This window comes from Aplidium turbinatum, chromosome 16, assembly GCF_918807975.1.
Source record: "Aplidium turbinatum chromosome 16, kaAplTurb1.1, whole genome shotgun sequence".
Lineage (NCBI taxonomy): Eukaryota > Metazoa > Chordata > Ascidiacea > Aplousobranchia > Polyclinidae > Aplidium > Aplidium turbinatum.
In genome coordinates this window covers 6,693,941-6,817,114 of record NC_137487.1, presented here as the reverse complement: position 1 = coordinate 6,817,114, position 123,174 = coordinate 6,693,941, and the positions used below count along the sequence as shown (strand labels likewise).

At 37.8% G+C, this 123,174-nt stretch overlaps 3 protein-coding genes across 5 annotated transcripts in view; 1 reads left to right on the top strand and 2 right to left on the bottom strand.

Annotated features, from left to right (window-relative positions):
* Positions 1 to 10,851: 10,851 nt before the first annotated feature.
* LOC145785640 (nuclear receptor subfamily 6 group A member 1-like) lies at positions 10,852 to 56,490 on the bottom strand. 3 transcript variants are annotated; one of them, XM_082597321.1, is made up of 12 exons: positions 56,250 to 56,490; positions 55,284 to 55,412; positions 21,641 to 21,871; positions 21,503 to 21,558; positions 20,147 to 20,490; positions 19,920 to 20,012; positions 19,275 to 19,407; positions 19,050 to 19,152; positions 17,733 to 17,868; positions 16,086 to 16,207; positions 13,441 to 13,682; positions 10,852 to 13,362 (listed from the first exon to the last, which is right to left on the bottom strand). In XM_082597321.1, exons 1-12 carry the CDS (start codon positions 56,314 to 56,316, stop codon positions 13,021 to 13,023), a joined length of 1,998 nt encoding a protein of 665 aa, XP_082453447.1. In that variant the 5' UTR covers positions 56,317 to 56,490; the 3' UTR covers positions 10,852 to 13,020. The 3 variants fall into 3 exon arrangements, with proteins under 3 accessions (XP_082453447.1, XP_082453448.1, XP_082453446.1); XM_082597322.1 differs by lacking the exons at positions 55,284 to 55,412; positions 56,250 to 56,490 and adding an exon at positions 41,724 to 41,835; XM_082597320.1 differs by lacking the exons at positions 55,284 to 55,412; positions 56,250 to 56,490 and adding an exon at positions 24,450 to 24,762.
* A 12,248-nt stretch (positions 56,491 to 68,738) lies between these two features.
* LOC145785725 (protein-associating with the carboxyl-terminal domain of ezrin-like) lies at positions 68,739 to 87,207 on the bottom strand. Its single transcript, XM_082597424.1, has 11 exons — positions 86,939 to 87,207; positions 86,392 to 86,577; positions 81,386 to 81,544; positions 78,735 to 78,857; positions 77,960 to 78,129; positions 77,346 to 77,512; positions 73,917 to 74,080; positions 73,361 to 73,501; positions 72,847 to 73,074; positions 70,907 to 71,572; positions 68,739 to 70,299 (listed from the first exon to the last, which is right to left on the bottom strand). The coding sequence occupies exons 1-11, from the start codon at positions 87,152 to 87,154 to the stop codon at positions 70,258 to 70,260; spliced, it is 2,262 nt and encodes a 753-aa protein (XP_082453550.1). The 5' UTR covers positions 87,155 to 87,207; the 3' UTR covers positions 68,739 to 70,257.
* Positions 87,208 to 118,399: 31,192 nt separating this feature from the next.
* The window catches only part of LOC145785473 (uncharacterized), a 10,431-nt gene continuing 5,656 nt past the window's right edge, over positions 118,400 to 123,174 (top strand). Inside the window, exon 1 of the mRNA XM_082597121.1 lies at positions 118,400 to 118,558. Coding sequence (XP_082453247.1) covers positions 118,471 to 118,558 — 88 coding nt within the window. The 5' untranslated portion in view covers positions 118,400 to 118,470. The remainder of the gene's footprint in view (positions 118,559 to 123,174) is intronic.

The following is a 123,174-nucleotide window of genomic DNA, read 5'->3' as shown; positions in this document are numbered from 1 at the left end:
TTGCTTTATTTAGCGCACTTCTGATCGATTTTTGGCTGTAAAGAGGCAGACTCCAGGCCTTAAAACTCGTGTTTTTTTCCGGCAGCCATCGTGGCCTACCGAGAGCTCCTTCTCGGCGGCCAAATCTGCGTGCTTGGAGGCCAAAATACAATAACGATAGCACAAGTAAAGAGCATTAAACTTGCATTTAAAATGATCACTTAGCGTTGTTGAAGTCTGGGCGACGTCCTGCAATAGAATTGTTGCACCACGCATTAAATGCTTTATCGGGATTGTAATCTGGTATTGCGGGACCATCTAACGACCTTAAATTGTTTTCACTGCTCGCAGCTCAGTAAATTGTTTCAACTGCATACCGCCTTTCATAAAACCTGACCATTTATTCCGTTATGATGTCACCATTGAGGGTGTGAAGTCACTAACCCACAGCGTTCTCAACTATGAAGACATGTGTTTACTCACGGATGTCAACTAACCTAGTTCTCCTTTTTAACAACGATTCAATGTCTGACAACATTGAATCGATATAAAAACGACAATATTGCCAGCCGATGTAAATTAGCACTTCGGATTAACACTTCGTTAAAATAAACATCGGGAATTGCAAACAAGACTTACAGCGCTGGTGATCGCAGCTGTATATATTCAATACAACAGTAGTGACTATGATGCGCTGACCTAATTCTGCGTCACTCTTTGATACTACATATTTTCGTCATTTAATCCACGATCATTCTATTGCGAAATTAAATAATTGGATAGAAGAAACCGGCGGCCAAACTTGGCCGACGGAGGAGGTAGCACCGGCGGTCATTCAACCACTACTTAGCGGCCATGGCCGCGATGGCCGCCGGCTGCTTTAAGGCTTGGACTCCATGCCCGATTGCCTGTGTTAGCACTCACTTTCAGTGTCATTGAGATTATTCCATGTGGTTGTCAGGACTGCCAATTTTGGCAGTTTAGAGGTGAAATATGGCTAAATTTTGATGAGGGTATTTTCTTAAAAAACATGCCCAGTGTAGAGTAGTAGTAGTAGTAGTCCAGTTTTAATCCGGTGATGTCCCCGTTACCGAGGGTGGCCGAATTCACCTCCAAATGCCGCAATTGCCTTCACACCCTGCCTCGCATTGATCTGTCTAGTAACCCGTCCTCTCTTGTTAAGCCCACCTTGCTGCTTTCTTCCTCAACTTGCCTTTTCCACGTTCTCTTGGGTCTTCCTTGTTTTCTACGACCCTCCACTCGCAACTCCAGCGCTCTTCTCAATACATTATCTTCATCCCTTCTCAAAACATGCCCATACCACCTTACTCCATTCGCTTTCGCCAACTTATCAACAGTCTCATTCAACCCAAGCAAGTTCATAAGTTCTTCAGTATTCCTTTTGTCCATCAGCTTCACACCACACATTGCTCTCACCATCGCTCTCTCAGTTCTTCTTAAAATCGCCAATTCGTTTTTCCATAAGCACCATGTCTCACTTCCGTACAACATTGCAGATCTCACACAACTAGTATAAATTCTTCCTCTCATTTTCAACAGAAATCTTCTACCACATAACAACTCTCGATACTCTCTGAATTTCACCCAACCAAACCTTACTCTTGCAGTCACTGCCGCTTCACAACCACCACTTGCATTTAATCTATCTCCTAGATAGCAAAAGGCATTCACGTATTCAACTTCATCATTCAGATTTTCCACAGGACCAACCATTCCTTATTCAATCTTCCTGCATCTTTCATATTCAAAACCATCTCCGGATCTGCATGTCACTCTCTTCAATCTTCATCTTTGCACAATGCACATCTCCCATGCACCCACTTCCTGCATTTTGTACACTTAACAGAATTTGCCATCACTCTTCTTCCACATACACCACATGGGTCAATTTTGCTCATTGTGATTTCCCCTTCCGTTCCACTAATTACGACCTTTGTCTTTTTGATGTTCACACGCATACCTTTGCATTGAAGCGACTCCTTCCATATCTCAAATTTCTCTCTCAGGTCTTCCATTGTGTCACTCAACAAAACCAAATCATCCGCGTATAGTATCTCCATCAATGAATCTTCTCGTACACATTCGGTAATCACATCAATCACAATGGCAAAAATTAGAGGAGAGAGGACAGAACCCTGGTGTACACCCACCTTCACCGAAAACTTGTCTGAGAGGGCAGATTCAACTCGAACTCTTGTCCTTGCATCGTCATACAGACTCATTGTTGCTTGCACAAGTGCCTCTGGTACTTCTTTCTTTCTCATTGCCCATTCCATCACTCTAGAATGCAAGGATAAATTTCCAGACCTTAATCCCATAGAAAATACATGAAACTTCATGAAAGAGTTTTTCAAAAAGCTCAACCATCAAATATCAATGAACTTAAAAAAGTAGGCTACTGAAACGGTTGTGGGTTACCAATTACCATGGACATTCAATATTTTAAAAAAGCTCTGGTATATTTGAAAAAACAAAAAATCTTACTAAAGCCAAAGGCGATATGACCAAGTAGTAGCTGTCAAAACTTTCAGTGCTTTGAAGCCAATTTTTGTCTTCATTGCTTTGTGTAAGTATTTTTCTTTTCAAATAAAAACACAATTTTTGTCAAAATTTCATTTGCGAGCACTGTACAGTCTACAACTGTGCATACTGCATAGCTTTGCCTACAACTAACTCCAACTTCCCCAAGCAAACACCAGAAAAAAAAACTTAAAGCCTTTACATCATCACATAAGCGACACACGATGAAGAAAAGAATAGTGTGAATATTTAGTTTATTTATTTTTTATTTATTTGCATTATGCACTAAAGAGACAGGCCCATATTCATAAACACAATACAAGTCACAAAACACACACGGTTACATATACAAGCAAAACTTATGCATACATAGTCACGTCAGGCCTCGAAATATCCGGCGGTCATGACCTCCGGAATGACCTCGAGTGTCTGCCGAAGCCGACTCATTGGTCGGTCATAAATGACCGCCGCAAAATTCTTGACAAAAATAGAGCTAATGCAGCAAAGATATATTTTAAATTTGAATTATTTGTTTAACGCGAACAAATACGGAGCTGAAACAATAATAGTACATGCAATTGCTTTAAAGATCACATTAGAGTGGCGTGGTTAACAAGCTGATGACAAAAGTAGCCATTTTTACATCATTTCAATGCCTTGCAATGTTGCTTTGAAATAAAGTTGTCTGAACCTTTCTGCAGGATATGTATTCTAATTTTAATAATGAGGATTATTGCGTTACATTGATCGTTTGTTAAAAAGAAACGTCACAGAGAAGCAAGTCTCAGCTGGGTTCCGCACGTGGTTAGGCGAATGTGGCCACGGAATAAGTGATCGTAATGGCTTTTGTAATAAGGAAATTTGGATTGTTGTTTTCAATTGTGTTTATTGCGTCATTACACCGCTGTCATTAACGCACTGATTTATTTGCAAGCAATCTGCTCCAGTATACTTCAGGGTCGGTTAATTACGCCATCAACCATTGCAGAGTTATTCTGTTGTAGAAAATCTTCTTCTACAAACACGACTACACAGTACACAATACTGTAATGTGATTTTGTGCAAAATCTACATTCAAAAAATATGTCCGGTTGAGATATTAAATGTCCGCTGAAAGGGCCAGTCCGGTAGGACATGCTTGACCGCCGAAAAAAAGTACAAATTTCGAGGCCTGCACGTTATAGTGAGACGCATAGTTAGAAGAAGCATAACACTCTGAGGTAAAAACTGCAACTAACCACTTGTTTGTTTGTTTGTTTATCTTTATCTTGCATTGCGGGAAAGCGGACTTGAGCGCTATGCATCGGTGTACGCCTTCAGACGTACACCTGACCCACGTTGCAGCTGACGGCAATGACTGTTTCCGGTTGTCTACTCTACTTATGACTTAAATTTGGTACTACCCATTACTCGAAATCGATCACTGGGTAGAGGCAATTATCGTAAAGTTTCTTGCCCAGAGAAACAACAGCAAGTGCGGGTGGCTGGAGTCGAACATGCAGGCTCTCGACTGCGAGCCCAACGCGCTAACCACTCGGCCATTGCTGCCGACATTGTTAGATGAGACCTGACAGCGGTTGACAAAATTAAATATACGATTTCGGAATAGGGCATGAAACAATCAATCAATCAATGTTTTATTTGTCAGTAACAGGAACATAGGTACATCAATCAATCATATAGTAGGAATATGATGGTATGTCTGAATACTACTAATGCTAACACGCCTCGGTAATTTATGCAATGTTCGAAAAGCATTATTGTAAGCCACACGCAATATGAAACAAGAGAAGGTTTTAAATTGGAAAATAGGGGAGATCTTTAGTAAGTAGCCTATACTTTAATTTAGTTTTGCCTAAAGTCCACTACTTGTGTTGTCCACTACGGTACTGTTTTGTTCCCATAAAAGTTGTTGTTTCCTGGAAATTGATTAGCCTAGGCTAACTAACTTAGCAATCCTATTAGCTTCTTAACTTTAACATCATTAAGTTATCATATATAAAAGTTTTAAAACACTACCGGTATAAAACAGCTTCATAGACGGTGATACGAATTGGGAGCCAGCAAACTTACGGTAACCCTCAGTGAAAGTATCTATCATTTGGAAGCCAGTCAGCACCAGCACAGGTCAATTGTGGTGATTGAAATGCTAGACATTTTTACAATAATAAAAATTTGCTAGAATTGCTTTGGTAGTCACCACTGACAATCATATAACACAAATTGTAATGCAATGTTGAAAATAGGTCAACTTTTAATCATCAAAATGAGATCAGGCAATGCAGACAATACATCAAACCTGTGTACTTGACCACTTGTCATTAAATTGCTTCAGATGAGTTTGTCTTTGTTTGCCAGGTACCGTACTGCTTTCTAACAATTTTACCAGTTAAAGAGAGATATGTTCTAGTTTTTTTCTTTCTTATTACGTGGCCCAGAAACCAGATTGTTTGTATCTGCACTTGTGAAATAAACAACGATCATGCATCTATAAACGAAAGTCAATCTATTCTTTATTTAATGTAAGACAAAAACTACAAAAGCCAAACCAAAATACAAGCCTTTCTTTTGCGAGTTTATTTTTAATTGCTTTTCTCAGAAATAATAGCATATCTCGTATTTCAAGCTGTTGTGTTTTTATGTTTTTTAACGTTTAAATTTAAAGGACCATATTAAATGTTATATTCTTGGCCATTCCATTTACGGATGGTTGCAGATCTTAATAACGCAAACGCACATTGCAATTTCAACAAAATATATGTAAATGCACCCAGTGGCATATTTAGAAAGCTTCTTAGGGGGAGGCCAAGACAACGTGGCAGTCAGCCGCGTAGCACAAATAAAAAAGAAACAAAAATTGAAGTGATATTGCTAGATTAAAGCAAAGCTGACTATCAGTTCGCGGGCCAATAATGCAGAGCTCGCGGGCCAAGTTTGGCCAGCGGGCCTGCAGTTGGACCACGCTGATGTAGACTATTACACAATCAGGGGTGGATCCAGCAAGTAGTTTTAGGGGGGGGGCAATTTCAACAAAATACAATGATTTGTATTAGCAAGGTAAGTTTGTAAGGTAATTAATCTGACCTTGCAAACACACCGTGAATAAAAAGTTACTTTTGGTATTTTAGTGGGAAGGGAGGAGATCGTCCCAATCCTTCTGGATCTACCCACCTTACACAGTAGGCTTATTTTGAAAGCGCCGATGATTGCATACGGTACCTTCGCTGTGTTATTAATTTTTTTGAGATAGGCTTATCTATATCTGACACTGTGAAATATCTCAACCTTTCTTTTCTTTGAAATGTATCTGAAAATCAATAAAAGTATTCCATATAAGGGCCTTCCCTTTTTTCTAAAATAGGCAAACTCTCTAACCATTGTCGGCTATGTCAATTGAGTGTAAAGTGCAAGTGCTAAATGAGGTCAATTAAACGTGTGGATACGTTACTTGTATGTAAATATTTAGCAAACCTGTCAGTTAAATGTTGTTTACGCCATATAATGAAAGATCACTTTTTACAGGAATGACATGAGGCGATTCAAAGATGGAGACCTAGGCTGCAATAAAAAGCAAGGCTTTTGTATCGTGACCTTTGAATTTTTCTGGTCGAAATGAAACGACATTCTACGCTAACGAAATTAAATTCGAGGTAAAACTAAATTAAATCAAGACAAAAATATTTGTGCAAACGAAATAAAGTAGGATTCAGTATTTTAAAATATATTCCTGTGCTAAAAACTCGTTAATCTGAATGGTTGGTGGATCATATATGATCATTATATACATATGATTCTATACTGGGTGTATGCTATCCAGTTGAAAAGCCTAATGTTTAATAAGATAACTCTTTATAGGCTATAGGCTTAGCTGCGCTTAGTGCGTGGAATTGTTTACACTTAAAGACAACAATACTCCAAAAAGAGAAAAAATCAATCTTGGTGACTTTGACAGTTGCTTCTTCTTTTTTTTTTCTTTCAGCCTTTAAAGTTTCTGCAAAATGCTGTGCAGCGCTGGATTAATGCTACTGTTGACGTAGAGGTGGTGTTTCGCGCCGTCGGCGCAACAAATTTTTTTGCACTTGGGCCCCCCGATCTAAAAGTGCCCCGGGCCCCCTCATCACCTAAATCCGGACCTGCTTGTGATAGTGCTTTGACAGTTTTACGAGCTCAGAAAAAATTACTTAAAGGCGTTGATTCTTGGAAATAGCAGTAGATCAAATAACTGAAGCATATCCACATGGTGGATAAAAGTTGCGCATTTCAAAATTATTCAAAATTTTACTCTCAAGAGGTCAGTAGAAAGGTGCCACCAGCATAAATCCGTTTTTGTCGATAACAGAAATGCTCAAATTACCCAAGAAAGACGATGATTATTGAAAAGCACCAGGGAATTTTCAGATAGTCCAACAGTTGAAAAACCAAGCCGGTAACTGCTATAAGTAGCGGGTAACGGTTAGATCGACCAAGCTAAATGTGGCTGCTGTGACTGTCCCACAATTCACTATATTGGTCAATTTTCCACACAAACGTCGTTCATACAGTAGTAGCCTACAATAGAAGTTTAACCTTCATGAAAATTTACCATTTCTACATTTCTTTGTATGCTGTGTTTCATATCTATTGAGTTGCAATGTACAGTATAACGGTTTTTGTGTACAGATGAATTAAAAACACACTTTTTAACTACACGAAAGTCAAGGTTTAACCCAGCCAGCAAATCAGCCTCTTTTGACATTGATTCAATGTCCGCAGACGCAGATGTCAAATCAATGTAAAAAGAGGCTGAATTGCTGGCCAGGAATCGATTATGAAGATCTCTATTTTCAGGATGAAAAGGTCTGTCTAAATCAAAGTTGGATCAATATACAATCAACTGTGATTGAATACAATTATTTACACATTTTCATGTAATTGAAATATTTTGTTAATATTGAAACATGTAATTTTTGTAATTGCAATTTAAAAAAAATTGGTCCAAATTATTATATTTGATAAGTTGCACACATGGTATCAGTACTTTTGTTTTGCCAGTAGTTGAAGTTCAAAAGGGACTTCTACATTGCAATCTAATCTTTATCGAATGAAAATCTACTTGTCTTTTCTAAAATCAAACTGTTAAAAATCATCGATGAATATAAATATTGAAATTGATTGATTGATTGATTGAATCTTTATTTTCGGACCGGGTAAGCTTCTTGCAGAGCTTAATCCGGGCAGATTCGCATACTTTTAGAGGCTTTGAATCACTGACGCAGGCCCGGTCACCGAGATTGCCAGAGTGAAGTTTCCGATTGTTGAAGTCTTGTTTCCGGAGAATTATTCCATCCATTAGGTGTCAAGCATCGGAAAAGCAAAAAGAGTAGTGGAAGATGTGGAAGCAAATGACCGTCAACCTTTGAATCGGAGAGGGCCAGTGATGGGCATTATCGGCGATAATTATCGGCGATAATTTTTTATCGCTTATCGTTATCGCTTAATTATTTTTTCAGTTATCGTTTATCGTTATCGCCAAAGGCAATATTTGATTATCGCCGATAATTAATCGCCGATAAATTTTAAGTGGAAAAGTGGAAAAACCATGAAAAGTAATATTTTTACTAGCCACCTAGTTCATGAAACTAAAATTAAAACCAGTTCTTCTTCAGTGCCTGAAGTGTGTGTGCACAGGTCGTTGTCATGGGAGGAGCACGCCCCCAGCAGCGACGGCCCTGACAACACAATAATTTTTAGAGTTGCAAATTGCAATGCAATGAAATGCATGCAACAAGTCTCTTGTTGTTTTGCTGCAATCGGCAATCGCGAGTGAATTTTACAATTAAAATGTAAGCGCACAGGCGGTACAGATTCCTTTAAAGCGAAGCGAAAGAAATTGGCAAGTGGTTTATGAAACTGTCGCAATACGAGGCCGCTTTTGCATCGGAAACATGGTCTTTCGCGCCACCATCACTGAAACAAGTCATTGCAGAATATGATATTGCTTCAAGCATTTGACATGCAGACCGACATCACACTTTTTGCATCTTGTAGTAGTTTTTGCATGACAATAGGCGCATCGAGTTGCGTGGTAAAATTATGCTAAATACAGTATAACCTTTCTCATTTACCTATGCTACATAGCCGAGTGGTGAGAGCGCTGGAACGGCAATCGAAAGGGCAGGACACTGTCTTTCGCAGGACACTTAAAGGCATGCCTGAAGGTGGACATGAAGATTGGCTTCCTTGCCTTCCCGTCTACTTAATCTAAATTTTCAACCACCGGGCGTAAGCCTGGATGCGACGACGATTTACCTATGCGACATAGCCAACGCTCAATCAAATATCTTTATTCCCACTAATAATACAGTGCCTATATTGTAATTCTTTTCTCAACAACTTAGCGTTCTGCCATTGCTTTAATGATGGTGTTCACAAAGAAAATAGAAAAAATTTATCTGAAATTATCAGTAAATTACGATAATTATGTTATTGTTCTTGAACAAACACGACTAATTTGACAAGCTTGATGGATTTCACAGTATGCACATTTTTACTACCAATAACGCTTAAGATTACTGATAAATTTTCAAGCATTTTGCGTTTTTTGGAATTTTTTCAATTATTGCCGACTTTGCTGTAGGCTAAACAGCCCGTAGAAAGCAAAATACAAAGTTTGGAATTTTTTATGGTATTTTCATTTATTTTAATTATTTTGCCTACTGCACGTAAGCGGCAGTGTAACTCAATTGATAAAAGCATCCAACTGGTATCTGAAGGTATAATTATAAGCACGGCGGTTACCTCAGTGGTTTGATTCTGGACCAAGAGGTTGAAGATTCGATACCTACTGCCGCTGTTGCGATTCTATTCATGCATAACTTACAAAAAGTTTTGTCCCTTTACAGTATATTATGTTCGATTTTTCGTCATGTTGATGAAAACAGTTCGTGCTGCATGGGATGGGGCAGCGCTAATCAAGAAAAAAAAATTATCGTTATCGGCGATAATTTATCGTTTATCGTTATCGCTTAACTTTTTTTGATTTATCGTTTATCGTTATCGCTTTAGGCATTTTTCGTTTATCGTTATCGCTTAATTGAAAAATGAGTTATCGCGCCCAACACTGGAGAGGGCACGTGATGATGATGATTAGATGCTGCTGAATGGAGAGCAGTCCTTAGCGTGCGTTGCTCAACCGCACACCTCAAGAGTCGAACCAGCGCCGCTTGATCTTGAAGCTTCTTCGTTTCAGAAGTCCCGCGCAAACAAACTGAGCTATCGGGCGGATAATGTTTAATTTTTGTATTTAAAACGTGTAATTGATTACATTGTGAAGTAGTAATTTGAAAATTTTAGAATAATGCACCGGTAATAAAGTAAGCTAATTGAAAATTTGATGGTGGAATTGAGCTGACAACTATGTAAGTGATCTAACTCTGGTGGCTTATAATATACCTTGCTGGTCAATTGACTGCTAAGCGTAAATATTATCAGTCCACAACATTTGCTAAACAGGCTTGCTCTTGTTGAGCAAGCGCCGAGTTTTGATTTTATTACAGAATCGAGTCTTCCTTTAGTCGTGCCGATGCGCTTCAAACCATCCTCCAAATTGATCTTCTTATCAAGTGATCATTGGTTGTTGTGTGAATACTCGCACTCGTAAGCAACTACCTTATCAGACAAATGGAAGGTACTAAGCAACTTCAAAGCACAGTTTTACCAAATTATCGCTGACAAAAAAACTGCATTATAATTAAAGTAACTTGCGTTCTTCTGGTGACTATTTACTATAGGTTACCTCCTGATGTTAAAGATGATAACTAGCTTTTTGTATTTCCGACGTTTAGTCAGTCAGCACGACTGACTTTATCAAGGTGGCTAAAACAGGTTAACACAACCTGTTTGATTGATTGATTGAATAGTAAATAGTCACCAGAAGAACGCAAGTTACTTTAATTATCAAATGCCTGGTGAACAGTCTCACTCTGTTTAAACTGCATTATATTATTATTTCGTTATTAGTCCGTTATTAGTAGTGGTTCTGGACCTTTTCTCTTGTTACAATAACCTTAAAATCACCAACGAGTTCTCGCACCGCCTCCGAAAATAGCTGAAAATTAATAGTCACTAAAAATCCAGAACGTTAGTTAAAAACCCGGTAAGTTTTAACTAACATTTTTAAGCATTTTTAACTAACCATAATTATTTAGCATCCAAAGACTCCCTGGTGATATAAGTCGCACCCTGGTTTAGACGATTAACGAACTTCCTTTGCTTCACTGGTGTTTCAATGTCCAAATTGAGAGTCAGATTACTTTGATAACGACTCTTTTCATTAAAAAAACAAACTCAAGATGTCTTTGAACGTTATATTTACGTTGTGCATCAACACACAACAATACAAACCGTAAACAACAAAACAAATCGCAAATCATACCCCAAGGCAGCAAAATCTGTCATTTTTAAATTGATTTACGTAAAATGACAGATTTTGCTGTCTGAGACGCTTGATAATAGCCAAGGCATTGTTGCAGCAGATCTACCGGTTAACAACGGGCCTTTATAACGGCACCAGACTGGGTACGGAACGGACACAAATAGTGCAATTTTTGTCAAAAAACGTTATTTTTATGCAAAATGGCTCCAGAAGCAACGGAGATGTAAAATGCCACGACAAACTCATGTCGACAAGTGATTGATAGCTTGGGTCAAAACTAAAATTTTATGAACTGTCAGGTCGGTGACGTCATAAGGAAACAAGTAAAGGTTGCGACCTTTTTGACGTCATCATAAAGAACGGAAAACTATCGCAGCGGGATTTATCAGCAGTTGGAAAAGTCAAAAGTGAAGACCTTTCACAGACGACAGTATACGTGTTCAAATACAAACTCCATTCTGCTTGAAGAAGTCGTGGGTAAAATCAACGCAATCTAGCGTAACAAAAACAAAGTATAAATAATCGAGAAAGGGCTAATCTGTGCGTAGTTTTGTGAAATAAAAGCAATTTTGAAGAAAATTTTATTTTTAAATATGAAGAAAAAATCGTTGCCTATCGGAAATAAATAGCAAGGAACAATATGTTTCGACATTCTTTCGGTAATTCAACATTTCACGACGTTAGAACAACCATGGGATCAAAAACTATTATGTTGGAACAATTATCAGTAAAAAATCTTTAGCGAGTCATGATTTCTAGCAATGAGATATTTATGCGCAGAAACATGCGCACAACGCAATAACACGATTGGATACATTAAACTTGCTATATTTTCTTTTCTGGTACATTGGATTGTCAAAGCTCACAATTTTAAAACAACAAAATACACAAATATATACAAGACATGATGTAGATTTACAATACAAGGACACGGCACGCTTATCTTATTGGTAAAATTACGTAATTTTTACGATTATTCTTGGTAATAATTACCTAATTTTACAACGGAAAGCCGACACATAAACCACGCCCTGAGTGGTAATATTGTAACACAATTCGGCGGAAAGGGAAACAAAAGCGAAAAAACAAACAAATAAAAAAAATCGCAAAGAAACACAAACGTTTCGGATGACGACAATAATCGGCGCTTTTTGCTGAAGAATCCCGAGGTAAACACAGTAAGAGAATAAGATGTCTCAAAAAAACAACAACACATATCTTCAATCTTGTGATACAGCTGAGAGTACACACGGATAACACAATCACGTTCTTCAACGGCAAATGGACGTCAAAAAGTAATTAAAAGACGCAAAGCGACGGCGTTTCTAGAATTTCAAGACGATTTCAACGAATTTCTCTTCAAAAGAGAAAGCAGAGCGCTAAGTACGTTTCAAGGCGAATGCAAGCTGATAAAAATGCACCGAATTGCGCTGATAAGACGTTTTCAGACAGTATATCAACACAAAATGGTTCACATAGTTTCCAAGCTAGCAAAATAATAATAGGTCTTTCCTGAAAAAAAGCATTTATTCCTGAAGCACAGTACCGAATTCATGATTGGTTATACGCATGAGTGCGTACGCAAGCATTCAAGCTTGACATTAAAAAAAAAAAAAAAAATTAAGGGAACGAAATAATTTTCTTTGGTCGCGAGTACAGAGTAATAAGGTACGTTTAAGACCTCGCATGTTGTAGAGCTTATGCTAAAAACAAAGCTCTTTAGACAGGCACATAGACAGTGAGGTAGGCCGCATCACAGTACAGTTCATCGCTCTAAGCAAGCCACAATGCATTTGAAGACGTCACAATAAATCAAACCATGCTGCTTTTATCGAGTCAGGGGATAAATTACAATAACTTGAAGATGTAATCGTTGAGGATTTAATCGTTAAAGATCGCGATTTGAGAAAGTACACTTTTTCTCTGGAAATAAAACTCGCTTCCTTAAAGTGTAAACGATCCTTCAATGAAAAACTCTTCGAATAAATGACGCCTGGAAGGCGAAAGGCAAGCGCATAAAATGTTGAAATAGGAAACAGCTTTCTGCTTATCAACCCTAATAGCAATTTCATAGCACAAGTTTATTTCTATGAAGATTCAGTGTTGCTGTCACGTCCACTGCGCGGTGAGCTGGAGAGGTTTTGCACTCCGCTAGATGATGATGTTGACAGAGTAGACGGGGGACCGACAGATCCGTTGCTTTCGTGTCGCCTGCTTGACAAGTCGAGCTGTCTGTGCGATGTCAAGTCCAACATTGAAGCAGCAGCCGCCATTTTGTCGTCTTCGCGCCCGGGGTAAAGTCCATTTTGTTGCGCCGGAGAAGAGGTCGGGGACGGCGGATTAGACGAACTGGCCTCGGAGTGGGTACTGCTACGAGCGGCCTTCTTACGCGCACTGTCTCTCTGGAATTTACAGCTGTGCAAAATGGCCTGTAATGAAAGCAAAGTATTATTCACTTGTCTTGCAATGGTCGGTAGTTCAAGTACGTTAGTTGGTCTGCAACTCACTTTAAAAAGCAAAGGCAATTTTGCGACATCAGAATTGAGCAATCTCCCGGCAATGAAACGGATATCGGGCAAGCAAAGCATGAGTTGGCGGAAACGAGCTGCTCCAAACCCGGCAGATGGGGACACATCCGGCCGGCCTGAACTTCGGTCCATCGCTCGAAGTTCAATATAGCGTTGGCAAGCATACCAGTAGCGCTTGTTAATTTCTTCGACCCGCTCCACTTCTTGGAGACCTTTGATATCTAAAAGAAATACACACGTTAAAAAAATGCTAGAGATACACTTAAAGCTGGAATGAACTGGATAAGGGTTAGTCGTAGAAGGAAAGCCAACTAAAAAAAAGGGTTTTTAATAATTGTCTTCAGTTACATATGTTGTGTTTAATAAGGAAAAAATTCATATCTCCAGACGCAACTATTCATTTTTCCAGGTACATTGTAATGGGACCCACCTCATTTGGCTGGCAACAAGCTAATGAAACCGATTAGGCTGCTTCGTGAAAACATTCCATTTTCAACCATCATTAATTAACGTAATTAAGCGCATATATCAACATCAACCTTCGGTGAGTATCACGTGCGTTGGAAGTCTGCTTGGTTATTCCGCGATTATGTTATAATGAAAGCATTATTACGTTTAAGATGCGTTGGTAGACGTTGAAATTCAATCTAATTGGCCGAGATTGAGCGTAAAGTCACGACCTTCTTAATAGCAACTATTTATTGTTGAAACTATCACGAGTAGTAATTGACTGGCAGCGTTAAACAAATACTTCTGATGCGCGCTTTTGTGAATCAAACTTCTGAGAAGTGTGTCTGAGCAAGGAATATCTATCAAGAATATTGCGTGCGGAACGATACCTGAAAATAATCGGGCGTGTTATTGGAAGTTGGCATGAGGGGCAACAGAAGTCTGGGTCAAAATAACGATTAACACGCAAAGTGTGGCCTGTTGCCCAGGCTTATTGCCCAGTCGTGTCATGTCGAAAAAGAACAAGAATTCTATTTAGAAGTGTGATCCACGCTTGGCCAAGAGTAAGTGTGGTTGACTGGCGTAATATAAATAGTTTTTATGTTGGTACAACGCTTGGTGATGTTAGTTTTGGTACGATGTGAGACTAGGCTTGCAATAATGTGTATTTTTGAGGTGATTTAGCACCCGGCAAAGATAAATAAACGTGAATACATGCAAAATGGCATCGTCGGGTAACGTGAACCCAAGTTCACAAAAGTAGACAGCATGTAAAGTGGAGATAATAAAATAACTAAATAAAACCCATGTCGTGCCGTGCATTGCCGCATATGACGCGTACACGTCTAATTAGCGGCAACACAAATGCCAGAATATCCACAGAAATCGACTCGTGAAAAAGTGTGATATGAAAATGTTATAAAGTGTAATAGACAGTCGGGTTGTTGCCAGACATCGTGCAAGCTTCAAGTCAAAAATTCGCTCTTAAAAGTCACTGCTTTATTGGCTCTTGGCAGGACTACATCTTTCGATACATGACTGTAAAAGCACGATTTTTGATTGCTTTTAATTCATCTCGTTTTCTGGGAAGACCTGTCCAACGTGAGAGCCCTTTCATGATTGGTTGGTTTAGTTGACACAATTGAGACTGATACCAACGTCAATATTGCGTCTGTAGACAAAGTTATCCTGAATTTGTTTGAGACAGTGTCTCTCTTTATGAAATGCAAATTGTCAAGCGAACACTTGCAACAAACATAGCTGTTGACATAACCGTTTAAAAAAAACATCCAAGATGTCTTCAAAATTGTAAGCGGGGTTTATATTAAGATCTGAACCCGAAAAACAGAATTTCGACTTAAATTTTATGTCCAATAATTTGAAGTAACAAAAAGCTTAACACTTGGGTCAAAATCTTAGAGAAAGAATATCATACTATGCTCAAAAATCTCAAAATATCGTATCAAAGTAACAAAAGAAGTTGGGTATCGTGAGCAAAACACAATATTAAGGTCATCACAACAAGGCAGCGGTGAATCAGTATCTTGTATCAACCAACCTCAGCGGAAGTGACTCTGCGTGCAGCAAGGCAAAGGCAGGTTTCCGTTGCACGAACGTGATTTTATAAGGTTTTAGTTGATTTTTGTAAGGCTTGTTATGTTCTTGTGTGTATTTGGCAACTGTTGATTAGCACCAGATGACAGAGGTGGCAAATTAAATTCTTTTTATCAAATGCACAAAGAAATTAGATTGCCTTCAGCAGTGAAGTGTGAAAAACTGTCTAGTGTCGCATGTTCAAATGCTGCGGTTATACCTCGGCGTCAAATTTTGAACGTTATCTGAGTCACAAACACACAGTGACTTTGTGGCGCTCTGATGAATTGTTATTGCCTTTTCCTTGAGCAAAGAAAACAAGCTAGACAATGCACGGTTAAGGGAAGCGATGCCGAAAAAGAAAAGCGAATAAAAAATGGGAAACGGTAACTTATGGCACAACATGTTTAAAAGGAAGTTGTATGCACCTAGAGCTGAGGCGCACTTCAACCTCACACAGTTGGTACCTTTATCCCTCCATACAAATGACAACGTGCTACGGGACGTCTGCAGACGTTGAATCTATGTAAAAATGACAGATTTTGCTGTCTGGGGGGGTTACGCGCTCTGGCAAGCCTCACCTTGGTTTAAAAAGTTGATGACTTTCATGATGACGTATTCCTCTTTGTCTGCTTTCAAATGAGAGAACTTGATGAAGAGTGACGTCACCTTCTCCAGGATTTCCATCTCTTGCTCACCGAAGCTGAAAAGTAAAGAAAAATCTTCACTCCTCTGGTCTATCGAAGTGATGTAGTGAGTATAAGCTTTCACATGGAGTTATGGTTATCCCTAGAATAGATCATTCCTTTCAATAGGTGAATTTTAAAGCGTTAAAACATGGCGTGTCTACTGTCTCATAAGAAATGCGCTCCGGTGAGGCGATTTCTAGTAATGCCCACGCGTAATATTTGTAGTTAAATCTATCAGGAAAAGCTTGGGAGCCTGCATTAAATAATTTAGTGACAAGATTCTTTCGAAACGTCAGACAAGGACAAACAAAAGTTTAAAAACCCTTGTCAGTGAACAATGATAAGGTGTGATACTTTGATTCTAAAAACCTGCTTGCAATCACGTTAGTTAAAATACACGTAATAGAACTAAACCAGTTTAACAGTGAGCATCTGTAAGAACTGAACAGCACGACCGGGCATTTTAGTGGAAAAGCTTAATAATCGCTTTCCGATGTCAACAAGCCACCAGCAAGCCTGGGTGCAAGTAAACAAGTAACTTATTAGTCACCTAGTAGTTGTCGTCATAGGTGCAGTTGTAGGTATTTATTTTGATCAAACTATTCTCAAGATTCATCAAGCGTTGTGGATAGTTGAAAAACGCATTAAAATTACGTTTTTATAATCGTCAAAAGCAACAAAAAAATTATTTAAATTTATAAAAATACTGAAAAATGTGGGATTGTTTTTGACAAAAAAACAATGACCGCTAACGAAGCGGCAAGGACGGTTGCATTATACCTGCATATGGCAATATGTTGTTGGCAAGGCCTTAAACAGAAGCGTGCCATTACGGACGGAAATGACTAAAAGGCGGTTAGTTGACTCTATTGTATGATGTAGCTCTTTACAGCATGCATGTGCACATAACAGAGAGCACAGTTCAACGCTAGTTTGCTTCACTTCTTCCGTTTTGTATTTTTTACTCAACAAAAGTAGGCAGATTAGATTCCGTTTCAATAGTGGGCGGCATTGTGCAGAATACAGCAAAGCATGATGCTATTGCTTGGCCATGGGTTCTTGTTTCAATTATATTGTGATCGATTGGAGATTACTAAATGTTCAGTTGACGCAGAAAGACGTGACATTACTGCTGTGGCTATTTGAGAATGCCGTGACAATGCACTTCTTACACTTTGTCGTACACATCACTTTCAATATCATTCTATCAAATTTAAAGAGATTGATAACAGTTCTGGGTGCAATGCCAAGAAACACGAGATAGCCTGGTCCGTCTCACGCAATGAAGGTCGTCGTCTGATATAAACAAGCCGAGTAATGTCTCGAATAAGCTGCCAGTGGCCAAAACGGAAGTGTAAGGATTGAAAAACTTGTTCAGCGTTCAATCAAAAAAAAAATTAGGAAAAACAATTAGTCATCGTGCCTTGAGATATAAAATGTCACAGACAACGAACGTTTTTGCAGCCTGGAGCCCTAAAAATAGCCTTAACCGTCGCAAATTTTTCCAGAGTTTCAAATACAAAGAAAAATGTCACTCACCTCGACAGCTCGGTGCTCTCAGGGACATATTTCGAGGTGATGTCCGCCAAATCGCCAAAGAGCTGATCCTCGTGCAAGCAGAGGGCAGCTAGAAGCATAATCTCGGCCCATGTTGTGCTTAGCAATGTGGTGTGATCTGTAACGAATAGATGACGTTCATGGGTAAGGGTTAAAAAAAAAGAAAAAAAAATGTTTTGAAAACAAGAACTGACTGTGCACACGAAACGTTCTTGCCGGTGAAATGCGTGGAAATATTTATTTACTAATAAGTGGTTATACAGAGAAAAAGTGAAACAATGCGATTATTAATAGTACTGTCTATAATGCCAAAACAATTAGTTATAAACGAGGAAGAAGATATATTATAAAGGTTATAACGACTAAAATTTCCCCTTGATTACAAAGAGGAAGCGAGAAGTTCTTCCACCATTGAATGACGAGTTCAAATATCAAGAATTCCGTTCTTCATTTGATAAGGAAGAACGGGTGACAATGAACGAACGAAAACGTCTTTATTAATGCCGTCTTCCCACGTTCAAAGAGTAATAAGATACTTTCATATGAACAGGGGGGAGGTTTAATTGATTCGCTAACGACTAACAATAAATGTAAAAGAAACAGCAGATTAGCTTTTCTCTTCAGTTGGTATCAAAAGGAAAGTGATATCCCAGACAGCAAAATCTGTCATTTTTCACATTAATTCAACGTTTGCAGACGTTAAATCAATGTAAAAATGATGGATTTTTGTTGTCTGGGATCCTATGGTTGCATTTCACGTCTGCAGACGTTGAATCAATGTAAAATGGTGGATTTTTGTTATCTGGGATCCTTTGGTTGCTGCGCACTTGTTACGTGAAGATTTTACAAGATGTTGACTTTAAGTAAAAAATTATTATTTTTTGTTCCGCTCCGGGTACAACTCCACACCTTCTCTGATCCCAGATAGCAAATCAAACGTTTTTTTACATTGATTTAAAGCCTGCAAGCGTGAAATCAATGTAAAAAACGTCTGATTTGCTGTCTGGGATGTGCAGTTATTGATGACAGGTGTATATCGATCATGTGTGATCCGTGTCGCTTACCGGCATCATCAGAGTCAAAATTAATCGCTTTCATTTCCTCTTCCTTGCCAGATAGTCAGGCAAAATTGTTTTTAATGCATTTTGTTTGCGAATAGGCGCGTTTATGTTTCGTTGTTTCACAAAGCTACTGGTTGAAAGTTGAAATACAGTACTTCGACAAACCATTCACTTTAGCCTCCTAATGTTTTGATCTTCTATTTTGAACTACAAAACCTAGCCTACTACTCTACTTTACCTTTGATTGAGATTTTTTCAAAAAACGGAAGCTTTTTGATCCAGATTATTTGACGATGTAGCATCTCGTCGGCAACCTTGCATAGAACGTGAAAAAGTTCCGTCTGAAACGTAAAGACAACGTCGCTACATGAAACTAAAACCGAATATGCTTTTGCACAATAAAATTAAGTGCGTGGGTGACAAGGAAATCCTTAACAAAAAGTTTACGCATCAAAATCAATACCTTTGTAATTGTTGGGCTTTGTGGCTGTTCCTTGGGGCCAAGGTGGGGTAAGTCTGAGGTATCTTCTGAAAGCAATAACTGTTCCACCAAGGAAGCACTGGACAGCCCAGCAGAGGATTCAGGTGACCTGTCCCTGAACAAAAAGTGGTCTATGTTTATTGCAAGACATTGCTGAAATGAAACTTGCGAGATTTAAAATTAAACGCGTTAAGGAAAAATAGTAAAATTAGGAGACTTGGATAATTTTTGTTGCATAACTTTTTAAGCAAATGACTAAAGGGGAATTTGCAACTACAGCACTGTAATAAAATTTTCAATGCTGTAATTTGAAAGATAACCCACGCATGAATGAGTTAAACTAAAGTAATGTCACATTCTTATTAGGTTATTAGGATCTTATTAAGTTATTGGGAAAATCCGAGTATAGGCTGCCTGAGGCAGATGTCAAAGTTGGGATAGAGTTGATTAGGAAAAAAAAAAACTTAACGAAAACATTGAGGAACTATGTTTAAGCACAGGGCTAGATTGACCAGATTGTTTAACAGCAGTTGATTTCATTAATAAAAATATTACTATTGCTTCAACTGTTATGTGATGGTCACTTAACTTTAAATGCGTGTGAAATAAAGTACAATTTGCACTTACGAGGCATCTGGATTTTGTGGCATAGCTGCATATGGACCCATTTGATGTAGATTGAAACCATTCACTCCCATGTTTGGATAGAATGCATTATCTCTGAAAAATGAAAAAAAAATATTGGATTGGGTCGTGTAACATACTGAATTTTAAAACTATTGAATATTGGCTCATAGAAATTATTTGACTTATTCATATGCACAGTAGATATTTTTCTTTGTGAGAGACCTCACCTGAGACGAAGTCCTGGAAATTGGGGCAGGAATTGAGATGGTGCCTTTGCTCCAGTTAGGAGTGGAAGGCCGTTCACTGACGCCGCACTTGATGATGGCACGCCGCGGCCAAATCCGTTCACCATGGTGGGAGACCCCGAAGTTGAAGTCGGCAAGTGGGCGGGATCTCGACCGTTTGAAGTCGGCGGAAAGAACGGCATGTAGCCGGGCATCGGATAATCGAGCGATGGAAAGGATTTACCAGAAGCATCCAAATGCTGCTGTTCTCTTTGAAGTTCTTCGCGGGCTGCCTCTTCTTCAAAGTCTTTCCCTGATAAAATGCGCTCAATTTCTTCATCGGATATCTAAAAAAAAATCAAGGTTAAATAAAAGAGGAATAAAATTGTTGCAGACTCTAGCAAACACGGGTTCGATTCCCTCGTCGGGTGACACCAAAACCCTCTACATTGATATTGACTCCGCTTCTGCTTCGCACTAAAAAAATTAAAGAGTGGTTTTCCGGTCATGATGCACCCTATTCGGCTGCGTTAAGTGGCGTCGAAAGCTGGACATACAATATATGCGATGAATACTCACAAGATCACTACCAAAGCAAAACTCAGGTGATCCTATGTCTTCGTTTTTTGTTTTTGTTTTTTTTTGAGAGAGAAAAAAACAACCGAGAGCGGACATGGGTCCGTCTGAATCAAGAAACTCTTAACTTGATGTATACCACAAAGCCGATAGTTTAAAAATGACAAAGTAAATGCACAAGTATCGATCTTCTGTGTCGATTCGCATGGATTGAATGGAACGATAGAGATAATACAGATGGAATGGATTAAAGCAATAAGCGTGTCGTGAGGGTGAAAAGCCTGCGATTGTGTCGCACAACACGACGAAAGTTCATCTAAAAGTCGCGACAAAAAGCGGAATTTCCGTTTATCGCGGGGTTTTTTGGTCGGCGGCAATTAATCGACCATATTGCCCACATAACAACACACAATCATCATAACGCAATGACAAAGATGCAAAAGCATGGACCAATTTATTGAGATTTTTCACGAACTTTCTCATTCAAGTCACGAGAAAAACAAGCTGGTAATTTTTGCATTTTGGACATATTGTTCGTCAGTTATATAAAACAGACATCAGGCACATGTACAAAAATATGAAAAATAGGTTGTTAAGATTTTGTGAACATTAGTGATTAATGATTTTATTTGCTTGAATTCACTTTGCTCGGGCTTGTGCTCAGCACTGAGAGCACTTTTGTTTATAGTATCGATAATAATATTTATTGCATATGAAAAAATACTCTACGATTGTACATGAAAAAAAAATAATTACAATTAAATATTATAAAAAGAGCCGTACCTGCACTGGTCCGATACTTTTGTTACGACCTCCTGGCATGCCGTCTTCGCGGATAGCTGAAAGGAATAGAAAATTGGTGGTTATTGTCATGTGACGGAAATAAGACATTGATGCGATGACGACAATGAAAATACCAACCTTTTCTGTTCATTCCCATTTGGAGGCATTTCAACAAGCGACAGAACTGACAACGGTTCCTTTGCTTTCTCGACATGACACAGTTCTTGCTTCTCGTGCAGCGGTACACTCTCTTGTTGCAAATGCTGCGCTTGAAAAAGCCTTTGCAGCCCTCGCAGGATATGATCCCGTAGTGCAAGCCGGTGGCACGGTCGCCGCAAATCAAGCAGCTCTTCACTTCCTTGCCGTCGTCTAAAAAGAAAAATCACGCGTTTTTTTCGTAATTGATTTAATTGAAGACGAAGTTTTGCCGCCATTTCCTGTTTATTGGCTTGATGGTGAACCGCATATTGTAACTGCTGCTTTTTTTTCGTCCAAGGCAAGTCAGTGACAAAATGATGATGTGATACAAAGATACCCAATCAACAAATCGGTCATTCATTTGCATTGATTTAACGTTTGAATGTTGAATAAATCAACGTAGAATAAAAAAAACTTCTTCTTGAGTAATTCATAAGAAATATACTTCTTTGCTTTGAAGAATCGTATATAAAAAAAACGTAATCGTAGCCTATATATAAAAAAAATCTCAAAAATAAACATTAATAAAAAGATAAAAAGTATATCTATTAATGATCTGCCAGTTGTGTAATCGCAAGTTATTGTGACACGTGTTTGTGACGTCACACGCGTTCGGCGGCAGATAGCAGTGTCTGGAAACTTATCGTTGTAGCCAATTCCAAACTTATCACCAAGAATAATTATTTCAAACGGAACTTGACTCAGTAGCCAAGCAAAGGTTAACACAGCGTTGCGTGAGAAGGCTACAATCATGAGTGGTTCATTTAACACAAGTAATAACTCATTCCATGGTAAATGGCAAGGTTTCCTCGAATCGTGATGAAACGCAAGGAGCGGGGAATACCCGTGCTATGTGGAGTTTATTGCAAACGCGATGAAAATTGGAAAAGCCAACAGCATCGACAACTACACTGATTGAGCAATCGTGCATCGAAAGCACTACAATTGCGGCTATAAAATCATCATACATGCAAGGTTCGTTTAATGTGGTGAAAAACCAAAAAAAAATTGACATCGCACTTCTCTTAATGTATTTTAAAAGTACCAGAGTAGTGGTACGGAGATGGGTCCATGGGGATAACAGTAAGTCGTAAATTTAAAAAGTTAAGCTTGAAGTTTTGACATAAAAAATTTTTAACTAAAAAATAACGAAAATTCAAAACCAGACGGCTAGTAAGAAACTGATGCAAATGTATTGGTTCCTTTGAATGATTAAGATTTAAGATGGCATAATATCGTCCTTGGTATTGCGATGAGCATGTATGCTGTATCAGTGAGCTTCGTCAACGATAGTATAGGAACTAGATTCTAGAGTTATCTATGTCTTGAAGGGTCTAACCAACAACAATGATACGTGATCGTATAATTCGGATATGACGCTTCCACCTCCAGATGTGTAGGGTTGACACTAAACGCTAAGTTGAGTTTATGAACTATTTTAGCAACAGGAGAAGTTAAGAACGATGGCAACCCCAGCTAACAAAAAATCATTTTTCGTTATTTGAAGGTCTGGCGACTTAAAGTTATGTAAAATGGTTAACTTTCGTTGGCGAGGGTCTGGTCCAAGAACAAAAAGTATCATCCGAAAGAAAATTCCTAATTTTGTTTGGCAACAATCGTGAAAGAAAGGAAGTCGCGTGCAAGTTCGCGATCATCACGTGACAAACAATTTTTGCTTGTCATGGTTGTCGCAATATCCAGCAGTCAAAATCAATCTAAACATTAGACAAATGCACGGAAGAATAAAAATAATACGATGGTGCAGTGTCATAGCAAGTGACAAATCCAGTCAAATAATGTCCAAATATACGGTTGCCATTTCATGGTGTCCACAACAAGAGCAGTTGTTGCGGCATTTTCTTCTAAATTTAACAATCTAATTAAGAAAAACATGATTTTCTCAGTATCAAACTTGAGGGGATGGGCAATTGCCAGCTCTCTCGCAAAATAATATTACCCAAAACCAAACGCAAATGCCTTCAATGAAAAGAGCAATCATTGCCAAAAAAATAAAATATCAACTTTGAGTGGAGGCATCCAAGACAAAGCGATGTCATCTTGGAGTTAAAATGTGAATTTTATGACGTGTTGAAATCAAACAAGGTCTTCAGCTTTCGGTTTTCGTAAGCGAGACACCGGTAACACTTTTGGGTGGCATTTGGAGATTTCAACACGAATATTAAGAGCTACAACCCTTACCACCTGTTAGTTTAATGTTCACTATATAGTTCACCGAATTCAGGGGGGGAATTGACAGAAAACGACTTCAAATGTTCGCCAATGGTTATTTCGGGTAGTTGTTCGGTTCAAGAGGGTGCAAAAAAGGGAATTATTTAACGCAAGTGAAACTCAATAATAACCATTTCAAATATCCCACATTGAATCCCAGATTTGGTTTTAAAAGCATCCTTTTTCAACAAATACTTTGCTTCGTGAAATACCGCAGAAGCAACTGCACAAACGTTTTAGCAAAAATTTAACGAAGTTTATCAGTCACGTTAAGTGTAAACGTGACTTGATGTGAAACCACGCCTATTCAAGGTCGCAAACATACGGTTAGTGTTACGGGGTCGAATACATCCTGATGCAGCGATGAAAACTATAAACATTGCATCAGGGTCTTCTGTCGTAGGTTAACAACGACGCAATTATGGGATATCACGCTAATTGTTTAGTTTTTTGTTAAAAAAATTCAATTGTTTGGCAAAAATACAAAGCTGTGAAAAACAATGAAAGCGTATTTTCTTACCTTTGCGGTCAATATCCAAGGGACTATCAAATTGACGGTTTGGGGGGGATTTTGGTGAGGGGGTGCCGTTTGATCGCGGAAAATGTGGAAAACCGTATGGGGAGCCAAGGCCGCTCAAATCACTCATCGGTCCCAAGCCCCTACCAGCTTGCATGAAGTGATGCATGGCGATGGGCGAATGGGGGAACACGGGGGAGGGTAGCGATGTCTCGGTGGGGCTTACCAGTTTGTTAAACATGTTTCTCTGGGAGGGGGCAATCAATGAGAGACCACTGATACCCTCCATGCGATTTCTACTCAAATCCAAACTCATTTCTACAGTTACGTTGAAACTTATTTCCTACGTAAAATGAATGCTAAGAAAAATCGTGCAACACTGAAAAGAATAAAAAGACAATGTAACGACTACGAATATATCTTGAAACAAAACCTTATTTGTTTAATCAATACAACCTATCCTTCCTTTTCTGCTACAGACTCAGAATAGTAGCAAACGTTTTTTTTACTGCCATCTTGATAATATTTAAAAAAAATTCAACAAATCGCTTTTTTGCTCGCATTTTATAGCTAAATCCCCCGCAAAAAAAAAATTCTACTCGATTTGAGAACACCAAACTTCCCGCCGTTATTCACGCTTGCGTCTGCTCAACTACCAACTAACGAGTCATCTGAACAACACTTGTTAGCTTGCATTTGACACAGGCAGCATATGCATCACAGAAGGCGTGACAACCGGCTTGCCTGTGCCAGGGTACGCACCAAGCAACACTGAAGCGACTATTCGAAAGGAAACGACACAACATCGACATTAGTAACGCGGCTCACGAGTAAGCTTCCTGTAGCACTGGATAAGAACAACTGTCATGTTATTGCAACTGCTATTGTGCTGCAACTTGAAGTTAAATGACAAAAACCCTACAATGAAGTGACAAAACTTGCACATTCGCAATAATAAAGGCAACTTATTTTATGTTAAGACAAAAGCATTGTCATTACAAGCTGTACAACTCCGTTCTTATTTCAACAACAGATTTCTTTCATATATCCTTAACAGGTGATGATGATACTACTCTACCTAGGCCTCACATGCTACACAGGATCTTCAAGTGTTCATAGGTACAAGCACTTAAGAGTTAAAAGAAACCGTTTAACAAAGCACGATGAAAGTATATTAATTGCACCTTAGATACATAGATTTTCTTTTGTCAATTTTTGTTTATTAATTGTGTCGTGAGTACGAAAATTAACCGCAAAGTGAATCTAAGAAAGAATGAAAAACGATTTCGCACCTTTAGAATCGTAATTTGAATTTTCGTAATCGTAATTTTGCTATGGCATTGTATTAAAACTTTAAACTTCTTAATGTGATAACACCTCTTGTGGGATTAATTGCTTAGTTGAGCTTGAGACAACACCTGTCAACCAAGTCAAGTTTTTAAAACTTTATTTCCGTAGATACCGTCTGCATCTACATCGTAAATTCAACTCGCTTATGGAAACTATGAGTATAGCTGACTGATCGTTACAGAGATAATGATTAAAAAAATTCACGCCTGTTCAATTAATAGCCGCTTCTTTTTTTTCTTGGCACCAAAGCACAAGCCACTCAATACAAATTGCTTGTGGGACCCAAAGGTTGGCTGGTGCCTAGTCTGCCCCAAATGCATTAAATAAAAAAACGACCAATTGTACATGCTTTTATGTTGTACTAAGTTGTCACACAGTGCTATAACTCATAGACGCCAGCTCCAACACACAAGACAACTAGACTGTCCTTCGCGGAATCATGACATCGAAAAAAATCGTTTATCACAGTCTTGATTAATTTGGTCTAGTGTATTAATAACCTTTCAGGGGTTGGGGAATGACGCAAATCTTACACACTTTTTTTCACGTGGACTAAAGTTATCCGTCAAAGTTAAAAGAAACAACGATTATGTCAAATTAACGGAATAAATTATTTTGTATGATTAGCGGTTCAAATCCACTCTTATCAACGAAGGCATGCGACAAAAAATTTTTCTTGTTTTTTTGCAGGAAATAAATATTTAGATAAGTAGTAGCAGTAATAAAATTGGACTACTACAACGCATCTAAATTCCCGGCGAAAGTTATATTAATCATAAAAATGGATATCTTTGAAGATTATGTGACAGAGTCAGATAAAATAAAATAAGCCGAATTAACGAGATAATTTTAAATAGCTGATTTAACATACAGATACGTTATAAGATACCTAGCCGATGGTCTGAAGAAAAAACGACAATTCCCACTCCGATCACCTTGTGTCGTTCGTCAATAGGTGGCGTGTCAGTGCTGCAACAAGCGCTCGATCGCCCTCTTGTGAATAATTTTATAACTACTTTCTCTTCGGTTTTTAATCGCATTTTAAAACACCAGTTTTTGAGTGCGCGATCGCAAGCGATGAAAGGACCAGTCAAGAATAAAAGACAACGAAGCGCGATTGTTTCAGGTCCAGAGCTTTGCAATTTTTGGACGACTAATGAATCGGTTAAAACAGTGTTGTCGACTGTTTTCTATGCATGTTCTATCACTTTGATAATGACCACGTCTTAATTAGTCCAGACTCCAGAGTGTGGTCATACAAGTCAGATATGTCACATTAACAATATCCAATTAACGGGAAAAGAAGTTAACAAAGTAAGTGGTTTTTGTTTGTAACACAAATCAAGTTACAATTATAGTTAAATGATCTAATTCCAGCTAAATAAGACCCAATTGACAATACATCGTTTTGTGTTGAAAGAAACGCAGCCGAGTCATTTGTATCAACCATTGTTGCAAGTTTCACACTTGTCAAAAGATTTTTCATTTTTGTTCTGTCATATGCTTTATTACCATGAACATCTAGAAGCGATTTTCACGCAAAACAAGACGTTCGCTTGAGTATTGTTGTTGATACCAGAAGCGGCCTAATTAATCATGAAAGGGGGATATTGACTTGTGCATGGCAGGGCCGGGTGAGTTGCAGTGCAAGGTTTCCTGAAGCAAACAGGACGCATTCGATTTCCTGGACACGATTTGAGCATAGAAGGTTGCGTTAAACTTAGGATAAACAAACCAAGAACATACAAAGCGCACTGTTGTTACTTGACAAATATTTATTTACAGTAAAATTACAAAAATCAATAATGAATTACATTTAGCACAAAGTTATGTTACATGTGTTCAAACTGAAAGTCATTTCACGGCTGGAATAAATATTTTTTTAATCCGCCAAAAAAATTTCGATTCGAAAAAATCAACTTGTTGAATTACTCAAAGGATAGACACAAATGTTGATCAATCGCGGAGAAACATCACTTGACAAACTACCTTGTCTGCTGATGAGAATACAGTAGAACCAGAATATCTGCAATACTAGGTGTCTAAACTACTAAATTGTTTCAACTTCTTCAAACGCTTTGCTTTTCGTTATCAGATATTCTGCCAATCTAACAACTCTGACAAAGTGATGTGTTGTAGTGCTAAAGATATTCTTCAAAACGCATATGTGGTTGTAAGAAAGTGTCAAACTTGGAAAAAACAAAACCACCATGGGGCAGAATCAAGGGACTCTGTGCTTTTCAAAGGCTATGCTCGAGAACATAACTTTGATTTCGGTTAAAATCAAATTCATGGCTCGACTATTCCCTTCAGATGCCAACCGCTTGTGTCAACGCAGCTGTGGCTTACAGTACGAGCAAAGGGTAGGGTAGTTGTCTTCCACCTTAATTCAGCGTGTGCTTCATGATCGAACTGGACGTCCCACAACGTAGTTTCAATGAAGAGAAATGTCGAAAAATGGTTGTCGAACAATTGGGGTACCATAAAGGGTACGGTATTGAATAAGCGGATATAAGACGATGCGAATGATAAAAAAGACCATTGAAGGGTATGAATCACGTCTCTGGCCAGGATTGCTGTCTTCTGGGAAGGACGGAAAAGATCGGCATCGTCAACGCAAGACACCTTGTGTAAGCTATAGACTGCTCGAACATCGCTTTTAAAGAACGTTACAATAGTCTGAGTGAAGAGAACACCAAAACAGCAGGTTTGTTTAAAACTGCAATCTTCCTCTTTTGTAAAAATGACGCCGTAAGCAATGGAATAATGCACGACTTATGCGAGCCTGTTGACGTCCTACCAGTCCTACTTATGTACTTATGCAGGTGAACGATTGCATGATTATTGCCAACCATGCTGTGACACCTATTGTAGTGACTAGTGACGGCTCCTATCTCATAAATCGAAATAAGATCCAACTGGAAAAAGTTGCCATTTTTGTAACTTTTCCTAACTGGTGTTGCACAATCAAGATTGCTTTAACAAACGGACTGATATTAGCAACACACACTGCAATGGAGTTACGATCTGTAGAAAAAAGTTGGGGTCCGGTTTACGCTGTGGACAACTTGCATGAACAAAACAAGCTTACAAATCTATCGAGTTTCTAAGAATATTGTGAAGTTGTGGTATGCAAATATTGTCCAATAATATCGCCAAAATATCATTATTTCATATGAAATTTCATGATGACGAAAAAAAGTTACATGTTGCCAACAGTTGTGAACAAGAAAATTTAACGCATTTTTAAAACAACAAAGCAACTAGATTTTGGGCTCTGGTGCAATGAGTAGTTGCTACTGCCAAACAAAATATTAACAAATAATTTTTGTAAGTAGTTTATAAATAAATCCACGCATATGCCGATACTCTATCGCCTTCTTTGGTATCAAAAGGCAAAAGAGCTATCAATTTTTAATCTTAAATAATAGCTTACAACGCAAAACGCAATTACTTTTTATGAACTCTACAACCAAGAAATCTGGGTTATTGTCAAATCAACGCATTCAAACACAAACGATGGGACATTTTTCAGCTGACATGGTAAATTTTGCCAGCTGGTATTAAGAGGTTTTGAAGTTTATGAAATGTGGCCGTGGATCGCTTCAATGCAACTGTCAATATCAACCCCATATGTTAACGATGAAGACTTACGTTTGGATCCATACGATGCTGTTAAGTCTATACGTCTATACGCAACTCATAAAAAACGAGACAAAACGACTAATGCAAAGTTGGCCGTGTTCCTAAGCACGCAAATGTATTGGAGCCATGCCAAAAGTACTTGAGCTTGCAGAACTAGACGGGCTTTTAAATAATGTCTTCAACTAAACTACTCACTCCGCGAAGCAGTGCATCTGCCAGCATGTCTGATAAGTGGAAAACCAATGACTTTTTCACACAGGACAAAGTCTTGTGTTTACTTTAAAAGTGATGAATTCTAAAAATATATGTTTCTATAACGTGAATAGTGATGAAGCAAAAATCTTTAAAATCTTGTGCCGTTTCATAACGTTCCCAGGTTAACATTTTGTTCTAAAGTTCTGTTCTATCACACAAGTCACGTCTTAGCGCGAAAAGACTCCTAGCTGGTGATTTTCTCCGAAATTTGACAAAAGCCTTGCACGACACCAATCCATCAAGACCCGTAGCACTTGCCAGAAACTGGGGGATGACTGAGAGAAACTGGGTGGGGTTGGTTCTGACGTTTCAAAGTTGATCTATATATAAAAGCAAAAAACTCGATATCTCCACTTACTGACAAATAAAATTGCTCTTCCACTTTAGCAATGCTCGATTAATCTACGAAAAATCAAGGTCTTCCATCTTGATCGTTACTTTAAATGCCATGTCATTTGACTGATTAAAGTGAGATTTCATGAAACCACATTTTCGCTCCACCTATAACTTATCGATGTTACCAATACCCAAGAATGAAATCGCATAAAACTGTGACATATAAAACGCATGCAAAGGTCCTTTGCTTTGCGTGCCTGCGAACTCCGCACATCTCAGAAAGTTTTCTGGTGAGAAATACATGACAAAAGCAACCAGAACTAAACCCGGATGACCCGGAAAAAAATCTAAAAACAATATATAACGGTGATAAGAAAAGCCGTCATAAGAACGTTCGGTGATACAACGGCTCGTCCCAACGTGATTCAACTGGAAGGAACTGGTGCCCAGTGGCAAAAATTTTAGTCGATGTAACGCCTGCAAACGTTGAATCAATGGAAAACATACAGATTTGACAAGCTCGGAAGAAAAGACAGGTGGCCGCGGAGTAATGCTTCCTGTTGACCAGTGTGCTAGTAACATTGCAGAAGCATGCACTGGACAGTGGTCAGTCATAAAAGAATATAAAGTCTCGTTTTGGATTTGTAAAGTTGGCCGCAGATTAAAAGTCGATACAAAGGCGAATTAATGTTGCTTTTGCTTCATCAAATACCGCCATCATTGAGAAAAAAATCCGAAAACAGTCGATTTGCCTCAAGTGCGCCACCATGTATTTCAATTCCAATCAAGTCTCTGACGTCATGTTGTCAGTGATTGCGATTATTTTTCGTGCGCAATGTAGTTCGGACAACATTGGCTACCTAGAGTGAATGATAAGCTTTAGCCTTGGATGGAGATGCTCAAACGAAGACGATTTTTGGTGTTTTCAGTTAGCCAGCTTTATGATGAAATTTGGAAATCGACATGTTCTAGTGCAAAAAAGTTACAGAAAAAAATTGAACAGTATTGTTTGGTACTTTAAATAGCTTTGCACATCGACAACACTGAAAAACACTATGCATGGTTATATATGCTTTTTTCCAAACTTTGGTGAATACACTAAAGGGTCGCTATTTTGATTATTGTTAGCCGATTCTATCATGAAGAAGTTTGCTGAGTGCGCTAAAAAACAAGGAAATTCCTTCCAGTGTCCTTTTTTTTATAATTTGCATAAAATACATTGACACACAAATCCAAACTGAAAAAAAAACGTGCTATTCTTCAGATGGAAAGCTTTCTAACTTTCATTCTCTACTTCACGGTGAACTGACGGCCCTTTGTGAACGTCCCCGTCATCTATCCGCTTTCAAGGCACCTCGTTCAGCTGACCTCATTGTGTTGTGGAAAATTTAAGATGGCCTTTCAACGATATGGGTCGATAAAAAAGCATTCATTCAAACGAGTTCGCTCTGCTTTTACGAGTTGCCGTGAAATAGCAGTCAGTTTGATTGAAGCAATACATGAGAGTTTTACGAAAGACGAACAACTTTGTCCCCCCGTGGTCCTTAGCCTGGTTTCGACCTTAATGCCGGATGCCCATCTTACGTAGATGCTTGCTTTGGCATTTGAAGTTAGACGAAAATCTCCACACGTCAATCTAAGTACAAATCACTACCATGCGCAGCGACATCTCTAAAACACGTTTGAGATTGTGGAAGATTTCGTGCATGTTCTAACCGAGCAACTGCAAAACTTTTTGCAGCGAGAGAATCACATCCAAGGTTTTGCTTACCTTGGGTTGAGATAAAGTCGATCATATGCAAGTGAAAACGCTGCTTTTAATTAGGTTGATATATAAATACGACCCTCGAGTTGTATATCTTAAATAGCTTTTTCTGCTAATATTTCGCAACGTTGGTCATTTAAGCAGAAATTTAAAATGGTAGCAGATTAAGCAACACTGAAAAAACAAAGGCAAAAACAATAAAATCTTTTATTCCTTGAAGGTTTTTTTTGGCAAGTCACCCAAACTGTACAAAGTGGCCTTTCATGGGCGAAAGAATTCCATGTTTTTTGTTAGGTTAAAAGTTAAAAACGAACCAAGTAAACTCACGAAAAGAGGACAAATATATGATTTGTTGGACACGAGCTTCTGATAAATACAAACATATAAAAGGTTTGGTCGCACGAAAGCTTGTCATGCAATTGCAAAGTGTAGCTTCGATCAAGCCAAATGCATTGAGACGAAGTGTATTTTAACCTCACAATGAGGGACACGAAAAGAAAAAGGTCACAACTTTTCAAGGAAGTCTAACTGTCTATTAGGAATCACCGTTTGATAAAAGGAAGCATGTTACTCATATTTTGGAAAGCATCCAAGATGAAAAATAATTAAACAACAACAATTATTGTTATTGTCGAGAAGTCAGTTCTTCAACGTTCAAATTTTCAAATTTCATGGATGTATTTGAAAGCGAAATTAAACTGAGGGGTAATTAGCTTGGTAATATTTTCATACCTTTTTACGTCGTTTTAATAGTTAATAGAAACGTGCCAGGGATGATATGGCGCAGTATAGGGGTGCAAAAGGAAAATACAAAAGAGTGTACATGCCTCCTCGTTTAGTAGGAAAACATGTGCAGACTTATGAATATTTATGTTAACCCAATACTTTTTTTGAGGTTATTTTAGTTTATCACGAGTTTTTTAAAAATTGCACATGGCTTAAAAAACACACGACCATGTAAAAATGAAATATACTAAAAATATTTTTTCTTCAAAAAAAAAACAGCGTTGCACACTTGGAATAAGTCAATAAGCCGTCAGGAACTTTTCCAAGTGCTTCCATTTTAAAATCACAAAGTACATATACTTTGATGTTGTTCGTAAAAAATACATATAGGTTAAACCTGATTCAACCGACCAAAATCAAAAAATTACAATATAAAAACAAACGGCGCAAACAAACTAAGGTTATGGTAACCATGGATACGATTATTGATGACATTTCAGACAACAACAAAAGAAATTTAACACAACTATGATATAACTTCAATTATACAATTTTGGTAGAGAGGTGACTTTCTTTAACCATAGACAGATAAAAGCAAGCAAATACACGGCATTTAACATCATACGATTAGAGTGAACATAAAACTACAAACTACGAACATTTTCGGCCATACTCAAGTTTTATATTTTTTGTTTTACTCAAGTTTAATTTTATAGTTTTATGTTCACTCTAATTGTATGATGTTAATGCCATGTAGTTGCTTGGTTTTATCTGTCTATAACTTCAATTGTTGACTAAAGAAAAATGAAACCAACAGAAACCGTGAAATCAATTTTTCAAGATACACAGCTTGCGCTGAGACAATTAAAATCACACTGGACAAGACAAAAAAGATACCGTAAAATCATTGTACAAAAGCCCGTTTTTAATGTAAACTATATTAAGCAAACGTGTGTCATTAATCGCAACGCATCATACGCCTAGCTATGACAAAATGGCGGTTTTTACAGTAATTACGAAGCCGAGTATCATCATGTCAATTAAAGGTCACGACATAATATTGGAACGAGACAAAATATTTATCGAAAAATGTAATCTCTTCCAAAGATTAGCTATCGCCAACTAGCGGACAAAATTTTATTCAAAAATATTCGTCAGATGGTCATAAAAAGTTTCAGTTGCTCTCATAGAAATGTAGGACAGCAGCGATCGAATAAAACTCCTTGAAAAAACAAAGAGTTTAACAGGCCGCAAACACTTCATCAGTAAGAAAGCAGAAAAAACGTGTGTCGTTATTTTAGAAGTCCACCTGTGTTTAGCGTTTAACTGAGATAAACTGCAGACGTTGAATCAAACAAAAAAAGGTCTGATTTGCTTACTGTGATCCAACCTGCTACCCAACGTGTTAAACTGTATGTTCCGACTTCGAATACGCCATAAACTAGACACTAGCTTAAACTGGCCTATTTTTAACAAAGTTTGGTCATTGACTTCACAGGATAGCTTCAAATACTAAACCCTCATCTCCTTCCTACGATACTCAACACACTCCGAAACATCATCCCACCTTAATTTCTGAGATGATAACGAACTTCATATTTACCAAAAACTTGAAAAAAAAATTGTCCACTGTATTAAAGTACACTACAAGGAAACTTCCTAATCAAACGAAAAAAACTCGACACTTCAAAATAGATTGTACAAACATTCTCATAAATAAAAACTTCTCTAAATTTATTTAACCTTCCTCAACGAAAAGATTATTAAACAACAAAAAATAATCCAGACATCAATTGCACTCCAATGCCACTGACAAGGCTAGACAAAGATGTGAATGAATGAAGAGTTTAAATATTTTCTGATATCGATTCACTAGATGAGTCAACTTCTGGTAAGTTCGTCCACCGTCAGCCCCTTGTGTTTACCTACGACCAAGGACAGATCATATGCTTTTAGCAATAATATCACTCTCATACAACATTATTTGACGTTGTATGGACACAGTGTCATACAGAAACGAGAGTCGTTATGTGTTTTCAACTATAAAACCGCAAAAGTCATAGAAATCCTTTTCGTGAGTAAATCTATCGTCACACCAAGGGCCTACTTCATGGCAGAGAGGGAAATGAGCTGGGCACCCGAAAAAACAAAACCCAACTGATGATTATTATCACCTGGGTTTAGACTACAAACTAACTCAAGTTGGGAAAAGTTCAAAAGTTTACTTGACAGAGCAAGCATAGAAGCCAGTCGCCATTCCAACAACCTAAGTCAATGCCGGTAAAATGCAAAAAAGTTAACTTTGCACGCCAAATTAACGTAATGTAATGTCAGTTTACACGCAGCACAACAATGCGGTGGGAATGCGCCGGGCAGACGAAGATCCGAGAGAAAAACAAACGCACCTTGAATATGGTCACGTGATAATAAACACGCGTCAACGTACACGGGGTCACGTTTCCGTTTACAAAGGAAAGCAACAAAATGGCGGGGAGACTGGGTTCCCAATGTTGACAGCTCAACTTGTTTTTGAACCTCTGAACTCAAACCGATCCCAATACACAATCCATCACAGCAGGTGATTACTTGCTTAATTGGCACCGCTTACCCATTAATAGAATTTGAAGTCCGGTGTACAGATAAACACCTGCTACAAGCGTATCAGCTAAGATTAACAAATACTCAATGTACACACAAGAATGAGCGTTGAAAGATTTTACAGGTTTTGACATAAGTTTTAGAAACGATGGCATGAATTTTTGACAAAGTAAGTCAACGATGAATTGGGTTCTTTTTCAATTCCGAGAAATTCTGCTTGGAAAACGAAAACGCTTCATTGTTTAATGTTTATTAGTGCTTGCAAAGTACAAAAGAAAACGTACTTCATCCTCTAGTTTGGCATCAACATGTTTACTCAGAGCTGTTCAGACAACAGGTCGATAAAAAATGGCGCAATTGGCTAAACGAGTCGACTTGAGCATGACTCACACTTGTGAAAAAGTCTTACTCAGGATCTAGCAGTCAAGTCTGCTTTGGATGGATAAATCAAAAGTGTTTTGCATTTAGTAGACGCACTTTGCTTTTCGCTGTTTTTTATCAAGTGTTACTTGATCAGCATCAATTGTAGAAAATGTGGTTCATCTTTCCAAGAAGGCATATAGCAAGGGTATTGTCGCTCACTTAGCCTTGATGTGACTAAAGAATCCTGATGCCTTGTTGTTACTATCATGCTCTGACCTCACGAGCCGGTCAAACGCGAAGTTTCAAGTGGAAAAAGTTAATCAGCTTTGGCCACGTCAACGTCTTGACAATCTGTACGTTTTGCCCGAGCAAGCTGACCACCACCGTCTCTCATTCATCTTTGGCCATTCCCGACGTCGGCTATTTTACAATAGGGAAACCAAAGAGCCGTTAAAAGAATGACACACTTTTCGAGGGCTCTGCTCGCTTTTGTTTGCCTTTTCCGATAAATAAAGCTGTCCAGTGCACTCGGATGAACTCAATGTTGAACCAAGTGAAACGGCTGGCCAACTACAGGCCATTACAAAAAAAATAGCACTTCCTACGTTCATATGGCAAAAAAAGAAGATAATAATTACATAAAACCGAAGGAGTTTGGACCAGCACAACGCAATGCCCCACATCCGATGCGCAACGTTACCAGGGATGGACAAGCAGTTGAACTCGTTTGACGCCAAAACAAGTCGAAAAAAAATAGCAAACTTTGCATTAAATGAAAACATAACTGCCACTACTTGCTACCTACACAACCTCAGCTGCACTATGTTCACGCGAATAATCAAACATGCGCTGGCTTGATTACCGTCTATTTTGTGTCTAACAATGTTACATTATTAGAAGACAACGACGGGTTATCTTCTATTTTGATTATTATTTACTTTGATCTTCTTTTTCACTTCTCTTTTCAATCTTTCATCTATGTGCAAGATCCCTAAATAACATACTTCTAAACCACTGCAAATGTCAGCATCGTTTAGGTATCTCTAAAGCTGAAAACGTCCGTGGACAATTTATCTAACGATGCAGAATTTCGTAGCTGGTAACTGAGCACTGAATAAAAACGATAAGAATCGCCAGCTGGACATCCAGTGGACGGAAGTCGTGGCTTTGGTCATTTGGTGGATGTGAGTCATACTCCGGTGGTGCTGATGAGAAACCAATCGGTGGAACAGAGAACGTATGCTACGTGATAGAACCAGGTTCTTGGCCGGCTGTCACTATCTCTATGCTTCGAATAAATCGTCTTCAAGGGAAGTTTTTGCCAAAAAAGGAGACCTACCAAGACGAAAACGATTAAACACTGGTCAACATTTGATCGCATGAACAACGACTTTGTTTGTAGCTGTCGGACTGATGCAAATAAAATGTGACTTTGAAAAGTTATTCCAACTGTACGTGGTCTCCCAATAGAGAATGTCAAACCGAATCAAGTCAAACAGCAACGTCAAACACAAAAACCGGTCATTGCTAGACAACATATCAACTACCAACAACCTAGCAGTGGCAATGTGAAACAACCAAAGATAGTTGTCGCAGAAATTTAAATAGTGTAACCATAGGCGCCGACTTTTCAAAAAACCTTGGGGGGCGAGAAATGTGATGACGTCACAACCGTAACGCTATTTTACTCAATTAAAATAGTCTTTGATTAAGCTTAGTGTTTTGTTTATATTGACAAATAGGTCACAAACCGAATTTATTAGAACCGCTGCTTGAAAGGATTAGTTTTACGCATGCAGTACGCCCAGTCGTAAAAATTTTGATATTGTTAGCTCATAATTGGAACAGTTGGAAAACAAGATGATTCGTTTCCTTTTCGTGCGAGTAAATAACAACGATCAAGACAGTGAAGTTATCGATATAAATCGCAAAAAATCATGATCTCAAGCAGAGTGAAAACCCGCTATCAGTTTTATTAACCTAGTTTCGCTAATTACTTACAGGCCTTAAAACTCGTGTTTTTTTCCGGCAGCCATCGTGGCCTACCGAGAGCTCCTTCTCGGCGGCCAAATCTGAGTGCTTGGAGGCCAAAATACAATAACGATAGCACAAGTAAATGGCATTAAACTTGCAACAATATTAAAATAATCACTTAGCGTTGTTGAAGTCTGGGCGACGTTCTGCAATAGAATCGTTGTACCACGCATTAAATGCTTTATCGGGATTGTAATCCGGTATTGCGGGACGATCTAACGACCCTAAATTGTTTTGACTGCGCAGCTCAGTAAATTGTTTCAACTGCATACCGCCTTTCATAAAACCTGACCATTTATTCCATTATGATGTCACCATTGAGGGTGTGAAGTCACTAACCCACAGCGTTCTCAGCTATGAAGACACGTGTTTTACCCACGGATGTCAACTAACCTAGTTCTCCTTTTTAACAACGATTCAATGTCCGACAACTTTGAAGCCGATGTAAATTAGCACTTCGGATTAACACTTCGTTAAAATAAACATCGGAAATTGCAAACAAGACTTACAGCTTTGGTGATCGCAGCTGGATATATTCAATAGGCTACAACAGTAGTCACTATGATGCGCTGACCTAATGCTGCATCACTCTTTGATACAACATATTTTCGACATTTAATCCACGATCATTCCATTGCGAAATTAAATAATTGGCTAGAAGAAACCGGCGGCCAAACTTGACCGACTGAGGAGGTAGCACAGGCGGTCATTCAAGCACTACTTAGCGGCCATGGCCGCCGGCTGCTTTAAGGCTTGACTTACTTTCAAAGCGTTGACAACGGCGAAGTGTTTTCTTTTCTGTTTTTTTTATCGAAAGTCTTTGTAGTCTTTTATTGAATACAGTAGGCTATATACTCGAGTAAAGGTCGAGATGTTCGCAAGTGATTTTCACCTCAAAAAGGCAAGTTCAACTAACACGGGACATGCTGTTGTCTCCAGCTCGGCAGTTTTCAAAATGAATGTACTAAAAATCATTGTCGACGTAGATTACGGAGTGTGAAATCGCGTCGGCCTAAGTAAAAGTTTTGAATACGTTTATTTGCAGTGATTCAAACTTAATTTTCAAATGCAATGATTTCTTGTCAATTCTAAACTTTGTGCACTTGTTGAGCAATATGCAAAGCTCACGAGACAAAACAGAAAGAGCTGTTTTAAGAGATCATTTTTTTTTATTTTTGCGTGTAGGATATAATCGTTCTTATTATTACGTAACATTCCATGACATTACTATACTCCATAACATTAGTACGTAACATTAACGTCGATGTCAAACCTTAGCGGCCGCATAAAACAATGATGTCAGGTTGGCTAGGTGATAATAGCGGTAAGAGACGTCGTTAATGCAGGCAATATCTGCGACCAAGAGCCAAGACCATTAAACACCTTTTCTTTTATCAGTTTTCGATTTAATTCTCACACATTGCGAAGAAAACATTGCGTTCTGTTGAATCATAATTGATCTCACAGCGGGAAGACCTCGTTGAAAATAGCGCGTCTAAGTTAGCTGGTTTATTGAATATTGCCGTGAATAGTTACGTGACTACGTATTCCAGCAGCGTAAGTTACTCTACCATCTACTTTGAAATTTCGATACCGTAATCTAATACCGTATGAGAAAGCCATTCGATCAGCTGCTGTTTTGCGGGCAAAAGCAACGTAGGCTTTTCTTGCTTTCGGCATTCTTTAAGTCCGTTTAAATTATCTAAATCTCTTTCGCGAAGTGTTTTATCTTTAAAACACCACCTGTAATCACCATTTTTGTTGCCCCTCAACCATAAATTTACGGGGGGCGCCGCCCCCCGGCCCCCCCGGAAGTCGGCGCGTATGAGTGTAACTCCATTTTCGTTAACTTGGATGTCTCACGCGACTGTAAATATGACTTATTCAAAATAATCCAAGCGGCTACCATCAAAGACTATTGTTAGGACTTAGGATTATAAACCTCCTGTTAGTATCTCCAAGCAAAGGGTAATCAGACCTTGAGTCATTGGCCACGCGACGTAATAAAGAACTGGACAACAGAGTCTACGTGAGGATTTAGACTTTAGAGTAATTCAAGACCTCATGTTCCACTTCAGCAGGGGCGACTGCATGGGCGAAGCTAAGCATCTCGATTATGATGGTCTGAGAGTGAAACTTGCCGTATTGGATGAACAAACTCGTTGGAATGTTGGATATACCCGGATGACCCGCAAAGGTGATGTTGATGTAGCACGGGGCAGCTCTTACGTTAAATTTACGATTACCGATGTAAATATTACCCTTGTTGTATACAGGATGGACAGCAAGTTGGTCATCGCCAAACCAAATATGGTCAAAAGTAAAACGGGGGTTGAATTACCAGGTGGCTTACGAGCTCTTAAAGTTCCCACCGATCGTATTTTATCGACTTTTTGTTTTTCTTGAACAAATACACAAAAAATCTATTCAACGTGTAATCTGAAAAATTGGCAATTTAAATTAACGTTTCGTTTTACTCAGAGTGCTTTTTTTTTCGCTGAAAAAATAGTCTGCGTTTACAGTAAAACAAAAACGTGCAATGGAAACACGGATTTGAAGCTTGGTTTGAATCAAAACACAACCGCTGCAAGCAATAAATCTCAGCTATATTCGCCAACGGTATGAGTTTATGCTCTCAAAAATTGTGCAAGCATTTGTGGATGCAATCTCTCACCGACTGAATCTGGATGCCATGATCATAGAAATGATCCGACAATAAACATAGTCACATTCATCGACTACGGAGATGCACAACGTCTTCTAGTGTAACTGAGGTTAATTTTTGTAAAAAAAAATATACGCAAATCGTGAACCAAGCGTGCGTCTTAACTTAACCCAGTAAGCAAAAGTTTCTTTTTTATTGTTTGGAGACGTTAAAACGATGTGAAGTAATTTTTAGCCTGGGAAGATCCTTCATGTTTATCATACGTAAAATTAACAAAAATGTTTTTCCATCAAAAGAGCTGAGATCGATATGACAAAAAAGTACCGTACATGTTGTATAAGTGAAGCCCAACAACAGAACAGCAAGCTGATTTGAAAGAGCAAGCGAATAAATGCAGTTTTCCAGGTTGATTGAAATGTGCGAGTGAAATAAGGGTCAATTCTTGCCTTGGTGATTTATTCACGGCCGTTTTACCTCATAAATAACGCATGAGACATGGGTCAAAAGAGGGCTTTTATTTTGATCAAAATACATAATAAGCAAAATGCAACATGAAATGATGGGATTTCATGAAGATGTTGAGTAAAAGTTTTCATCAAAACGTTCGTTTTTTATCTTTGCTATGACTAACAAGAAACTGAACATGGCTGCTATTAAGTTGCAGTAGCACATTATGATGGTCCCAGTTACTGCACGTCATTTGCATTGACTAGTGCGTACGGTCAGTAACTATTGGACGATGGCTTAGATTTCCCTGTAAATCCTCGGAGTTTATTCGTTGCAATAAAATTATCAGTCGATGTGGCAGTATATTTCTACGGTCAGTCGATCACCATGGCAAAATCTTCAACGTAGAAAAAGTCTGTGAGACTGTGAGTGGAATGTTTATCACCCTTGAAGTTTTACCCAGACGTTTGGAGACGTTGAATCAATGTAAAAAACGGTTGATTTGCTGTCTGGGTAGGGGCACCCATTTCTTACGCCAGGAATCTAGACTCTATCGTTCTCTCAATAATACAGTTGCCTGGTGGCAATGAATTTAGAAATAGCTGACGTTTATTTTGTTAGCCCAAACATATTGATTCGCTGACACCCAGATTATTAAAAAAAACTGAAGGTAAAGCAAAGGAGGTGAGCGCACTAGTTGGCCAAAAAAATAATCTTGCTGACGAAACCCAGTTTAAAAAGTGAAAACCAATAAGCAGGTTACAAAGCAACTGTTTTTTTTTGATACTCGTATAAAACAATTTGATAAAGCTATGACGAAAAAGAACACGAGTGACTTGGAATGGAAACAATAAACACTCGTTGGAAAGTAACAACACTAAATGTCAAATGAAAAAAGTAAATGTAATTGGTTGAGTTACCTCTTTCAGCATGATCGTAACTTCACAAGTATAGATAAAACAATCCCTGCTTTATCTGCACTTGTGAAAAAAAGTGAACTTGGAGACAATTGAAAGAATGAGTATACACAATTCTGTTTTCGACAAATGCAAAATATTATTATTAGAATTATGCAAGTATCTTTTCACCATACCTGCACACATCTGCTGATCCCTCGAATGGTAAGAATAAAGAGCACTTGCTCCAAAGACAAGCATGATGACAATAACTTAAAAGACGTTTAATTTTAGAATCAATAATAATCTAAACAGAAAATAAACACTTTTTTGTGTCAACACGATCATCAAACGCAATTTCCTGAGCAGTTGAAGGAGAGGAAACTGTTACATGCAATGCTGAGAACGAGAGGTATTTTATCATATTTTTCGAGTAAGACAAAGAACGATGCTGACCACTTCTGCTAAACTGTGTCGTTTTTCTTGTAAAATATATAACACCAAGCTGCTTTGCTTCACTGTATGCCAACGACACTCTTTTGGAGTATATCTGATTAAAAATGCTTTCTAAACTACAGCTCATATAAAAATTAACTTTTTATTCTGCTCAGCTACCAAAAGGAGTCATTTTTGCATTTATCCAACGTCTATTAACGTTGAATCAAACGCTAAAAGGACTAATTTTGATAACTGGGTATAAACCCTACAGAGTACATCATACCTCCAACACGGACTCTGGTAAACAACCAACGTCACGATCAGTAGACCTAACGGATCTCTCCGCTTGTCGACCGAGAGAGAAAAACAAGTCGTCAATCGCTTGTTCGCTCGCCTGTGCACAGGTCGAACAAAACGAAGTGGCTGTTTTTGCGTTCCTTTATCCAAACTAGCCATCGGTCAATTTTGCGCTGGCTTACTCACTTCGTTCTGAGTGTGGAGTATTGACCTTGACGTATTAAACGGTAGAAATAGTGGGCGAAAGAGAAAAGAAAGAGTAAAAGAAGAGAAGAAGTGAGAGAGCGGAGGGAGGGTCTGGCAGATCACAATGAATCACTGAAAAGAAACAAGGCACAGGGAAAAATGGTCGCAGCATCATGGGTGGGAATTCACGTCGTTTCAGCTTGTGAACGAGTGCCGCTTACAGAGCTTACGCAATCCTGATATAGGGCATAGAGATATTCACTTGACAAAAGGTGCCAATTAACATCACAACCAAACACTTGGACTTCAATACTTTTTTACAAAAACAAATCACTTCACATTCCAAAGCTGTTACAACAACCTACAGTGATATTCTCATGTTGAATCAAACAACTTATCAATATGGAAGAAAAATCATCACGGAATAAAACCAACGTATGGTACGAATGTCAAGTTAAATTCAAACTCCTGTCGACTTTATACCAGTGGTATTCTCTATCAAAGCTAGTGAAATAGTAACAATTATCCCGCAAACCTTAGTGGTTTCGACAGTCTTTTCACATATTACTCAAACTCAACAAAAAGTGCAAAAATTTCATTCTTTCAAAGTAGGAAGAATCCTTCCTTTAATAGGTAACAGAAACATGTGTGCTCGGACATCAGGCTACCTAACATGATCCCTCTGCTATGATCAAAAAATAGAAGTTTGGTTTTGTAGTAATCAGATTTCAAAGTATGACTGATGATTTCAAATTGTAACTGATGATTGTATGTGAATGCTTGTTCTGTTTTAATTACAACTTATATAGATCAACAACAATATGACGGAAGTTTAATGCAGATTTGATATTTCATGAAGTGTTCAATTACAAAATTAAGCATCTCTGCATTGAGAAATGTTCTAGAAGCGTAAGCGCTAGACATTCTCGTATTTTGTTTGGTACACACATATGGAGTTGTAGTAATAGTTTGTGTCATGGTCTGTGTCAATATAGAGATAATAATTAACATTTAATAAATTAATGTTGCATACAGCGATATAAAAAATAAACAACACAAACTGCAGTGTTTAGGGAAACTGTCTTCATCAATACGTGCTTATGAAGAGAAAAAACTAACGGTTGGTGACATCGCACGCATAATGTCTGTTTTTTAGCCAATCAGCGCAACAGAGTGACCGGTAAAAACAACGCCATTGGTCGTAAACAGAAAGATCTCTTGAACATTTATGAAATAACTTTCAAGTACGAGGCTCATAGCAAAAGCATGAACCCACTTCGCCTTGTTTGTGCGATCGTAAAGCGTGAAGTGGAACAGCTTTCCTAGATCAATTGTAAACTGGGTGACTTGGACATTGGAATCTATGCGGGTGCGTTAACGTTGACTCAATGTGGTCTTACAGCTTGGTTTTGTGTTTGGAGTTGTCAAAGTCTTATTAAATAGGACATTTGTTGTCAAACTTGGGTGAATTTCAGTGAAAAACAACTTTTGAAAGTCATTATGTCGACTGTTCAATCCGGCTAATGATGTCGTCTTCGGTAAGTGCATTACTCAGCCCATTTCCAACTTATCGAATAGACCGAGAACGTGTGATCAGAAGAAAATTGAGAAACTACGAAGAAAAACCAGCTGTCTCACAATCAACACAACAATACGTTCGGTAAATGGGGGCAGACCACAAACCTGAGAAAATGAATTGGGAGACTCCCAGGCCCCATTGAAGTTGTTACGAATTTTTTCAGGTTTCCGATTTGTAGAAATAGTTTCGATTAGGCAAGATCCTTTCGCTGTAGAAAGTGGTTGTTTTCCCATGTTCTGGTGTCGCATTACCCGCATTGAAATTGAGGTTTTTCAAAGACATGAGTGGAATATTGAATTACAAGCCTTGTCGTTGCTAAATTCTTTCCCATCTTTAACAAAGGTATTTTTACAGCTATTCAACGTTCAAAAGCGTTGTTCAGGATACAATCAAAAACGTTGAATGTTTTATTCCATTGAATCCAGTAGCGTTAAAGAGGAGATTGAAAAGCAATGTCAGTTACCAGGGGCTTACAAAAGAATGAAGATACCGAAAACTAGGTTACACAATGAAATGAAAGATGATTTTCAAGGTGCCAAAAGACGACTTTTCCAGACAGTAAATTAACTGGCGATATCTTTTTTGTCTCAATGCCATCACCGAAACATTTTCCACGTGGTCTTTTGCCTTATTGGCTTCAAAGAGCCGATAATAACAAGTGGTGGTAAACCAACGTTTTTCAAATGTATAAAAATATGATGATGGTGGGATTTGATCTTAAGACATGTGTTTTGTAAATTTTCGTGATTATTCAAGTTATATGGCAGATAATGGAAGGATCCAACGACAAAAAACGTGAAAATAAAATTAGTCTCAAAAACCAACCACCATCTCTCTGATCGGAAGCAAGGGACAAAGACAAGGAAAATGAGCAAATAACTTATAATATACAAGAAAAGCAATTAACGGCTAATGCCAAACTGGGGCTTTCAATAGTAATTTGGTGTAGATTATAGCATGGCAGTAGCACAACCACAATAGCATTCTTCAGTACTCTGCGATTCTAAAACTTTGAAAGCAAATACTGTAGTAAAAAAACATGAGAATGAACAGCAGAATTGTAATATAAGCAATAAATCATTGATCTCCCCACTCACTCAGAAACACAGGAAAGTGAATGCAGTGCTTGAATGAATGTTTAGTACAAACAATGTATTTTTTCTGTATTTATATGTTGTAAAATGTTAAAACAATGTATACGGACGATATGAGGGTTATATTGATATATGTTGCCTCGTTCGTGAAATCGTACGTTAGACTGTCATACAATTGCTTTTGTAGGCTGCACTAAATACTTTCAAAAGTAAACCGTATCAATTCAGTGTGAGGATGAGCATTAATCTGATGGACGAAACGTCAGTGAAGCGATAAAAGTCGTTTGTGCTTCTTGATTAAAGTAAGCATTACCGGATAGCGATGATGACATATAACAGAAGACAAGTATGAACGTTTCTACAAAACAACAATGTCAACATGCGGTCAAGAACCAAATGAGTTTAAAGATACAGCATCATGTCAGTCTCTCAAAGTAATTACTTCTCGCTTTCATTTCTACAACTACACAAACACTTGGGGACAAGAAATTCTAAAAAACTTATCAAATATAGTTATTAAAGTATGCAATATTATAAGTATATTATATAACACAATAAATAATGCATAATAATAAACTTAGTATTTAAATGCCACTCTTTTCCAGTAGCCATGATAGCCATAAAACAGACTTCCTTTCAATGTCATTCAGCAAGGATCGACATGTATACTGAGGTTCTGCTTGGTTTCGGTGGATAAAAATTCGATAAAATCAATTTACAAATCAGATTAGTTTAATGTTGTCGTGACATCTGGAATCAGTTAATCCACTTAAAAGTAACGTAATTGGTCAGACAAAAGCAAATTGCACAATTACTGCCCATAAAATAAAATAAAAATTCCCGCAGAGACACAAGCCCACAGTAGGATTAATAAATTCAAAAAATTATGTATTGGAAATGGAAATCCACTACTACTAATGCAAATGGAATCTTTTTAAATTAATGTGGAAACAGAAACTTGCAAAGATTGGTATAAATTCACGCAAGAATTGCATGCAAGATCTCATTTCATTTTTCAAGAAGATGTGCGGTTAGGTATTTTAAGAATGATTAAAAGTTACCACTGACGACACCAACAAGTTTAGTTGTTAAAGGATACGTGCTTTTATTTCCTGCATTTTTGAAGGTCTTGTTTTATAAAATTGAAAAATGAAGAGCAAACAGCTACAACCAGATCATGGCCGTATGCCGTTTTGAACACAAATAACTTTTTCGAAAGCTGTTTCAAATTGAGTGCTAAAAATGAGAGACCATAGCACGTAAAAGATTATTTTTACTGAATACTGAAAAGTTCGGGTGTTAATCAGGAAAATTATCGTTTCTAGCACCAGTCAGAGCGCATTGTCATGTTGCGCGAAACGTCAGGGAAGCAATAATTAAACCAACCTGTTTATTGTTGCTTTTACTTTCACTTTCATCAGATGAACGTTGCAACTAAAGCTAAAAACGATTATTATTTTTATTTAATTCAAATCGATATGTTTAACAAATTACATCAAAAAATTTATTTGTAAAACTTCACACGACAACCTGAAAACGAGCTTAAGTTTTGAAACGTAAATTTTGTCGAAAGCAGTAAACGACCTCGCATGCCCCAAGCTTAAAATAAACCAGGTTTGATAGAAATAGATGTGCGACCGGGAAACGATAATGGATGATGCGACTAGTGAAGTGATCAACTTCAAAGTATGGTCTACTTTGAATTCATCAAATGCTGGCATTTGCACAACAATCTAACCTCTTAGTGTAATTTATTAGGAATCGATTTCGCTATAGTAATAGCATCTTCAGCTAGCTCATGTAAAAAAGAAAGTTTATAAATACGTGAAACGAACAAACAAAGCAAACTCCGATATTATAATCAACACGCGTAAAAAATCTATTTTAAATAGACGGTTACATAATATTAAAATTAAAATCAAAACCTTCTAAGTATGGTCTGGTTAGTAACTTTGCAAACCTAAGTGGCAGAAAAACCCATTTTTAATGCAAACACGTAAAACACAATTAAAGTTCAGTCGGGGTCGCGTATTCCCAACGGAGATTGCTATCCTGCCGAAACAAACGATGAAATCATCATACAACTTTGCAAGAGTGCCATCTGAATACGTTTAATCGACCTTAGTAATGCAACGCTGCCCATTGGCAGTTGGGTTGCAAGTTTATTCGTCATAGGAAAGAACTGTTCGAGTGTGCGACCTACGTAGCGTTGCTCCAAGACGTCAAAAGTTGCTGTTTTTCATCGTTTCAATGTCTCTGGATGTAAAAAATGCAACTTTTTCTGACTGGAAAGAGATAGCAACTTACCAAGCCAACCCCAGATGACCCTTGCCCACCGAGAGAGAACAACAACACATCAAATAGCAAGGAAGCGGCTATTTGAAACCGGTCAAGTATAAGATAATTTGCCGGTCATTTTCATACAAAATACCGCTGGGAACTATGATAGACGTTTTGGATATTTTCCAGACACTTGCGTCACTCAATGGCATTTTTCTCACATTTACGTCACTCGTGACATTGGTGTGATGGAAACGTAACGCAAGATTCGAAAACGAAAATTGCTGATACAATTAGGGCTTTAAAACCAGACAGAAAGTGTCTGAAAGATAAAAGAAAACTAATAGAAAAAAATAAACGTTCAATTTAAACCAGTCGGAAAAGTGTAATCGCTATCAAAAATGCGACAGGATATTGACACATCAGGGGCATATGACGTTGGCATTTCGAACATAGTTAAAATTACGTGATTGGTAATAAATGTGAGCTACATAAGTCATATAAAGACATAAAACCTTGATGTATGAAAAAGATCTAAGTCAAAGTTAGCGTCACTAATGCCACACTTGTTGGGGAGTATTTCAATGTTTGTTTATGTGTCACCAACAATGAAAAAAATGTATTTTTTTGTCTGCTGTGGCAACATATCATAGGCCATAATATCGTTGTAATAGCGCAACAACAAATAATTTCATCATAGACAGGGAGTACAATAAAGACTGTAACAATCAAGTTCAGTCATAGAGTTACCTGACTACTTAAAAATTTAGAAGTAGACGGAAATGCGGGAAGTTAGTCTTCGTACCCACATCAAGGGATGCCTAGCCTACAGAGTGTTGACTGTTGAGGCCACTTGGTCACGACGGGCGTGAAACCGACAATTAGTTGAAAGTTGGTTAAACAAGCCAATCACGAAGCCGCTTTTAATCATCTTGTTAGAGAACTCACTCCAGTTTACCGTGAAACAAAAAACTAGTTAATAAGCTAAGTTTATAGAACGTTGTTTAGTGTAACATTTGAACCAAACTCTTTGCGAACACAACAGACGCAATGTACCTCAATTCCAAATATTTTAAACTGCGTGATGTTGAAATTTTTTTAAGTTATAATGAATGCACATGACACGCTACACATTGAAACTTTTCGCATATTTTTGTGAATTGTCGCTTGATACCTATTGTTGAAAATAAAATATTTGGTAGGAATATAACCAGAAACGAGCACCATCAGGTATTGACAATTCAATTAAAACAAAAGCACCAATCCAAACGGGATGCGTTTCTTGCAAAATGACACAACCCAGACAGCAAAATCCGTCATTTTTACATTGATTCAACGTCTGCATTCTGCATAAGTGAACGTCTGCAGACGTTGAATCAATGTAAAAATGAATGGTTTTGCTGTCTGGGAATCCAAGAGATTTTGCACGTCTACCCCCTTTTCTATTTCAGGTAACGGAAACTTCTCGCTTCAGGCTTTTCGAATTGAAGATACTTAATATCGAAACATAGTGTGTAAATTTAAAATTAGCTAAACTATGCTAAGTGTTAACTTTTTTGTCTGAAAAAGGCGATGTTGATAATGACTACCAGCACTAGCTTTGATCAAGAAGGATCCAGGCATTGACGCAGGCATGCACACATTCGAGCATTTGAAGACTTTGTCAACTGAATATACAATCTGTCGTCGAAACCATGCTTAAAAACTTTTCTTTGTTACAACGTCGACCGAACAGGTTGAAATCGTTACATAAAAGTTAAGTTAAAATAATTTGCAGCCAAAAGAGCCCATTAATGCACGGCGCGCTGATGAGACTTTTTAAAGTGAATTCTTAAACTTTTAGTAATTCGTCTAACTCCTAAGCAGAACAACAACCGGTTATAATATATTTATATTATTTTTAAGAGAGATCGTATTTATAAAATATTAAAAAACTAAGTCGCATATGTTGCTTAGCAATTTCTACCTAATACACTCTTTGGCTCAATGCAAATAATCATCCTTGAATGTGAAGACCTTGCCCCAAAATTTCAAGTTGTTATTAATCAATGACACTTCTTTTGACTGTCGCTCACTCACATTGTCTTTCTAATTCACAACTTCATTTTATAAAATTCAGTCAAACCTCTATTTCACATCATACGATAAATTGCTTGTGACATCAGCCATGAAAACCTTTTTAGTGTTCCAGCAAAAAGTTATGCCAATCCGAAGGCGGTCATTCAATTCGTATGTGCATTGACGACAAGCATGAAAAAAAATGCCCAGCGAATTTCCGCACTTGATCCTGCAATCAACTTACAAAATTTGGCAGATTTGCCGTCGGCAGACGTGATTCCGACAAAATATTGCAAGCTGGACAATGGACATTCCTGTAGATGTGAACCCGGTTGATACAGTGCAAAGGTAAGTCCACTGCACTGTAAGTGATCCCAAGTATTTCTATTTTCAATGAAAGCGATAAAATAAAATAAGAAGTGCTTATTGTTGCAGTTTCGAATTGAAGGTAAAAGTGGTTAGCGCCTTTCCAGTTTAGTCTACTTCAGATTGAAGCCAGAGAAACTGCGGTCTTGGGTTTATATTGTTTGCCGCTGGACTGTATGGGATGAAAACAAATCCAGGGGTGGATAGTGTACACAGTACGGGCCACAAATCGCAGTGTGCGGCCTTAAAAAGAGATTAATTCGTAATTTAGTATGACCTTTTGTAAAGTTTAAGACTCTCAACGCTTTCTGGAGTAACCTATGTACAATCCGCGCTGTAAAGTGCAAGGGAAAGCATGACAGAAAGAGGCCAATCGAATCAAGATAATATTTTATTAACAATTTTCTGGGTCATTTCCTTTCACATGCACCACGCATAAACCATTAAAACCAAGCATGTAAGAAAACAAAAATTGTCTTTTTGAGGATACATTCAAAAACACATAGAAAGCCGTTTTGAAATGTGTTTTTAATGTTACGAGTATGTAACATGACTAAAATTACATTGTGATATGAATTTGAATTAAGACGATGCAAATGAAGCAACTCCAACGTATTTTATTGTTTAAATCTCAACGTAGCACTTATTTTTGAATGCAATTAACACTTTTTTTTCGGTAAACCAACAGGATAAAACTGCGATAATTTATTTCCACTTTGACAAGAAGCGAAATACTGAACACGATCGAAGGGCCTCATGTTTTACATGGACATCAGTTATATGCAAACTGAACGCGGTTATTGAAAGAGTTATTGGAAAAAGGATAAATTGGAATTGCATTGGAATAGGAATAATGCAACTAGGAATTGGAAGTGCAGGCTTGGTAGCTTTTATTTTGAACTTATTTTAGTGTAGCAGGCAATAAAATAATGATAAGACTTCGCTACAAACAATGTAAAACATTTTGCGTCTGAGTCTTCTCAAGGGATTGGCTGCTATAGCACGCAAACGTTTCACAAAAGCACAAAAATGAATTACAGCATGCCAAAAGTTGGAACGTTAAGCACTCTTGAAAAGTACCAGCAGCGACCTCACAACGAAACAGCGCTAAGCTAAAGCAATAAGAATCGCTTTGGGTTGTTTTGTAGACACAGAAAACTGTCTGGAGGAGCAGTGAGGCGTCGATCTACTAGTAGGTGGAGCATGTGGTACAAGTTTGGTCTCGCAATTTGTTGTTGAAGCGGCCAACGTTTCTACACAAGCTGGAACGAAACTAATATCGCCAATTGGAGATGGGATTGCTATTTGACAAGCGTTTCAAGGGATGACGACGAGTAAATTTTAACAACCGATCATAGGTCCGACATGTATCGTAGTGATGTTTTCCACTTAATCTTATCGAAAGACAAAATGACGAATAGGCTGTACATATTTGAACTGATGCAGGGCATTCGTTGAGCACACAAAAACTAAGTCCCAGTAAAGTTGTAGCTTTGTCGTTGGCCACAGTGTATGAACAAGGTGTGTGCAGAGTTTGTTATCACAGAAATGACTCAATTTGAATGCTACCCTCTTCAAAAAACATTGACCGAAATAAGAGATGTTTACCAGCACGTACGCCAATCCCGGAAGAAAACAACGCTGTTTTGACATTGCACATGCATCAAATCAACGTTACTATTTTTTCCACATTTGTGAATTCCGCTACGGCGAGACAGTGAGAGTTTGAACGAAAACAAAAATGAAAAAAGTGGTTAAGAGCAAAGATGCGAAAAAAACAAAGTGATAGAGGAAATGACTAAACTGTGAGGATGTTAAACAAACTAATAGATTTTTACTCATATACTTCACTAGTCAATGTTGTCAATGCCTCATAAGCTAAGGGGTTGGCGAGTCTTTTCAAACTCAAGTTACTAGAAATGCACAAATATGACATTCTCTTATCTTCTTTTCCAATGCAATGGACCTCTATGCTATGACGTTCGTAACAAAATTTATAGATTGAACAATAGCAGCTTGTTTGAAATACTTGCGGCAACGTAGCTGATGATTCTATTTTTAGATATGGTTTTTCGGTTTTCCGTAGAATGATAAGGTATATGAACGATTACAGAGGTTAAATCGCTGTAAAAAAGGACTGATTTGCTGGCCCCTTAAAGATCTATGAGCGCAAGTTGAAACTAAAGAATCGAGTTAACCATAACAGTATACTTCGTAAATAGCAAAGCAGGTTGAGTGCATGGTTTTCAAAGTAGGCAGGCTAAGTTATTTTCGGTGGATATGGAGTTAATTAGAAGTTTAACACTTAATCAAGAAAGGGACGGCGGTAGAAAAATCAGGCATGTAAAGACAAAACTGAAAGAGCAAGGCAGAAATAACAAGCCCATATGTATCGGAAATCCACCGACCACCATCCTGCGTTAAAACATGTGCTGGCCATCTTACAGCAACCTGTTTTATTACAAAAAAAAATCGTTTGCAAAACGTTAAAAAAACGTAATTTAGCAACTACAATAAGACGTTCTTTTTTATGCAGAATACACCCATCATAACGACCGCCGCAATATTGAGGCGGAAGAACTGAATGGAAACCCACTAGGGGGTCCAATCCATCTTTGCCAGCACCGTTCTTGCAATTAAAACTTTAAGGTCCGTTATTTTCAGTTTATTTCGAATGCCATTACTACGACAGTACTACAATATAAATATCGCCAATAAAAATACCGGTTGGTGAGGTTATTGTACTACTAAAAGAAAAATATATATTCAGGTACTAGCGCATTCTTATGGATGAATTAAACCAACCTCCTGATGGTTGTTGATTTTTGAAATTGTAGCAACAAAAACATCGAAAAAATTTATTCCAAAACGTCGGAAGAAATCGAAAATGTTGACCGTATGCTTGTGGTAAAGTCAAAGCAGGTTAAAGAAAAAACAGTTGAGGTTATGAATATATTTCTCAAAATGATATAATCGAAGCGAATTGCACAAGTTTTTTACGTTGATTTGAAGTATACAGACGCTGAATCAACGTGAAAGAGGTCTGATTTCTTCTAGAACAGATGACATCTGTTTTGTTTGTGCTGACGACATGAAGCGGTTGAACATGCAAATGATGATTCATTCGTTTGGGAGCAGAAGGAAAAAAACAGCTGATTTCAGTGATATTAATGAACTGCACCAAAATACTTATAAGTTGAAAATGAAACAAGTGACAATTGATAAAATAGAATCCAAATGTACTTAGTGCGTGGAAGAAGCCTACAAATAGTCGCTGGGCGGAATATTTTTTACAGGTTAGTGAATAGGCAGCCAGACAATCTTGTTGAATGAGTGATTGCAAAGACAAAAACTTGCAAACTCCACACCGCCGATGAAATAAATAACCAGCGAGTTAATAATTATCATCAGATCAAATTTCAAATATTCTTTGGTGTCTTCCGCTACCTTCTAGTAAACAACTGCTGAACGAGACCAAGTGGGAAAACAAGTTTTCGAGTTCTGGTTTTAGCTTTCTGCTGTAAGACGTTGATGCTATGTCACAAGATGTTCTTTAGATGCTAAAAAGATGAAAACTATTGTTGTAAATTAGTCAGATTAAGCGATCTCCCACGCAGTGACCTTGGTGTGATTGGTCGGGCTTTGGGTTGTACAACAAACAATGGCTGAAGACGAATAAGAGCTACAGTCACTTTTGAACGCTCGCTAGTGGTGAAAGGTCAATAGTTATGGAAATGGACTTGAGTCCACTCACCAACGGTAAACAGCACACTTAAAAAGGTTAACGTGGCATTTGCTCGCATGTTGAAATGAACAGTGGCCAGTGCTTTGACATATGGTAAGCTATCAAATAGCGTCTATAAAATAAAAATTCTGCGCTCTTAAAAATGACTTCCTGCAATGTGGGATGGGTGTCAGCTTTTCCTGTATTATAATAGCCAAGAGCAATTTCCTCCCCAAATCTCAAACTGGTTTTTGTATCACTCTCCAAGGAACAATGAAAAACTGTATGTCCTCGATAACGCATGTTGATTTTGAGTGCTCGCTTAAAATTAGCGATGGCTCTTCAGATACTACATTTCCGTGTGAGGCGTTACATCCAGGATGGGCGTAGTTGCGGAAGGGAAGACCTCCGAAAGATAGGAAATTTCCATCCAACTTTCGGTAGTATCATAAGCCCAACGCAGTAACAACCTTGTATTGTCGTCTTATTCGTGAAGTAGGACTAAACAGCAATTCCTTTTCTAATATTAATTTTTCTAAGTTAAATACTTTAACAAATTGCAAAATGAAACTGCTCTTGAGAATTTTCGAAACATAATATTTGTGGCAAGGACAAATAACCAATCTAAAAATGCCATACAAATCACGTAGAATGTGTTATATAGACGGCCCTACTTTCAAATGCATGGCAATGTTAATTGAGTTAACTTTTCCCAATACCATGTCATTTTTATAATAATATCTTTAGTCCAGTTAATAACAACTGTTAGGGAAAAATTGTGGACGGCAAACGCAGTCACGCACACGTGTTGATCGTATGTATCAGAAGTTCAAATGCAAAATAATGAACCTCGCTACGTGTGCCACTAGAAATGATATAACTTACAGTACTAACAAAAACGCTTTTTCGATACATCCTTTCAACATGATCAATATCCTTGGACGAAAAACACAGTATATACCAGTTACAATATATGCAGTATGTAAATGTATACCAGGATGCCAATGAATATAAAAAAGGGCCAAGCCTTGCCAGGTTTGAAACGTGCAAACATTTTTTGGATTGCCAGGTGCATGTAAATCCACCTAGCATGCTGCGAAACCCAAAGTTGAAATGGCGACAAGGTAAGTTTGACAACATAAGCAATTTACTTAATTCCCATTGTGCAATGCAACTGTATCTTTGTCTTCTTTTGTGTAGATACATCACCAATCATTGAATACAAATAAGCAGCGAATCTTGTTTAATTCTCATGGCCTAAACGGTAAACCACATCGAACATCTTTTTTTATGAAAGAAAAAAATTATGTCCACCTTGTCATGTAAACGCGTACAAAACTGTTTGCAATATTTGTATGTCAGTGATAAAAATCGACCCTTGCATTGCTAGCCATGGAGAAAATACAAAATTGTGGCAAGAAATAGGAATAAAAGTCTTACACTCATTCAATTTTTTTTCCCTTTGCAAAGCAATAATAAAGATCTAAGTTTATAAACTAAATAGTAATACCGATAAGCAATAAAAATCGACCCTTGCATTGCTAGCCATGGAGAAAATACAAAATTGTGGTAAGAAATAGGAATAAAAGTCTATTAATACTTATTCAATTTTTTTCCCTTTGCAAAGCAATAATAAAGATCTAAGTTCATAAACTAAATATAATACTAATACCGATAAGCAATCGAACATTCAATCACACTAAAAACAAAGATTAAAAAGCTAAAACATATATACCTGCAAACAACATAGCATTGTTGTTATTTATTTCACTGTTAGCTTGAGGTGATGAGGTATCCACAGAGTTTGTTGAGGTATTCATTGGTTTTTGTTGTAGTATAGGCCATGCTGACATTGAAGCAAATCCTGCGGATAAAGTATCAATTCTATAAATTTATTGAGCTATTGGCAATCTCTGAGACTTTGCTGGATTGAATATGTACAGTAGATTGCAAAAAGCAAAACACGTACAGTAATGACTCTTTGAGCCACATTTAACAATAATCAATCTGGGGATGACTACAGCATAATAGGTAAATTATTGGAAGACAGTTTCACAAAACATGGTAAACTAAACTATAATGGGCTTAGGTGAAATACTAGAGCAAAGTCAACATCAAAAAGATCACTTTGAGCAGAAAGTTACTTTGCTTAATACACATTCCAATTAGATAAAAAATAATATATGTATTAACAATGAAAATTTAGCTCTTCTTTGAAGGACATTTAAACTACAGTAATGCTGTCACTGACCTAATCCAGAAATGAAACATGTTGTTATGTATTTACGTTATATCATGTTTTATTCATGTAATCTGTATTTATTCCTGTTGGTCTCATAACTCAAGTCTCCTTTGCTGATTTAGTTCTGGGCGCACTGCCTTATTTCGATGTGATTGCTTTCTATTTATATAAAGCCTTTTATCAAAGCTTTCTTCATTCTCTATATATTGTGTTACCATTTTGCACTAAAATACCATTTAGCTGCAGCTCACACGGAGAGGTTACCTACTTAAAACTTGAATGAGATTGAAAAGATAGGTAGCTAAATTTATAACTGCAAAAATCAAAATTTTCCTCAAGACAGACGTTATCGACTAATTATAATATTTTAAACAAAACTATATTATAAGTTGTAAAATTTACTTTTATTAAAACTATTACTAGTGCTAAAAGCCAATATAATAATGAATGAAAACATACCATTAACATCAGGATATCCATACAAATTGAAAGCCATATTTTTCAGTTGGTCAGTTTGTTGATGCATGGAGAAAGGCTTTTAAAAAACGCTTACAGAATGAGGTACGACTTGAAGGTATAATATATAGATGTTTTGAGGTAGAGTCACGGAAACACAGTTATGTTAATTGGTATTTTTTCTCACTACATTGTTTCTACCACACATACAAAGATGCAAGAATTGAGAGTAGTACAACTATAATATGGCTGAAAAAAAAACATAAAAGTTAACTTTGAAACTGTAACCTATAAACCAGCATTATGAACTATTAATAGAGTGGTTTTGTTGAGATCATTGGTTTGATGAGCTACAGCAATGCTTTGTTAGTACTAGTAGGCTACTAATTTACTTTTGAATATGACATTCACAGGTGCTATTGATTCACGCTCTATAATAAACAAAAACAAAGAAACAAGAAGTAAAATCAAGTAAAAAACATCACATTCTTTAAAAAGTGGTACAAATTGGAAAACTACATATACAGTTACAGTGTGCAGTGTGCAATATTTCTTCTTACAAAGAGTGGGGGCTTGATGCCTTCATACAATACCCTTTTGTTTGCTCTAATGCCACACACATGTTTCAATCCTCCATTTTTTGATTTACTTGAGTCAATCAATCATTTTATTTTTTGTCATTAACGCGTCCGGGACGAAAAAGATACTAACTACAAAAATCGATATAGACCTACCAGCATGTTAATGAACGGGAAAAGGTGGCAAAACCTTGAAAGTTTAAAACGTGCCTGAATGAAAAATTATGTAGTCTGCGATTGGAGATAAAAACTTGATTTTTTCATACACTTTAAGGACTTCACATAATGTTATAAATCAAACTAATATCACAAATGTCTGGGGAGGCGTCCTGTCATTGAAATTTCCTGAGCTCCAGAGCTAGGCCACATCATAAAAAACAAACGCAAGATAACAAAAAAACAACCTTGGCACAAATCTCAAATGGGGAGGAGGGCAATCCAGCAGCTAAAATAAACACTTATAAATGAGACACTGAAGCAAATAGTGTCATTTATGTGAAAACTACTGTAAGCTAACTGACTTACTAGTACAGGTAGTTTAAAAATCCATATTATGCACTTTTAAAAAAAAATCTATATCATAGTCATAGATTTGTTTCATGATAAATAACTTTGTCAAACCATGACCTACTAGAACACGGCCAAATATGTTGCTATTTGGGAAAATTTAAAAGTTTGAGTTGCTACAATCATAGCTATGACACACCTAGGCCCGGATTTAGGGGGGGGCAGAGGGGGCAGTTGCCCCGGGCCCCCCGACTTTTGAAGGGCCCCCCTATGTGAAAAAAATGTGATTTTGTGTTATTTTTTTTCTTTTAACGTTTAAAGTATTTGCAAAATGCTGTGCAGTACTGGACTGATGCTACTGTAGACGTAGAGATGGTTTTTCGCGCCGTAGGCGCGAAAAATTTTTTTGCATCGGGGCCCCCCGATTTAAAAGTGCCCCGGGCCCCCCATCACCTAAATCCGGCCCTGGACACACCTGTCATCTGCCCATTTCCAGAAGTAAGTAAAATAAGCAATATTTGAACCTAGACATATGTTTGGCTTGTTTAACCAGAGATTAGGTATGTACGTTGAATACAATTGACACAATAATAATGTAATATGTAACACTTTCCAACTGCACCCTGGAGGTTATCGTTTGATGGAATTGTATGTTTCATTTAAAATATCCAGGATTTTTTGTGGATTCTATACATTGTAATCTGTTCATTTGATGTGCCAATTTAAATTTTAGTTTGCTTTGTTTTTCGCCAAGTTTAATTTTGCAAGTAAAATATGGCTTTTGGCGAAAAATCCTGCTATACAAAAAACCTAACGACTGTATGATGAGACTACGTCCAGGATGCAGTTGGAAAGTCTTACATATTTTAGATTATTATTGCATAAATTATGCTTAACATACATATCTAATTTCCAGCAAAACAGGCCAAAAATATGTCTAGATGCAAATATTGCTCATTTTACATACTTCTGTACGTGTGAAAATGACAGGTTTGTCATGGCTGATTGTAACAATTAGGACTCTTGGAAATTTTCCCAAATAGCAACATAATAGGCCGTGTTCTAGTAGGCCGTGGTCAAACTCAAACTTTTCTATTTAATAGCACATAACAAAGCTGTCAAGAAAACATATGAAATGTATCAATGCTTGATTGCTTGTGCATAGATCTTTAAATTACAAGCATAAAACACTTCTTTCTCTACAGATTTCACGTCATAGAGAAATTATGTATATATATGTATATATACCGGTAACTTAAGAATTTAAAGAACTTAATAGAAAAATTATGTATATATAACTTAAAATATATGATAAAATGCTTTGAGAGCACAAACGCGAACTGCTTAAACGATAATGGTGAACAGTCATGAATTTTTAAAACAACGAATTAACCCATATTTTGACAAATACACTATATTCCTTATTTAGAAATCTTTGTTAGGTCATAAAAAGTTTAAAGTAGTCTGTTGTTGGGATTATATCAAGTGAACTTTGAACAGGGAAATAACGAAAAAAAAAGTGTAATCCACAGCTACCCAGGAGGAAAATCAGTCACCATTTACATTGATTTAACATCTGCAAGCCATAAATCAATGTAACAAAAGAACTATTTGTTGAATGGGTAGCTAATCTCTTTGCAGTATGACAAGTACAATACCTGGATTATGTCCATAGTTATAAGTGACATTTGCAAGGAAGCATGGTGATTGCTATTTGAACTAATGAACTCACAAAAAGTTTATGGCTGATACTTTCAGCAAATGTTTTAAAGCAACAAGATTATTTGTATGGGAATGTTGAGTGGCCAGTTTTCAGTACAAAATGCAAGCTCAAACTGAAAGAGTTTGTTCGGAATGATTTTTCTCATAACTTTCTGATCAATCACAAATAATCACGTGAAAAACCTACAGAATAATCAAATAAAAAGTATGATCTATATACTTGCTACAAATACTAGCAAAGTCCATACGAAAACAAAATCTCACTATCTAAATTGAACCAATGATAACTGTATTTCTACCATATCAGTTTGGTGATTAAATTGCAACATAATAAAAATTGAGTCAAAAAAATCTTGGATAGCACCATACTCACAATATATGGAATGGTAAATATTATTTCACAGACAACCCCAAACAGTGAGTGAAACTAACCAAGAACGGTAGAAACCTCTTAGGCAATCTCCTATTTGGCTAAAAATTCATACAGACTTTTTTTTCTGGTTGTAGAACAAGAAAACAAATTAGGAAAAAAAATTAAAAAAAGGTTATTCTTTAAACTACAACTGTATATGCAAGTGCATAGCCTTCACAAGCAATTTAAAGCTTAGCTTTAGATTCCATTACGGTACCTTTGACACACAATTAATAAAAAATTTTATTCTTGCACTGAGAAAGCATCTTTGAGAGTTAATTTTGTTACTTCTACATAACATTTTGTTGGGCACTGTCAGGTTTTCCAGTTGCAATTGGGTTAGTTTTGTGGATTATGCATTGGGTAATGGGGAGGATTAAGTTCCGATGATTTTGTGCACAACTGTTTTCTCTGAGTCACTGAGTCCATATTCTTGTTATATATGTTAATTGCTGGCCAACTTTATGAAAATAATTGATTTTATGCACTCTATTTTTACTGTTAACAAGTAAGTTTAATGAGTGCATAATTTAACAATATTTATATCTGTTTCTCGGCAGCCGATTTGTAGCAAGAATTGACAGCAATAGACACGTGTTTCGCCCATGAGGCTGGGCTCATCAGTATCGCACTGTGTATTTGCCGAAACACAGCCGAGTGCTCTGAAGCGGTGTCAAAACCATGTCCTTTCTAACGTCGCGCAGACGTTCTCACCTCTCGACTACGCAGCCGCCAAACAAATTAATCAAACATTGGACTAACTGGCAAAGTACGGTCAACAGCACACAATATTTATATCATTATGAAGAAAATAGTTTTATCACATGTATTATTTAAGGGTTTTAATTTTATCATTTTCTTAATGCTGCCACCTTCATATGTTTATTAAAGCATGCACAACGTCACGTTTTGCACTTGGAGCTATAGTCGAGCATAAAGATACGAAGCCTACATAACAACATGTCTGAGAGCATAATTGAGGTCATCGTCTCAAAAGCTATATTTACAATAATAATATGGTAAATAGAGCCTCTGCCAATATTCAATATATATATTTAAAATAAAAGCTACTTGGATTTTGAATTTCTAGAGAATGCTAGAAGTACTACCGGTAATAAGTCAGTGGCATATTACTAAATTTATTATGTGCTACATGCTGACTGAGGCATTAGGCCTAATCTAAATCTACACATTAGTCTGATGGCCCAGGTTAAGTCCTAGTTAACAGTGTATAATAATAATGCTTTTATTTGCGCCCATTGCGATAACATACCGGTACAGTAGTACCGTACACTGCGAATGCGATCACAGATGCGATACAACAGACGACAGGAAGCAGCGAAGTGAAATATTGTCTTCGAGTCAGTTGCTCCCTTTACTTTGGCCTGCCATTAAGTGTCTTTGCCGAAACACAGCCGAGTGCTCTGAAGCGGTGTCGAACCCATGTCCTTTCGAACGTCGCGCAGACGTTCTCACTTCTCGACTACGCAGCCGCCAAACAAATTAATTAAACATTGGACTAACTGGCAAAGTACGGTCAACAGCACACTGTATTAGAATAACAATGTATAACTGACTAACCTTAGTCACTTTTTTTGCTGATAATTATACTCAGGAAAAAAATAAAATGCCCTATAAAGCACTCACTTTGTAGGTGATTAAAGTGAAAATTTTTTAATGATTGAACTGGTCTATACAAGGATAGCCGCGGATGCTTATCTGACAGACATATAGCGATCTTTTCTGTTTCCAATACACTTTTTAATGCAGTACATTGTAAAATAAACTACAATTTCAAAACAAGTTCATCTAATCTAGCCCACTTCATCCCATTTAGCTTGCAAAGTACAAAAGCTGAAGCTTTTCTGTCCCTTCGTTGTCAATGCCGTTTCGCTCCAATGGAATCCAAAATTTTATAACATTTCAGTTTGAGTGGGGGCATTAACTGATTTTATATTATATTTGTTAAAATTAAAATGATTCACTTGATCACCATTTCTAAAAGCAACAAATAAAAAAGAGAACAGTTAATTTGGAAGCATTTGAGTAGGTCTAGAGTTTGCAAAGACATTTTCTACTAGTCATAAAGCAAAAAACAATTGTAGATCTGTTTGCACTTCTAGTTCTTTCTCTAATTCTTTTTGTTTCAACTAAAATTAAGAATGGAAATCTTTATTTTTGGACTAAGAAAGCTACGTTGAAAGCTTATCCTATCGCATGCTTGTAGAGGCTTTGAACCGTGCCTTTGAAGATGTTGCGACCGTGCCGAATTTCTTTCAACTTAATAACTTTACTTCAGTCACAACCACGTTTCAACGTTCGCGGTTTGTCGCTTCTACCTTTTTCTCGACCTTTGCTATGTTGACGTGTATTGTTTTTGCTGTGATAATCAGAAATAAAAGCAACTGAACTGAACCACTGACACAAGTTCAGTCAGTGAGATTGATAGGTGGAAGTTTCTGCTTGTTGAAGTGTTGTTGCATGTGAATTTTGTTATCCACTAAGTGCCGCTAAACTAATGAAAGTTACAGCCGAAGCCTATGGCAATTGAACGTTGGCGTAGGCTATTTATAATCTGCAGGTCGCTGCAGCAACCGCGTGATACTGTGAGCACCTTTCTCGATATTTTCATATATCAAGTGAATTAAAGGAGTGGTATTGAAGACGCAGACTGGCGTAGTAGTGTGGTCTCTCATCATAGCCGTACGAGACCAAACCATTTTGGGGGGGGCAGAACGTAAATTTGTCCAAATCTTTACGCTTTTATAGAAATTGCCCAACTAGAATGTATGCGGTGCATGATAACAGTGAAAAACTAACAAAACAAGATCACCAGCTAGCTAGAATTTCTTACCAAAGTAATCAAGATAGAACAACTGATTTCATCTTTGAAGATACGCATGCAGCTTGCCAAAATTGTTTTGCAACCAGAAAAAGCAGGTCAAGTTAATGCAAACAACTGGATCTGTCTCCACAGAACAGAAGTCAAGAATCAAGATACGGTATTAATGAAAAAAAGTGGAGCTGCCATGTTTTACACAAGATCTTGCAAAGCAAATATTTTGCCAGCTTGCATGGCAGGTTTTGAGTTTGGAAAGCTTTGAAAAAAATGAATATATTATGATTATATATTTGTCTATGGTTCAACAAAGCAAACTCTCTACCAAAGCTATATTATGATTAGTTTGAGATTATATATTTCAGCAGTAGCATTTTAAATGTTGGTGAAATTAACATGATACAGTTGCATAAACAAACTAAACAATTTTTTTTTATTTTGGGACGCAACTGCATCATTTTAATTTGGGTAGTTTCATAAAAGTAACCAAACAAATCTAAGCAACACCACAACATTAACATTATATTTAAGAGGTATAACATTTTTTGTTAAATGTTGTCTTATACCTGTGTCCGTTTATGGTTGAAAAAGTACTGTAATCTCTCCACCCGAATTGTTTTATAAAAGTATTCACCAGATTTATATAAATTCATATTTTTTAGTTGCCCAAATCAACATGATGCATTTATGGATATTATGAAAAAAAAATAAAAACTTTGTAAATTGTGATGCCGAGGCAACTGCATCATGCCAATTTGGGCAATGATCAGACGTTGTTGCCCAATTCTAAACGATACAGTTATGTAAATTGGAAAAATTAATGAATTTGTTCATTTTGGGGAAACTGCCTCACGCTAATTTGGGCAGTTGCATAAACAGACTAATCAGTTTCATCAGATAATTTCATGTTTTCGGCTGCCCAAATCAACACGATGCATTTGTGAAAATTAATCAAATTAGCTATATAGCAAATTTTGTGTTTTGATTTGGGCAGTTTCACAAAAGTATTAGAGACATATTTTGGTGGCTGCCCAAATTGGCATGATGCAGTAGTTGGTTAAATGCACGTCGTACTACATTTTGATCACCATGCAATACAATACATCAATACGGGCAGGGCCTGATTAAGGCTCACGGGGGCCCGAGGCACAGCTAAGTTTTGGGGCCTCTATTGGCAATCGCTTTCGATGCAATGCCATGTAGTCTCTGCGAATGATGAAATATGGACTAACAAATAGTTCAAGCAAAACTATAACTTCATAAATATTAATTTAGCCAATTTACCTACAACTTTCTAGCAGTATGAACACTTTGATACTTGTTACAAAAATTATTGGACAAAAAAATCTTTCTCACAGATTGGAAATTGAAGGCATTTTTTTACTGGAATGGAAACACTAGCAAAATATACACTTGCATTTGAACTAGCAGAGTTTATTAATGGTTCCTTGATGCCTATGAAAGTATTGCCTTTTTTGCATATGATAGAAGGTTGGCATAAAATTCTGCAGCAAGTATTATATTAATTATGTTTGTCTGGTTGGGCAATAAACATCACTTAAATCACTAACACCAGTAGCCTAACACCTTGTAGTAATATAAACAAGCTAGCCTAACCAATTAAAAACTAAAAGCGGTAGACATTAGAGAAATAAAAAACAATGTTTTTCAAACAATAATTGTGCCAGGCCCCAATACGTAAACTGTTCAGTCATCATAACTCTTGCTGACTTCATCACAATTTACTGTTTTTGAAAAGTGAGCTGGTTGACAGCAGGATTCCAGGATAGTACAAGAAAAAATACAAAGTATTCATAAAAACATTATGGCAGGCTATTCCAGAAATTATTAATAGCCTATGCAACTACACCAAGTTCCATTTTATTGTAGTACCGTACCACTAATAGAATGTTGAAACAAACACACCTCTGTGCAAGGTTTTACATGTTTTGCTTTTAAGTGAATATCATTAGTAGAAAATTGACATAGCTACTGGCACAGAAATCACCTTTAACTCGATTTTCATTTTTTATTCTCCTGTATGGTAAAGCGAATTGTATCGCTATATTGAAATATGTAAATCATACAAAACATGGCCTAACTCATGGTGCTGAAATCCAAGATCCAGAAAGAACACTACTGAATATGCCCATAAGCGATGAATCACAAACAACAGGTAGCCTATGCTTATAAGGTCTTCTTAGGCCAATTGGTTCAGAAGCACAGGCCGAAGCGTGACGATTCGGAATCGTTATTCTATTTAGCAATCGTTAGGCTACATAATTTGAAATCGTTACTCAAAAATAACAACTGTGCACACACTGGCACAACAACTTTTACTACCTACGCCTACGGTACTAATGTAAAAAAATTTGGGGCCCCAAAAGCCAGGGGCCCTGAGGCCTGTGCCTCGTGTGCCTCATGGTTAATCGGGCCCTGAATACGGGTGTGCCAAATGAAAATTTTGCGACACATTCTTGTGCAAATAAGAGGCTGTAGCCTACTTAGTATGATAGGTAAAAGATATTAATTTATAGTTTTTCTTAATTCATGCAATTTTGTAGCTTTTCATATAGAAAGTTTTGCCCTAATAATTGCAAGATTTTGCCCGAATTCGCGACGTTTTGAAACAACAGGGGGGGCAGCTGCCCCCCTGGCTCGTACGGCTATGTCTCTCATAGTTTGAAAAGTCGGCTAATTACTTTGGTGACGTGGTTTTGATTTCCACCGCTGCCATTACTTTGTTTTCTTTAATTACCAATCAAAGTTCAAAGCATGAATCAATTCTCTGTCTGAAGGCTAGAAAGATCACAAGGACTGCAGTCAGATGGTTTATTGGGAAAATTGTCGTATTTTTAAGGTGTCTGTCGGTCAAAACACTCCATCTGCTGCAGCAACCCGCAGATTACAAACCGTTGACCAGGTAGAATTCACATTTTCAAGTTCAAGAATAATACCAATGGTGATTAGCTCTTTCAAAGTTTTTTCTCTTTTCTGTCCGCTCCGATGGCTCAGTTAGTCAAGCACCCAACCTTGTTCATGAAAAAACCCAAGAGAAAGCAGCGCTGGTTTCGACTTTTGAGGTGTGCGCTTGAGCAACGTATTTAAGGTCTGTTCTCAGTGGTACTAAGCGGATGAAAATATTGTAAACTGCACTCTATTAATCTCGGTGACCGGCCTACGTCAGTGGTTCAAAGCCTCTACAAGTAGCCTAGGCTATGCGAAACTGCCAGGATTAAGCGCCGAGTGGTTAGCGCGTTGGGCTCGAGTGGTTAGCGCGTTGGGCTCGCAGTCGAGAGCCTGCATGTTCGACTCCAGCCACCCGCACTTGCTGTTGTTTCTCTGGGCAAGAAACTTTTCGATAATTGCCTCTACCCAGTGATCGATTTCGAGTAATGGGTAGTACCAAATTTAAGTCATATGTAGAGTAGACAACCGGAAACAGACATTGCCGTCGGCTGCAGCGTGGGTCGGGTGTACGTCGGAAGGCGTAGCCTACACCGATGCATAGCGCTCAAGTCCGCTTTCCCGCAATGCAGGATAAAGATAATAAAACAAACAAACAAAACAAACCTCTCAAAGAACGTTTCTTAGTCCGAAGATAAAAATTTGATTGATTGATTGAATCTTTATCCTAGGACAGGAAAAGCTGTTTGCAGAGCTTAATCCTGGCAGTTTCGCATACTTGTAGAGGCTTTTGGATCACTGACGCAGGCCCGGTCGCGAAAATTTTTTTCCCACCAGATTTCTGTCTCATTTACACATTTTGGTAAAAGTTTGTATTAAAACCGTGTGAATGCAACATTTTCTCGTTGGCACGGTTGGTTCAGTGGTTTCATCCTCTGCCTACTGATCGGGAGAACGGGGTTCGACGCCCGTCGTAGTTAAACTTTTTTTTTCTTTAAATTAATTTTTGCGGTGCACAAGAGCTTTTCAAAAAAGGGTTAGGGAAAGCTTATATTTTATTATCATTGCACAATTTCATTGGCAAATAGTTATTTCGCAATCTGAATCAACCAATCTCTCAAAACACTTTCGGAAAATCTTACTTTTAGAGTGACTAGAATCAATGAGACAAAAATCTCGTGGGAAAAAAAATTTCGCGGCCCGGTCACCGAGATTGACAGAGTGAAGTTTCCGATTGTTGAAGTCTTGTTGCCGGAGAATTATTCCATCCATTAGATGCCGTTGAATGGAGAGCAGCCCTTAACGCGCGTTGCTCAAGCGCACACCCCGAGAGTCGAACCAGCGCCGCTATTGACCTTGAAGTGTCTGTGTCTTCGTTCCAGAAGTGACGCGCTAACCTCGAATAATCAATCAAACTAAATATCCATAAGCCAAATTCGATAGGGTAACTTCTGAGCAAGGGTTTTGAATTTATAATCTGCATTTAGGCGCGCATTTTACTTCGTCAATTTAGTGATGTGATCTAATGACGGGATTATGCAAGTAGCCTACCAAATATCTCAGTAGGAAAATAAAGCAGCGGGTGATTGCAGCCTATGTCGTGACTTGTGTGGCGCCCGAGAGCTAATTTTCTCTGACGCAACACGCGTCACTTCTATGATGTCAAGCCGTATTCTAGAACATTGTCTGTGGCGCTAGAGAGCCATTTTCTCTGACGTAGCGCGCGTCGTTTCCATGACGTCATGTCGAATTCTAGAACCCTCCTTTCCAATTAACAAATACCGCGTGATCTAGGAATGCAGTCTTGTAATCAATTTTTGCATTGTGCCTGAATCGCAGTCCCACTGTAATTCATCGACACGTAGATCCACCGTTATATTACGTTAGATGGTCGCATGTAGAATTGGCAATGCCTGTGGATGCGCCTCTCCAATTAAAGCTAGAGTTCTTTTTAAGAAACTGCAACTATGATCCTTCACTATTCAGACTATTCGGGCTACTATTCCATTTGTAACCAAGCTGGTTGTTTGGTTTCTGCGGCTTCTAGAATGTAATTTGTAAAAGGTAATATGTAGAATTCTATTCTCTGGAAGATGCAGTCGTAAACGAAGTTCCTTTTTACCCCGAAGTTGAAGTTCTTTTCGTTGTGATGGAGTTTATAATGTAATACGCCAGCATGCTAGTGTTTTGGTAGTGGGATTGTCAGTGATCTCAGTTTGATGTGTGCGGATTCTGTTCTTCTGAAGCTAGAAGTCGAGCTAATAAATAACGCAGTCTTAAAGAATTCTATCTTGTGGTCAAGTATTATTCTGTCAAACCAGTTGATAAGTAAGGCAGTGGAGAAGACTATCGTGTCCTGGTCATTCCTCGCCAGTTCTGACCCCGGTTCTGCCCAGGAATGTCGCCGTCAGCATGGACGACTGCATATGAGCGCGCGTGTTAACTGCCGCGTCCGCTACACTTGCATTCCAGATTGACCACCAGGCAGAACACAGAGATCATCCAGGAAACAGCTGCAATTAGACTGGGCTACGACAGCAAGGCTATTTTGTGTTTCATTGTTTCTCATTGCAGTATAATCAATGGAAGATTTAGTAATCATGATACGTTCGCACAAAGCTTTTGGGATGTTCTGTGTAAATTTTTCTTCTTCCGGTGAAAAACTGTAGCCTACATACGATAGCTCACTTTCTTGTTGAGAGTTTTTTCGACAATAGTGACGTTTCAGAATGTAATACCGTACCGAAAACAATGAAGGCGCTGCTGTGAACAAAAGTTTTGCTGAAACTGAAGTAGTTATTCAAAGCAGGCTTTTCCAACCTTTAAGGGCCGAAAAATAAAATCCGAACAACTGATCATGCCGTCAATGACTCAAAGTTACTACAAGTAGCCCATGCGAAACTTGGTTGGTTTTGAATCTTTATCCTCGGACTAACAAGCCTTGATTGGTTATTTCTGGTATGGTTTCGCATACTTGTAGAGGCTTTTGACGCAGGGCCGGTTACCGAGATTGCCAGAGTGAAGTTTTCCGATTGTTGAAGTGTTGTTGCCGAGGAATTATTCCATCCATTAGGTGCCGCTGAATAGAGAGCAGTCCAGCCGCTTGATCTTGAAGCTTCTTCGTTCACGAAGTCACGCGCTAACCAACTGAGCTATCAGGGCGCACTGTAAGGATAAGGATTAAGCTCTCAACGAGGCATTCCTTAATGTACACTCCTACATTCAAAAAACAATTTTCGCGTAGGCTACGTTTAATGCTGTTCCCTGTTAAGCTAGGGAACGTTCAAATATTACGTAACGCCTTTTTTCCGAATTTTTGACCCCCCTTCCCCATGTAACGCCAACGTAACGCCTTTTTTAATGCCCCCCTCCCCCATGTAACGCTTTTTCACTACGAATTCAGCACAAAAAACTACCGTTCCGAACTCGAAAGCGTTACGTAACGTTTTGCTTGAACCCCCTCCCCCCCGATGTGACGCTAACGTAACGCTTTGCATAAACCCCCCCCCTCCCCCTCGAAGGCGTTACGTAATATTTGAACGTTCCCCTACGTAATTTCCACGTAACAGTACGTTCACATGCAATGTCAAAGTTGAATTGTCGCAATGAATTTAGAACAACCAACATTTTCTATTAACAAATAGATATTAAATTAATGAAATATATTGCAACTTCGATGTTACAACGAGGAAGACAAGCATGTACCAGACAGTAAAATCCGTTATTTTTACATTGATTCAATTTCGAATTTGAAAAATTTTGCTGATTGCGGTACGAAGAGCTTTCAGCTAAGACACTAAACTAATAACTTACTATTAAAGCGATGGAGTACTTTGCTGTGGGTTGCGAATATTCAACTGTTTTCAAAGGAGAATTAAAATTACAATTTCGAAAATTTGCTTCCTTGTACCAACCCAGACAGCAAAATCCGTCATTCTTACATTGACTCAACGTCTGCAGACGTTGAATCAATGTAAAAATGACGGATTTTGTTGTCTGGGAAATGCTTAATCCTATTGAGTAGTTTTACCCTGTTTACCTTTGCTACAGATTTAAAAGTAATCGTGGTTTGCATTCTTAAGCCAACATAAAAAATTCCATCCAAACATAGCTCAGCAACAATGCGACATTTAACATTATAATACAAAAATAAAGCAAAGGTTTTCGACTATAGTATACATACATAGCCTATAGGCTATAGTCCTTTTCCAGCCTTTAAAAGAAAATTAATTATACATTGCATAAGAAAGTACTTAGTTAGAGAAACTCAATATAATTTTTAAAAATATTGTTCTAAGCACTAAAAAACTGCACATCCTGCTCATTATGTGTATAGTCGAAAACGTTTGCTCTATTTTAGTGTTATAATGTTAATTGTCGTATTGTTGCTGAGCTACGTCTGTTGATGGTTGAAAAAAAATAATCTCTCTACCCGAGTTACAATTAAAAATTCCGGCAACAACGATTGCAACAGGTTCAAAATATCAATCGTTTTCAAACCAACGTAATGAGGATTGAACACGTTCTCCACAAAAGCAATAAGCTGTTGTACTAAAGCAGCAAACACGAAAGAACTTTTTGGTTCAAGCACAAAGACAAAATTAAGAAATTAAATTACACAAATGCTGAAAATTAGCAAAAATACATTGTAAACTATTTAATTTTTGTTAAGACTAACACATTCTGTGACGCTCCCAGACAGCAAACTCCGTCTTTTTTAAATTGAATTAACGTTTGCAGACTCAGTGCAGTCTGCAATCAATATGAGAAGGAAGAATTTTGCTGTCTGGGGTACTACTGTGCTGAAGAGCTTTGTCGACCTGTGTATATTACGGAAAGGACGGACGGTAGTTCTTGGTACTGCGACTTTGGAGTTCCATAAACTTCTGCAGCAAACCATAAGCAATAAATAATAACATATGTATCGGTAAAAACAGAAAATCAATAATTTCGTTTAAGGCAAACGTAGAACAAGGATAACGTGACGTTAGTGAAACTGTTACAAACAATCCTATTGCACCGATTGCTGACGAGCTAAAAACGACATTATTCCCAGTTGATTGAGTCATCACCCCATCCATCATCGTTCTGAAAAAAAAATTACAGATGAGAAAAACTCAAAAAAAACAGACGCAATAAAACGACTTATCTCGTAGTCGGCGTCTGATTTTATTTCCAAATAACTTTAATTAGGGAGAACGTTTCTAATAAAATTTAAAGGCAAGAAATGGTGTTTTGATGATGGCAGTTGGAAAGCAAGAGTTAATCATTCGATACGAACGTCAATACTTCTTAAATTGTAGTGCTGTTCACACGGTCGTTGAAATATATTGTCCTCGGTCTACTACGGATCGCAACCAACTAGTCCAATTGTGTCCTAGTTTTCTTGGCTTGACAAATCAACAATCTTGAGAAAATCAAGCGACCCCTGTTCAAGTCTCAAGGTCAACACGCTCTGGTGGTTCAAAAAAAAAACTCTTTATGCTATCGGATGTGGAATCTGCTAGGAAGAATGGGCTGGTCGTTTTGGTTTGAGAACTTAAAAACGTTCATTTTCAGTATCCGGCTTGTGTCAGTGATTCAAAGCCCATCTATATTGCAAGCATGCAAAACCGTCACGGCCTAATTTAAGAGATTGCATTTCCGGTTCAATAATGCGTATTTTCACACCGAAAGCTATCCGTATGCAACTCACCTCATCTTCCAAAGGGGCGTTGAAGGCAGAACTGATAGTGCTTGGAACGCTGCTCGATTCCCAACTTTCACCCGAGGTTGGCAGCGTTTTACCTTGCTGGGTGGACAACTCGGAGTTCTTTCTTGAATCTTTTCGTCCATTCGTAAGTGTGGGTGTTGTTTTGATTGCTGGTTCCATGTCGGCAAAGAAGTCAGGTTCCTTCACTTGAGGAGGTGCCTCGATTTGTTTGGCAGTGATTTCAAATTCTCGACCGAGTTTTAATTGATCGCTTGAATCTTTTCCTTCCTCTTGATGAGGCTCGGATGAGGAAGAGGAGGAATGTGCTGGAGAATTTCCTAGACTTCGTGAGGTTTTCTTACTTTGAGTTTTACTTTTAGATTTCTTCAACACAAGCTTAGTATGTGCTTTGGAATCTTTTTCATGCGGTGTAGATTTCTCTTCAGGTTCGTGGTTAACTCTAGAAGACTTCTCATCTTCCAAAGGCAATACCTCAGTCATCTCCGGCCAGTCCATGTCGCTATTCTGATCCTCATCCGTGCTTGCCCAAGTTTCAATGTCCGGCTGATGGATGACTTGCTCCACGATCTTAGGACGCGAGGATTTCCTTGGAGCCACCTTGTTTTCGCTGGAGGGTTGAGGTTGTTTAACATGTCCATTGGAAGTAACCTGGAAATAAACAAAAACGTTACAAACATCTTAGAATGAACAAGAAACTAATAGTTGTGTAAAAATTAAAAAGCAGCTAATGAGCTAAGATGTGTAAAGGAGTTGTGCAAGCAGCAGTGGTAAGCAGCTGTGTAAAAGCAGCTAACATTTTTCTAACAAATGCCATTCGCACCAATTTAGTTTGAGATAAATGTGATTTAATGAAACGTCACAAGAAATAAAAAGACTGGAAAAACTGAGAGCCGAAGCCAGATCGGCATCTACAATCAAGTACCGTAACATAACAAGATACGGGATGCTAAAAAAGAACGGAAAAGATATAACGATGTGATTTGTAGGCCAGTGAAGAGCTTGCAAGGTTAGATCGGTACAACTCAACTGAGATCATGATCGCTCACATCTCTGACAATGACTTATTGTCGCTCTTGTATGAAAAACACTATTTTTATCTGAACGTGAAATGTGGTGGATCAGGCGTTAGTTTCATTCCTTCACTGTAGATTCTAGAATGTCTACGGTACTTCCGGTAGTGTTTTTACGCTGTTGTGTTTGTTTACCGAACCAAACCGTCTGCCAAACATAAGAGAATGTCACTGAACAGTGAGCATGGATACTGTTGTACCAGAGAATAGAATTTGCACTTCAAGTCTGCTTTTAGGCTTGATTTATGCTGTCGTTCAATGGTCGGGCTAAAAGAGTATGGAAGGGTGCTATCCCAGACAGCAAATCAATCGTTTTTTTACATTGATTTAACGTCTGCAGATGTTGACTCAATGTAAAAAAAAACGGTTGATTTGCTGTCCGGGAGGTGCATGGTCCACAAATGACCAACCAGTGCCCATTGTAACTACAGATGTAATGAAAGCACTCTAAGTTAAAGCGAGTTTTGACGCCTTTGCTTTGCTAAACAAACTGCAGTCAAAACAAAAAACACATTGCAACAACCAAACACTTAGAAGCATTTAGTGCAGGTAACTTGGTGTCCAACAAGGATGGTTTATTGGGCTGGAAATATTGTTTCATATTTTGGGACCAAATTATGAGTAACATTTCATAATCACTGAAATCGCTCAGACGAAAACGACCTACCGGTATGTGAACACAACAATCAATAAGCTTAAACAACATCAACGGATTTAACATATTTAATAACATGCGGAAGCCGGTATTTATACGTATAAAGTCAAGTAACAACAAGACGACCTCTCTACCACCAAAGCTCTAGCAACAACTAATTACTACCGCGTCCTTGGTTTTTGCTTTGTCAGACCTACCTGGGAATGGCCAATAAGCGCATGAGCAAATTGTCGCTGCTTCATGAGAACCTCCTGGTCGGGAATGGGCTTCGTATTATTCGCCTCACTTTTCTTCATCATCGCCAACTCCAACAAAGTCAATTTTCGTGGCGCTTCCGGAGGCTTTTTCTTCTCAACTTTTTTCCTCGGTGGAAGCTTTTCTTTGTAAGCGATAACTTGGCTCTCATTCAGCGCTCTGCCGTCGAACTACAAAGAAGGTTAAAAATTTAGTAGCACCATCGACTCAAAGAACGCAACAGTTGCACAAAAGCCTCTCAGTTGAAATCTTATAAGAGATTTCATTTTGCAACAGTAACTCATCTGCTCGTGTCGTTTTGAAACAAACTTAAATGAAATGTCGGATGCCCTGTGACAGTAGGGAATGTTGTCAAAAGGTGTTGCAGTTTTATTGAGCATTATAAAGTAACCAGCTCGACCAGTACCTAGAAGTTGTATGAATGTATGTATATCTACAACAACCTAAAACATTTACTTTGGGAATTCCAGGTGAAAACATTTTCTCTCTGTCTGGACCGACGATAACATCGGCACCGACAACAGCGACGGCATCGGCGAGGGCGTGTAGACTTCCCTGCACGAGTTGGTTGTTCGCGTCATGCAAACCAATAACAATCTGCCAAAACAAAAACGCAATCACCATTAAGTTTTGTTTTCAACGAGCAGGTTATAAGGGACAGATCTCATTTTTACAGACTAATATCAGTATTGACCAGCTGTGATACCTTATAAGCTGGAACTGATTAAGTAGATTCAAGTGAGCTTATTGCTCATATGGCAACTCTGTTTCACCACAAGCCGAAGACTTGGTGATTTGGCAGCAGTACGTTTCCGATTAGCTCAACAATTCAATTTATGAACAGTACGAACATTGGTTAGTTTAGATTTTTTCAACAGACATTTGTATTTTTAACTAACCGGTTATTCAATATAACTCTGGCGACGAGTTGCTCATAAAAATAACAAAAAGAACCACATAAAAAAAAAGAAATCTTCATTTACTTTACTCTGATGCTGCTGATGACACCTACCTCAGGTAGCACAACGTCAGTCAAGACAGACTTTTCAAAGAGATGCACGTATTTCCCAAAGTTTTCTATGAGGGTCAACCGCACATGAATCAGCCTTGATTTAAACAGCTCGACAATCTTTGGAATGACATAACGAGCAAATATACTTTCTGGAAGAACACCATCTGCATAAATAAAAAAATTCATCGTGTTTATTTGGTGGTGGTGGTTACAAGACTGCTACTTTTTGTTGTAAATTTAATTTTTTTATTCTGTTGAGATGCTCAGGTAGTCAACGGGTTTTTCATTTTGTTGATTAGAAACTACTACTACGAAGTTATTTATTTTTGTTGTAGAGTAGGGGCATGATGCCTACCTACAATCTCCGGCTCACTCGACTGCCAAACATACATCGGTTACAACACTTTATTCTGACGATTCAAATGGTGTTAACAAAGGGGGTAAAAAACCTGATTTTTGTAGGACATTTAAGGAATTCAGTCGTTGGTACAGTTACATAATCAAAAGACTCTATTACACACGTCCACGCAGGGGCTCCGGACACTTCTTGAGAGTGGGGGGGTAATTTAAGCAGGGGCGAAAACGATGTTTTGACATTGACAGGGGCTTATTTGGATTATCGCATCACATATACTTCTGGAAGGTTGCTCTCCAGACCCCGTACGCATCACTGAAAGCTTCAGTTACTTATACAGCGTATTAAGCTGCGTGTTTTGCGCCGAAGGCGCAAAATTTTTGCCTTTCAGCACGATTTAAAATCGAAAAATTCTTTCAACAAATCTGAAATCACGAGCAAAAGCTTTTTAACATGTGCCACATTTTTTGAGGTTTTGAGACAATTTTGACTGGAAGAGAGGACGTACGCAAAATCCCTCTTTGTATTCTTCCTTGGCTCAAGCCCTCCAAATTTTGCACTTCAGACGCTAAAAGGTTAGATTTAAAAGGCCAAAAGCGTTAAGGTCAAAGCTATAATCTATAAAACTTAATTTACAATTAGGGGCCTACATGAATACAGCACAACAACCTGTGCCATAACATCCACAGTAAAATGAAACGTTTCCGCATCTAGGGTTAGGCCTACATTCAACTCAGAAAAAATAAATAAAAGCTAAAATGCGTTAACTTTTGCAAGAACTAAACATATGGAAACATCTTGATCGATACTACAGGAAGGCCTACCATCTGGGCCGCATAAGAAATAACACTAAACAAAAAATGCCATAACACCCAGGTAATACCTTGTGCCAAAATCACACAAAAACTACAGAGAAATAACATTATAAACGAACACCTCAACTCAAACAAAACACTGTGTGCACTCTGCTTCTATTCTAAGCAGAACAGTCAGAAGTCGCCAAAGACTTTAAATCTTTGTGCATTGTTGAAAAAAAATTCTTTGCAGATTTCATCTACACTTAGTTCATCCAAATACACTCAATGGGCTTGGCACATGGCAATGAAATTGAGTCTTGAAGCAGTCATTGTGCTTCGGAGCCATGTTTTTAAGCGGCTTAGCGAGCTAAACGATCTTTCAGCTTCTGCAAAAGAAGGGCCATTGACCAATAGCAATTTTACAAGTTTTTTCACACTGGCATAAAACCCTTTGACAATAATAGGCCTAAGTCCCATTAACTTGTTTCGAACATCGCACACATACTTGATTGGGCCAAATTTGTGATGGAAGTGGCTTAAACCTTGGCCCAAAATTTTCACGTTGAAGCCATATCGTTCCAACGCTGTAACAGCACTGTCGTTGACTGTGCCAGATATTAAACATCTTCAAGCATTTCGTTAGTTTTAATTTCTTCGCCATTGAAGCGGTGGGTGAGGCTTTGCACTATGCTGTCAATAGATGCATAAAACTGCCTTCTGTAATGAGAAGCGAGGTTATGGGAAGCACTTTGCTCACAGCGCTGTTTTGAAATTTGGACTTTAGCTAAGCCTAAGCTATCTTCTTGCTGCTGAAATTCCTTGTATAACTGCATAAATTGTTCTTCATTTCTAAGACTCTGGTAATTAACTTTTGAGTTTTCAACCAGCTCCATCATGTCGCTGTAGGCTAAGACTTGATCTGCAACAAAGCCAGTTATCTTTTCAAGTGGTTTAAATAAAACTTGGCAAAACTGCAATGCAAAGTAGGTATGTGTTGCCTTGCAATAATTGGGAATAAAAGCCTAATGATTTCGCATTGTTGAAATTTTGAAGTGTGTTTAGCAAGGCTTCATAGTTTGACAACACTGAAGAAATGCCCGGTACACGTGTCAGCCATCTTGTTCAGCACAAAGTGTGCAAGCCATGGTGGGATTCCTCCTGCAGGGTGATTTTGAACTTGCCAGACTGATTTTGCAAACTACTTAGCTCCTGAACAATTCCCATAGCATTATGCAGGTCTCTATTGCATATTTGCGTAGTCTTGCGAGTCAGAGTTTCCAAGCAAACAACTAAAAAGTTGTGTAACAACATAAAAAAAATGAAAATAAAACACAAGAGTAGAAAAAATATAAAAATTAAATTTTTATTTCTGCATTAGTGGGGGGGGTAATTTTGCATTAGTTACCCCCCCACTCCAATTGGTGGGGGGGTAATCACCCCCGCGGCCCCCCCTCTAACGGAGCCCATGCGTCCACGTATACGGCGGTCGTGCCAGAATATCATCTGAATTCAACTTCACACCTACATGAAACTGTTTCTGCATAACTAGGTTTTAACTTGCAAATGAATCGTAAAAATGTGGATCATTCTCTTGAGTATTCTCTATTATTCTCTACAACTACATAATCTCAAATAGACAGATGCCGCCATGGGGTTTCAAGATCTCCTGTCTCCATACAACAGACAATTATATTTCTAGAGTGAAACCATAGCGATCGTCATGAGTGTAACGTTGTTTGACAGCGATAGAATGGAACTTGATTTTAACATAGTTCATCACTCCCCTAGGTAATCTCCCCAGACGACAAAATCCGTCACTTTTACATTGATTTAACGTCTGCAGAGCTTGGATCAATGCAAAAACGACAAATTTTGCTGTCTGGATCTAACATGATTTCTTTAAATAAATAAAGGGAGCCGTGGGATGTTAGAGAACCTTCACCTCCATACAGACAATTGTATTTCAAACAAGCAACGCTAACATCCGCACCGAATCGGGCGTCTCTGAAAAAGGCCATCTCCGAATCGGTTGCCCTGAATTGGGCCATTCCACACATAACCTTACGAGGTTGCGACAAATATAAAAAGTAAAATTTCACGTTAACGCACACTATTCTTGGATTCTGGTAGGTCGGGTTAGAAAACATTTCTACCTAATTTTATAAAATCTCTGAATCGGTGCAAATCATGAGTTGTCCCAGCAAATTTGAAAAATAGCGTGACCTTGGATTGGGTGGCGAAATAACAAAGGAAGTGTTGAGTTTCGAGGAACCTTACTTGACAAGGACGCTATGCTTTCAGAAGCTGGTGTCAGAATATCTTTTATAACGTGATTGATTGCGGTTTGTTCTGCGAGTACGATCGGTGTTAAGAGAAGGGGGATGATTCGCCGTCCTACCACCTCGGAAAAGATGTTTTTGGCGATCAGTTGTGTCAACAACGACCTGCATGAAAACAAAACTGTTAGCGCTACCTTCGGTTACGTCTAATTGATAGCAAATGAAAAAGCAGATGTTTGATAGCAATCTAGGCATTTAGTTGCTATGAGCAAGCTGACACTAAAACATAAAACAAATTATAAACGTTTAAGGTCAAAGCCCAGTGTTTTCAAAATATGTGTTCATGAAATTGATGTCAGAATACATGCATTATGCAATCAAGTGTAATATATTACGGTACAAAATCAATGAGGCCTTTAAAATTTAGTATTTCCAAGACTCTCAATAATTGTTTTCCATGCATATGCCATTTATATTTATCTTACAGGTGCCATATTGCACAAACAGGAGGTTGTAAAAATCTAGCAAGTGATTCATCAACTTCCTATAAGTAGTAAGGTTAGTAGGATGTATCAACCTTCCATGATCACTTTTTGATGGTGAGTAGCTTACTTAAAGAATATTTCTTTTTCCGATTTGCTCCGCAACGTAACAGAATGAAGAAAATGAACAATAGATATGTATCCAGACTTAAATATGGACATGGTCAAAATTTCTTTAACTGTGGGTCTGTTTTCGTAATCTTCTCGTGTGACATCTTCAATGATTTCATCTAAGTTATTCTGAAATGAATGCAGTGATAAAAAAAATAACACATTGGTATATTTTTTTTTAAAGAAAAAGAGAAAAGTATCGACACAATGCAAGTAAAACATTGACAAATAGACTACAAATTTGTGAAACAACAGAAGAAAAGTCCCTCTTATGACAGGAACTATCCTAGAATCGAATGCAGGGGAGACAACAGGTTTTCTGAAACTAGTTGCCTACAAAAGTGAATAATATTATTAATAACTCAAATAATTTAATTCAAATTGGTTATATATATATTGTAATTGTATTACAGTAAACAGCACGTTCAAAAACAAGCCCTATAGTAAATTGATTGATAGACAATCGTACATACGCACAACACGGCTATCTATATTCAGCATCCGCTACCGTCAAATAAAACCATGCATATGTAATGTAAACATTGCAAACCACAAAAGCATCACAGAACCGTCAAATTACGATAGAATTGTCAGGCAGGCAAATATCTAACTAAGAGCCGATGATTTGTGATGATTGTTGGTAGTCAGGTTGAAAAATAGCGTAATTGTGACTCAAACAAATTGGCTCGCAATCAAGCCGTGTGCATTAGAGTAACTATGTGCAGCATCCTTACCTTTAGCATGTTCGCTGAAAACTGGACTTGTTCGGAAAATTTTTGAAGTAAAAGCCCAAAATTGTAGACATCTCTACAATGAGAGTGCTCCGCTTTTAAAGGCAGGCCTACTTTATTTGGTCCCTAGAATAAAACAGAAGAATTAGTTGAAGTTGGTGGGCAACAAGCAAAGTTACCATTCTAACTTATTTAGCGACAGACCAAGCCCTGGTGCCATAAAATTTAGTAGCACGCCGTTTTCATCAATGCTGCCATAGGTTGTACAAATGTACAATTGACAACGTAGCCTATGGCAGCAATCATCTTCGTTAGATAACTGTTTGCTGTCATGGAATATAATGCAATTTCGGTGAAGAGGTTGCTTTCATAAGCCATAAGCAAACACGTCGTATAACTCAAAGCAAATCGATAACAATTTCGGCTAAACAGTAAAGTACGGTAGTGGAGTCACATATAGCGCGTACGACCGTACGTTTAATACCGTATACTGCCGTACGTTTAATATACAACCGTTTAGATGTCTTAGTCATACAGAAAATAAACGCGACCCACACCAGTGATCTTACTCAAAATGGAATGCAATACACCCACAAAAAGTAGGATATTCTATAGCAGAAAACGTTTGCAAGTTATGTTATGAAAACTAAAATTGTGTTATGAAAAAGGCTGGGTTGCTACTGTTTTTTTATTTTATCGTTAGGTGTATGTAACACTGCAAAAAATTACACCGGTAATACGGGATGTCTGGTAGTTTGAGTTATGATGACCATCAAAAAAATTTATGTTCTGTGTAATAACAAAAAAGCTAATTCAAGAACGTTATACAGAATCCGATCTAGTATTTCACCTAGATCTAATGTAAAGAGATGAAAAGTAACACGGTGAAACCACGATCTAACGTTGGCAGCTTGTTGAGATGCAGTGTTGCTAGGGTGACGTACACCAACAGAATATGACAGCAATCAAAAGCAAATTGTGTGAGCTGAATTTTTGACATGGATTACAATGATTAAATCTTATGTGGATAATAGATATACTGTATTTATTCAAGTATAACATGCAGAATTTGGCACCAAATGTATCCTTACAAAGTCGGAGTAAAAGTTACAGACGAACAATTTCAAAAACAACTTGGAAATTTTGTACCAATTTACCAGGTTGAGTTAGGGATGTGAGTGTGACTTATACTTGAATAAATATGGTAATTTTGTTACTTCGGTTTAGGGATGCACAATACAGAATACCTGGCTATTCTAGAATACTTTATTTCGAATCTAGAATTTCGAATCTATTCTGAAATTACGCGGCAATTTTTTCCAAATAATATCGAACAAAAAGCAAAAATATTTGTACATTAATTTGAATTGTATTATATTAGTATCACATGTCAAACAGAGTACAACATATGATAAATCAAGCATCATCATAGGGTCACACGGAAACGCACTGCGTGTCTGCAGTTCTGATAACTGCGCAAACCCTATGAAGGAAGAAAAAAGTCACTTGCAGGCCTCGAAATTCACGGCGGACATGTCCGCCGTCACAGCTCGTGATGTCCGCGGGAAGTACCATCTAGATCGGTCATATTTGTCCGCCGAGAAATAACACAGGGACTAGCGATTCAAATCGTTATTGCATAGCACGAACAATTGTTGCGAGAATATAATTTCCAGCGCATTCTAGCGCGCATCTACAAAATGAAAATACTGTATGATATCCTTAGCTTCCATTCATACAGGAAAACTTTCGATTTTTACGTTGCTTGAACGATTGATGACATCGAATCAGTGTAACAAAGGTGAATTTTTCGCTAAGAATTGGTGGGAGATTGGGAGTACGGTTTTTCAACAGCAATCACGCGCAACTTAGTTCAAGTCTTACGTCACAATGTCTGGCTTTGATCTCCGAGTAATATTGATAAGGCAAGGTTGGTTACAAAATCAGATCATACGAGTAGGCTATTACAGCAAGATGCAGCAAAATTTGTTAAGTTTTGGTATTACAGTAAGAAAGAAAACGTCAAGGGAAAATAATTCACTTTCGCTCACACGACACGCAAAAATAAACCTAAAGAAAAAATCCTAGTGAAACTTTGCTTAGCAGAAAATAGTAGCGTTAGTGTAGAATTTTTCTGACTCGTGCCCAGAGCATTGTGACGCAAAAAGCTAGACGACCTCGTTCGGTGGAAGTTAATCAGTTATGCGGCGTATTAAGCAGCCACACGGCGCTTTGACTCTTCAAGCGCACGTCGTCGGTCTTCTCAAATGGCGAAGAATTATCAAGATAAACTGATTAAGCATGACGATCGACGCTAAAACTCGTGTGTCCGCCGTGAGACTTAATTTGTCCGCCGAGATAGCTGCTCAGACCGGACACGTTTGTCCGCCGTCAACAAAAACGAATTTCGAGGCCTGGCTTGGAACAAACAGTCCATGAAGAAAAAGTCGGCGCGCAAGACGGAAAATATCAACTTTACATTTGTTTAACGTCGCACACTGTTCATTTAACAGATTTATTTTCGAATCCTGATATCCGAAAAGAAACTGCAAATGCGATTCGAATACATTGAGATTCGAATCTCTAAGATTCGATATTCTGTATTGTGCATCCCTACTTCGGTTATGCTGACAGATTTTTGAAGTCAATGTTACTTTTTCCTCAGGTGGAGGAGAGTACTCCGGATTCCCTTGTAGGTGTTCTGCTGTAGCTTCATCGAAGAGACATGCATAGTCAAAACCGCATAACTTCCATGGCCCACTGTCTTTAACAAAAATTGCATCTACGCAAAGGTTGTTGTGTGTGATTGACGCCTGCAAAAAACAGTCCACATGCAATACATTGGAAAAGCTTGTCCTAAAAGACAATGGTTCCCAAACTTTTTTGAGTAAGGTGTGACTCAAATCTGAGTTTGGTGAGCATCTTGCAAGTTGCAACCCAACACAAAGTGCTCTACTATTTTTTTCAATCTATGGCTGCTATAGACTAGACATGCTGCCGTGATTTATTGAAAGAAATTATTTGAAACCCAGCAAAACTGCTTAAATGACATAATAATTCAGTTTAACGAGATGGAGCCAAATGACGCAATAATCAAGTGATTGACAGAACTTGAATAGAAGAAAACTTTGTTGTTAAATTTAAAACAGTCCTATTTATGAGTCAGTACCCACTTTGTGAGTCAATACTTTGGAAACACTGCTAAAGGACATTAGGAGATTAAGAATTTCATGCTATGTCGCCATTAACAAGTTTGATCAGCTTTAACACTTTAAGCAGTCCTTCTACAATCTACATTCTAGCAAAATTCCATGTTGGGTCAAAAGTATGGGACTGAAAATGTTAATTATTATCATATAAAATACCAAAAGTTCTCTACCAAAGCTATATCATACAAAATCGTCGTCGTTCATTGGGAGACGATCATCATAGATCCGCCGCCAATGTGTGAGACCGGGCTGGAGGCTTCCAGCTCTACCAAGCCTGCCCCCGTTACCCGTAATATCATCGCCATTGGGCTTTGTTTTGGTCCTGGTCCAAATTGAGACAAAGGCCATTCGCTTGTGTGGTTGTTTAAGGTGGTCGTGACTACGCGAGGGCTACGCACACACTCTTGGCCAGCTCCATGTCCACTGCGGTCCAATAAGATCGGAACGTGCAGATTCAGGGGAACCGGTTGCAACGGGCTGCCGGGTGCTCTGTTCATTGAGGCCCGCCTTACAGGATGCCTGCCCGTCAGACACTGCCCTCTTCCGCCATAAAGAGATTGCCGTTGGGGACTTTTACGTGTGTCTATTAGCCCCAGGAGTTGCTAGGGATTAGCCTAGTTTTCAGCCTGGGTTCACCTCTACACCACGTTGAGGCATCTCCATAAGATGGGGGCTGAACAAAGTCAGCTCCCTAGACACTCCGATTTCCGACACATACAAAATACCTAATAGGGCGGGTCACGAAATCACTTTTTTTTTATATCCACCTGCCTCATACGGATTTTGATAGATAGACACCTAAAATTGTTGTATACAAAATTTAAGCTCATTTGAACAATGGTTTGGGATGAGGAAATCGCGTTTAATTTTTGTCAAAAATCGCAAAATTGGGTAAAAATGCGAAATTTTAGATTATGTTCAATCTATATTTTTCAAGTGAAATTTATTTGCTGTGGCCTTATACTTACTTTCTAAAACGGTTATGGACTTGCTGAAGTAAGTTAGAGCTGCAAAGATTGCATTTTATTGTTCATTGTAGTAGTATTAAACATTGAATTTTTTTCCGAAAATTGCAAAAAACGCAAAATTTTGAATTATGTTCAATCTATATTTTTCAAGCGAAATGCGTTTGCTGTGGCCTTATACTTATTTTATCAGACAGTTATAGAATTACTGAAGATAGTTGTAGCTGCAGAGATTACATTTTATTATTTATTGCAGTAGTATTAACATTGGATTTTTGTCGAAAATCTACTGCTTTAATGATCGTAGAACATCACTATTCACTAATCATAATTTTGTATTTTTCAGATTTATTAATATCTAATTATTAAGTAATTCCACATGAAATAATACCTACAAAACTGTATAAACGGAAATGCCGAGAACTCCAAGAAGTACAAGATATAAAGTTTGTCATATTGTCGGACCATCTAAGCCACTTCCACTGGCTGAACTGCCTACACTAAGAGATGTTTTTAATTACTTAAATCTTTTGAAAGAGAGATGTGTCGGGAATTTTAATGAGATAAAGGAAATTGAAAATATCATTCAACCCATTAAGAATATGTTTATCAAGGCTGGTTCCAACATACCTCTCAAGGATGATAAATCCATTCGGAATAAATTGGTACGTCACATTAAAGATTACAGCAGTTTGAAGAGAAAAAGTCTAACCGCAAAGAAGGAGAAATTGTTTATGGAACGATTAGATAGAATTGTAGATATCATCAAATGTAATTGTCCGATTTGGCTTTGTAGTGATTATGGTTGCGATGGTTGCAAATACAAGGCTCACACAAGATGCAAATGTGCAACAGATGCTAAACTCCCATTAGTAGACCTTCATTTTGTTATGGATCAAAGACTAAGAAATTCTGATAGACCTAGCAGCTATCAGATACAGAATATTCACCGTGCTGAAACATCACACCTACAAAAAAAAAATTATTCTAAAGCTGTGGAAGGATCACGTCAATCAACGCAGGCATATAATAACGAGGCTATTGATAGTTTTTCTGACTCATCAAGTTTGGCATCAGTTGTGAATTCAGAATCAGAATATGAAGCAAATTTTCCAACAACATCACAGAGTGAAGAAAAAAAGAGATTTGTAACGGACTGGCATCAAAACATTTTAAGGACTACCGTGATCGAATCGGAGAGATTTGGCATTTCGAATCGCGCCACAGCAGCCATCTGTACTGCGCTCCTTGTTGATTTGGGCGTGGTCACGAAAGATGACACACAATTAATAATTGATCACAACAAAATTAGAAGAGATAAAGAAGCAATAAGAAACGAAAATGTTCAATCAGCTGTAAGTCCATTGCAATATGTTTTACATCAGGGCTTATTTTTTGATGGGAGAAAAGATCTAACAATGGAGAAAAGGCATGAAACTGGTGGACACCATCTCGTAAGAAGAGAACATTATACAATCGTAAAACAGCCTGGTGGAGAGTTTCTAACACATGTGACTCCAGACAGTGGACGCAGTCAAGATGTAGCTAATTGCATATATGATGTGATCAAAAATAAGAATATGACACGATGTATGCATTTTATTGGTTGTGATTCAACTAATGTGAACACAGGAAGATTCGGTGGAGTAATTGCTCTTGTTGAAAAAGAATTAGGTCACAGATTAGTATGGTTGATTTGTGAGTTACACACAAACGAACTGCCATTTCGACACTTGTTTATTGAACTGGACGGGCCAACCACTGGAAATGAATCATTCAAAGGGCCTATTGGTCGTCTTTGTAAAAATGTTGAAGATTTGTCTATCAATAATAACTTCACCCCAATCACTGATGATGCTGGGCTTCCACTTCCAGAATTACCTGGCGATGTTGTTAAAGATTTATCATGCGACCAAAAATATTTATACGAGATCACACACACCATTACAACGGGACAAATTTCACCACATATTAAATCAAAAATTGGGCCACTAAATCATGCTCGCTGGCTTACACTTGCATCCAGGGTTTGTCGTTTGTATATAAGTCAACACAATTTGAATGAAAAATCTAGTGAGAATCTTCTACACTTAGTTAACTTCATTGTAACAAATTATGCTCCATTGTGGTTTAGGATCAAATGTCAGCCACTCTACAAAGATGCTCCGTGCCATATATTTGAATCACTGCAAAGAGTTAAACTGCTTCCAGAAAAAATTCAAGACATTGTAAAACCTTATATGCAAAGAAATGCATACAGTGCCAATAGCGAGAACCTCCTTCTGGCAATGATCGCTGACAATGACCCAATAATACGAGGAAAAGCGGTCGATACTATAAGAAAGATACGTGGTCAAAATAGATTTGGAGATGACAGTGTGAGACAGTTCAATGTACCAACACTCAATTTTAAAGCGGAGGATTATACCGAAATGATAAACTGGAAAAATCCAACGGAACCAGTTTTAACAACGGAGCTTGGATCATTTCAGTTGGAAAAAATCAGAAAGGTTCCATTACTGTTTGGTAAAATTGCGAATCACACCCAGTCAATTGAAAGGGCTATTAAGATTGTTACAGAAGCAAGCAAAACCGTTTCTGGATTTAGAAGAAGAGAGGGAATGATTCTTTCCCAATTGAACTCCCGAAAACTCCATGCATCATCTGAATCAAAGCAGGATTTTATGTCACTGACAATGACAGCCAACACTTGACACTCCAAAGTTTATGTTTTTGACATTTTCGGCAAAAAATTCAATTTTTAATATTGCTGCAATAAATAATAAAATGCAGTCTCCTGCAGCTATAACTAACTGCAGTGAGTCCATATCTTCCATAAATAATAATTTAAAGTCATGCTTTACTTTAAAAGTATAGATTGAAGGCAATCCAAAAGTTCGCATTTTTACCCAATTTTGCGATTTTCGGCAAAAATTTAATTTTTAATACTACTACAATAAACAATAAAATGCAATCTCTGCAGCTCTAACTTACTTCAGCAAGTCCATACCTGTCTAAAAAATAAGTATAAAGCCACAGCAAACAAATTTCACTGAAAAATATAGATTGAACATAATCTAAAATTTCGCATTTTTACCCAATTTTGCGATTTTCGGCAAAAATTAAACGCGATTTCCTCATCCCAAACCATTGTTCAAATGAGCTTAAATTTTGTATACAACAATTTTAGGTGTCTATCTATCAAAATCCGTATGAGGCAGGTGGATATAAAAAAAAAGTGATTTCGTGACCCGCCCTAATACCTAAGTAAAATTTGGTCATGGTGAAGTAAGTAAAAATATATATACTGTTACTGTAAATGAAACAGATAGCCTATGGTTTATGTTATGCTAATACAGTAGCTGAAAATGGAAAATTATACATTCATTCCACATAAGGAGCAGCATTTACTTTTTCTAATTTGCATAATTTTTTTTAACCAAAGAGATGATGATGTCATCCATTACAATACATAGTATTACATACCCTTTCATGAATAAATTGTAAAGCCAAAGCAATGTCATGAAGTCCACTGCATATTTCATTCGCATCAATAACAGAAAGCAAAGTTTGGAGTGGATAAGCATGTTCTGTTACAAGATGAAACTCCAGATCAACTGAAATAGAACTGACAAAGCGGAGAATGTTGGGATGACGAAGTACTTTCAGATGCTGAAAAGCAACAAGAAGAGAATTTTCATTAATTGTAGCCTATGCCTTGAAAGTGAAATATACACCGGTACACAGCATTGTGGAACACATTACTGTAGTGTACTAATAAACTCACCGAAATGGGATTAAATTCAGCTAGTGGGATTATATCACAGCAGTTATATCACACAACGTCCTTTTACAACAATTTTTTTGAGAATATTGGTTAAACAAATCAATCGGATAATCGTATCAAAACGACTGGCAAGTAAGGTATGTAAATGATGAACTGATTTTGTATGCACATAGAATCAATATATGTCTATGTTAGATATAATACATCTAATATGTCTAAATTAGATATATTATACTGATATAGTACCTTGGCACAAATTTCTAATGGAAAAAGGGTAGATGCCACTTGTCGAGTCAAAGTGAATACATTCACATTTTCACCATTACCAAAAGTCCCTGGCCTCACAATGAAATTAGAGTCATCATCATCATTGTTCTGCATAAAGGGAGCCCCGAATTTGCAGTCAGCAATAATTTCTTCATCAGTTGAACCATAATACCAATCCCATGTTGCCTTAAGCATTGTGTCAATTTATGTTGCCAAAAGAGTAAGACATAAATTTACAGACAATTGCTTCCAAAACTAAAAAAAGAAAACAGAGAATCAAAGTATGCTTACTCTATGATGCGAATGACGAATTAAAATAATGGTATCGTTTAATGGAGCTGGTATACAAGTCCCCCCCTCCCCCCCTTGGTAACTCATGACAAAGACAGGACTCCACCAATCATATAGGGCGAAACTACTTTACCTTTGCTTTACTGTTCACACACTTCAATCCACATGTTTTGGTCAATCCTCTTTGTCATGAGTTACCAGTGGGGGGACTTGTATACCAGCTCCGGTTTCATTATTATTGGCACTCCATAGCTCAGCAAAGTTTATATATATATATATATATACCCTTTTTAATTTTGGCTCGATTGCCCTCTTTTGAGTTTGGAATTTGTGCCAACATTATTTTTTCATTAGTCTCACTTTTTTTGATGACGTGGCCTACGTGCAGAGTGCGAATTACCAGCATTTTCACCCTACAATCATTTCTTTTGCCTGCCAAAGACAATTGTGTTTAAGACGCGGAAAACTTTATTCTGCAAATCTTGGTAACCTGCCCTGCGTCAAAAGCTTCTACACAACACAGGTATGTGAAACTATCAGGAATAACCTACCAAGGCTTTGTCAGTCCGAGGATAAAGATTCAAAACCAACAACTTTACATGAGAAGGTTTATTACTTAGCCCAACCAACCTTGATTACTTGACAAGTACAATAGTAAGTATATACATGTATCCAGTGTAATCAAGCTTCACAGTTCAGTGAGTTGGTCAGGATAACTTACCGTATATATAATCAGCTCCCTGTAGTTAAACCTACAAAAAGGGGAAGTCGGACCACTCGGCATGCGACAACTCAGCATCAGCCAGTACATTTCAGCTACCGGTACTGTCCAAGTCAGCAAATGAAATTTTCATCTAGCATTGGACTTGCTTGGTCATCGCATGCTGAACTGAACTTGCTGATTTGTTACATGAGGCATTCCATTATAATTCAACAAATTTTAGAAAGAAATGTAACCACTAGGTTTCAAAAGGTGTTGGTTTTGATATATTTTGTTGTGTTCAAAATTTGAATTTGGGCAAAAAAAAAATTTTGAAAATCGGACAAGTGGTTTTTGAGATATCGCGTTTTGAAATTTTGTTGCTGTCACTAGGTGGCGCTGTTGATGTTTCCAATGTTTTTTGATTTTAAGGTTATATTTGGGATAGAAAGTTGGTTGAAGTGTCTATTCCACCATTTTTCATAATGCAGAATTCAAAAATGGTCTCAATTTTAGTCTAAAAGCATTAGCTAAGGAGTTATGGGGCATTTAAAAAAATTTGGGGGACCAAATGCCAATCCTCAAATTGTCATGTGGGTAACGAGATATCCCGAAAAAAAATTTTGTTCTTGAAAGTTTCTTGCATATACTTCATGATAGTATAATATTTTTTTATGAGACTTTTGTCCTTTTTGCACAATGCAACCTTATATCAAAGATCTATTATTGCAATATTTGAATGATGCTTGCTTATGACGTCACAATAACAAATCACAGATTTCCCCAAAAAACTTTTTTTTATTGTGAAAATTGCCCGGGAAAACAAAATTTGACTGCAATTTTGAAACAAGGGCTGGTTTTCCTGAGCAATTTTTACTATGAAAAAAGTTTTTTGGGAAAATCTGTAATTTGTTATTGTGACATCATAAGCATGCATTATTCAAATATTGCATTAATAGATCATATATCTTCTCATGCAAGTCTTTGATAAAAGGTTGCATTGTGCAAAAAGGACAAAAGTCTCATAAATAAACCGTATATTATCATGAAGTATACGCAAGAAACTTTAAAGAACAAAAAAAAATTTTGGGATATCTTGTTACCCACATGACAATTTGGGGGTTGGCATTTGGTCCCCCAATTTTTTTTAAATGCCACACAACTCCTTAGCTAATTCTTGTAGACCAAAATTGACACCATTTTTGAATTCTGCCTCATGAAAAATGGTGGAATAGACACTTCAACCGACTTTCTACCTCAAATATAACCCCAAAATCAAAAAACATTGGGAACATCAACAGCACCACCTAGTGACAGCCACAAAACTTCAGAACGCGATATCTCGAAAACCGCTTGTCCGATTTTCAAATTTTTTTTTGCCGAGATGCATTTTTCGCATACTATGACATATGCTTTAGTCATCAAAATTGAAGACTTAGTGGTTATTTGGATTTGTTGAATTATAATGGAATGCCTCACATGCCAATTATCGGTTTGATCAATCAACCAATCATTTTAGTTTTCATCATTAACGCATCCAGGTGCAACCTAATTTGTACCCTGAACAATTCGTACCCTCATTTTGTACCCTGAAAAGATCGGGGTCTGCTACTATTCGGCTAGTCCGATTCGGCTGATCCGATTCGGCTAGTCCGATTCGGCTATTACCCTTTTCGGCTACAGCCCGATTCGGCTAGTCCGATTTGGCTGATCCGATTCGGCTAGTTCCCTATTGGGCTACAGTCTTTATCTGTTAGTTCCCTATTCGGCAATTTTTTGAAAATCCAACGATAATCCTTCTGTAATCCAACATCGTTTCTTTTGCATTCCGACAAAGAAAAACAAATTGAAATGAAATTTAGCGAAAAATGTTTGAACTATTAAATTGAACTGTTTGCTCACATAAAATAGACAACGTCTTCTGTTTATTTAGAGAATGTTGTAATATCGCTTCTTTTATAGTTGAAATCATCGAAGCTTTAGATGAGTGGGGTTTAGACCTAACCATTGAGATCTTAAAACTAAAAAGCGAATTAAATTTATTTTTGAACTATCAATGTTTGCTCAGATAAAATTGACATGTATCATGCGTCGCCGTCTGCATGCAAACTTAGAATATATTAGAATCCTCAACTATTACAAAATTCTAAATCCAACGACACTTTCTGTTTATTTACTGTAGAGAATTTTGTATTTTGATCTCGAAGCTTTAGATGAGTGGAGTTTAGACCTAACCACTGAGATCATAAATCATATTTATGACACCGGTTACATCCCTAGTGATATGGTACGTTCCATATTCATAACTTTACCAAAGAAAACCGGAGCAACAGAATGGTCACTCCACAGAACAATTAGCCTTGTGAATTACGTAACAAACAGCTTACTCCGAATCATGTTGATGAGATTGAGACCAAAACTACAATCGGAAATTTCAACAGCACAGTTTTTATTTGTTCCAGACAAAGGGACCACAAAAGGAATTTTTTACATTAAAAATGATAACAGAGAAATGTATGTCCGGTTCTTCTGTTTATTTAGAGAATTTTGTATTTTAATTCGACAATATGGTATCTTTTGCATTCTTGCATTTTATCCAGTGTTTACCTTTGAGTGCCTTCCCAGACGGCAAAATCTGTCATTTTTACATTCATTCAACGTCTGCAGACGTTGAATCAATGTAAAAATGACGAGTTTTGATGTCTGGGTTCGTTCAAAATATGTGTTTTACATGAAAACAACAGTTTTCATGATTACCAATAGGGGTTAATGAGATAAAGTCTCAGCGAAAACGTGTCAACGAAAAAAAGACAGTTGCCAAATAGCGTTTGCAATAAAAGATGAAGTTAAAACCTAAGTGGCAGTTTAGAGTAAACCTGGGTTTCGGCGTTACATGACCTGAAATTCCTTTGGTTAGTTCCTTCGTTAGACTCTCAGTTGATGTTACTTGATCATGGCAGAGGAATCGATTAGTACGCAGCGCAAAGGTGAGGTTTTTCTACATGATGGCTACATGTTTCAACTAGCTCAATATAGTCCAGACGGGCTTAAGAAATACTGGCGTTGTTCCCGACGTGATGAGAAATGCAAGGCTCGCATCAACACTTGTGTGGCAACAAATCAGGTAATAATGTGTGTTATGATGACTATATTTTGATCATTTGAGAAAATGTGCCAAGAAATGTCAAGTACTTGAATTGTAATAATTGCAACCGTTGTTCACCTGCATTGACGTTGGACCTGGGAATGCACCACGGACTGCCCTACCCTAATAATAACAACTGCTTTGATAGTGACGTTGTGCTATTACTTATTACTAGGGCCATTTTTTTACCTAAAAAATTGAAAAATATGACTTTATTTTTTGAAATATATGATAATATATGACTTTGTTTTAAGCATCAAATTTATGCTAATCTCTAATTAATAACTCGTATGTAAGTTTTTACATGTATTTTGAACAATAACACACTCGAACAACTAACAAAACACTTCTATTTCACTTGAAAATCACTACAAAAATTCAAATGTCTAATGCATCCACTGGCGCCGACTTGCGGGGTGGCCAGCCACGCCACCCCATAACCTCTATGGCATGATGGCAGCCACCCCGTTTAGGTTACATTACTTACTGCAAATAAATGTAATTTGAACGGACGTTTAAATCTTTTTTTGATTATTGGTTTTCGCTTCAAGTCAACGTAAAGCAAGAGGTGAACCAATACAGTATTGCGAAGAAAATGATTGTTTTTGTCACAAGCATGATACTTGCGTAACATCAAGCAAGCTACGTGAAGATTACGCAACACGTGGCTACGATTTGTTTCCTTGTTGTTGGGATCGTTTTATTTGTTACTTTTCATAAGTCATTGTTACATTTGTTAGGTTTACAATGGGATTTATTAATCAATAAAATACGATCTTTCCATTGCCTCTCCCAAAAATCTTTTTTGAAAAATTTTAAACTGCTCAATATCGCTATAAATTATGACAGCTATAAAATACTCGGAAATAAAATTAGCTCCACCCCCTAAATGAATATCTATTTTCAAATTAAAAAAATGCAATTTTCGAATGCTTAGTAAAAATCAAACAAAAACATGCAGTTTGAAAGTTTATAGGTTGCCATATTGTGCTATCTGCCACCCCGTGCAAAAATAAAAGTCGGCGCCTATGTGTAGGCCTACCTACCAAACCAGCTACTTAGTAGTACGAGTCAAAGCTCTGTACTCGAAAAGTACCCTTGACTCTTGAGGTCTCAGCACTGGTTGACTTAGTCGCCGTTAAGCTGAACTATCGTAAGTCCAAATTTTTCAAAATTGCGTTTTTGGTTGATTTGATATCTTTATAAACTACAGTTTATTTTGTTAAAGCATCGTAAGTCCATCTGCTTTAGTTTTGATGATACAGAATGATGAACTATCGCAAATTGGAGTTACGATAGTTTTGCAAAATAATAAAATGGGACTTACGATACTCTGCTCTGAAAGTAATTTTACACGTTTCACGTTAACACTCCCTTTTCTTTTAGGTAATTTTTCTTTCAATCGTTTTTTGCATGTTGATATTCAAGGCTTACTTATATTTCTTTCTATTTCGCATAACAATTTTGCTGTTTTATTGTAACTACATTTCGACAATTTTTTATTGTTAAACTATCGTATGTCCATACTCATTTTTCTAACGTTCAATTTTTGCAAAAAAGAATTATCTTTTTTTCAACAACAAAGCTCCATGAAAGACAATGTATATATAGTTTTCATGTTTTTCCGTTAGAGAACTTTTAGAAAGATCAAACAATGTACAGCAAACACAGCGTGAACTTTAAAATTCAATTTTCTCAAAACTGCATTTTTGGAGTTACGACGGTTCAGCTTATTAGCGACGTAGTGGCCTACTGCAAGTGTTTATAATGTTCAGAGACTGGATTGTGTGTTGCAAAATAATGTGTCAAGATGATGTCACAATGCAAATTAACATCAAACAGCAAGCGCTATTACTAGGCTACAGAAAGTAATAAAAATGTTGCTTCCAATGCTAAGTGAGACTCAGCGTGAGAACTCTCATTGCCTCCCTTCCACAAATTATTATCAAAGTTCAATGTCTACAGGAGCTGTTTGAACTGCATTTACAAAGTTACTCCGGCTCAATCTTTGTATTTTGAAGTAAAAATGAAGTCATATTTTATGATCTAAAACAGAAAATATAACTTTTTATGACTTTATAACTTCTTAAATAGACACCGTAGAAACGTCGTTGTTTCACTGTTATCGGTTTGACAACTTTCTGCATTACCAAAAAAATATGACTTTAATGACTTTTACTGGCCCTACTTATTTCACAGGTAGTGAACACTGGCAAGAATCAGCATTTTTAGAAATGAAGACGATGTTCGATCAAGCTCAAACTTTCAGGAATGTCGCTTTATGATTATTCGCAAGAAAGAAAGTTTGTAGCAATGAAATCAGAGAAAAAGTCCGTTTCGACCCACCCTACTTGTTATGTACCGTATTGATTGTATTGACTTGTTAAACTAGGGATTGGAATTTTGTAATAGTTGAGGATTCGAATATATTCTAAGTTTGCATACAGACGGTGACGCAGGATACATGTCAAGTTTATGTGAGCAACATTTTAATTTAATAGTCCAAAAATAAATTCAATTCGCTTTTTATGTTTCGCTAAATTTCAATTCAATTTATTTTTCTTTGTCGGAATGCAAAAGAAACGATTGATGATGATTATGTGTCTCATCTGATACAGACGTTGGCGATCATGGTCTTCCAATCTTTTCTGTCATTTGCCATTCGTATAAGATCGTTCGTTTTAACTGTTGTGTTTGTGGCCCATTGATTCAATCTGTTTAAATAAGTTAATCTTTGACGGCCACTGCTTCTTTTTCCCATCCCAAATCTCCCTGTCGGTAAATATGACCTACAAATTGCATCTGGCGCCTTCTAACTGTTCTTATTATCATATCGTTACTTATTGTCTAGCATTCACATCCGTAGGTTAGAATTGATATTACATATGCTTTCAAAAGTTTAATTTTGGTCTTTGTTGTCATGTTGCGATTCCTGAAGACTACGCTCATTTTACTGAAAGTATCCTTTGCTATAGCGATTCTCTTTTTAATTTCAGTGTCACTTTGCCATCGCAAGTTATAGTGTACCCAAGATATTTCAATTTATCAACTTGTTTCACACCATTGAGTGCAACACACCATTGAATGTATGGTTGCAATTTGGATAAGTTTTCATTTTTGATACGGTCATACATTCTGTGTTTGAATTTAACTCTTACCCATTCGTGTACTGTTATTGACAGCACAATTTAATAAGTCCTGTAGATCGTTTGCAGATTCTGCTATCAGGACTGTATCATCATTCATCAGCGTATCTCAAGCTTGTTACATTTTGTACCCCAACCTTTACTCCATTCATATGTTCGATGTCTCTCAAAATCATCTCACTGTAAGCGTTGATAAGATCTGGAGATCGGACACATCTCTCTGTTATCATTTTTAATGTAAAAATTCCTTTTGTGGTCCCTTCGTCTGGAACAAATAAAAATTGTGCTGTTGAAATTTCCGATTGTAGTTTTGGTCTCAATCGCATCAACATGATTTGGAGTAAGCTGTTTGTTACGTAATTCACAAGGCTAATTGTTCTGTGGAGTGACCATTCTGTTGCTCCGGTTTTCTTTGGTAAAGTTATGAATATGGAACGTACCATATCACTAGGGATGTAACCGGTGTCATAAATATGATTTATGATCTCAGTGGTTAGGTCTAAACTCCACTCATCTAAAGCTTCGAGATCAAAATACAAAATTCTCTACAGTAAATAAACAGAAAGCGTCGTTGGATTTAGAATTTTGTAATAGTTGAGGATTCTAATATATTCTAAGTTTGCATGCAGACGGCGACGCATGATACATGTCAATTTCATCTGAGCAAACAGTAATAGTTCAAAAATAAATTTAATTCGCTTTTTAGTTTTAAGATCTCAATGGTTAGGTCAAAACCCCACTCATCTAAAGCTTCGATAATTTCAACTGTAAAAGAAATTTAATTATTCAAACATTTTTCGCTAAATTTGTCGGAATGCAAAAGAAACGATGTTGGATTTTGTTGGATTACAGAAGGATTATCGTTGGATTTTCAAAAAATTGCCGAATAGGGAACTAACCGCTAAAGACTGTAGCCCAATAGGGAACTAGCCGAATCGGATCAGCCAAATCGGACTAGCCGAATCGGGCTGTAGCCGAAAAGGGTAATAGCCGAATCGGACTAGCCGAATCGGATCAGCCGAATCGGACTAGCCGAAACGGGCCATTCCGAAAAGATCGAGAGAAAAAATAGCACAAAGCTGAAGTTGCTGATCGCAACAAAGCCGAAGTCGCTAATCGGAGTTTCCATAAACATTTTAAAGTTAGGGTTAAGCGGAAATAGCACGAAGCCGAAGTCGTTGATCGCAACAAAGCCGAAGTCGCTAATCGGAGTTTTCATAAAAATTTTAAAGTTAGGGTCAGGGAAGCGGAAACACCAATCCGTGTGCTATTTTGGCTTTTTTTTAATTTTTTTAGGGTACAAAATGAGGGTACGAATTGTTCAGGGTATGAATTAGGTTGCATCCAACACATCCGGGACGGAAAAGATACCGGTACGGTACTTACTACAAAAATCGATACAGACCTACCAGCATGTTAATGAACGGAAAAAGGTAGCAAAACCTTAAAACGTGCCTGAATGGAAACTCATGTAGTAGGCTACCGTATATATCAGTAGTTAGCACGGCCACAAAACCCAAAAAACAAATACGGTAGCAAAAAATAAAACAAAAACAGAGTCAGAGAGAAGCACACATGTAGTACCGGTAATGAATGACAGCCTAAAGAAAAGTGTTGTGGATTGAATTTGCCAATTCCAATATTGATGTGGATGAGCAGTCATAATAATAATAGGATGGAGGAAAAAAAATCGGACATAAAAGAATCCCATCCACAGGCAAAAGCCTGTTTCAATGTGGCCCAGGAGAGCAGGTGTTGAGCTTTTTTACTTGCTTGGGTTCATGCTCATTTACCCAATTTCAGCCACTTGCTGAAATGTTGCTAGCTCAGTTGTCACATGCTCAACTGGTGCAATGCGCTAAGTGACATGAGTCCACAACTACTGAGTTGTAGGAGACTCTAAAAAGCAAGATGCTTGCCTTTGCCCAGGGTTGCCAGATCCAAAATAGCTTTGCCTGCCAAATGTTTCATAAAAACTGCCAAAAAACTGCCAAATTTTTCAGGGTTTCAAAAAAAACTGCCAAAAAAAAGCCAAACTGTTAGTGCCAGTAGTTACTGTCCTGTTAGTCAGAAAGGTCATACACCATACTATTTGGTGCTACAGATAGCTCTGTCTGATGGTATATTGTCTCAATTTAACTTGATAAACCACTTAGTATGAATAATAAAACACAAACTGCATGTATCAAGCTAAATTAAAACAAACTTTCAAAGGTTGTACGCGGCCACATAGTTGGAGCTATCAAGCATCAACCAAGCGCAATCAGAGGAAGGTGATAAAGACCAATTGGCCTTGTAGTGCATATTTTTACAAGTGGATGTGGAGCTATTCTGGCATCCGATGGGTTTTCACATGCATTTATAATATCAAGTGGCCGAGTGGTTAGCGCGTTGGGCTCGCAGTCGAGAGCCTGCATGTTCGACTCCAGCCACCCGCACTTGCTGTTGTTTCTCTGGGCAAGAAACTTTACGATAATTGCCTCTACCTAGTGATCGATTTCGAGTAATGGGTAGTACTAAATTTAAGTCATAAGTAGAGTAGACAACCGGAAACAGACATTGCCGTCGGCTGCAGCGTGGGTCAGGTGTACGTCGGAAGGCGTACACTAGGGTGTACCAAAAAAAATAAAGTTGTTTGGATTTTTTAGCCTATTTGCTAAAACTTGCATTTGGGGTCACAATCAACTTTACAACAAAATTTTTTCAATTTCAAAGACATCTTACGCCGGTATTCTGCGTTTCCGTGACGACGCGGCTAAAAATTGATATTTTGGTCATATATTCAGATCCGTAAGTGCTAGAGACTTCATTCTTGGTGCTATGGATGCAGAATGTCCACTTTCCTATCACCATTCAATACATTTATATACCCTAAAGTCTTTACTTTTTGAGTTTTTTGCTAAAAACTGATTTTTGCCATGTTGTCATAGGAATTTATCCAAAAATAATCTTAAAAAACATGAAATTCAACATATAATTTATGCTAAATGTGCATATTTATATATACTGGTACCGGTAATGTGTATATCTATAGTGGTATGTATGATAGTTTAAATCCAGCTGCTTTACTAACTGCTTTTCATTTGTTTTTTGAGACAATGTAATTTAAGTGGTATAATTAGCACAGTACAAACCGGCTTAAGCCAGCTATATTACAAAGAAACATTACAAAGCAAGAAACACAAACTGTTAAACAAGAATGTTTGTCTTGTTGTAGACAAATATCAAATTAGCCATAGCTAGATCATTAACACAACTTGTATTTGCAATAGGTTCAGACTACAATATCATAAAGAACCAGAAAATCGTACATGTGGTATATCTGTAATGACCACCAAAAAAACGCAGGATAAAATTAGAACTGAAATAGGTGGTCAAATTAAGAGAAACAGTGAAAAACTCTCAAAAATGCTCAACATTTGCGGTACAATCTACAATGGGATGGCAACTTTTGCATCCTACAACACAGCACACTCAAACAAAAACGCAACGCATGGCTATACTTTTGCCATACCTCATTGAAGATGAGATCCTCTTGTCTCTAAGTGATGTTAAAAATAGTGACTTTGAATCTAATGCGATAATTCAACAATTACAAAAATATTGTGTTGAAAGATCCCAAATTGTTGGTTTAGTGTTTGATACCACTTCTGTGAACACTGGTTGTAACAAAGGTATTGTGAAACGTCTTGAAGAATATTTTAGACGAAACCTCCTTCTATTTGCTTGCCGGCACCACATCTTTGAGTTAGCATGTGGTGCTGCATGCAAAACTGCTTATGGAGAGACATCCTCTCCAGAAGACAGCACATTTAATGCTTTGAAGGAACTCTGGCCATCACTGAAGCTTAATGATTACAATATTTGTGACAACAGTGCTTGGACACGGGGCACTAAGACCAGATGTGCTGATGTTTTGTTACCTGGCCCTGAGTATTCAAACAAATTGGTTTATACAGAACTTCTTGTGCTTTCTGTTGTGTATCTCAGAGGAGCATTACCAAAAAAGGAAAACTTTGCATTTAAAGCTCCAGGAGTCCAGGTGCCACCAGTTATGCTAGATGGATGGCAAAGCTTCTCTACACTTTTAAAATGGCTTTATTTCGATCGCAGTTGAAAGCAAAAAGTGTTTTCAATGAAGAAGTTCTGAATAAGGTGTATTCTTTGGCAACTTTGCTTTCTCTATATTATGTAAAAAGCTGGTTAGAGTGCACTAGTGCATGTGATGCCGCACTGAATGACTTACTGCTGTACAAGCAGCTGAGTAAAGATATTCCATTAATGAAGAATGGTGCATCTTATTTCCCTGCTCAATTGAGTCACATTGCTGAGGAAAATTTGAAGAAGCTAGACTGCCATTTCTGGTATCTAACTGAACGCTTGGTGGTGATGAGCTTGTTTAGCGAAAAAGTAACTACAACGGAAAACTCTACTTTGAGAAAATCCTTTTAAAATGCAAAAAAAAAACAACCACACGTCAGCATAAACCAGATAACTGAACACTCGTGAACAGCAAATGCCCAAAAACATCAGCAAGGACACGCAGCTGCAAGATTTATTTGGCTCAGAATCATGGATTCTTCTGGACACAATGGGAATAGACTCTTCTTTTCTAAACAGCCATCCAGGGAAATGGGCAGAAGACAGCAACTTCTTGAAAGATGAAGAAATGGTTCACAATATTTGTGTTGTTAATGATTCATGTGAAAGAGCATTAGGTTTGTTGACAAAATTCCACAGCAACCTCATCACCACAGACAAGCAACAGAAACAGTTTTTATACAAAATAATCCAACAGTTTTCGAAAGAACAAGCTATTACAGCAACATCATCCAAAAAAATTCACCAAACGCAATATGATCAAATATATACTTTGCTTAGCTTCTCACAAAGAGCTTTTTGAAGACTGCTATAAGTGCTATAATGCTATAGCCTATAGTAGTTTTATAGAAGTTATGTTATTCAGATTAGACTCCAGGGTTAAGTTGTAGATTATTCTGCATTGTTGCTGTTAGTTTTAACTATTTTTTAGGCAAGTTAATTGCTTCCAATTTTCTTTTCAAAACATTTTAGTTGGTATGTAAAACTAATGTCTCATATGGCATTATCCTATACACTGAATAGTTCATTATTTTGTGTACAGTATTGTGATATTCTGCCACAAGCTTGAACTGCTAGCATGTAACTAGCTTACTGCAACATATCAGTGCTTAAACAACATAATTATACATCACATGCTAGAGTAATGAGTATGAAATAATGTAGTTTGGTATATGCGACATTGATTCGTAAATGTAATGGTACATTCACTTACTCAGTAAATGACTGATTGGGTGATGTATGTTCATTAGCTAATTCTTTTCTTTGATTTATAGTAATCACTGCCTGTCAGCTGAATACCAGAAACAGGTGTAAAATTACATATCAGTATAAATATTCATATTTCCATGAATTATTTGTTGAATTTCATGTTTTTTAAGATTTTTTATGGATGAATCCCTATGACAACATGGCAAAAATTAGTTTTTAGCAAAAATCTCAAAAAGTAAAGGCTTCAGGCTATATAAATGTATTGAATGGTGATAGAAAAGTGGGCATTCTGCATCCATAGCACCAAGAATGAAGTCTCTAGCACTTACGGATCTGAATATATGACCAAAATACGAATTTTTAGCCACGTCGTCACGGAAACGCAGAATACCAGCGTCAGACATCTTTGAAATTGAAAAATTTTTGTTGTAAAGTTAATTGTGACCGTAAATGCAAGTTTTAGCAAATAGGCTAAAAAATCCAAACAACTTTATTTTTTTTGGTACACCCTAGCGTACACCGATGCATAGCGCTCAAGTCCGCTTTCCCGCAATGCAGGATAAAGATAAACAAACAAACAAACAAACAAAACAGCTGTCTGAAACTTTTGTATCGCAAATATTCTGTTTGAATAAGCTTAACTGAAGGTGATCTACAGTGGCGTATCTAGGGGGGTGGGGGGGCAGACCACCCCGGGTGGCACGTCTGGGGGCAGCACTTGCAGACTACAATTTTAGATTTTGATTATAATCTGATAAAAAAACGCATTTCATTTTCATCTGCTTTTTCACATGCCATATATAATAGACTGCATGTACGGTACTGGTGAGGAACTTCCGGTACCAATTTAGCAGCTCAAGTCAACGAAATTCCTGGTAGGTTGCACAGTGACCGTGTGCTCTTCGAGACAGTAGCCTCCCGTATAGGTTTATAGCCTACTGCCTACCTGTATGTCAACATGTTCAGCCCAGCCAGCCATTCATACACAGTACAGCATACCGGTAGGCCAAATACGTTCCGGTTCAAATTTCTACAAGATCTCTGGCCTAAGCTATGCTTTCAACTCAAACAGTGCGACTGCGCATCATTAACCATACCCTGTTAACACTTACTATTGGCAAGAAAATAAATGTCAAAACCGCATCCCTCCAGCTGCCCAGTCCAACTCCAACTTTGGTTGGTGAATGGTGCGACTGGCCAGTGGCCTCTGGTCTGGAGCTTCCATTTCAATAAATTAGGAATTCGGAGTTTCCAGTCCATAAATTAAAGTTTTTTGATGGACTTTCATTAATAAAAGTTTTTTAAAAAACTGTAGTGGTGAGTTGTACCGGTACCGTAATAATTACAAAAAAATGCCAGACACAAAAATAAAAAATGCCAAAAAAATGCCAAACTGCCAAACGTAATTTTCTCCTGCCAAACGCTTTCAAAAAACGCCAAATTTGTGGAATTTGGCAGGAAAAACGCCAATATGGCAACCCTGCCTTTGCCTTTGCCTTACGGTAGCCACACAGACATCTTATTATAACTAGACTGCGCTTCTCGTATTTCGATTGAAGAAATTGAAAAAAGGCGGCGGCCATTGTTAGTGTCTCAAACTCGCGTGAAAGCTGCGCTGTTAACGATAACATTTCTGAGCTGGTTGCGCTTCTGCAGAAAACTAACTTGTTAACTATAATTTAGAACTTTGGTGTAATAGAGGTTTTATTCATCTATGAAATGAATAAAAGCATGTGTTAAATTGCACAGAATTATACATACAGTCTATAATATAAAGCAAAAACACTGCGATGCGAGAGCACGTATACGATACACTGAATGCATCATTTCCAGCAGTTCAGCAGAACTCTTACCGTATTCAATTTGGCGTTACAGCTGAGCTGATGATTAGCCTATTGTAAAAACAGCAACAAACAGTGTATTACATCAAACCTAAGCAAATGATACGCTATATTATAGCGGCTATAACGTAGGCCTATAGCTCAACAAAATCAAAACAAATTAAATATTCACCAATACTGATGTGATGTCGAAAGGAAGTAGTTTATTGGTGTTTGAAAAGTACTGTTTTGTTAAGCGTTTTACGAACCAATTTGCCTTGTATTTGCTTGCAGGTTTCCTTACCAATGTGGTAAAACCTAATTTTTAAATAACATTTGGACACAGTTTTGACTAGCGTAAAAATGTGATTATCGGTAACGGTGCATTCAAACACAAGATCCGTGAGATTAGTAAATATCTTGGAATGGTTTATATTTCCAAGCACAGCTACCGCAATAGCTTCCACAATGCCTGGATGAAGAGGTAATCTCCCAGCTGTGGTAGTTAGTAACCGTTTAATGCATAATTCAGTTTCTTCACAAATATATACAACACTGAAAGAAGGTTTAAAAAGTCCACTTCTATCTTTAAATGATAAGAAGCTGGGTTGAACAGGTAAAGTGTGTGAACTCAGTTCAAAGCGGCACCTTGCACATAACGTTATCTTTGCGCACATTTTGGCAGCATAAATTAACAAATTCTAACAATATGTTTGCGATTGTAGAACAGCAAAGGTGAAATCATATAAAGATTTCGTCATACTAGGTGAATTGCGGAGATATTTATTAGTTGTTATTTCACAGCAACTTGAAACTGAAGCTATTTCTTTAAAAGTTATTGTTGATGAAATCACACGAATTTACGTCATAATGCAACGTTTTGCTACAACGGAGAAAATCGAAAGCCATCAATCTCTATTGAACAGAATCCTGGTAAAAGCTGCGGTTGTGTTGTTGCATAGAAAACTATTTGTTTTGTCAATTATTTGTTCACAACAACTGAGTTTTTTAAGAAACGCAAATATTATAGGAGAATTACATTTTGTAGAAAGTTAAGTTGTGTTCAGTCGTGTTCTCATTGCTTTAAGAATTGGCGCTCCAGTTGTTTCAGGAACGAGGAGGCGACTGATTCTTAACTAATTAATTCATCTACTTCTACTTGTTTTAAAGTATCAGGTTTGGTGGCCGTGCTTAACTACTGTATATTTATCGATTCATATACCGCAATATTAAATCCGTTCATGCACGTCTTAAACCATAATAGTTTTGCCACCTTTTCCTTTTGTTGGTTTTGTTCCTGTATTTCTTTTTCACAATATCATTTGTTTTGCATTCTGACAAGGAAAAATAAATTGAATTGAATTCAAAACAATGAAAATTCATTACGGGTCCCTACAAAAGCATTGGCAAACGCGCGGAATAGGTACACTAATAATGGCTGACGTCTGAACCTGCTTTCTTCAAAAATCGTAAACGAGAGAAGTGACGATGCGCGGTCTAGTTATAATAAGATGTCTATGGGTAGCCACTTTAACAAGTCGAAATTCTGCCACTGAAATTGACTAGAATGCAACCGCCAACCAATCATAAGCTACGGTTTAAGTGACGTAAAAATGGCGAAAAGAAGATCATAGAAAGCAAATTAGGTGATGGATTTTTGTCAGCTGGTTGGCTTAGGGGTTAGGGTTAGGGCTAGAAAGTAGTCATTTCATTGACGCGTGTTCGATTCTCACCACTGCTATTGCTCTTTTTCTTCTGTAATTACCAAATAAAGTTCAAAACAAGCATTAACTCTCTGGATGAGTGCTAGAAGGATCACAATTGGACGGTAGCCTCTTATAACACGTTCTGATTGGTTGGCGGTTGCATTGTAGTCAATTTCAGTGGCAGAATTTCGACTTGTTAAAGTGGCTACCTTGCCTTACGGTAGCCACTTTAACAAGTCGAAATTCTGCCACTGAAATTGACTACAATGCAAGCGCCAACCAATCAGAAAGTGTTATAAGAGGCTACCGTCCAATTGTGACCCTTCTAGCACTCACCCAGAGAGTTAATGCTTGTTTTGAACTTTATTTGGTAATTACAGAAGAAAAAGAGCAATAGCAGTGGTGAGAATCGAACACGCGTCAATGAAATTATTACTTTCTATCCCTAACCCTAACCCCTAAGCCAACCAGCTGACAAAAAATCAATCACTTAATTTGCTTTCTATGATCTTCTTTTCGCCATTTTTTACGTCACTTAAACCGTAGCTTATGATTGGTTGGCGGTTTCATTCTAATCAATTTCAGTGGCAGAATTTCGACTTGTTAAAGTGGCTACCTTGCCTTACCACTTACCAGTGTTGTTCAGGATCCGGATTTTTGGAGTCTGATCCTGCCGGATTTGAAGAAATTTTTCGGATCCGGATTGGATTGGATTCAATTTTTTCCAAGCTGGATCCGGAGCCGGATTATCCGAATCCGAATCTGTTTAACTTTGTTTAGTTACGTTTTAATAAATTGAATGACATAAATTCCATGTAGTTGCTGTTCTACGTTTCAGGGAAGCTAGCCTCCTTAGATCTGGCAGCACTAGTCTGATACCGATGTACGGGACTCGCCACTCGCAGTCTGTCGCACAGTCGCAGTCAAAGCAGCAGAGGTAAACCGGCAACTAAGCAAAGGCAGGCACGCCACGCTAAGAGGTTGATGAAAGTAGCCTACCTCGGTACTAGAAAGTGCTGGCCGGTGCCCAGCAGAAGCTAAAAAGTTTGCCATAGTAGATCTCCTGTTTCTGTGCAGTATAGGCTACTATTATGCTTTTGACTTGACATTTTAGATTTTATTCGCATTATCAACTGTTAATGCTTTACTTGTACTCAACTCTTTGTTTAGGTCTGAGGAAGAATAGTTTTCTGAACGACTTACATTTCTGTATGGTTCATGGAAGTGAGCATGTGATTAGTGACAATTTATTATACACTGATCTTATAATGACATAATTTGTATCATTTTATTCAAAAACAGTATGCTTTTGATAAGTGTGTGCAACTGTGCATGCTTACACTGCTATTTTCTTTGTTTTGTTATTGTCGTTTATTGTTGTGTTTCAGATTGATTACTGGTAAGCTGAGTGCTACTTTAATATCAGTATAAATTCATTATGCTGCCATTGAGACAAGGTATAAGTATAATGCTAGTCTGCTATAAGTATAATGCTAGTTTTCGGATATTCGGATCTGGATTGGATATTGCTTTTCCTATTATTTTTGGATCAGGATTGGATTCGGATATTTCTAAAAAATTTCGGATTGGATTGGATTATCAAATTTCAATATCCGCACAACACTACCACTTACCGTACCACTGTAAACATTTTCAACAAAACGGTGTGAGCAGTGTTGCCATACGCTGCCACGCAAAAAATTTCATCGCTCTAGCGCCAGTTTGATCGTGTTTTCTTTGCAGATTTCGTTGTCTGCTGCAGCGCTGGATTAACATAGTAGCTAACGCTTTCAGCCATGTTTCTTGTTCTCATCATCCAGCCTTTAAAAGAAAATTAATTTTACATTGAATAAGAAATACTGAAGAAACATACAGCACTGTCTGGAAACAGTGCTGTATTCCAGACAGTGCCTTGCTCTTCTTTGCTATGAGCTAAACGCATCAAGACGTGTTCCCCTCAGTAGCGCACCCAGCATGGGGCTAAGGGGGCTCAAGCCCCCCCAAACCCGCCACAAAAAAATGAAGTTTTTGTATGTTCCCCATTTAAGTTATACCTTTTGCTTACAGGTTAGATATGAATAAGACACAACAATACAACAGGGCTGAGCAATGAGCATTATAACAATATATTTTACATATTTGCAAATGGTTTTAACAGTCGAACGTTTACGGCTTAACTTTAAGCCCTCATCAGGAATCAGAAAATAAGTTAATTAAAAAATGCAATAAATTTCAACTTCTTGAAGGTAAATTTACATTAGCAAAAGGCAACAGCATACTGTAAATAACTAAAAACAAATTTGCACCACAGGGAACGTGATATATCAAGTAAATGTTAAGGAGAATGGACGCGCCTCCAGCAAGCAGTGGCTCCGAGAGGGGGGGGAAGTCGGGCCAGTTTCCCCCCTAGCAAAACATTGTAAAGGAAAAACGAGTAGTTTTTTGTTTTTGCACTTTTGAGGGGGGCCCATTTTTAGTACCAAAGTAAAAATGTACCAAATAAATAATCAACAAATTCTTAAAAAGTGCGTAGTTCCAAGTATTTCTCAATCATTGTAAATGTCACTCTCGATGCTTCTCATCAAGAACAAATCATTTTCGTGTTAGGTAGGCGATGTTGAACAGCTTCAAGACGTAAAATCTGAAGCTGAAATGATTTCTGTATCACTGAACGGTTTCGATTGTATTGATAGTGGCAATTTGAAAACTGGTGCTGTTTTAGCTAAGCGGGAACTATTTTTGCTTGACAATTGAACCTTAACTTCAAAATCTGCGTTGGCCAGGCATAGGATATTGTATCCAACATAAGTTATCTGTGAAAGTTAAAGGTATCAGTCCAAGCACGATTAAAGAAAGGAAATCCTGTAGGCTATATTTTTTGTTTATGGATCATCATCATCATCAGTCATCATCTCTGCCTGCAGCAGATTGCGCATCAACATGAGTTATTTGCTTCCAAGAGTGGCGATTTTGAGCCAGCTCACCCAGTGTCGCCAAGTTGAGTCCGGTCCATGATTGGATGTTGTCTTGCCATCGTTTTGGTTGTCTGCCACGTTTTCTTTTTCCTTCTACTTTTTCTTCTGCGCAAACTTTGCTGATTCCGAATTGTGATTTTTTAGTGTGGCCGAACAGTTTTAAAACTTTTGATTTTATTAACTTATTGCTGCAATTAGATGTAATTTTGTCATATTTAAAAGATCTTCTGTTTTCGTGTGGTCAAGTAGCCTTTGTTGGTCATGCTTCTTTTGATGTGATTTTGGAAGGTAGTGAGTTTTTTCTTTATTTGAGTTTTTTGTTTACGGTTCTAAACAAGATTCACTAATGAATTTAATGAAATTAAAGAAAGATGTAATCTAAGTAAGAGAAAGCTGAGAAGAGTAGGCTACTACTCGCAAGCTGAAGTTGCAGTGGCAATTATAAATTTAAAAGAAAATGATTTTCTTTTCCTGAGGACAGAACGCTTTTATAACTCCACTTAACTAGCTGAATCATTCAAAGGAAATGTATTCTACCGTACATTGCAAAGGATTCGAATTCGATAGTTGTTGGAATTGACAAATATCAACAAACTCAAACATATCGTCGATAAGTTTGAAGTTCCATGAAAATTTCATCGTATGTCTGTTGTGCAGTTGCGGGCATGTGGGACAAATTTAAACCATTCGTAGGCTACAACAATGACATTTTTCAAGACATTTTAGATGAGTTGGTACTTTCGACAGAAAGCCACATAGCAACTTTCAGCTGCAAACCAGAACGAACCACCCCATAATCTCTACACAAGGAATCATTGATTGCAACTTTCGAAAGGTTTTTCCAAATAGTTTTGTTATGATTTTTTTTGTGTTCCGGCAGCTACCTCAAACGGTTGCGCTTTGAGAACGTGGTTTTAGCAATTACTGAAATTTGTAAAGAATTGTTTGCGCTCCAGTAGGCCTATGACTCAAAACCGATTGAAAAGCCTAACTATACACGTTGTGCATCAATTCAGACGTCGCAAAATTTTATCATTTGATGCTGTGATCCGTAACTTTGCATTGCAAAAAAGCCAGAAAGAGTTGAATTATATCAGGGATGTCCAAAGTCCGGCCCGCGGGCCAACTCCGGCCCACGAGACGTTTTTGTATGGTTCGCGCCTGTTGTTGTACAATGTGTTATTTTTGGCCTGCAGACACACAAAAATCATATAAATTCAACTTGCAGTTTTCAGAAAAATTATTGTGGCTGTTGGCCCGCGAATACTTATTATCAAATCTGGCTTGCGTGGGAAAAAGTTTGGACACTCCTGAATTAAATCCTTGGTTGAACTATTTTCGTTGCCTGTAGGCCTATTGTGTGTTTACAAAGCTTTCTAGACAAAATAGTTTACCTCAATGGCATTTTTGCTGCAAGTGTAATCCAGTGATTTTTACATTGAACGAAGTTCTTTTCATGCTGAGGAAAGTAGGCTAATTTCAGCTTAACATGAACATGCAACGCAATATTTGCTAAAAAGTATTATGGGGCCCATTTTTCGTATTGTTTCCCGACCAGTGCTGATTTCTCTCGGAGGCCCTGCCAGCAAGTAATTGTTTGTTTGAATTTGGGTTGTACCGTTAACACTTAACAGTGCTTCCTGAATTTTGGTGTCAAATTGAGATTTTCCTTTGCATAAAATTTTAAATGAGTCACCAGAGAATTTTTGATCTGTGCAAAAAGAACACTCCATGGTATGGTCTTTGATGGTACCTTTCTTCAATCCTATCTTAATTCGAGCTGTTTTCGGACGCGGAAAGCACGTCACGGGCTATCTTAGCCCCCGGGCTAATTAATCGCTAATAACGGGAGCTATGAAAATCACAGAGCCAAAATATTTTACAAGACAATACCAATGTGTAGCCTATTGTGTATTGTGCGTATGGAAATTAAATTTTTACCCAACAAATTTATTGAAATAAAGTGTTTGAGATGAAAAGACGTCAGAAAGTCGGTTTTTATTCTACTTTCCAAAAATAGCTTCAAAATTGAAATTTTTGAATTATAGCATAAAGTAGGCTAATGCTAAAGTAAACAAAAAATTATTTTTGCTCATAAATATAAGGCATTTTTGGGCGTTTTTACATTTCAAAGTAGCCTAAGCTTAATTGCGGTAGGCCTAACATTTATATTGCATTTACATTAAATTAAATATAGTTATTACTATATCTGATTTAATTCGCTTTGCTTGGCATTGAGCACTTTTTGTAGTATTAATAGTTTTCATTGTTTTACATTAAATTATATGTGGCCTATCTAGCATTGCACGAAAATGTCTAGCCACCTGAGACGAAATGCTTATTGTGAAGGGTGGGAAAGTAAAAAAATGACCAGTGTAGGTTTAAAAAATTCGCAAAGAACAAAAACTAAAAGTTAAGAAATTTCACATTTCTAGCATATTTCCATTTGAGAAATATTTCTCTGATAGAGTCCTCATTAAACCCCGTGTCGCTACAGATAGGGTTAACTCCCTAAAGTTCAGATGCTCCCATACTCTCGTGGTGTATAACTATATACGACATTTGAGCAGAGAGACGAAGGCGTCTGGGACTTTAATTGAAAATACGAACTAATTTTGAATGTTTTTTAAGTAAGAAAAATGTCCACATCAAATTTACTGTTTACAAAATTAGTGTTTTGTTTCAAACTGTTTTCGTGCTAGTTGTTGGTTTCGCACTTATTTGTGTTGGCAAACGGAAAGCTAATTCTATTTTGTCATAAGTTACATGACAAAAAATTCGAGATCTATAGAAGATTGCGAGAGTGGACGTAGGGATGAGGGTGCTGATGGTGCTAATAGCACGGGGTTCACTAGGCCAACTTCTAATCTGATTGAGAGAACGAATCTTGATGTATCGGCAAACGGTGGGTTGTGTGCCGTGAGTGCCTTTATATAGTAGGCCTAATCAATGGGATGGGCTTGCCCTATTTTCACTGTTACTATTGTCGCAAATCACTCGGCCGACATTTCTGAATTAGCCCCCCCCTAAATTTTTTTCTGGGTGCGCTACTGGTTCCCCTTACGACCATCAGCACTCTTGATAACGCACCATGGCCGATCTTCATAGCAACTGTCCATACAAATCTTAAATATATCATATCAGCTAAAGCTATGTGGGCTAATAAAGCTATAGCCTAAATATATGTTGTTTAGTTGGTTTTTTTTGTAACTTTTTCTTTTTTATTTTCCCTTTATACCTTAAATTTTTCTGAAGGTGTTGCGACCGTGCCAAATTTCTTTCAACTCAATAACTTACTTCGGTCTCAAGCACGTTTTAACGTTCGCGTTTTGTCGCTTCTACCTTTTTCTCGACCTTTGCTATGTTGACGTGTATTGTTTTGATATGATGGTTAGAAATAAAAACAACTGAACTGAATTGAACTGAACTAAACAGTGGTTCTTACAATCTCACTTCTCAGCCAAAGTGCGCGGACCCCAAGGGATACGGTACGCGAAGAGATTTTAGGGGTAGTAAAAGTTTCAGAGTTTGCAGCAGAGAGAGAGAGAAACCTTTTCAGCGTGACTGATAAATTGTGAAATTTAAAAATTGGTTGTGCTTTATTTATGCCTTTGACAACTCTCAAAGCAAACGTTCAGGAAACTTGTTACCTTTTGAATTTCTCTGTTGTGTAGCCTAATTAAGTTTATATCGCCCTTGCAAGTTGCAAGTGTTAATTGTAATTGTAAGGTAGGACTATTATCACAAAAATTTTTTTTTTTTTTTTCTATCTCTCTTCTAGGTTTGGTGGCTGTACAATTTTAAGATAGTGGTACGTAGTTTAGCTAGTAGCCACTGTTTTATCGATGTAGCCTATATTTTAAACTTTGGGTTTTGCCATCTTTCCCTTTTGTTGGTGTCAAATTCGTATGTTTACTTTGTCGTTCTGTAGGCCTACATATTTGCGCCAGCAGCAAAAAATAAATTGATTGATTGATTGATGTATTACAGTGATTCACAAACTGTACGTTACAACGAACTGGTGCGTCGTCTGAAATTTCAAAGGACATCATATACAAAGGTTTGCTTTCCTAACTAAACAAATACCGGTATCATATAAATAAATTAAATTTTTAAAGGGCTATATTTAACTTAATTCTTTTGAGGTAGTAGATTGCTGATCAATGCTTAATTTAGACATTCAAACGTTTAGTCAACAGTCTTTTACCAGTACCACTCACAGTTTTGCAATAACTGTGATTATAACGAATTAATATTGATTACAAATGAAAAAAGGGAGAAATTCTTTGTAACGGTTGCAAAAATTCTGTTAATTTTTGATGAAATTTATAGAAAAACATTAAATCAGCATAATATAGATTAGTATTACTGGTTTTTGATTCTGTGTGCCAACATATAGCTCATAACAGGTTCGTCAATGTCATTAATCGTCATTAGTGCGCCGCGAGTTCAGAAAATTCTTTTAAAGTGTGTCGCGACGCGATGTAGGCTAGCAAAATTTCAGATAAGGGACTTTACTAAAAAGTGGATTTTTTCAACACCACTTCAAAATTCGCATAATGTGGCCTGCTGATAAAACAAAATTCACCAAACTTATGAACAATAATGTAGCAGGGGTCACCAACTGAAGGCCCGCGGGCCGCAAGCGGCCCACAGAAGGTAGGCCGATAACCAAAATACTTTTCTTGAAGAGTTAAAGAGCATGAAGGCAAAAAATGCTTTCTGGTAAGCATATTTTCGCTTTTTAAACGATTTCACCGACCGACCAATCAGATTGTAGTTCTAGGTGGGGGTCGCTTAAAGTTATTCCAATGCAATGTCCAGCCACACTGTGAGCATAGGATTGCTTATTTTAAGTTTGTAAATGTCATGTAAACACTATAGTGTGCATTTCACCGTTATTGTGTTTCACGAGCAGTGTTCCCTTTATGCAACTGTTTGTTGGCAAAATAAGTCGGTCTGCCAACTCGAACTATATTAAATTGGCAAAATATTATAGGCTGTATAAATTTAAAGACTTTTTCTGGTTAAAGCCTATTATGAAAAGATTTAGCTTAGTACTGCAAAATGTTGTTAATCAACAATTCTTGCCAAGCTGATAAGCACCGCAAGTGACAGTTGTCTAATAATCAAAGAAAGACAGTTTTATAGACTCTCACAAAAAGGATAAAAAATTAATTCATTGCTTTTTTTAGAAGGAACACCCACTATTTATGAGTTACGATAGAATCGTTTTTTTGGTGATTTCCACAAGCGTTTGTTTCATGGTGCCTGGTTTCTTTCTCCCTGTTATTGGAGCCTAGTTTTTGCTGATATGTTTGCAGTTCACTATAGTGTTGCCTGTATTGCGATGTGTCAAACATTTCCTTGTTCACTGAAACTGTTATTTGCAATATCTTTTGCAAAGCGAAGTGACAACATCACTCTTGCTTGGCGATGAATATTCTGATGAAACCGCTCGCTTCGCTATAAGTGCGCAAAACAAGTGGCCTCGTTTATTAGGCATTGTTAAAGAAGTCAAAAGTGTTGAGGATGAGCTTAGCCAGGCAGTAGCGTTGTTCGACTAATTTTGTTGCTGCGGTATTCTGAGATAAATATTAACAACATGTAACGCTGGATACAGGATACTGGGTACGAAATGCGTTCTTTTCTAGCATAAGAGTCAACCTACCTAAAATTTTATTAGTGCGGCCCGCCACAGCTTTCCTTTGTGCTAAAGTGGCCGCATGCAAAAAAGGTTGGTGACCCCTGATGTAGCCTAAGCTCATTATTCGTTCTTCAACCATCTGTGTTAAAACTAAGAACGGTTGTAGTCTACCTTTTAAAAAAAAGGCTTCCACGTTTTTGAGATGGTGAAAAATCTTCTTAAAATAAGACGACAATCTTACCATTGATGATCTTACACAATCAAAACAATCAAAAAGTTCACCTCTTTGAACAAGAAAAAGGCACCTATCTGGTCGTTTTTTTTATTGATTGGCGCTGCCCCATCCCATACAGCACGAACTGTTTTCATCAACTTGACGAAAAATCGAACACAATAATAAATATACTGAAAAGTAAAGGGACCAAGCTTTTGTAAGTTATGCATGAATAGAATCGCAATAGCGGCATTGGGTATCGAATCTTCAACCTCTTGATCCAGAATCAAACCACTGAGGTAACCGCCCTGCTTATATACCTTCAGATACCAGTTGGATGCTTTTATCAATTGAGTTACACTGCCGCTTACGTGCAGTAGACAAAATAATTAAATCAAATGAAAATACCATAAAAAATTCCAAACTTTGTATTTTGCTTTCTGCTTAAAAGGGCTGTTTACAGCAAAGTCAGCAATAATTGATAAAATTACAAAAAAAGCAAAATTCTTGAATATTTATCAGTAATTTTAAGCGTTATTGATAGTAAAAATGTGCATACTGTGAAATCCACCAAGCTTGTCAAATTAGTCGTATTTGTTTTAGATCAATAACATAATTATCGTAATTTACTGATAATTTCAGATATATTTTTTTGTTTTCTTTGTGAACACTATCATGAAAGCAATGGCAGAACGCTGAGTTGTTGAGATAATCAATCAATCAATTTTATTTCGGCATAGCTCCACATTCATTTTCAATGTACACATCAGGAGATATAAACAATCGCTTTTTTGATATGTAAACTACACCATGGAGGCACCGAAAAAACTATGCGGTTATCTAAGTCAAGGTGCCCCCACAATGTTGAGATAAGAATTACAATATAGGCACTGTATTAATGGGAATAAAAAGATTTGATTGAGGTACGCTATGTCGCATAGGTAAATGAGAAAGGTTATACTGTCATCATCATCGGCCATGCCTGAATAAGGCGTCGGCTACCGTGAGTCTCCACAACGATCGATTGTCCATAGTTCTAATTAGGTTTTCAAAATTTTGGTTTGTCCATGTTGTAAGATTTTTGAAGATTTCCAAACGTGGACGCCCTCGGTGCCTCTGACCAGGAAGTCGCCCCATCATTGCCGAGTGTTCAATTCCGCGTTTGCGGTAGACATGCCCGATAAATGTCATTTACCTTTTTTTGATAGTTGTGATGAGGACGCCAGGGGTGCACCCAGAGCATCTCCACACTTCTTCGTTAGTGATCTTATCCATCCAGTTAATTCCCATCATTCTTCGAATGAACCAAATTTCAGCACTGTTGATCTTCTCTATCTTCGGGCACACAGTCCAGGATTCACAGCCATATAGCAGAACTGACCAAATGTACACATGTAAAATTCTTATTCCGGTGTTTAGAGAGATTGAGTTAGATTTCAGTATTTTGGCCATTTTGATACTGTATTTAGCATAATTTTACCACGCAACTCGATGCGCCTATTGTCATGCAAAAACTACTACAAGATGCAAAAAATGTGATGTCGGTCTGCATGTCAAATGCTTCAAGCAATATCATATTTCGCAATGCCTTGTTTCAGTGATGTTGTGTTACTTTGCTAATTTTCATCTTCATATTTTTTAAACTTTTATTTTAATAAAATGCTCGATAACAATAATGACATGACAAGACATGAACAAAACATTTCCCATTTATCACTTTGAGCGATCAGTAAGACGTAATAACTAATAACGCTTACGCTTATATTTTAATTATAAAATTCACTCGCGATTGCCGATTGCAGCAAAATAACAAGAGAATTGTTGCATGCACTTCATTGTATTGCAATTTGCAACTCTAAAAATTATTGTGTTGTCAAGGCCGTCGCTGCAGGGGGGCGTGCCCCTCCCCTGACAACGACCTGTGCACACACACTTCAGGCACTGAAGAAGAGCTGGTTTCAATTTTAGTTTCATTAACTAGGTGGCTAGTAAAAATATTACTTTTTATGGTCTTTTCACTTGTGTGTTGATCCGAAATAAAATTTATCGGCGATTATTAGGCGATAATCAAATATTGCCTTTGGCGATAACGATGAACGATCACTGAAAAAATAATTGAACGATAACGATAAGCGATAAAATTTATCGCCGGTAAATTATCGCCTATAATGCCCATCACTGCATTTATGTAATGTAGTGCGCTGTGCCAGCGGTAGTTAGGCCCAGTGGCGTACGCAGGATTTTGTCAAGGGGGGGGGGGGGCCATTGACAGTAGGCGTATAGCCATAAATTTGTAAAAGAGGGGTTTGACAAGGGCGGGCGAAGCCCGACAGCGTTTTTGCCTGAGAGGACACCCAGCGGCGGGGGGTCAGGGGGGCCTCCCCCAGAAAATTTTGAAAATTACTTTGAATTTGGTGCATTCTGAGAGCATTTTCAACAAAAATGTGGGTATGAATATTCCTGTAAAATGGTGCTGTCAGGTGGCATAGAAAAAGGATAAGATCATGTTTTCTTCGGCATTTTTCGGAAATAAAGCTAAGTCTCTATGTTTTCTTGTTGCTAATTCCTGGCTGAGATGTTTGAATGTTAAGCATCATTCCCAAGCATAAAGAGACTGAAGGCATGATTTTCAATATCGTGATGTCACACGCGTGCCAAAGGGGGGTTGTAACCCCCAAACCCCCCCTGGCTACGCCACTGGCCATTGATATCCCAGACGTCTTCATGATATCTCAGTATGGTTTTAGTTTAGACTTTATCCATTTTTTTCTCACAATAATAGGCTTACAGAACACTATGCCACATTGGCATACCTGGGGTGGGGTTGGTGGATTGGGCCATGTAGCCTATTTCGTATTAGCTTAGTCTATAGAACAACATTGTTAATTGCTCTGACAGTGCAATCCAAAACATATTAAATGCCTTAATCTACGTCGTTAACTACTAAAACATTTTTAAGGGGGGGGGGGGCATGGCCCAATGCCCCCCCCCCTCTGCGTACGCTAGTGGTTAGGCCTATGGGCTACGCCGCTACGGCCCTGCAGAAAAATCAATTCTACTTTTAGTACAAAATGTGCGATTGTTTAATCAAATCAACGAAAACGTATAAAAACTGTGTTTCACTTGCACGATTTTAGTTCGTAAAGTAGCCTAGTTTGTTTTTTACGTCACGCTTCATTGGTTGGCTGCGGGAATGGTTTATCAAGTCATGAAGAATGAAGCTGTCAGCACGCTAGTTTTCCACGTCAGGCTTCACCGCACAGATCTGTAGAAAAGGTCTATTGGCCTTTGACCTTTATCACATAGTGATGGTAATTGGTAACCAAGTGAACGTCATAAACAAGCGTCATGACATAAAAAGGTTGTTATATTTTTTTATCGTAAATCCTTTAGATGAGATTATGCTAACCCGTGGTTAAAATTGAAAAAAAATGTGTGTTTATAGAAATAGCCTACATTTTATCTTTTTAGGGAAGTGGTCGTGCTTTAGGTCAATCTTTTAATTACCGTAGCACAACAATCCAATTTCGTTGGAATTACCTTAGGTCTTTTTTCCGAATCACTGTGATAACACAAATTTTTTTTTAATAAGTTACTTTTTGTGACACGATTTCACAGAAAAATATGTTGGCTTAAAATGATTGCGTTTGAATTTCACCTTATATTTGTGATCACCAGCTTTCTAATTTTAGGCTATAGCCTATTTTCTTTGAGGAGCTAGAACATAAAAAGTACGCTGCGCGTTTGTTCCGAGTTTGCGCAAATTATGCCACGAAAACCAAAGTGACGACACAAGCAGTAGCGGCGCCACGGGGGGGACTGGGGTGGACATGTCCACCCCACTTCTATTTATGGTCAATTTTGTAATTCGTCGAGATCCGATGAGAAAACTTGGGGGGTGTATGCAGGGGGTTAGGGGGGCCTAGTGACTGCGTCATAAATTAATTTCAACTTCTTACTTATGAATTACTGTTGCAGAATTGACATACGAAGAAATAAAGAATCTTCATGGTTATCGCTCTATTGTATTGATTGATTGTAGTCTAATTTTACCATTTTGAGGTGATGGCTTTTATCACAGCTGAGACACAAGCTTTGTAAGACCTAATAGGCAAAGGTTTTGATGGGGCCACCAACATGTCAGGCAAGGATGAAGGTGCACAGCAACACCTAATTGCAGCGGGTGCCAAACCGTCGGTATATTTTCATTGTTTTGCACACCGACTAAATCTTGCGCTTGGGCACAGTGTTGAAAACGTAGCGACAGTCAAAACAATTGGTAAAATCTACAACTTTATGGACTGTTCTCCCAAGATACATTTTTTTGTATAAAGAGCATTTTAAAAAGGATGGAATCACGTCTGGAAAAATTGCATTGCACTCGTTATCTGATAGGCTACTAGATGGTCTCATTGGTCTGCACGTTCAGATGATCTGGATGTTGTTATTAATGTAGCCTATATCCAGCACTGCTGTCAATGTTCCAACAAATGTCAAACGAAGGTAATGGTGTATCTACTGGATGTTTGTTCCGCATCAAGCAAACTGAATTTGTTACTGCTAGTCTAATTCTTCATAAATGCTTTTCGTTTAGTAAACAGGCTTCAGATTATTTAAAAAGTGAAGAAATGGATCTCACCACTGGGGTTGCTGCTATCAACGACTTGACAAGAGCATTTGACTCACTGCGTTCAGAGGAAGATTTTGCCAAATTGGTTTTCAACACATCGCTGTTTGCGGATAGAAATCAAATTACCAGTGAAACCACTACGCCGGCTAAGCGATGCCGCTACCCACCAAGCCATTTCCGAGATGGTCAGATATTATTGATAGGTTGCAACAGCCTTCCGTGGAGTGAATCTGAATCCATTACAGAATAGTTAAGACGAGATTTTTCTTTATCCTTTGACAGAATGCTGAATGAACTTAAAAAGCGTTAGGCTACTCGGATCAAACATGTGAATTAATGTCAAATGCAGCTGCATTTTATTACACGCACATGCCTCCATCAAATTTGCCTAAAGTTGAATATTTAGTCAAATTCTATAATTTCCATGAAAATCAGGTTGGGCAGCAATAGGATCTTCTTTTTTGGGGTCAGCTAATTGTCACAAGTGGAAACTAGAAATTGAAAAGCACCAAAGTGGACCGTGTGGTTGTGTCTGCCTTCACTTTTGAAATTGTGTGGACAAAACGATCTTAAATCATTTGTACAGCGATTTGTTTCAAATTATTGCTACTGTTGCTACTGTTGCTACTTTGCCCATGACTGTGGCATCTTGTGAACGTATCCACAGCAAAATAAGACAATAAACTATTATCTGCGACCTGCCATCATTACAAAGACTTGAACATCTGGTGCAGATCAGCAGTAAGCGAGACATTGCCGACAACACTGGTCCTCAAAAATGGTGAAAGCTTTTCAACTGACCTGCGAGCGCAAAATAAAACTTTAGTGCAGTGATTCTTAACCAGTAATGTACACGCATACAAAAAATATTGACGCCGTCAGCGTTAACGCAAACGTTTGAAAAACCATGCGCCGTATGCGTCAACGTAACTTGGAAAAAAATTTGGCGGCGTCAGCGCATACATTAGCGTAAACTAATTTTGTTTGCTAGGTGCCAAATATTCACACGGTATAAACCACTCGAAACAAACAAGTTTTATTTTGAATTTCCACGAAGAAACACAAGCATCTGAAAGTGTTCATCAGACATTTTGCTGTGTTTTGGTTCCAATATGTTTTTGCCCATTGAAAACGTTCTTTCAACTGCAGCGCTGGAAGGTATTAGCGTGTTGTAGCAAAAAAAAGACATTAAAAAGTAGCCTATGCGTTGACGCTCTGCGCTAAAAAACCGCGAAAACTTTACGGCGTAGCCTCAAGCGCAAACTATCCAAAAAAATGTGGCCGCAAGCGTTAGCGTAAACAAAAAGTCTACGCCGCATACTTGCGGCGTAGAATTTGCGGCGTATACGTAGGCTACATCTCTGTTCTTAACCTATGGCAATGGGTATTATTAGGTACCGGTAATAGCCAGGTTTTTTAAAATTCTGTTTAAGGGGCCACCCAATAAATTTTTATGAGGCCGCCTATCATTGCAGCAGCTCCATGACATAAAATAACGACAAGCTTGCTAACATAAAGATCGTAGTTGGCAATTCTATGGACCGCAGAGGAAATGTATGGGAGCGTTTGGCCCCATTCTATTCTTTTGTTCATATTACCTCAAAATATTTTTGTCCACCCCACTCATTTTTGGCTGGCGCCGCACCTGGACACAAGTGTGAGAAAAGAAACAATCCATTGTAAATGACTAATAATATTTGATTTAGAAAGATCATCCAGTGACTTCAGAATTTCCTTCCACGTGTTCATTTCATCGAGTCTAACTCCAAAGTTTTGAAAGCTTTAGCATCACTGAAAGTGACGAAACGTGATTCATTCTTTCCGGGTCACATGACTACTTCTAGGATACAAAAGGCGAATGTTCTTTGGTCTGTCAAGTCAATTGCTTGTTATTTGATTGCCAGAGTACAGGTAAAGGAAATATAAAATGAAGTTTTTGATACATTGCTTCTTCGTGTTGATGGCACTAGCGTGGGGTTGTCAAGCTGCGAACCTACAACGAAAATGGCGTGAGAGTAAGTGTTGTTCCCGACAATTTTCACCAAATCAAACGTCATATAAAAACCGTTCAAGTCTACTGAATATTACGTCATGGAAATTCCTAAAGCATGTGCCAAAATTGCACCATCGTTCATAAGACCTGTTTGGACCTGTTTGGGCCTGTTTAAACAGGAAATATTACATCAGCTTGAACACCTGTTGGAATGACTTCATAATTGTCTTTCATTTATTGCGTCACAGTTACTTTCTACGTGAATTTGAGATATTGATATCTATTCTGGTCATTCGTAAAATGATTGTTTGAAAGTTGGCCGCACATTTAACTGTTGGCTTAGTGCTTGCTAGCTGGACAAAAGTTCCGTCTTTTATCCAAGTAATCTGTTGTGTAGTGACAGTTTAAGTGGTGTACGCGTTGCACCCCCTCGTTTTTGGTAGCCGTGGGCTAATTTTTACAGAAATACACTGTTTGAAAAGAAGTTCAAGTGTGTGTTTCTTCGGTCATTATATGCAGACGAAAGGATCCGGGAACTTTAAGTTACAATTTTCCCACGAAGAAATTATGGTTTACCGCTGTGACCATAAAAAATAAAAGACGGAACTTGTTAGCTGGTGGGCCAAGAAATTAAAGCATAAAAAAAAATAAAAGACGATTCTCTGTCTAGTGTTTGGCACAGAAGCACTTAGAAGCAAAAAAATAAAAGACGAGTTCTTGTTAGCTGGTGGGCCAAGAAATTAAAGCATAAAAAAATAAAAGACGATTCTCTGTCTAGTGTTTGGCACAGAAGCACTTAGAAGCAAAGAAATAATAAAAGAAGATCTTATTGGTTGGTAGTCTAAAGAAGCAAAGAAAATTAAAGACATTTCTTCTCGGTAGGCAACTGAAGAACTTTAAGCTAAAAAGTAAAGACATTTCTTCTCAGTTTGGTACAGAAGAAAAATAACTTTGACATTTATTGGCAAGAAAGAAGATTAAAGGCAATCCATCTGTGCTTGAAGATTCAAGTGGAAGAATCCAAGCAAGTTTTGTGGACGTTTGGACTTCACATACTCGTACAGCTACGGTATCGTGCATTTAAATTCTTTTTTGTATTTTTACGGTCTTTGCAGTTAAGTTTTTTATAACTACTGTAATTTGTGTGTTTGTGTAACTTAATTTTTTAATTGTTAAATTTAGCCCTAACATTTAATATGTCTACACTCGGTGGTGACAGGGACTCGACCGCCGTCGACTCGACTGAGTTTAAGCCTGATGATGTTCTTTGCGGTCGGGCAGGCCATTCTGGGGAGGGACCCATTAACCATTAACGACCCTTTTTAGATCTAAGTTATCTACTTTAGAAGAGGAATTACGGCATTTCCATGCTCTTTTGAGTAAAATTGTTAACTCTGCAATCTTGGCAGAACTTCGTGATAGGGTAGATCCCGAATTTAACTCGTTAAAAAATAACTTCGAACAAAAAGAAAGTGAGTTGTCAGATAGGTTGGATGCTGACATACATCCTGAGGATAGCGCCTCAAATGTAAGCACTAGGATGTCTGAGAGCTCGTCACGGATAGTTGCACAAATTAACCTACAGTTAAGACGAGAGGAGCTCCAGATCCAAGCTGAGGCCGAAGCAAGAGCTGCTGAGGCCATCGCAAGAGCTGAAGCCATACGAGCTGAGGCTGCCGCGAGAGCTGAGGCCGACGCGAGAGCTGCTGAGGCCGAAGCGAGAGCTGCTGAGGCCGCCGCGAGAGCCGAAGCTAGAGCTGCTGAGTTCGCACTCAAAGACGCTCAGTTGAGGGCCGAACAACGTAAAGAGGTAGTTTTAGCTGAATATCGTTCTGAGTTGGGCTCCCGGCGTAGCTCTAGGAAGGGCTCTTCTAGGCATTCCAGAAGTGAACATCAATCACAGTTTAATTTACCTAACCTTTTCCAGACGCCTGTTCAATCTGTAAGTGGACCTGTACAATCCACATGTTTTCCAGCTGTTTCAGGAGGTCTCGGGGCCGCGGCTAAGGGTCTTCCGAATGCTGTAGAGCCAAGGTCTGTGAATTACAACCGAACTTCTCCCCCAGAGCGTACAGGTCACGGGGCCGCCATTAGCAGTAATGCTTTGCCCCCTTCACAGTTTTCTGCGCCGCTAGTTTTTGATCGCCCAGCTACACGTAATTTGGGTGGTTGTGAGAGGCGTATCGTGTCTCCTGATTTTAACGTGTTTGAGGATCGTGATCGGGCTGTGCATGTGACTGAGCCCACTCAGCCCCTTAAGGGATATAGCTTGTCTTCTCCCGCTAAATCGAGTTCTCAACAGCAGGATTGCTTTTTTGAATACCAAAATAGTAGGACGTTCTTCGATAAGGCGGCCTTGATTGGTTACGATGGTAATAATATGCCATTTGTCTTCTTTAAAAATCGTGTTATGGCCTTGATGGCAGCTTCGCCCTTTAAGGGAACTCGTTTGACTTTGTTGCAAGCAGCTTGTGTTAGAACAGCTGCACAAACGATTGCTAATTTGGTTTCCGACACTCCTGGCTTGTCAGAGGAAGACAGGATAGAAATGTCGTTAGCTCGCTTGTCCCAACGTTTTGGAGTTCGTGGAGGTCTTTTCGCAGAACCAGAAATTAGAAAGTATCGCTATGGTAGCAAATTGACTTCGATCTCTTCCAGTGATTTGAAAGAGTTTAAAGATGAATTGTCGCAGTGTTTGCTTTACGCGAAAGCTTATGGTCAGCGTGATAAATTAGAAGGACGTTTTGTTTTGGATTTGGCTAAGCGACTCCCGTTTGACGCTAAGCAGCGTTATCTTGACTTTTTAGGTGATCAGTATGGTAGCACTGAGGAACCTACTTTTCAGAGTTTGTTTGAATTTGTAGTACGGGAGGAAACGCGCAAGTCGACTGATTTTAGCATTATGCTAATGGGCGATTCTGGTGAGTCGCAGCATTTTAAAAAGTTTGGCAAAGGAAAATTGCCTTCATGTCCGGTTAGGCAGACGTCTGTAAAACCCCATGATATTGTCATGTCAGGAAGTTCGCAGTACTCGACTGCTGTTGGCGCACCGCGCGGTGGTGAGGCTAGACGTAAAGACCTACCGGCATGTTTTTGTTGTTCGTCACGTGGTCAAGTTGAATATCATTTTTTGTCTAATTGTAAAGAATTTTTGCGCTTGACACCTAAAGATCGGAGAGATGTCATTGTGAAAGCTGGCAAATGCTTGAATTGTTTGCGCCAGCATATGGTTAGAGACTGTAATCATGCAAATAACTGTCGTAAGTGTGGACCTACCAACGATAGGAAACACTATTTTCTTCTGCATGATTTTTATGTGACGTCACGTGATTCTCTGGATTTGGTCGGTAAAGATGAGGCTGGTGCCAGAGTTCCTGTGCGTAATGTTAAGATTGGAAATGTTAAAGCAGCCTTTAACCGCGTTACTGCTGCTCGTGTTTTGAATCCAATGACTGGCAAATCGAAGTTGGTGTATTGTCAGCATGATCCTGGTTCGCAGTTGACCTTTGTTTCGAGTGACTTGGTGTGCGAACTTGGTCTTAAACCGTATGATAAAGCGTCGTTTAAAATGGATACTCTGGCTGGTCAGAAACCTACTTGTGCTGACCTTGTTAAACTCAACATCCAGTCGTTAGAGACTGATGAACTGTTTTGTGATATAACCTCGGTGGTTAACCCAGCTTGGGCTGACGATGTTAAAACTTTACCTCATAAGCAGGATTTAAGTAGTTTCCGTCATTTTCATGACGTGAATATGTTTCATTTGAATGATTGTAGTACTGTAGATGTACTGATTGGCAATGACAACGCTTATTTGATGTGTGCAAAAGAAGAGCGTGTTGGTGACAATCGTAGTGAACCGCATGCTTTGCTCACTCCTCTCGGTTGGTTGGCTTGTGGTGGTAAGTCACCCTTAGTTGAAAGCGTTGCTAAAGTGTGCAGAGTGCAGACGTCTTCAGAGTCGGATGTCATCTCTGGCTTTCAGCGTAAAATTGAGTCTCGCGATATGGAAATAGCAGACCTGAATAAAGTCATTCAGGATTTGACTTTGCAAAATGAAACCTGTGAATTGTCTCGCAATGACATTTTGGCTAGAGAACTTGTCGAACCGAATATTGAGTTGAAAGATGGTCGATTTGAGATACTTGTTCCGTTGAAGGAAGATATTGATTTACCTAACAATTTTGTGTTGGCGTCAGATAGAGCTGCTGATTTAAAGAAGAAGGCTTTAAAACAATCTGAATTCCGAGGAACTTGTGTAAATGATGTAATGTCTTCTTGTCCTGAATTGTCTGACTTGTTAAACCCTCTGGCAGATGTCTTGGCTAGATTTCGGCTTGAAAGATTTGGTTTCATGGCTGATGTGACCAAATACTTTTTTCACATTTTGGACTCTTCAATTCGTAAGCCCAATTTTATTGAACTGCTTACGTACACAGGCAGTGCCGTTCGGATCGTGAACGAACGCCCTTTGGTACCTTTGAGTGACGACCCTAGGGATTTTACTGTCATCACCCCTGCCTCACTTTTGACCCCATACTTAGACCCATACTGTGCTGTTGGGCAACCACATGATCGTGACCAATTAAGAAGGGATTATCGGTTCAATTTGTCACTTTCTCAGCAGTTTTGGAATAA

Coding starts and splice junctions, on each gene's coding strand:
- LOC145785640 (XM_082597320.1), bottom strand. CDS start 24,762: ATGAGTTTGGATTTGAGTAGAAATCGCATGGAGGGTATCAGTGGTCTC. Junction 21,559..21,640: donor AATGGGAATGAACAGAAAAG/GTTGGTATTTTC, acceptor TATTCCTTTCAG/CTATCCGCGAAGACGGCATG. Junction 20,013..20,146: donor TTTCCAGGACTTCGTCTCAG/GTGAGGTCTCTC, acceptor TTCATTTTTCAG/AGATAATGCATTCTATCCAA.
- LOC145785725 (XM_082597424.1), bottom strand. CDS start 87,154: ATGCTTAAGGCAACATGGGATTGGTATTATGGTTCAACTGATGAAGAA. Junction 81,545..86,391: donor TACAATTTATTCATGAAAGG/GTATGTAATACT, acceptor TGTTTTTTGCAG/GCGTCAATCACACACAACAA. Junction 71,573..72,846: donor CGCTTATTGGCCATTCCCAG/GTAGGTCTGACA, acceptor GTTTATTTCCAG/GTTACTTCCAATGGACATGT.